Here is a 144,179-nt window from a genome sequence, read left to right on the forward strand (position 1 = left end):
TCCATTAAAGCGGCACCGCTGCGGGGTTTTCGAACAAAGTCCATCGGCCAAACCCCACATGCCTCCGTATCTAAATTTCCCCCACCCGGGTATTTCCTTACCCTCGGCCTCCCCCGAAGCTGCTGTAGGCCCGATCGTCGTATGTATCGTATTCCGCCATTGCTGCTCTCTCTCCTCTCTGCAGCCGAAGCGACCAGCCAGCGAGGACCCCGCAATATAGCACTAGCAGGGCTGCCCGCGGAAGTGCCTGACTCTAACACAACACACACGCAGCGTGTGCAGGAAGCAATTGTATTGAAACGAGGGATGTGAGTGGGATGCATACCTGCGTTTATGTAACTAGTTTAAAGCTACGGTACGCGTTGCACCTCAAACATTTATTGTGACCCTTGGCGTGAGTGAGATTAACCCTCAAAGCGCTAAAAAATGATATTCCGCGCCTTATGACATGGCCTGTGCTGAGATACAGCAGGAAAAACAGGTGACGTTATTTTGAATTAGAAAACGTGCATAAAAAGTAAAAAGGGACTTCAATGGCGTGTAGACCACAGTCCCAAACTAAAATGTGTTCTCATGCAACGAAACAGGGTCATGGCATTTTATTTATGCAACTATTTAAGACACATTAGAGCTGCATGCTCCTTCTTCAATGGAAACACTAAGCACATGCCTTGGTTTTCATGGCCGCCCTAGTCAATATGAAGCGCCTGTGCCAATGGCCCTCACAGGGTGCTGGAGGTTGGTAATGAAGCCAGCAGCAACAGCGATATTCCCTCAGGGCTGCGAGCAGGACGCAGGTGCACAGATACCCAGCACCATTCATTATCTGGGTTCATTTATTAAGCCAGTGGCATTTCTCAAGGAAAGAGTTTCAGTCTGCGTGTGAAAGCTCAACACGACTGTTCTGTCAGGATTATGTTATAGACTAAAAGAGACAAGAAACCTTTAAACTCCCCAAGTTAACTACGTGCAATGCGCTTCTCCTGCCAGAAACGTCAAGTCGGCCAAGAATTGTTAAATGGCCGGTTTACTTTCCCTGCCCCCCTTCCTAAAGAACGCATATTAAAGGATTTACCTGAGGTAGAAGCTGCAGCCCTATAGCTGCCTTCCTCCACCTCCTCCATGGTCTGACGATTCTTGCCCTTATTTGCTGTTTGATGCAGCCAAGGTCAGATTAAGGAGCTTTGGGCCCTCAAGCAATTATACAGGAAGGGCCCCTACTCTGACTTTCCTGCATTTAGTGAGCTTTCTCACATTTTTTTTATCTCTTTCTTTCTCTTGACACCTTTTTTTTTCTTCTGTTCTATTCTTTCCTCCCTCGTTAGTAATTGATTTTGCACCTCATTTTCTGACATCTTTTTCTCAACCTTTTCTATCTTCTTTTAACTTGTTTCTTGACCTTGTACATCTTTCATCCTCTCTCTAACTTCTATTTTGCCCCTACTCACACACACACACACACACACACACACTATACTCTCACACACACTATACTTACACACACGCTATACTCACCACATCCTCTCCTGTATGTTCTGGTGGCCTGCAGCTCCCTCACTGGACCCGATCTGATTGTCGCTTCATGGGAGAAGTGAGTGCCTCTCACCTGGACAAGTAAAACAACGGGGCTCTGGAGCAATTGCTCCATGTGCTTTGCTGTTAACCCGGCCATAGATGCAACCATTCAATGGTGGGAAAGCGTTCCTGCTGAAAGCAGTGGGAGTACTTTTCATGCATGTGCACAGGGGTCTGCATAGACCCCCACCTGCTGGGTTGGCCCACACAGTGCTGAAGTTGACTAGCAGTAAATGTAATGTGGGCAAGGAGATGTGTTCAGCTGAACAAAACCTCTGCATGGAAAATAAAGGGATCACACAGCTATCCTATGCATTAAAGCACACGTGAAGCACACAAGTTGTATAAAATTAGGAGCAAGCTAAAGGAATCTTGTTCAAAACAGAAAACTCTCCCAGTGTTTCTGCGCAGAACTTGGTGGTTCCAGACATCCTCTGGCAGCTGCTGTTGCGGTAATTTGTTGGATTTGGAACGTAGGGCTATCCTTTTTTATGTTTAATTACATCTGCATTTGTGTAGTTGACCTTGGATCTTAAAGTGGTGGCCTTTGGGCAATAATATTACCATGGAGGACCTCCTCTTCTTATTGAGATACTTTGGAAGGGGGTTACAAGATTAATATTCTTTAGTATTTTTTGTCTTTGTACTAAGAAATCATGAGAACATCTCCTTAGCATAGCCAGAGCAACCTTCATCCTGGCTAGGAGAACATGGGGCTGTGTACATAACTGCTGTACAAGCTTTTATTGTATGAGCATAGCAACTAATGGAATGGTCCAGGCAGCAGGAATATGCAATTAGTTGCTATGGTGATGAGACCACTTTTCAAACTTTGCACCACAGTAACACTTTTATACAAAATCCCTGCAGAGTCTGTTCCTTAGGAAGCTAGTTAAGGGTTGGTTTGTGCCGATATCAGAAATGTAAAATCGCTGCGTTTACCAACCCTTACATGTTTCCCACTTCCTGGGAGAAGAGATAAGGGACAGTCAGGCAGTGTGACATGCATGCTGAGCTGGCACAAGCCTAGCCTGGATGATTCATAAAGCACATGGGGGCGAATGCACTGCATACTAGCGAGTCTCTTATTGCCATCCCCGGGGATTAGGAGACCACTGCATAGTAGCGAGTCTCTTATTGCCATCCCCGGGGACTAGGAGACCACTGCATAGTAGCGAGTCTCTTATTGCCATCCCCGGGGACTAGGAGGCCACAGGAATAACAGAGCAGAGGAAGAGTTCTGCAGGATCCAGAACACTTGGGGATATAAGAAACAATGTATACGTCATCACTCGTTTTTCTAGACACATTGCCAAATACCAGATATTAATTGTCAATAAAATATATTTTTCCTGGGCAAAGCTCCCAATTATTGGACTGTCTGGTTCGTCAGTGGCCAGACGCAATGCAATCATTCTCAGCCGACCTAAGGCTCAGCGAATACTCGGCACAGTCGCTTTGAAGCACGCATGCGCGGTGACCCCCGGAAGCAGCTCCCCACACACGTGTGTCCATGAGCAGCATGGCCGAGGACGGCAGCTCGTGTATGGATACCGAAGAGCAGACCGTGGAAGCGGCACCGAAGCCAACGCCGTCCGCAGGTGTTCGCGGGGTCCTGCAGCAAAACCGAGAGTTCCTTGACTTCTTCTGGGATATAGCTAAGCCGGATCAGGGAGTGAGACTTGCAGCTACTGAAAACCTCATCAAGTACCTGAAGTCCAGTGAGAAGGTGGGCGATCAAAAAGTGGATGAGCAAGAACAGTTTATTGCGCTGCCTTTTAATGATGAGCAGTAATGAATCTGTGTTGGTCGTTCCATCAGCACCCGGAATGTATATGCTTCTTAGGGTTTGCTGCCCATTCTGTATGTTTCGTGTAGTTATTAATGATTGCTGCGCCGCATGTAGCTGAAGGCCACACTTACAAGCTGCATATTTAAATGCCCAGGCTGCTGGATCTAGGCTTGCATAGGATCCGTTTTCCATTGTAATGCTGGACCATATAGCGGTACCACCTGTGGCTTCCATGTGTTTTGTCTGTAATGCCAGAGGGCTGAGCGAATGTTGCAATTCCATGTAACTCTAAAAGGCTAGAGTAACAATTCTTAGATCTGTTGCAGGTCAATCTTATCTTTGTAGCCCTGTGCGACACATATTACACCTGTACTTAGCCCCTGGTAAATAACGTGTGTGTGTGCGTGCCAATAATGTGTAAAAGCCTTCAGGTTATGTCTATGCCATCAGAGCTTTAGTAAACTTAACGTAATAAGGAACGGATCCGGTTACTGTTAACGTTATTTTTCTGTCTCCGTAGGAAGATGAGCTGCACTACGCTCTTAAACGCCTTGTTGAAGGACTGGCTGCGACGCGTGAAGCAGCGCGTCCAGGATTCAGCTTGGCCCTAGCACAGGTTTGTTTACTTTATCCAATTTTATTCTTGTAACAAACAGACCATGGGCTATAGACAATATCGTGGAATATTTCTCTTATTCAATGCCTTTAAGAATAATAAAAAAACATTTTTTCAGAGTGAACATATCCCTTACGTGCTTGAATCGGGTCACTGTATTAATCTCTACCCCTCTGCTCAGTAGCTGTTTCAGGTAGCCACAACTGTTAAAAATACACCACAGGGTTACCAGTCAACACTCTAGAGGCCAGAAACCAATTAGTTAAGCCATCGGATCAGAACTTTTCTCCTTACATTTATAGTAATGACATCAGCATTCTAAATTAAACCGCAAGAGATTTGGATACTTTGCTATATTAGGAAAGGGGCTTATCTTGATATTTCATGTTGCCATTTGGTATGCTGTTTTATTTCAGGTTCTGCAGAACTTTGAAGACATCACACTATTCTCAGTATTAGAACAAATCCGCCTGAAGCACAACCCTGCAAACATTAAAAAGGTAAGTGATCATCTCTATAGCATCCTTAGTTTGTGTTACAAAACGACTTGTAAGTGATGGGGATCCTGATAAACATACTAGAAGGCCTATAGATCGTTCCGTGATGAATCAAATCTGACAGCAGAGTTTGCTGCGTGTAACCCAGCAGGAGAGTTGTAGTTTCAACTGGCTGATTATGCTTCGCTTTATGAAGGGACAACATCATTGAGGTTTTGCACCAACGATTTCTTGGGTTGCCCATTATTATTAATAATAATATATTTTATTTATATAGCACCAACAATTTATGCAGCGCTTAATACAAGACATACATTCAAGTAGGTATAACAAGACGAGAATTGACAGACTAAGACAAACCGATACATTGGGTAGAGAGAGCCCTGCTCGCAAGCTTACAATATTATAAAGCATGTTCAGACCGGTGAGATCATGACCGTTCACTTCACTAATCGAACTATGTGTTACTTCTATGTGTTACTTTGTAATGCATAGAGAATTATGAGAGTTTAAACTGCAATTCTCTGGCAACTCATGCTTTAGTGGATAAACCCCAGGGAATTTGTGAACTGCTCTTTACCAAATTACTTTTTTTTTTCTGGATGTTATTGGGGCTACTTGCTGCTGTCATGCAAAAAAATCCCTTTATCTAGTCTGAATTCATATATTTAAGCGTCAAATCTTTTTTTTTTTTTTCTTCCTCTTTCAGAAATTGGTGAGAAATGCCTGCTTTGGCAGCTTCTTTGGTGTCCTTGCACTATTCCAGTCCGGTCGTCTTGTCAAGGTAAGAATAAGGCTATACAATGCACCCACCACTTATTTTCTGTTTTGTACCCAATTATTCTAACTTGGCTGCTGTTGTGTTTTCAACATATATCCCACACATACAAGCTCCCATGTTAGTATTAGAGCATACAAAATATTCATCGAAAATTCAGATGTATTTAAGTTGTTTTTTGTGTGTGTACAAAACCTGTTTTAGTAAATGTTATTCTGTGTGTCTTCCCCCCCCCCTCCTCGTTTTATATACCCGCACAAATTCTATATTTTGGGAGGGGGGGGGCAAGTAAGGCGTTCTTTTGAAACCATATTCATATATGGAAAATATATATAAATTTAATGAAAAAAAATACTAAACTGGGGGACACAGTGAAGCACTGTTTTCTTATAGTTCTGTCTATATTCCAATTCACAAATGCTGACGAGGTGAGGCAGGGTGCAAAGGGTTACAAGTGTGACCTGTCTGCCGTGACCCGTACATTTGATACTCTGTAGAAGCGATCGCATGCATGTATATACGGGGATGTGCTGTAGATCGACCTGGAACGGTCATGTAGGACCATTTTGGTTATGGTGATGTACCAGATATGTCTTTGGTTGCAAGGGGGTTAAAGCTTATATCTGGAACTTGATTTTATGTTTACATTTTCTGTGTGATGCACTTATAGGCTATAGATACATGTCCATATTGTGGTCTGTAAGAACATAGACAATTGTGTTAGCTTTACTATTTAACTGTAACATTTAATTGCAGGATCCAACAGTGCTTCTACATTGTGTGCAGCTCTTGCAGAGCCTGGCTCAGTATAAAGAACATCTCAAAGAGCTACCAACAAAGACCTTGGTGGATATCCTAACAGAGGTTCGTTTCCACCTAATGTTTGCCTATGGACCGTCGCTGCAATTGGTTGGCAGTGATATATATATATGTATGTGTATGTAGATATGTGTATATATATTTCTTTCGTAGTTTAGTACACTTGATGTTTCTATGAATTTCCACATACTATTTAATCATAGCTACCAGCTATTACCAGTATAATTCGCTAATATTAGCATTGGTGTTGCAGGACAAGCTCACAGGTACATCATATATGTTTGTACTAATAAACATTGAACATTTGTACTAATAAAATTGAATATTATAAGTAGGGTCTTAATGTATAAATTGTTTTTCGTTCATTACTTTGTCTGAATGTGAACCTAAAAGTGTTTAACCAACTCTGTGCCAGGTCCCAGAGTCGACGTTCGAGGAAGTGTTGTTCAAGGTGCTCCGTACAGACCTGGCGTGCGCTTTCAACACACCAGAACAACTCCATCTACTGCTTGTGGGGATGCAAATGTTTCCTGGGGTTCTTAAACCAGCCAAACTGAAGAAACTTCTGGGCTCATCCAGAATAACTACAGAGGAAAATATTCCCAAGTGAGATATGACCTTAACAAATGTTCCCCTTTCAAATGTTTTTCACTGCATGTTTCAAAACAAGGACAAAAACACAATCGTTATATCAGAGCATCTACATTGATGGCAACGTTCAAAAAAAAAAAAAAAAAGTGCCCCCTTTACACAGTCATTTTGTATATTAGGGTATCCGTATTCATATCTTGGGTATGCGCTTAAGTTATGCAACTTGGTTTCTACTGGAAATGCTTATACTTTGTCTTGAATACAAAGTGTGTTGATAATTCCCTTTTGATACAATACATTATAATGTGTTCTAGATATATTCGAATTTTGAGGTTTGTAAATAAAAGAAGCTTAAAAATAACTTGCCCCTTATTACCTTGTCTTCAGGTTGGTGGATCTTTTAAAAACAGCTGCAAGGTCTGTTAAGAAAGAACAGTGCCTGCCAGGGGTGGCAATGGATCTGATGCGGATGGCGTTTAAGGAGGAGGCTTTTGAATTGTTCTGGAAAGAAGCGGTGGAGAATGGCTTGCTCAAGGACCAGTCCGGGCCATGCAAGTATGTTTCTTAATGGGTCCGAGCGACATCTGTCTCGTGGACATTATGCAACCAAGTAAAATGTGATTCTGTAAATGGAATTGGTAGTTTAATGAATTCAAAAAATACTCAATGCATTGACTGTCATCTTGTGCTTGCTCTCTGGAATATTGCTGTTGCTGTGCGTAAGCGTAAACAAGCACAGATGATGCCTATGCAGTTTTGTAGCATCTGTTCCATAATGTTCTGTATCTCTCGCAATATATTTTGAGCTATATTATTTAGAATTTGTTCTATTATGTCTTCTTATGTTGATCCCCAGTACGCGAAACATTAACATCTCTGACCTGTCGCATTAAAACCTAGATAGCACTGCTAATGTTTAACGGTAGATGTCATGTTTCATTTTTGTTTCATAGCAAAACTTTAAAAGCCCTTTGCCTTCCCCAAGGGGATCATAGGGTTGTTTCTGTTGAAAGCCTTGTGCTTTGCATGTGTCCACATCCTTGTCTGTCTAGCAAACAGTAGTGCATAATTACACTTTGTTAGTGATGTATTGACCTGCGCCTGGGCAGGTGCATGAGGTTCTCAGCGCATGCGCCCTCTGTATAGCAGGGGTCTCGTCAAGCGGGGAACCTAGCACGAGAGGTGAAGTCTATGCTGGCTGAGTCTCCCGACCTTCTTTGTTGACTGCTTCTGTGTTCCTGCAGCTTTGTTTCTCTTGTCTCTTCTTGTTCTGTCTTCTTGCTTTGTCATGAGAGCCACTGCAGAAATTACTTGGACACCCCAGCAATCTGCATTAGCAGAAGCACATACAACCGGTTGATGTTCCATAGTAAGACTTACAATTGTCAATCTTATGGAAGCTAATTTTCAAGCTTACGTATTACATGCGTTGATGTGATTTGAAGAGTAGAACAGTATTTGTTGGTGTGGTATTTTGAGCGTAGGGTTCTGTAGCCTGAATTATGTCTAACCTGCCTTCTTGTTTTCCTAGTTACATGTGCTACAGGTTGCTTGGTGCTTCTCTTCCTCATCTGGATGCAGAGCAGCTGCAGATGGTCCTCAGAAGTGAAGTCATGCTACTCTACGGATCTCATGTTGTTTCCACTCAGGTATTATCTTAGATTAAGTGTCTGTGAGCGCAAATTGCTCAATGTCCTGTTTAGTATGGGAAACCATGCTTTCACCACAATGTGATCAAGGGGGCAAATAGCTTTAACCAGTTTCAATTGACCTTAGAAAATAGTGTGCAACTTTCAAAGTAAATTCTGTCAGACTAACTGATCGGAAACAGCCAGTCCGCAAATGTGGAATTTTTGAACTTTAAGGTTCCGTTAAAAAGATTAAAACACATTTTTAAGTTCAGTTTTTATTAGTGAGCGAACATGATATAATGTCAGGTTTCTCAGAGATGTTGATCGGATCTATCTATCTATCTATATATAATTATAACTTTTATTCTTTAGCCTTCTGACAGGTTCAAGTTTGCACCCGAGATGGAAACCTATGTAGATGCGTTCCTGAAAGAGTGCCAGGATCCCGAGAAACAGTCAGCAGTGTTAATTGGTTTCACATTACTCACCAACCAAGGATACCCGGTGATTCCCAGCACGTGGAATGTGATCAAACATCTGAAGCCCCCTGCTCTTCAAACATATATTGATTGGCTGAAGAACATGTTCACTCAGCCCGATCTGAAGGCCTGTTTGGATTTTAGCACCAAACGGCAGAAGGAGAACCAGGAGCAGCAGAAATCGTAAGTCTCCGCAGATCGCCCTAAATACTTAGTTTTGTTTACTACAATACAATGAATCTTCTTTGAATTTTAATATTGAGAGAGCTGATGGTTTCAACCGTTATTCCGGCATTGTTTTTCAGAACTGACCACTACGTGTTTCGTTTGAGAAAATGGATTATCCCACGGCTTACTAGCATTGTAGACAATGCCTTGGTGAAACGGACTGAGGAGCAGGTGATGGATATTGCAAGGTATGTAAGAAATGTTTTAAGCCTTTGCTATGATCTGTTACTGGGTTCTGTATTTTCACTAGAAGTAGTATATGATTGTGTTCTTTTGTGTTTTTATTATCAGGTTTGTTTTGTTTCATGCATTCTTTAATGCTAAGAAGCCTGTGTCGGATATTTCGGAAACAAAGCCAACTTTGACCGTGCCTTTAGACGATAAAATACAAGCATTGGTGTCAGACGCCTTTTTCAGGTAAAACATTTGTTGTTGGAAGCTAAAATGATGACTGAGCCCGTACAACAATTCACCTGCAGAATGATGCTCTACAAGCATTACTATGCTGACCGAGACATCGATTGAAATGTTCATTTGGTGTTTTCCATATCTTTTTAAGTTGCATATTAAAAATAATTATATATGTTAAATATTCCTCAGTGGACTTTTGCAAAGAGATCTATTTTTTTCCCTTTTCCACAGTTTATTGTTTAACTTGAACTGCATGGCTGTAATCGGAGACAGTGATGCAGCCAACGCTGCGAGGCAGAAACACTTGGTGGGAATCACTGCAGACGGCGTTCTATGGATTGAATGCATGGTGCGCTATGCGAACACCCTGTTGTCACGTGGAAAGGTGGTGACTGCGGTGACACCATTCACTAAAGATCAGAAGGAAGCTTGGGATCGGTAAGACATTGATTTTTTTTTTTTGTTTATCCGTGTTTATAATTGCTTTGTTGTAAACAAATGTTTTTTTAACCTACAGTATATGTGCTGCTATCTCAGTTAGTTATGTAGTTAGGAGTAGTGGAGGTCAAAGTGATGTCAACATAACGATCAATGCACCATTTCCTTAGTTGCCATGGTGACAGGCCACTTTCCCCCAGAAATACTATTTTTTTCATTTTATGTCACAGTAAAAGTGTGCCTTTTGCAATTCCTCCCAAAATTTGTTTCACAAAAAAAATTAAAAAAAAGTAATGTTTTTCCATACAATTGTGGCAAACTCCATCAAATGAATTAAAAATATACTCATTTCACTTCTAGAATGCTGCAGTATGTGGACGATCTGAAGAAGAAAATAAAAGATGATACGAGTATGCAGACGTCGGCTTACCAGCAGTTAATGCTGCTGGTAGGAATACACCTGTTTAAGGTAAATTGATATACACCACCTTGCTCACGAGGTGATATTTATTAGGGGAGATTTTGACCAGGAGGAGAAAAGATTGCATGCTTAACCACATTGTGACCACGGTGTCAAACACTGGTCCTTTGAGACCATGAGCACATAAAATATCCTCTGTCCCATCACTCCCTACTCCTGCGCGACGAGTCTGGCTGCTGGTTCCATTTATTATTATTATTATACTTTATTTATAAAGCGCCGACAGTTTCCGCAGCGCTGAATTAAGGAGGTCTGCCTCACAACCAAATCAGAACTGCCAGAAGACTTCCATTTCAGGCAATTCCTGCTATATTCAATTTATTCACATAACAAACCCATTGCTTATAAGCATTGGAATTGCCCGTGGATCTCATTCTCTCCCTGCCACAAACAGCTGGTGAAGCATGGAGAGGCAGATTAAGTGTTTCAACATAAAAAGGAATACAAGTAGCGTCTTTTATATTGGGAAAGTGTCTGTTTCTATATCTTCGTACTTGGTTCAACCAATTTTTGTTGACCTTTTTATGTTCAGAAGCCAGTGTTGCATTTAATTGATGTTCTGCTACATGTGAAATGCTAAACTTTAACACTGTCCTTCTTTTAGACACCAGACGAAAGTATAGATCTCTTGAATGATATTCAGTGTTGCTTAAATAAGGCCCAGAACAAGAAACCCAAGAAATTAAAGAATAAAGAAGGTATGTTTCTGTGTGAAAATTCAGCCCACTTGTATATAATCATGCTTAATGTTTTTAACACCGCTTTTACAGCTTATTTGTGTAAAATACATATTTAGCCAACGGATAACACAAAAATAAATGTACACTACCATTCAAATGTTTGGGGTCATTTAGCTTTTTTTCTCATGATCAATTAGCCTTTTAACCTTAACCTTAAACTTGGGTTAGCGAACACAAAGTGCCATTGGAACACAGGAGTGATGATTGCTGATAAGAGGGCCTCTGTACACCTATAAAGATTAAAATCAGATTAAAATCATTAAAATCATCTGCTTCCAGCAGTTATTGATGTTATTTTAATGGGAAAAAAGCTTGCTTTTCTTTCAAAACAATGACATTTTTAACCTTTAAATGGCAGTGTATATCTACATAAAGGTGCTGCTGCATGTTGTACGATTCACTTGGTAATCAGTGCTGATTTACTACAAATGTAGTGTGGTCAGTTATAATGCATACAATTTACCACTTTTTTAAGAGTCCTGAAATGGGGGGGTGTACTATACCCAAGAACACATTTATTGAACTGTCCAGCGTATTAACCCTGCCATTGCCAGTGACCTCCCCCTGCTGCACCATTGCTCCATGTGGCATTGAAGGAATTAACACTTGTGTCTCTGGTCCCCACCTTGTCAACCATGTGCTCCTATTGAGCACCAGCATTTAAGGATATTGTAATGGTGGTGATAATAATAAAAAATATCTTCAAAAGCGCTGACCTAGAAGTCAAAGGTGCTTTGCTATCTGATTAATAACTCTTTAGGTCATTGATCAGTCTCACCGATCATCGACCGGTGACCTAATCTACTGGGTGCTTTATTATACACAAGTACTTAATTTTGTCCTACCCACTAGATTTTGTTACGCTATACCTGCATAGTATACGCACATGTGTATTATACCTCAAATTTTGTAGTAAATAAAGATTTTACTGATGCATATCCCCTAATTATTATTACAGTGCAATCAGACACAAATATTTGTGTATAGGAAAGACTTTGTGTATAGGAAAGACAGCTAAGTTGATTAAGGCAAGTTCCGACAGTAGAGTTTCAGTGTAACATCAATACAACTCTCACAAAGAGGTGCAAAATATATTTGTGTGATTAAAAAATATTAAGGTACAGCTGCATAATAGTGAATGGTCTTGAATCGTGAATGAATATTTGTTGTTCATTCAGGGGGGAAAAAGGATAGTTATTGCTAACTCCCCATTTACTGAAAACACCCATATAGTTGGTATTCTATGTCACAGAAAGTTGAAGTACTTGGTTGTATGAATGATTCTTTATATACTCAAGGTGTCTTTCACCTTTTACAGATGAACAAGAACCTGAATGGGTAGAGGTGATGGTGGAAATTCTCCTGTCTCTCTTCTCACAACCAAGCAGACTTTTCCGACTGGTCGCAAAAAACGTTTTTAAGAAGATTTGCCCGTATGTGACAAAGAATGCCTTACAGCTGATATTAGATGTAAGTGGGATATGTTGTTTGGTCTCCTCTCCCTACTTTCACAGTTAGTAAGAAATCAACTTGGCAGGTCCCAACAGCCAACTGATTTATTTATGATCCTGCATTTTTATTTAGGCCATCAAAGAAGCCACAGTGTTTGTATCTGTCCCATGTGTTCTGCATTATATTTCCTTTTTGGTTTGGATTCTTGCATTTATGTGTAGGAAACACTAAGACACTACTTTGCAGTGCGTTTTGACTTACCAACCCTTGTGAGCATCTATTGCTTAATTGCTTCATTCGCCTCATTGATTAAAATCTGTTCTGCACTAGAGAGAAACAGCCTTTTTTGTTGATGGGTTTGGTGAACAAAGCCATGCCCAACTTTTATTCCAATTCTAAGGCTAAGTAAATCATTTTTCATATCATGCCTTATTATTAAGAGAATTGCTGTGAATAATGTTCCTGGGGGGAAAGCTGATATTTTTACTTGGCAACCAGTTGCCTGAAAACAAGATTACAAAAGTTCTTTAAGATGACCATATGGATAACCAGGTCAAATTCCCGCTAGGACTCATTGTACGGCCCTGAATAATCTGGTGAAGCATGTGAATTAAAGGTACTTTGGCCCTTTACAGAAGCTGACTGTTGGACAATGTAGTGCGTATGCTTATGGTATTGTTTTTTTGACTAACTAAAGTAGCCTGAACAACAATCTTCTGTGTGCCATTGCATCCATGTATAAAAAGTAGAATACCAGCACAGGTATTGTTCTGGCAGAAATAAATTACGGAACCTGTATAGAGTATGCCTTTGCGCAGTCCCTTGGCTAATCGATGGTTGCTTTTAAACTTCTAGCCAGGTGATTTGTCTGTGGAGTCGAAAAGGAAAAATTGCATACCCCATGTTCTCAGCTTTAATATTCTACTGTTCAGGTTCTTGATTCAGAAGAAGATAACGAGGAAGGTGCGGTCGTGGTTACTGATGAAAAGGAGAATAAGAAATCGCTGGATGACCAGGTGAATTTATTTTTCCTCCCTTTTACCGCTGCCGCCTGTGCCCGGAAGTGTCTTGACCTCCGGGTGCCACGTGGTTGGTGTCGGGGAGGGAGCAGAGCAGTTATTCTGTCTGGGGAAAGTGGGAAGCATCAACTCATTGGTAATCAAAAAAAATATTTACTGCTTGACAAATAGAGGTTGGTAAGATTGCACTCCAGCTGCTGCAATATGTTTTCCTGATTCATATACTACACACTTTTCCCATCACTGATCTCTGTTGTCTTATCTGTGAATTACATTTTACTACTTATGAGACTTAACATCTATGTATATGTAGATCTCTTTTGTGGTTTGGATTTCAGCTCCACATTTAGGTCACTTGTGTGGCTGCACATCGTTCATGAGCTAAACAAGAGACAACCATCACTAGCGCCTGTGACTCTTTACTATTGGACTGCCTGTCTGTAGGTGTTGCCAGTTGAATTCTTGTGTGTCTGCCTTTTGAGTGTTGTGCTTACTTGTTTGTGTGTGCCTGTGAGTTGACATGTTTTCATGCACACAGTAAGATACATACACACACATAATCTAACAATTTTACACACACTAACATATTTATTTACACTTATACATGCACAGCCTACCTTTGTGGGGTCAGGAGGGTGTAGGCCAGTGCCAGCTCTTCTGCTCCCTCAAGACCTGGTGCTCACTTCCCAATGACCAAGCAAGGTGGCCCAGCCCAATGACTGCTAGCTTGGCATCACTGAAAGTCCTTATTAGGTTCTTGATCGGTATAAATGTATACAACAAAATACCTGGAACCACTTTATGTCAATTCTATTCTTTCGGAATCCTGATTTTCTTGCTACCCAGGAGGATGATGACAAGAGCAGCTCAGATGAGGACAGTGAAGATGAGGCGTCTGGGGAGGAAGGAAAAGATACTGATAATGAAGAGGACAATGTCACTGAAGATGTTAATGAAGCTTTCCGTAAACAGCTGATGAATGTGTTGCAGACTGGCAAAGCCCTGGTCAGTGTGTGCTAATGTATCAATATGCAAACATACTTACTTTACAAACATACTTTTTTTTTTGGTGTAACTTTCTAAAAATGCCCTGGAATTTATATTATAATCAATATTATAGGAGACGGAGGAAAGTGACGAGGACTTGGATGACGAGGCAATGATGGCTTTGGATGAAAATCTGTCAGCTCTGTTTGCTGAGCAGAAGCAGCGGATCCAAGCCAAGAAGGATGAGAAGGCTAAAATTCGCAAGGAGAAGATACTACGCAAAGATTTCAAAACAAAGGTCTCTATGAATCACATATACCTTTTAATATCACCCCGTATTGATATTTTCAACTCAATACATCTTAGCGTGTTACTATAAAAATATAAAACCTTTTCCTTACAGCAGATGTGCTGAGGGTTAAGACAATGAGGGATTTCAAACTTGTGGGATAGGAACAACTCTATGCTGAAGAGAATACCAAACTGATGTTTCAAGAAGCCAAAGTTTTGGGTTTTTTCCCCCCTAGGAAGTTTAATAAATGGCAGCGGTTTACTTTTTGGGGTAACGGTCGCAGATGCAGGGGTAGTACCTGACGGTGGCAGAGTTGTGGGCATGAAAGGGTTAAAGGAAAAACCAGCCCTCTGGCTAACTTGTTGCTCTTCCTGCAGGACCCAGACCCTAACAAAGACCTTTTCATCCTGCGACCCCAAAAGTCCTCTTTAATGTTTTACAAATACTACCTAAGGAGTCTTTGGTAATCCCGTTAACTACTTAAATTATAGAAAAACCCAATTTGGTTAAAAACGTATAATGTCCAAATAAGAAAAATTGTAACCCCCGACTATCCTCGAAAGCTGTAAAATGTAAATTTAATATGCGGAAAAAAATGCTCATATATATTATGTATTGCTGCAGTACGAGACTTAATCTGAGAGACTTGCTGTTAACTGCTTGGGATGGCTACAAGTTGATCCTGGACATCCTACATGGATCCCAGACTCTTGGCCTCGCTTACAGTCTCCATGCGGTTAAGAGTTGCTTGATGGGTGCATTTGTCTTTCATCAACCCCTACTACATTATCTCCTGCAGCTTGCTGGTGTGTTACCACAGCTACAGTAGAAATATATTCCAGCCCCAATCATTCCCCATACACAAAGGTTAACAAGGTGAGAGTCCTTCTACCCTGTGTCTCCAGGGTTTACAGTTGAGGGTTCCTTATACCCAAACATTTCTAGGGTTAAATCCACCTTTGCTGCACGACATCATTTGGCTAAATCATCTTTCTCCATAAACGTTAGGAACTGGCTGTAGGGGATGTGTCCTGCTTAAGCCAGGTGCTAATTTCTTATTGAAAACCAGTCTTTGATTTCTAGATGTTTGTGGCATAGGAGATTGTTTCATGGTGACCATGGAGCATTTAAAGGTCTTTTTTTGGTGAAAAGTGTAAATATTGTGCAATACCCGTGGGATATTTTACTATCCCTTTTCTATTGCTAATCAGTGATCTGCACAAGATGTTTGGAACATAATCATATAATTAACATAACCACATGACCTGAACCCCTTTTATGATGGTGTATATTGTACACAGGTGCTGGACCTCATCGAAGTGTTTATTAAGAAGCAGCCTCAGAGTCCACTGGTGTTCAGTATCATTGAGCCACTGATTTCCGTGATACAGCAAAGCATGAACTCTACAACATCCACCCAGCAGGAGCAGGATTATCTCCGGAAAACAGCAGACATCTTCATGTATGTATCTAGAGACTTTTTTTCACTTTTTATCAGTTAGAGATTGTTTATATGTAGAGACAACCTTTCAGAAAGGAGAGTATTGACAAAATCCAATGAGCTTTCAGCCAAAGCTAGTTCAAAGCAAAACATGAAAAATATATATGATTTGATGTAGAATTCAATTATTGATAGTTCAAAAAAAAAATTTTTGAATAAGAATTTATTTTAACCTAATGTGGAAAGGTTGAGAAACTAACAGTATTTCTTACTTCAACTTTGGTTATTCAAATAAGCGGAGTTCATTCTGTCTGATTTTACAAATGTTAGATCTTTGAGTCTTTTTATTGTGTATGTTGGTACTTGAATTCTGTGTGTTTAATACTTTCTCTACCGTCTATGATAGGAATGACATAATGAAAGCCAAAAGATATTGCAAAAATGTGTCTGAGTTAAAAGAAGACTTGCATGCGATGATGGAGAGGTTGGTGACTGGTGCTTGTAAGCAGAATGATTCCTCGGTAGCTTTGTACTACTTCAGGTGAGATTTTTAACAGTTTCCATTTTGCTTTATGACCCATGAAACCTAGACATGGCCATACTACATTAATCTCGTGTGTATATATATATATATATATATATAAATCTTTCATATGTATGCGATATGTATCATAGTGGACCAGCATGTATGTAGATAAAATGTAGAGTCGCATAAACCACAGAGCTCCCGTCAGCTTTATTCGGATAAACATTTCCATTCCCGGCTGTCTGAGGTTTGCCTTTCATTGTTCATAACTAATGCATTCAAATGACATGTTTAATTTCACATGGAAGTAACTATTTAATTGAAAAGAAAATGTCTCTGTGGCCAATTACTTGGTCTGTCGTTTCTCAGTGATCCTGTTTGTAGTAGGCAGCAAGATGCAAAATATTATACAGCTGTGTTTCTTAATGTTGTATGAAATAATTGTTTCAATGTGCCACTTAAACTGTTTCTTTATGTCCCCCCTCCCATTTAGTGCATCGTTATACCTGATGAAAGTGTTAAAAAACAGTCCAACTGATCAATCCGAACAAGAAAAAACGACTAAGGTATGTGACAAGCTTTAAGTATGTAGAACGCGTATCACTGGCATTAAGCCAAGTTACATGAATGCTGGGTAGCTATTCGAACCTTAGAGCCCAGACCCTTAGCAAAGGAGGTGGATAGTGAACTAGTGACCTGCTGTATTAGAAGTACTTACCTGAAGCCCTTGCTATGTTCTCCATGTTCTTCGTGAATTCAACAACTTCTGTCCCAGGCACTACCGTTTTGCCTTGCCTCAGCCACACGTGTCTTAACACTGCTGTAACTTCTGAGGCTTTGTAAAGTAGTGTCTGAGAATCTTCTACAAGCTCATATTCAGGTAGCAACAGGACTTCAAGACTTGGGATGTATTCTAAACTCGGAGAAATCCTGTCTTCAAGCTTTCAGCACAGCTTTGTTTCTGTATTTAAGAATATACACCTGCCTATAGAAGACATTTCTTCCAGATGGAAGGACTCATTCAGTGGCTATCGTGAGGATCAAGTCACCCCAGATAGGAGTGACCGATCTGATCATCAGCAGTTTGTCCTACTGCAGAATGTAACTGAGAGCAGCTGACCTGGAAGCAACTTAGAATTCCAGTTCAGTGTGACTTGGTCCTCACAAACCTGTTGGGACTGAAGACTCAAGCATTAACCTCTTCAATGCCACACTCACATGATCAAAGAGGTTAATGCTGCACAACCTCTGTCATGGAGTGATCAAGTAGCTAGCGTATCAAGTTTGTACTCGGGTACAAAAAAAAGGGGGGGGTAGAATTTTTTGTTATAGCCATGATTTTACAGTATGCATCGGAGAAAGTGCAGTCTCAGATTGAGAATTAATGACATCAGTGAGATATGTTCTGTTCCACAAAAGACGTCTCCAAGCTTTCATACAGAATTTCATGTGGTTTGACTTTGAAGTCTTCCTGTTTCTTTTTTTGGTGGGGGGTTTCTCAGTCTCAAGGTCTTGTACAGAAGCAGCGACTGTTTTTGTGGATTACATTTGTATGACGCAGTCTGGAAGAGTCTGCACGCGTTCAATCGACCCTTTTGATTTTACGTTCTTTGGCCTAAGGACTCTAAGATCATCAGAGTTCTACAGTCTCTAGTTTCATGATTCCTATCACTTTGCTATATCTTCTTCATGCTTGCGGTAATGATATGGAAAAATTCTCAGGAAAGAATTGTATATAATCCTAAATGAGATGTTCTGTCTGCAGCATATAAATAATTCTCAAAACACCTCCTTATCTGTTTTCAGCTACTGCATAGTTTGTGTTATTATTGGTGTCTTGGTCAGCAAATTAGGAAACTATTGTTAATGGGTTTTAGATTTATTTTTCTTTTCCCCGTGGGAATGTCCAAGGGTTCTCCTGACTTGGACCTCCTTGTTCGCTGTGCCCAGGGGGATACCAACAGTCACTGATAAGGACCATGAAGGCCAAAACGTATGGGGTTGTTGGCACCTTTATGGAGCGGAAATTTCATGTGCTGAGATTCTAGACTACTCTTGTGTTTGGCTTTAGTCTGATATGCAGATGGAGCTTTTGCCTCTAATGGCCCAAGTGAGTCAAAATGTGAGACTTTCCTGAGCAGGGATTAATGTAAGCACTGCTGTGTGTGGAGTTAAAAAGCATATACCTAGAAGGCTCAAATTTTGATCGTATTTCTTTCTAGGATGGATGTCTAGATGTCCCAAGAGTGACGCTGCTCTATAAGGAGGCATTGAAGAGCTTTATGACTAAACGAAAGAGTCCCCTTACTGGATCAATGTTTGCTGAATTCTTTGAACGGTTTCCGGTAAGTATATGTTGGGTACATATAGCACAGCACATTCCCACAAATCTGACTTCAATTTTAGTGTCAGACATGTTTAATGCATTACTGATTCCCAAATGTCGAAAGGGTTAAAGGTGCTGTCCCATTTAGATAAAACAATTAGGTACTCTGCTATATTAAGAGAAACCTGTCCTATCACTTGTTCCTCCATACGATTTAAGATCACTCTCAACCTCCTAATAGATGTTAAGAGTAGGGCCCTGTTGTGTCTCTGTGCCAATAAGTTTGTGTGTATGTTGTCAACCCCCTGGTTGTAACAAAAGTTGACACTCAATGTTCCTTATTTTGTCTACATAGGATTATTACATTTAATGTGCATATGGCAGCATCATCTCTGTGCTGTTTTAAAGTCCCGTAACTGTAGCCTGCTTAGAATTAAACATTACCAAGACAATATGAGCACCATTCCACATTATTATTTCCAGGCATGGCTTTTACATTTGGTAATAGATGTGGTTCTTCTTGCCCTATCTGGTTAACCATGGTGAGGGGTGAGGGTTGGGGGTATTTATAGTCACTGTACAGTAGCTTGAAATAAACACATTTTATGGTGAACCCAAAAAGCCGTGGAGTCTTCTGTGAAAGTCGCTGCGGTCCCCATTCCATTTAGAGTTGGATGGTTACATGTTCTGTACAACCAATTATTTTTTTTGGGGGGCAAAAATGGCTTATTGTAAAACTGTCTCAAGGACGGAGGGCAAAATTCCAGTAACGTTGACTTTAGGCCGTGACACTGGTTATCAATCAATTTATATTCTGCAGTGCGTTTTACTTTGAAGGTCAGTGAACGTTTTGCTGTTAGTTTAGCCTTAAATTATTCATGCCACTTGGTATAACAGGGTAATTAGTAACAGTCTTATGGTGTTTATTCACTATCCTTCCAATGTAGGTATAATGTAAGGTGTGTCTACCTTAGTGTGTTTATTGATATGTGAAGATAGACCTGTCTTTCTTATTCACTAGTTTATTATTGTATATTTTATCTTTGCAGTTTATGTGCGACTCGTTGCTGGATATCATCTTGAAATCTGTTACAGAGGCAGCCAGGCAACACCAACAAGTGAGTGTGGAGAGAACATTCACATTATCTGCTAACCCATCTCCAGTGCTTCGCAGAAGATCAGTCACAGTGTCCCTGTCGCTAAGTCTTTGTAGATACTGCTACATACACATTTAGCGTTAACAATTAGAGATGGATAGAGCTATATGGGTCTAGCCATAAACCACGGTCAATGGAAATATTTCAGCCCTGGTCACATTCCTCTTCTGCGGGAAGTGGTTAGTTGGCTCTCTATCAGGGCGTAGTTAGTTCTGTGCCATTTCTTGCCCTTTGTGAGTTTTTTTTATAGCATGTCATACTCTACAGCAATGGGCAAACGGGACATAGCAAGGAGTGCATAACAACAGTTTATACTTACAGAAACAAAAGGTCCTGCTCAAATGATTTCACAATCTGGAGTTCTAGTAATTTGCTTGTCTTTACTAGTCCCTTTATTGTACTGAAATAACGTGCACCTGTCATACTATGTAGACATATAAACTTTCACTGTCGTCAAAGCTTTTATATCTTGGGCTGCTTTTATATTATAAATTCCTTAAAGATTTTACTTATCATTTTAAAGTTCGCAGGCAGACCATATCTTTACAATTCCACAAATTAAAACATAAAAGTAATACAAAAATGACATTGCAGAATTTATCCATGTCTGCAGTACCAGGCTGCTAATAACTCGGGTCTATTATGGCTAACATTAGCCTTTACATTGCCAATTACAACATACATCTATCATACACATTCATACGTCGTGTGTGTGTGTATATATGTATATTATTCAAGAACCTGAGTTATCATTTTCCCATATACCATCCTCTAATAGTTTCCATGGATCCCATATTTTATTAAATTTATCAAGATTCTTATATTTATATAAAAAATAACCTTTTTCCATTGATACTGAATTTGTTTAGTAACTGTCTTCCAGCTGATTGAGCCTGCATTTCTCCAATGCCTTGCTATGCAGATCTTTGCAGCAAGGAAGATATGAACAATTTACAATCCTCTGGGTTAGCCAGAATTTCTCTAGTCCCAAATGAAATAGACTGTTTCAGTGTATTAATTAGAATTAATAATTTCAAATTTATTAAAGATAAAATATCCTACTACTTTACTAGATTTCAACATACCTGTATGCCATTCCTCTTAATGTTTATACCGAGCTAAATTGGCTAATTTACAAAAATGAAATATTTAATATAAAATTGGATACTTACTAGCAAACTTTGCAAACAATGATATGTTTGGGGGCTTTTTTCCCACATGGATTAAACATTTAATATCTTGTCTGTCTTAGGGGGAGGCATGTGCTCTTCTCCAGAAGGTCCTGCACAACGGTTCAGTAAGGCACGCCATGTCTCCGTCTCAGTGGCAAGGTTATGTTCAGGAAAGCATCAATCAAGTTATGAAGGTAAGCATCATTATGGATTTAAACACAGGCCATTTGAACTCAAAGCCAGTAGGAACAGTGAACAAAACCGACTTTATGGTGCTGTTTTAAATAGCTCTATAATATTGGACTTGTTGTGAATAAGTAAAGGATCGCACAAACATCCCATCGCACACCAGAGTGTTTGACAAGCCTGACGTTCATGATGTCTTGAGTATTGATGATGCAGTGTTAACAATATAATTGCATGACACTGAAAGAAGTGCTAAATCTGATACAGGATTAGGGCTTTCAAGGTCTGATGCCCACAATAGTGTGTTCCTATGTGTATCCTATTCATACAAAGTTGCTGGCCAGAAAAATTCTTTGAAATAACTCGTTCGTGTTCTGACTAAAGCTATGGTCTGTGGACTATTAGTTGTTTTTATCCTTATGCTTTCATAGATGTTGTTATGTTAGCGTCAGTAATAGTTCTGCATGCATATATCACGTTATCTTAAAATAATGGTTTAATATCTTTAGGAACACACACTGCACATTTTGTGCATATAAAAGTTGGGTACTCCTTGGTAAAACTTTTGATGCTTAAAGAAGAAAAGAGGGAGCGAATTGGCAAATGACTAACTTGATATTCTGGCAGTTTTCCTACTAAGTCTTTTTACTGTTTCCAGACTCTGCAAGGTATGAATGAAATTAAAGTGAAAGCTGACCAGGAAAAGCAGATTAAGTGCTTTGATTTGCTGAACCTCCTGATAAAAACTATAAAGAACCAGGTATGTGAACACAAAATTATAAAACAGATCTGTAACTAGTTTTTTTTTTTTATTTGTTTTTTTTTCTTCTTCATGCTGTCATCCTGTTAAGTTATTCATATTCTATGGTGGAAGCATTTGTGTCAACATTAAAAGAAGGAGCAAAGAGAAGAGAGATTAATTCCTGAAGTGAAGTACTCTGCTTTATTTGCTCCCATTATTCTGGTGATAGTGGGGGGTTTGAGAGTAGATGTATTTTATTTAAGGGAGATGGAATGTATACATACCGTATTCGCTCAATTATAAGACCCCCCCCCCGCACGCGCAATACACACACTTAATGCATCTTAATGAAAGGAAAAAAAAAGAAAAGTTCTCAATATAAGAAGACGCTATTGTGAGAAAAAAAACCTGCTGTTTTTGTTTTTTTTTGCTTTCAAATTCACACTCTGTCAATGTCTCCCTACCTTCTTCACCAATCGCATCCATGTTCCTGTCTCTTGGCTTTTCTTCTTCATCTGCTTTACCGGGTATGGGCTCAGTTATCCAGGTACTTCTGCAAAAGGCTGGAGCCTCTGCACGCTTCCTCTTCCCCAATCGGTGGAACAGAGGTAGAATCGCTGTACCCCTGGTGCACGCCGTACATCAGTCCTTTTGCAGAAGGACTCCAAAACACCAGAATATTTTGCAGACTGGTTCATGGAGAAAGATAAGCTTGAGTGACAAGATTAGTTGTGTGGCGGTGCCACAGCTCTGAGGTCTGAAAAAACGTGTACCTGAATTATAAGACAAGGTCTTTTTTTTTTGTTTTGGTTTTTTTTTTGTCTTTCTTTCTACATCTTTTCTGGGGGAAATTTGTCTTAAACACTGATTCATATACCGTATTTCCTTGTTTGAGTACATGTTGGATGTTTTACAGAATCTGGATATCAGCCTCACTGAGTTGTCTACATTCTTTGAATCAATGACCCAGCATGAAGGGTTTGGATTATCGACCTGCCAGAGACTGAAAGACATGTACTGGAATGTCATGAAGCTCCTAGGAGTTCCGTACGTACATTTATCATGCCGCTTCTATACTGGTATACAGTTGTGATCAAAAGTTTGCATACCCTTGGATAATTGGTAATATATGTACCATTTTTTTAAGAAAATGTGAGTGAGCAGGCAAAACACATCTTTTATTTCTTATGGGATTCGTATTCAACTGTAGGTTATAACAGAATGGCACAATCATAAAACAAAACATGGCAACAAAGAAAAAAAATGAAATGACCCAGACCCAGAGCTTTAAACTTTTCCTGCTGTAACCTCTGGAGGGTCAACTTGGCCTTGTGCTTAGGGTCATCATCGTGCTGGAAAGTCCAAGAGCGTCTCATGTGCAGCTTTCGTGTGAAAGTATGTATTTTCTGATCACATGCTGCATTCATCTTGCCATCGATTTTCACAATATTCCCTGTGCCTTTAGAGCTCACACCCCACTTAAGTGATAGAACAGTACTGACTGGCATTTCCAAGGCTTTGGATATCTTTTCATATCCTTTTCCATCTTTATAAAGTTTCATTACCTTGTTACGCAGGTCTTTTGACTCATTGACTATTTATAGACAGACACTAATTGCAATTTAAAAAGCCACAGGTGTGGGAAATTAACCTTTTAATTGCCATTTTAACCTGTGTGTGTCTCACCCTGTGTGTTTGCAATAAGGCCAACATCCAAAGGTATGTAAACTTTTGATCAGGGCCATTTGGGTGATATCTTTTATCATTAGGATTTAAAAAGGAGCCAAGTAACTATGTAATAATAAATGGTTTCAAATGATCACAAGCCTTAAATAAAATCCAGTTTTTTGCCTGATCAGTCATATTTTCAAAGTCAATGCCAACATTTCACATTTTCTGCCAGGGTATGCAAACTTTTGGGCACAACTGTACCATAAAAATCTCTTCTAAAGACTTAATTGTGGTCTTTGTGACCCATTTAACCTATTGTTAGACCTTTTAGTCTCCACATTTACAGGTCAAAGGAATACATGAATATTCACAAATTGTATTTTTATGCTTTTTACAGATATAGTAAACCACAGAAGAGGAAAAATATGGAAGAAATGCCCCAAAATAATAATCCTCCAAAGAAAAAGAAAGGGTTCTTACCAGAGACAAAAAAACGCAAGAACCGTAAGAAGACCCCCACGCAAGAGGAAAAGCCTAGTGCTCCAGCAGCCCCTGCAGAGAATGGAGATCGCCCTAAAAGGAAGAGAAAGAGAAATAAACGGAAGCCTGGACAGCAGCAGACCTCAGATGGTGCTACCCCAAGCATGAAACACAAATCTACCGAGAAAGCAAAAGGAGGCAAAGCAATAAAGAAAAAATAAGGACATGACAACCTTGCTTATATTCAATAGTGATATTTTTAGCCAGAAATTGTACAGTGTTCCATACATTGTGTGTTTTGGATTGTCTTTTAATGATTTCGGTTTTGTCCTCCATTGAGCGCCACAGAAATTGTTATAGTGAGAAGATGTTTCCTTCAAAACATCAGCAGGGATTTTTTTATCATACAGGACCCTGGTTCATTATATAGTCACTAAATTGTCCTGCATACAGAATACTGTTCTGAATACAGAATAATTCTGAGATGTTATTAGACATGCCATAAGTCTTTATTACAATCTGTAATATAAAATTAAATAAGTATTTGAAGTTTCTTTTCAAACCCTATTGCCACCTTTGTTAGTTTTTCTTTTCACTTAATCTCTGGTTTTAATTCCCAGAAACGTGTACATCCTATCTACTTGTGTAGTAGTTCAAAAGAGACACGCCATCACGTTAAAAGTTCCATTAGATCGGTTCTGCTTTGAGTCAAACCCGGAGAGTTCCCAGGTATGATTATAACAACCTGCCTAATATTGTGTAGGTCCCCCTTTTCCCTCCAAAATAGCCCTAACCCTGGCACCAAGACGTTAGCAGTCGATCCTTTAAGGCAGGGGTCCTCAAACTTTTTAAACAGGGGGCCAGTTCACGGTCCCTCAGACCGTTGGAGGGCCGGACTATAGTTAAAAAAAAAAAAAAAAAAAACTATGAACAAATACCTATGCACACATATACACCAATCCACACACACATACCAATCCACACACACATACCAATCCACACACACACACCAATCCACACACACATACACCAATCCACACACATACCAATGCACACATATACTAATCCACACACATATACTAATCCACACACATACCAATCCACACACATATACTAATCCACACACATACCAATCCACACACATATACTAATCCACACACATACCAATCCACACACATATACTAATCCACACACATATACCAATCCACACACATATACCAATCCACACACATATACCAATCCGCACACACACACCAATCCGCACACATACACCAATCCGCACACATACACCAATCCGCACACATACACCAATCCGCACACATACACCAATCCGCACACATACACCAATCCGCACACACATACCAATCCACACACGTACACCAATCCACTCTCACTGTATGCTTTCCTACCTTTCCTCTTTTCTCCTTACAGCTCCTTTTCCTGCTCTTCGCTCCTCTTCTTCAGTTCTTCTGTCTTCTTCCGAGGGCACGGAGTTCAGAGGGCACGGACAGCGGTGGGCGCGGCTTCAGTGTTGTGCGCCGGGATCTGACAACAAACCCCGGCGCACAACAGCTGTTGCCGCGCGGATCGCAAGGGAGCGGTATCGGAGGTCTTTAACAGACCTCTGGCTCCCTTGAGTGATTTTAAGCCGGGTTCAAGGGAAATCCTTGAACCTGCTTAAAATCACTCAAGGGAGCCGGTGGTCTGTTAAAGACCTCCGATACCGCTCCCTTGCGAGCCTGCTCCTCCAGCGGCGGACATTACTGTCCGTCTCTGGAGGGGTGCCGGCAAGTTGGCACCCCCCTGATGAGCGCCACCCGGTGCGGACCGCCCCCCGCTAGGTACGCTACTGCATCCTTGTGTTCCGAAAGCATCTTTCGGAACACATGGATGTCCTGAGGCAAAAACACCCGGCGGGCCGGGTAAATGCGGGCCGCATGTGGCCCGCGGGCCGTAGTTTGAGGACCCCTGCTTTAAGGCCTGTAAGTTGTGAGGTGGGGCTTCCATAGATCGGACTGGTTTATCCAGCACATCCCACAGATGCTCGATTTGAATTGAGATCCGGGGAATTTGGAGGCCAAGTCAACACCTTGAGTTTGTTGTTGTGTTCCTCAAACCATTCCTGAACCGTTTTTGCTTTGTGTGCTGAAAGAGGCCAATGCCATCAGGGAATACTGTGTCCATGTAAGGGTGTACATGATCTGCAACAATGCTTAGATAGGTGGTACTTGTCAAAGTAACATACATATGAATGGCAGGACCCAAGGTTTCCAAGCAGAACATTGCTCAAAGCATCACACTGCCTCTGCCAGCTTGGCTCCTTCCCATTCTGGTGCCATGTGTTCTCCAGATAAGTGACACATATGCACCCGGTCATCCACATGATGTAAAAGAAAATGTGATTCATCTGACCACACCGCCATCTTCCATAGCTCCGTGTCAAGTTCTTTCGCTTATGTGCGCGCTTTCGGCAATACTTACGTAGGCGCTTTCGGCAATCAACAGGGGTCAGCATGGTCACCCTGATAACAAATTGTGATGCACTGTGTCTTCTGACACCTTTCTCTCAAAATCAGCATTAACTTTTTCAGCAATTTGAGCTATAGTAGGTAGTCTGTTGGATTTGGCCACATGGGGCCAGCCTTGGCCGCCCCGCTTACCTTTTCCTGCTCATCACACATCAACTTTGAGGATGAAATGTTCACTTGCTGCATAATATATCCCACCCACAGAAAGGTGCCATGATAACAAGATTATCAGTGTTATTCACGTTACATGCCAGTGGTCATAATGTTATGGCTGATGTTATATTTCTGGAAAGTAGGCAAGCTTAGTCTTGCTAGTTCAACAATTCACATTTATTGCCATTTATTAGTGGGTGCGATAAAACATGGGTACATACACCTCACCTGTGTATAAAAGCAGCACAAGCTTCCCTAGTGTCCCATGACCTGGAAGAAAAATATATAAAAATGGAAAAATGAAAGTGTGCTAAAAATATGCTCAATAAAGAATTTGAATATCAGAAATGCTATCTGCAAAATATTAAAAAAAGATATATATTTATAAACTGGGAGTTTTTATGTTCTTGTTATGCAAGTGCTCAAAAATTGCCGAAATACATTATGCACTTTATTCTGTTTGTTTTTTTCTCCTTGTGAGGTTCTGATCCGCTGTGTTTTATTGCACCTGCTAATAAATGGCAATAAATGTGAATTGTTAAACTAGCAAGACTAACTCACTATTACTATTGCAAATTAAGTAAAAGCTGACCAGGAGAATCTCATTTAAGTGCTTTGGTGAAGTTCGTGGTAAGTACTTTAGAGGATCAGGTATGGTGAAATTATTGGGATCTATTTGGTTCTGATGTTGCCATCTTGGCCTTCTTTTCTGATACATATGCCCATTCAAGTGTAGACACATGGCTTCATTTACCAAACAGTCAGGGCCACGTGAAAAGTACACAGTTTGGTCTGGTTTTCAATTAACTTAGAAGGAAGAACAACCCCTAGAATACATGTTGGATGCTTTACAGAAATCTGCCTGATGTAGCCGTCTGCCTTGCTCCGGTCCCTGAAAGCACATGATGGATGTAGAGAAACAACCTGCTAGATACTGAGGCATGTACTAGAATATAATGAGCCTCATCTATTGTCTTATCAGAATTGTCAGTGACATAGTGGCTGACTATTTTGGTCGACTGGCTGTAAGTGATATCAGCAATTACTAAAGTAGCAGTAGCCAACAGGTAACACCCCATCTGTTGCTGGACCACAACTTCCATGTTACTTAGCAGTTAGAAAAGTTAGATTTTTTTGTAGCAACAATATTAAAAGTGATGTCAGTCATAACTAGTTTTGAATAATATCAGTTAACTTTAAGTCAAATAGTTTACAGAACATCATTTTCTGTTTACACAACACTTTTAACATTCTTTTCTGTTCTCCAAACGAAGGATTCCCGAGGCAGAGAAAAGAAAACGCGTAGACAAAGCTTTTCAGGGCCATGATCCACCAAATAAAAGGTTCTTACCAGACACATAAAAAATAAGAACAGCATGAAAACCACTGCAGAAGACGAAGACAGAATAAAAAGAGGAAGACGGCAAATACAGAAAGATACATATTATTAGGGACAATACCACTCCTGATTTAATTAAATGATGGTATTTGTACGGATAGATGTTTAGCATTCCAAACATTGCGTGCTTGGTGTTGTCAGTGTTTTTCCATCATTACTGACCATGGAAACTCCATACGGCAGAATGTTTACGCAACAATTGTATTATATCGACTGTGGGCTATGGAACCATTTATGTGTGTTCTAAAAATGGCACAATATCGGGGTGATGTGGTATGGCAGGGTTGGTCCAGTAACCTTTCATTAAAATGTGTAATGCTCAACTATTAAATAAATGCACACAAATATATGAATTGTATTAATCCTAAGAAACCCTTTTTTGGGTAAAAGAATTGAGCTAAAAATAGTTAACGTAACGCAGTCCCGCTCTCAGCCAGTAGGTGGCATGGTTTCAACACGGATGATGGATTGCAGCTCTTCCTTGAATATTGCAGGTGAATATCTCCCTCTCTGATAATTTATATGCACTGTGCAACATAACTGACCTACAGATTCATCCGGCTTCCCAAAATGGAGTGTATTTTTTTTTTTTTAAACAAGTTTCTTTGAAGTTTATTTCATTTCATTGTCCTGACCACACACTAACTCACAGATGTTTGCCATCTCAAACCCACAGGACAAGTATAGAATAAGTGGTGGAAAGAAAGTGTTTCTCCCTATAGCACAGTATGCCAGAGTGTATATTTATTGTACTGAAAATAAAAGAACACACAATGTCAAAGGCTTCAAGAACAGCAAATTAATTATTATTCTGGGGGGAAAAAAGAACCGCACAGGACGTTGCTTTAAATAGTTTATTTTGTATGCAATTTACATAAATGTATATATTTCGCTTTTTCTTTTATACTCTTGAGGTTTACACGTTCTCTAAAAAATAAAATAATGATTATTCTCCCCTGAAACAAATCAGGAACCTATTTGACTTCACTTCTTGTACGACAAGAAATCATCCACTCGTTATACATCACATAGTAAAAGTGATTATAGTAAGTGCTGGTGTAATTCTCTATATAAGGGCCACCATCACCTGGCAGGATCCAGTAGTAGCAAAAAAATATGTAATAAACACTTTAAACAAACAAAACATTCATTTTAGGCTGAGCCTATACATCTGAGAATAATAATTAATCAAAAACAGAAATCTTTTCTAACATATCAGTAATTCATTAGAGACATGAGCAGATTTTGATATTTTAGAAGTATTTAATGGCAGGAACCAGTAGCAGAGATTGGTAAATTAGAATGAATACTCATGTAAACTTCAGTAATCCAAATATGCCAGGGGGAAATAATAATAATAATAATGCAGTCTGTTAATTATTACTAGTCTATAACGCCCATAAACCTATATCATATATCTCAGACAACATATAATCACAACCTCTGCAATGGTTGATGTACAAATATGAAGAACACATCACTGCTAACAGGTAGACTGTATATATTATTCAGAGGACCTGAATATCATCTACAACTTGGTGGAAAAGTCAGACCACTTGTTCGGGTTTAACATCTCCAGACCAAGGAAATAAAGTTAACATTGCAGGTTAAAAAAGTAATGTTTTGCAAAGCAATGTAATATGTGTAGTTTAATGATAAAGGGGGCATGAACTGTATATATGTTTCGTTGATGCTGTTTGGATTTCTTAAAGAACCATAAATGCAAACAAATCTTGTAAGCAAATACAATACCAAAGAAATGGCTTATGTATTGTATCCTACACAATGTATGAGGTGTAGTGCAAGTAATAACTCATATAACCTAGTCAGTGACCATTCAGTGATTGATGACCATTATAATGTGAGTGTCAACTAGAGCATTAATTGCTTACTTGAATATGTACCCTCTATAACACAGCTTTGGCACCCATTGTAAGCACCTTAGATATTTTATTTTTCACACCCCATAGCTTCCTTGATATCCCTTAAACAGGCGATACGGTGAAGGATCCCCCTGAGCTGGGAAATCCAAACACTTTTCATAAAAATAGCTGCTATAAAAAAAAATCTCTTGTGTATATGTATATATATATACACAAACACACACACATATACTATATATACACACATACATATACACAAGAGATTTTGTGTCATATTACATTGCTTTGCAATTCATGGAGACTCTCGATGATGCCGATATTGAAAATGCCACTAAATATGGCTTCTTTTAAAGTAGTCAAAATGTATTTTTATATTGCTTTGGGAATTTGGGGAGAACAGCACATAGTTCATAAGTCACAAGCTGCTTCCTCCTGGACACATCAATTCTTTGCTCAGGTAAGCAAGCTACATTTTGACCTAAATCAACATAGGGAATCTTAACCCCTAGAACCTCTCTACAGGCCTGCGATCAAAATGAGCTTTTGCTACACAGGAGACACACCTTGTTTTCTGATAACTCCAGGGTGCAAATCATAAATAACTTTGGCGTCTATGAAAAAAAAAGCCAAAGTATTTTAAAACATAAACGGCTCTTTAATACTGTAAACTGAATTCAAATGCTCAGTGTTTTGTCAAACTGCACCTTAAGAAATATAACCACCATTTAAATCGCTTTGTAAACCAAGTATTCATGAAAGGAACATAGCTTATCCCCTTTGGAGCTATATTCGATAACTATCTTAAAGCTCTGGTGCCAATAACAGAATAAATATCTAAGGTCAATATAAATGTGGGTCACACACATCCAAGACTTAAAATAAAAGAGTTGGTGTGAGTAAAAAATATACATATATAGCTCTCTATATTTTATATACAGGTTTTTTTAAAAAAAAGTATTTACAGCTACTTTACATAATATATAATAAGAATTAACTTCATCTGAAACAAAGTATCCTTCAACCAGTTTGCACACTTAACCTCATCAGTGATTTCAGCTGCTAGAAAGGGGCCACATTTGTAAGCGTGTTCTGCGTGTCGCCCCCATGGTCACAGTGCGTCCAGTGTATTCAGTCACACTCTGGAATGATGAAGTTTCAGTGCATCCATTTTACCGGCAACCACTTCAACAATCCGGAGTCCCTTTGGACAGTCTTAAAGCCATCCCAAATTTCAAAAAGTGTTCACTTTCCCAATTGCCATTGACAATTCTTACGATAGTTCAAACAGAATAGTTGCGTCAACATAGACTGTTGACTTTGTATTGCATTACATGCATTTTTGAGAAATACCCAAAATGTTCCTTTTTCCAGATTTTTACATCCAAGACTCTTTTCTTCTTTTCACCTACAAATAGAAGACATTGATTTGTAACACATATAAGTAAAGGTGCAAAAAAAAAAAAAACCCCAACAAACTTTGTAGTAGACTAGAGTTAACCCGAACTAGAGTTAACAAGTAGCAGGCTTGTAGACGCTTCTTACATAGATTGAGTATTATTATTATCTTTTATTTATTTAGCGCCAACAATTTACGCAGCGCTTAATGCAATACATTTATTCAAGGGGATATGACAAGAGGAGAATTGACAGACTAAGACAAACCGATACATTAGGTGGAGAGAGTCCTGCCCGCAAGCTTATCCTTCCTACCTACTAAATAATATATGCTTATAGAACCTAATGTGCTGGGATAATGAAAACTCGCTGTGAGATCCATATTTATATAAAAAATGTAAACCTTGAAGCTTCCTTACGGCTTTTTCTATTAAAAGGAACAAGATCTCTTTGATCCCCCATTTGCATATGAAACCACCTGCAGAGTTTTGCAGAGGTGTGAGGGAACATTAGCTCCAGACTATAGTAAAGTCTTCTAAACATAGTTTGGATGTCATCAGGCAGCCACGGCAGGGGGCACCACAGAGAGCCTTTAGCAAATCTGCTAGGGGAGGAGAAAAGTATGCCCTGGAGCATTGAATGTAGGATTGCAGTTTATGTCAGCCACAAATTGAGATTACCTAATTATCTGCCAGTAGAATCAAAGACCCACTCCTACCTAAAATGTGTATAATTGATTTAGTGGTATATGCATAAAAAAAGGTGCGTGCTTAAAATAATATTAAAACACACACACACAGTTTGTGGGGATTGTGAGTTAGTAATTAGAATTACAAAGGTGCAGACAATCTATGCAGCTGGCTGAAAAACATTCCGGTATCTGAAAGGTTAACTATTACTTCGGATCAACCTTGTAAATTTGAGGACCCATGCGCCAATGATGTCTTTACCTTATCAGACGTTCGCAGAAACCGGTGACATCGCCAGCTGACTCACCTGAAATAAAAGGACACAAGTAGAAAATGTCATTTTTAAGAATAGCAAGCACACCAAAGTAGAAAATGTCTGAGCCATTTAAATACGCCAACGTTCAGCTCCGTGCAAGGTTTTCCTGCCCAATCCCACTATAAGTGAAAGGGAGTTACTAAGTAACCTCATGGAAAAGTAAATAATAAATAAAAGGGATTTAAACCATAAACCATGCAGGCATTTCTACTGCAGTCCTTGACCTGAGAAGATAGGAGACCATCCTGATTAGGCTCATACCACAAGGTTAAACCCTCCTCAACATCATAGATTTTGTTTGAATGTTGAAGCCCAGAAAACATCCAAGTAAAATGTGGTTCTGCCAGCTGAACAAACCACAATAATATCCCTAAAGGGTTTAAAACCAAATTATCCCGACAGCTGTATACTCTGATTAGTGAGTAAATTGGATGATGTTTAATTGGAATCCTGGAGTAGATACCAAATGAGGTGCACATTTGCATTGGCAGTAAATATTCGACTTGGTACTGGTATTGCGTGTGACCTTGGCCTCATGGTCCAGTGTCCACCCTCATTTTTCCATGCAGAATCTTTTTTTTTTATTATTATTGTTGGGCTTACCGCTTCTTCGGGACAATAGAATTGCGTTTAAGGAGTATTTCAGTATGAAGAAGAGGAAGTCTCAAATATGTTTCACTGCTCAGCATTTCCCCAGAGCAAACTTTCTCATTTCTTGTCCCAGACCTAGCTTTACCCACAGTAAACGGTATATAACGACAATAGAAATGTTTCAGATCCCTATGGATATTGTAGAAGAATGAAAAAAGGAAGGAAGACAGCACTGCCCTACTTATCCTGACAAAGGAAGAAACGGTTTCCAACAGCATGGATTGCAAATGTGTTTAAAGAAATTACACAGGGATTAAAATCTATTTTGGGAATTTTCAAATCCTATTTAAAACGCTGTTACGGTAAAAATAAATGAGAAATTCATATTTTTTAGGTCTTCTCATATGCCTATTTATCCATTGGCGTACAAAGCCTATTTCAGGTAGGTAAGGGGGACAGGAAGGGATGGGTGTACTCTCTCCATTGCCTACAAAATGGACTGTTTGCTCAAACACTGTAAAAAGGCATCCTTCCCACAGCTGGAATTTAACTCCTTGGCTCTATCCTACAAGCTGAATGGTTGAAAATGACTGAAACTGTAGCTCAAGTAAAGTTTGAAGCCCGACTGCAATACAATGTTGTCATCCTAGAGAGTGGATTTAAATTTTTTTTTTTACTGCTTCTCGAAGTAATACAATAATCAGGTCTATTTTACTTTTATAATTTCTAGCCAGTGGAGGTTCTATACATCATGTCCATAATATTGCAGGCACTTCTTTGTCTGGTCAGCTTACGTGACCAATCTTGAAAAGGTCCTCATAGCTTTCTTATTTTCCAACAATGCTCAGATGAACAATCATCTAATAAACGGTTAGCAAAACAGATCAAGCAGAAGATGTAGGCCAATGTTTCTCAACTATTTTCTTTGTCACCCAAGTACTACTAATTTTAATATGAATAATTACGTTGGTGCATTCAGGAACGAGGTAGAACCTTTAGTGCCTGTTTGGTCCCCTCCAATTAAAAATTAATGGTAATCTTTCATATATGGTGCTGAGAACAGAACATGGAAGCATTTAAGACCATTAAATCAAGATCTTTCATTGTGTATGAGATGTTTTTTATGTTCCTCACATCTCCCAGAACATTGCTTTTATTTCTGACCAATCGTTTTCCTTTAAAACTCACGGCACACGATATACTGATATCCCTACTTTACTAATCGACAGTTCATTATGCTCATGTAGTGCACATCTGATCCCCTTTTTTTTATATAGAGTACTCTGGGAAATATTAGCACTTAGACGGGGTAGTTCGGGCTGCTGTTCGTGTACATTATTCATGCACCGTTAAATGTCTGTTACAACCATAAACAAATTACCTACAAAGCACCCTTCAATTTGCCTACCACGACAGGATGTTCTTTTCTTTCTAATTCTGTTCACTTTACATTTCTGTTAAAATGCTCACAGAAAGCAATCAACAACAACATTTGGGGGAGAATGTTTGCGAGTAGAAATCGGTACTCTATAAAGACAGAGCTCACATTTAAAGGCATAACTACAACTAAAATATAATAATAGCTACTACAAGACAAAAATCAGAATGTAACAATCCAGGAAAACCAGAACACAGTTCCAGGACTTTAAGGGACTCCTTTGGAGTCAATTTGTAGCTCCTATAAAAAGTTCATCTTACTTGTGGTAGGGATGGACCATTGCATTTAAAAATGTTATCTCCCTACATACATTCTTTTTTAAACATGTACTTTCCTCCACGCATTTTGACATGTCTACCCAAATCTTCGGATATATTATTAAAAGTGAGCATTATAACATTTCTGACATCTGCTGTCTTGCTTTTGTAGCAGGCAACAACTAAATCTGACGTCTCTTGCAGGATTGTTGAATTTTTGAAGGTCAGGCTCTGGGAGCTTATGCGTGAAGTGCTTGGGTGGTTGTATTTGATAACGTTGTATCAGTGAGAGTTTTGCAGGGGGGGGTTACAAGGATTTACCCTTTATAATACATAAATAAGATATGTTGAAGTCTGTAAACTTTACTGATGTTTAAATATATGAGAAATTAAGCTACTTCAGAATTTAATTTAGGGCAATATGTTTAAAAGAGCAGTGTCCTCCCCAAAACTGGATTTCTTTTATCTAAATGTCTGCTGAAATTCCTGCAAAATCCATGCAAGAAGTATGTATCACAGATGCACTAGCAAAACATCACGATTCAGATAGCCAGACGTGATTGGCTGCTGCTACTCCCATTGACCAGAACGGGAGTTCTACTGAGCATGTGCAAGAAGCACACCGTAATATACTCCTTGCTTTCAGTACCGGCAGCTGGAGGAGGACTCTCATTTACCAACGCCAACAACTAAAGAATGCCTGCAGCGATTTCCATGCAGAATTAACTCTAGTATACATTTAAAATAAAAATGTGGTCAGTATTGGCATCTAGTGATTAGCAAGGTTAGCAAAACATTATCCCATTAGGAAACCTATTAAATAATACGAGTCGTTAATAAAGCCCATCAAGTCCAAGCATCTGTATTTGTGGATTCGGGAGAAATATGATCAACGTGCTCATTGTCTTTTCTCACGCAAACAATAATAATATAAATTAAATAAAACAATAACGCAGTGATATTCTAGAAATAAAGATACAAAAACAAGAGCAAACAAAACCAATGATAAAGGAAGAAAAGAACAAAAACAAACGAAAAGGGGACCAACCTAAAAAAAGCTATAAGATGGAAGCTTCTTCTGAGTCGCTACAGCTGCCAGCAGTGAAGGGATCTGAGCACGACTCACTAGTGGAAAGAAAACGCAGCCCTTTTAATGGAGGACACAAGCTCTCGTTTAGGCAAACATACCATTTTAAGCAGAGTCAGTAGGCAAACCTTGGCAAGATAAAGGAGCTCTGAATTCTTTTGTCACAGCCTTTGTCTGGCTACAGTAATGTCACCTGCCTGTCCGTTCTACACACACTGAAGCACCTGGCTATACGCTGAATGCTAGCTGTATTGGAAATATATGTACACAGAACTTGGGAGGCTGTTATCTATAGGAACATAGAGGCTATGGGTGTTAAGGTGAGATACAAATGTGTATTCACCAATATAGATTCTAGCAATGTTTCCCACTAAACTCAGGGGTAGTTTTAACGTTATCCATTCTGTAAGTCTGCTAACTAAATGTAATATTTAGCTTGGCTAGTTAGTCTTTGTTACTAAGTACGCTATGCCACAATAGGCAACGGCCATTTAAAATCACATACTGTTTAGCCTAATCCCTTTCTTCTCTGCACGCAAAACAAGTAATACAAGATGTAATGGGGTACATGCAGAATATGCTTAACAGTATATAAATAAAGTAACAAGAATAAAAAGGGCAAAAGCTGGATGGTAATAGTCAGAGCAAGTGGGCTGAGGTAAGTGTATTAGTATACAGCCAAAGCCAAGTCATCCATTCTGGAAAGTAGTCAGAATACATACTGAAATTTTATTTTCCTCTCCTAAATCAGTCCTTTCTGGTTCTGGGACAGAATGACCAAGCAATGCCTCAAATAATGCAATACCTTGAAGGTTGCGTTTTCAGTCTTGGTTCTGCCTTCATCCTCTACAATTGGACATGCATTTTGGATGTAAAAGGTTGACAGTAGCAGGGCTGCCCTAACTTAGCTATGGCTCAACTGTGGAACACAGGTGGCTTTTGGCAAATCCATGCCTAGGCCAAAGGAAGCAGGTATGGAGACAGCATGCTGTGTGCCTTATTACCAGGAAAATATAGCCCCAATGAGATCTCCCTTGTAAGTAGCCGTTTAACACTACAAAAGGTCTGTGTCTTGTGGGCACAGCCTCTGTAGCAGCTCTTACCCCTCACACACATCCTTCAGTGGTGGAGAATCAGGATGCAACACTATTTTTCCGTGCCAAGCTAACTGGTAAGAGGAGATAATGGTAGGTAGTTGTGGAGGGGTTGCTGTGGACGCTGACTTGGGACAAGGCTGGAGCATCTCTCCACCCAAAAACACCATTGCAGACTGCACTGCGATAATTTGGCCACTAAGATCATTAGTTTGAAGGCACTGCATATCCCTCGACATACCCTTAAAAGACACATTTTATGCAATCATATCCAGTCATTTCTTCTGAATAAAGGGTACTAATTAGGCGCCTTTACACTTAACTCGTAGCAAAATAAAGAATTGCCTAGTCTTGGCTCTAAATTGCTTTCTGATTTCCTTGGATCCTACTAAGCAGTAGCCGACTGCAACAGCAGATCCTTTACTGTGAACTACCAAGCAGCAGCTACATCTGTTAGTAGAACTAATCAGGACACAGTGTATGCAATATAAATAAAAAACATACAAGGGGGTATAGGTAGTATGGATTTAGAAAAGAATATTACATGTGGAGGTTAGGTGGTAATGAATGTGGGGCATTAACCCATAAACAACAAACAATAAATGTAAACAGGACATGTTGGCATTTTGGGCTGCTCTCTTTTCTCACAAGCAACAAAATAATTGGCTACTTACTGCTGCTCTGCGTCATCACAGTCCTTCAAAAAGTAAAGTGCAGTTGCCAGGAAAAACATTCCCCCGAGAACGACCACAAAGGGGCAAAGCATGAGTGCATAACCAAGGCTCAGGAACTCCCACAGAGGAGATTGTGTGGTGCTCTGCTGGATGAGGTCCGAGATCTGGAATTAATGAGACACATAAGCGGTGGCGCCACCAACACCTAACAGAGCATCATAGGAGTTGTAGTTCAACAAAATCTGGAGATCCACTGGTTATCTAGCCCCGCTATAAATGTTCAATTGTACCAAAGCTACATATTGTTCTAGTTCCCCTCTAGTTGACGTTGCTGGCAGTAACAATAACATTTAAGTCATAAAGAGTCAGCAATGTGTACAGCAATAAACATAAGGCATCTGTCTGGAACTATGAAAAGGCTCTGAGGGCCTCTCATGTATGTGCAGGCTGAAATGGAGAGATGCACCGGGAGTTTCATCTATAGCACTCAGAAGGCTTTCTAAACCCACATCTGCTTCATAACTTTTAAGCAAAACACTTCTGTTCACTATCCATTTTACAGCAAAATAATTGCTAAATATTCTTTAATCTAGTCTTGCTTAAAAACTCTAAAGTAAAGAATTACCATATTAGCATTCCTCATAAAACTGCAAATATAACGCATCATAACAGATACTTAAACAAGTTTCATCATCATCCTCCCCACCAATATAGCATATGCAGAAATTTGTTCCCAAGGTAACGTACAATAAAAGTTAAGATAAAATACCGGTATGAGAACCATTGTGACAGAAATAGAAAGGGAACCTCTAATGAACGTATGATTCGTGATCTCTGTTTCCTGCTTGAAACAAAACATCCGAGAATCTTTATTGTTCCAAAATGGAAAGGTACTCACCAGAGCTTTACTTCTATATAAATGCAAGATTTAGCAGGATTGCTCTCTGCATAGTACCTTTTTTATGTGCCCAACAGAATATGTTGGTGCCCAGAATTACTAAATACTTACAAATCCTATCAGGTACGGACTGCCAGCATCTCCAAGAAGGTGGGATGTAAAGCTCTGCAAGGCCACAGCAGTTGCCCGTCGTGTTGGTTTCACCACATACTACAGGGAGGGAAAAATGTGGAAAACAGTGAAGACTGGGATCAACCATGTAATAAGTCGCAGTCACATGGAAATCACATTACGGAGCCCACAGATATCATATTCCCAATATTCATACTTAGCTACATTTCTGACAGGTGGAATAAATGCATTGCATATTACAGAGTATCAACTACAAAACTATTCCTATGGCATTTTATTCTCCTATACTTATATTCAAGGTTTCGACGATATGAGGGCATATAAGGCTCTGAACTACATAGAATGTGGATGTAGAAATCATAGCAACAAATCTGAGACTACAATTCCTATTATTCAGGTATGAAATGGAACAAATTGTTCTGGCCCAGTGTGAAGCCAATGTGCAATGTTTCAAAACGATAATACAGGATGCGGTCACTAAAGGCCTTAAAGCCCTAAAGATACAGGTTTTAAACGACTACAGTGCCTTTTGAACAAGGTAGCCTATTGTACAAGTGCACCAAGACCAACACCAAAACAGCAACCTTGTAGAATAATTTTCTTCTGAATGAAAATACATTAATGTGGCTTCTTATATTTCAAGCTAAATTCATAGGTATTGGATTACAGCCAAAGATACATTAAAAGTAATCACATTTAATAATATAGTGAATTACAGCTAAGCCTTTGCCGCAGTTCTGAGTCACGGTGCAGACTATGGAAGACTGCCGCATACGGTTATAAACAGAACAAGATCCAATCACTGGTTACAAATTTGTAGTGTACATTCTGTAAACATCTTTGTGGGGACAATGAATGTTTTCTGTAATCTAAATAAACTCATAAATTAAAAGGAGTAGTTCTAAGGGAAAAATTGCATTTTCTCCTGGGGCATAAAATACAGTAATAAAGGCTTGCATTGACAAACCTGGTTTTATCTCATTCTGTTTCAATAAACTTCCTTTATGTGTAGACTAGACTTTTTGGGTGAGAGCTGAGTCTTTATGGCAATGTGAATGAAGACCGCTCCTTCATTAGTCAGAGTGTCCAGTTGGTTGAATAAAATATATATATATTTTAAATGTAATCTGATAGGCCATTCTCTTTTAAGATAAATGTAATATGAAGGTTGCTAATTACATTACAAAACAAGTATTTAATTGCAGTTAACACAGTTGAAGGAAACGTCAACTGTAAGACCTTGGATGATTGGAACTGCCTTGAGATATCAACCAAGAACACTACATCCAGGATACATCCTGTTTAAGAAAAACCAACTAGCGCCACAATCTTATGTTTACTTTGCAATGTTCAGTAGGAAATTCCTATGGTTCCAGTAGACTCTCGTCATGATCACTGAATTCCTTGCAAAGCAAAAACACTTACAAGGACATTCCTGTTACGAAGGTGGAAGTCCTACAAACAATAGGCCATAAATGATTTTGGTGAAGGGAGAAGTTCATTGAAAAATGACTCAAGCCCTTACAAAGGCTAAATAAAGTGTGCGTTTAACAATAAATAAAGCCAACTTCCACATGATTTTACATGCTTGAGAACACATATTACTATACATTGTTTTCTATGCCAGGAAATATGTGATTTAATTATGCGGGAATGAGACCCAAACACTGTTTGTTAATGTGCATTTATCTTATAATCTGAGGTCATGCATTCCCTGATCTTAAAATTGTTGAGTCCAGTCGCACTAGATTTGCCTTCTTGACTTGAGCACGTTGGCCGTAAGTAAAGACAGAGATCCATATACAGTATGGTGGTACAAGATGTTATCAGTAAAATAAAGGGTATTAATCTTATCCTAGGAAGCAGGGCTATCCTAGTGTTTTTATTAGGGTCATCAATGGTTTTTCTATGGTTCTAAGCTGTCCTTGAAAATTGGCACAAGGGACAAGAAAATGATCTCCTTGAATTTGTACTATAAATACATAATTCACTTCTGTAGCTTGTTGTGATGGATAACATACTGCAGGCCCTTCTAAAACATTATCACGAAGTTAAAGTGAAAATATTTGTGCAGATTTAAAGAAATACCCTCTTCTAAATGTAGAATCCATCTGCATTATTCTACATTTACATTTACATTTAGCTTACAAAATATTTCAAAACCATAAACTAGAAATACATAGCATCAAATACTTTAACTTGTGTTAGAATACTTTACCACCCTCAGCTATTAAATACATTATGTGTCTACTTCACACCCATCATTCATAGGTCATTTGTAATAAAAGGTTATGTTTAGAAATAAGCATAATGTTATTTAAGTGATCTGAATTAAGACCATTTGCAATATTATATTTATATGGCATAACAAAAACTAATAATAAAACTTATACTGGCGCGTAAAAAAATCTAGGATTTATCACAATGATGCTTTCCAAAGCATTCAGAACCAAATGATTCATGTGACCCTAAAGTGTCAACATTTCAGTTCGAGAAAGCTATATGACTCACCATTAAAATGTCAGCAGTTATGGCCCAGTTAGAAAATAAAAGAGTCTCTCCAGCGAATATGCAAATCTGTCACAAATCAAAGAAACATATGTTTTAAAACAATAATAGAGTGTAACATGTATTATAACATTATTCGCAAATATGTTTTCACAAACGCCCCCCTTGTTTGGTTGTTTCGTCATTGAAGGTACGCAGTAAGGTGTATTCACTTAACTAGAAGTATGCATGTTGTTTAACTCAACTTTGCTTTGCAATTTAAAGGTCCAACCCTAGTAAGGTTTTCCTCCAAGAAGAGATCAACTGGCATAACGCATGGCCAGTGATCCTTGTGGGATAAGGGTAGGAGGTCCCGCTGACACCCATTGCGGGACACATGCTATTTTTAATGGGGAAGTGGGTAGGCAGCAAGGTGTACTGCAATGCCGCTCCCACGACCTGGAGTTTCCCCTTAGTGACCCAGAGACACGGCACTTCACCCAGGGACTCCGGCCAGAACCTGGAGAGTTCCCAGGTAGGATTATGAAGGGTCAACTACTTGCAGGAGAAGCTAGTTTCTATGGTTACAGGGTATGGACCAATATGTAAAAATGTTGAAAATATTTGATATACCCATTATAAATGAACAAAAGTGAGATCCCTTGATTGTTTCTAGAGTAGGTTTCCTAAGAGATTGTTTTAGCTATTGTTTGCCTTCCTCCTACATGCTATTATTCATCCTCTTGCTTTGCTGCTATGGCACCACTCGATTTAAAATCCATCTTTCTTTTATTTATCACATGGTTACATATTCGTCTTTAACAGTCTAATCTTAATGTGATTCTAAGCACTAAGAAACAGCTTCTTATTATACAATGTCTAACCTGTGCATACCCCAATGATCATAACTTTTCATTATGGCTCTACGTAAGGTAATGCATCGGGATTTACGAAAACATAAGGTTATTGTAGGACACGCTGACTTCATGTTTATTCAAGTCTTCCCTGTTGTAAAAATAGAAACACCTACATTAAATTTGGCTTAAAACTGTTTAAAGCCCGCATACTAATCATCATAGAGTGAAACGGAGTAGAATCTGCTAAATGTAATAAATCCCATACAGGTTAACAAAATCCATGATGTTTTGGGGGGATTACAGTTATAAAAGGGTCACTCCAGCCATCATATGCATCTTTACATTTTTGTGTTGTCGGTATTTAATTTATTTTTTTAAATATTAGCATAACAGGGAAAATGTGGTTTTCTGCGTGGGCAAGTGTGTACATGGTCATCAGTAAGACTTATATGTGAAAGCATTCAACCAAAGCTAATAAGGACTACCCATTGTACAGGGCTACAGAATATTTAAAACTATAAATAATAATAACTACAAAAAGTAACACTACTTTTATAAAAGAAAGACAGCTATCGGGCATCACAAACAATCAGCATAGTGTTTTTTTTGCAGATATACTGCATTTAGAGCAGCACAATAGGAAAGATTCCCCAAATGATAACTTACATATGCAGCTACGCTGCTGCTCTTAGCAGCCACGAAGACCAGGCAGATGAATATAGCTGACCCCAGCATGCCAACAGCACAGACCAGGGGGTCAGCACGCTTAGTCTTCTGGCGACACCATTTAGTAGCTCCTGCCCCGGTGATAACCCCCAGAAAACCAGTGATGCAGGTGATTGCCCCGAATATCAGGCTGTCAAAAAAATTAGAAGAGTTTTAAAAAAAAAGTGTTAAAAAGCCCATAAATCAGGATTCCACGGTAATATCTATTTAAAAAACAAAACAAAGGTTAAGACTTATTAATATTCAGAAATAAACATAGTTGAGAAAAAAAGCCCCAAATCCTTCTTTTAACAATAAGATTTAACTTTTGGCTACTAAGTAAGGGAATATGGCTCTGTTCCTGTGGAACTGCCACTCATGAAGCTGTATTTCAACATTCGTTTCCAGATGCCCCGCCATACAAAAAATATTTGCCTAAACAAGTGCTCACGAAGTGCGCTTGAGAGGAAATGTATTGGTAAAATTATTGTAATCAGAAATATCTTGTGGTCCAGGTACGGAAACATTGATATAGTTATTGGCTGAAGTGGAATCAATATGTCTGCCTTTCGCATGTAATTAACGTTTGTAGTTTTATTCTGCATGTACCTGTCCTTGGTGCTGCACAGTCCAATGTTGCACGGTTCCATGGTTTTCTGTACCACCTGGGCCCTGTACAGATAGAGTGGAATCCACATGCCCAAAGCCCCTGTCGCAAAAGACACTGTAGAAGTTGCCAGTGAAGAGAAGACATAACTCCGGCTGATGAAAGGAGGCAAAAGACTTCAATTAGCATGTAATGCAGTTTCATATTTCATATTAAATCAGATGGGATCTTAAGAAAATGCTAATGCTAGGCATCAGGATATCACCAGTCCTAGAGGTTTAGGGTTTCTCTAATAACCAACATTCTAATCACTTTGAAGTGTACCAAGCGGAGTATCACCAGGATCCATTTAACCCCTTAATGACAAAGCCCGTACATGTACGGGCTCAAAATGCATTGTTTTCAATGGGTTTAGGGACCGCCCATTGTCCTTAAGGGGTTAAGAGCCTTGCCTGTGTACGTAGGCTGATTTCCCGGCATACATAACATTTCGCAATATAAATCAAATGGACTTATTTAGTAATGATAAGGGTTAAGTACATTAACACACTTCTGAACGCCAATGCATTTAAGATGAACAAGACCAACCATAACCAGCTGAGAAATCATTTGATAATGTTTCTAAACTCAGAAGAAAATGATGTTCTTAATGAAACGATTACATTCGCTAATTAATAGTAATTTCTTAGCTCATCGCTTCCTGCTGTAGTTGAGCTCTAGTGTCTCATACATCCTCTTGCCGGGGCGCCAGTGAGATCATGGGAGTGGAGACGGCGGATGATGCCAGTTAAAACACCAGATCCTTACAGACTGTAGTCTCTAGCATACGACAGCCGCTTTCAGAAATGACTACAGAAATTATTTGATGCTGTCTGAGATTTGCGGGAGCTGTAAAGCCAGATTTATAACAGATAGTATTTACTTCACTGAGAGGATGGTAGAGACACAGGATGGCCTCCCAGTAGAAGTGGTAGCAATTGATACAGAAAGAAACTCTAAACATGCATAAACACAAGACAAGGACTGGTTTTTACAGTAGGAGCAGATGATCACATTAAATCGGCTGAATGGTTCTATGGTGGTTTCAGGTAGGTTGCCAAATGAGGAGCCCATCCTTGCACCTTCACACAATTCACAGCGTAGCAAGTCCACAGTTAGTATGCATGCCATATAAGTTTTGCTATAGCCCATGACATGGCCCAACTTTGTCCGGAGTCCTAGGCTGTTTCGTAGTTAATCTTTCTACAGATAGTTCCTGTGAAACAGCAGCTTCCCGGTATTTGCCCAACCTTAAGCTATTTGCATCCTATGAAATATAGCTGTTTCTAGTAAATGTCAAGCTTGGCGATTTAATACTGTGTGCATGTGAACCGCAAATTCACAAATCATTTATAAATGTGTAGAATGAATGCTCAGAAACATCATTTAAGAGTATGCAGACTTAATACTCGGCTGGAATTAAGAAAATGGATTGGACCAGATAGATTGGACTTTCATACCAAGAGGAAACAAAGTACGGTAATTGTACATTGATGTTTAGTACACCACAAAAGGCACATTGCAATAACAGTGCATTGTTGTATAGTAACCTTTTCACATAGAATATTTTAAACTCACTTTTTAATAAGTGCTTTCATGTCATTGACCCAAGATGTCCTATGTTTATTTGGATCTGCGTGGCCTCTCTTGGCTGCTGGCACAAATATTAATAACAGCGTTCCTGTTATCATACCCAGCACTGGAGACACCTGCAAGGAGTGAAATGCTGCGTTAACGGATGTATCAATCCATACCTTAGACATGTCATACCTTAAAAAGAGATGAGTAAGTGTCCCCGTTTATAGCACACAAAAACGATGAAGTGGCGCACAAACAAGGGTACCACCAGTCCCTCAAATATATGGAATAAAGAAATACACTTTTCCCCGGCTACCTAGCATTCCCTGAAAAGCACCTTACCCCTAAATTAAGTCGGTCCTTTGTTATGTAAGTATTTAAAGGGTCAGACACATAGCACAATGAATCATTCTGCCTGGTGATATAACTGACAAAGTTATTACTTTTCTTTGTAGAGGAGATAGGCGTTATCTCTGGCTCTTGCTGCTCAACCATAACATCCTCCCCAAATTATGGAGCAGTAAAAAAAAAAAAAAGAGCTGTGGTCAGCCTTTTCCAAAGAAAAAAAATGATCTAACATGTCTGGGAAATAAGCAGGAAGGTCATATATAGATTTACCTGTCACATCTAGATTGACACCCATCTTTCCTAATTTATCACTAGAAACCGGAAACAATGGATATCCCTCCACTACAGCACTTCTAAACCTTTGGAGCCTCTGTTATATCAAGCCACTATAATATAGAAGTAGGAGGAGATGGGTAATATAACCCATTTCTTTTCTTTTTGTTTACCCCATTCATTAGGAGACGAGTTTATGCCTTGAAAACAGCATGATCGCATCAATTATTTATTTTAACATACCGGTATTTGACAATTTGACATCTCAATGTACCAAGCTGACTGTGAAGTTGTAATACTGGCATTTTATGACTATAAAGTGTTTATTAAAAATCATTATTGTATTTTTTTCATGTATCCACTTTTCTTTGGGAATTGCCGCAAATGCAACTAGGAAAGTTGTGGTAAAATACATTAAAACATTTTTTTAAAGTCCTCATAATACTGCCCCCCCCACACCACCAATTTGTTGTATTAAATTCTACCCTTAACTAAAATACTAGTAGTGTCGAGTGGGGGGAAATATATACTTCAGCCACAAAAAAGTAGTTTACTACAAAAACATTTATTTCTTTTGTCAAAACCAGTTTGTAATTCCTGCTTGACTGCATATAAAAAGGTTCACACACTTCATTTTGAAAATCTGATTATTAAAATAATTTCAGTCTATTTCTACAAATATTTTCTGTTGTTTTTTTTTCCTAAGCTTGTCCTTTAATAGGCACTTGGGGAGTTGAATTGCTTTTATTTAAAGATAGCTTCAATGATTTTCCAATTGTTTTATTTGAAAGGGAAAAAAATGCAACAAATGAATGTGGAAGTACATCTTTTTGGTGGGCATAATAGTTTCACATCAATAAACCCAAACTTAAAAGTCTGTTCCTTGGGATAAAACTGACCCTCACTTGAAACAGGTCAAAGGTGTAGGAGCAGTTTTGTGATCCTGCTTCCTGCCTGTCAAGTCCTAAAATGTTACTTTTACCCAGACGAACAATGCCCCTGATGTGTAGAGGAATAGGAAGTTCGGAGTCTAAGGCCAAATCCAAAACACAAGTGGAAATTACAGTTAAGGGTTTTGTTCCCTTGAAGCAGGAAGCTGTCACTATACAGTATCGAGACAGCAAATGTTTTTGTCTGGAACCAAGGACTATTCAGTGGCCACACTGATTACGATCAAATAAGTGGAAATTTGCTACTAAAAACAAATCAGGGAAACTTACTATGTGATTGTCATAGTAAACACACAAATATTTCTCACAAAAGGATGAACCAATGCAAATATACCCAAACGATATTAAATTAAAAACAGAAATAAAAAAAATAGTTTTTTTATTTGCACTGGTGTTTTTCAAATCCAAATTATATTCCCTCTGCTTTCATATTAAGATGTTCTTGTATAAGGTGATCATAGCAGAACTCTGTATTCTTTGGTACATGAGTATCATTTCTTTAAATGTCTTTCTACTTTATAGATGATAGATCAGCCGTGTCTGTGCACGTGTTAGGCCACCTGAAAATATATTTTTTAAGCTCTGATTAATTTATCACAATGGCTACTGTTTGTTTTTTGTCTTTTGTTACTTTTTCTTCCACAAAATGTACTATGTAAATTACTTACCCGCAATGCCCAGCGCCAGTCCCCTGCTACTTGCTTAACGCTCGAACCAATGATGTATCCTAAACCACTGTAAACAGGGGAAAAGAATTACTAGATATGATTCATAGACAGCATGTTGCATTCTTTTTTCTTAATAAAATTTTAAGTGATTGACCATATTATTTGATAGTTAATATTTATAATGAATTGACCACATTGAGTAAAGTGGTAAAGTACCAACGAGTAACACTATGACCAGCAAAAGGGGAAAGCTTCACATATTGTAAAGGAAAAGGTTAACAGCCATAATTCCATTTGCGCTATATTGACGTTTGCTCCTGCCAAGTAGAAGATTCAATTCAGGCTATTTGGCGGTGGAGTGATTTGCACATGTTTATAAATCAGGAAATAAGCTCACAGTGCCAATTCTCACCAGGAAGTAGTCTGCAAAAGCCCATTTTTTGTGCGCCATACAGTCTGTAACCTCCAAGCATGGAGGTCAACTATTCTAAAGGAATAGTATACTGTGTCTAAGGCATGGTACTCTAAATTTTAACATATATCTAGTATTTAGCCCTATGTGTTTTGGGAAATTACTGTTTAGATTTAGCAATCCCTTTTTAAATGTTTAGCACCTCTAATGTGAGAATTATCACTGCATGTCCACAGTTTGACACATCTGAAATGTTTTAGCAGTATTTCATACAATATGTTATATGACTGCTCTAGCTTCTTCCTTGGAAGATGGTAACTGGTTCATCCAACCTGCACTTTTCAGGCTACAGGCTATGAACATTTATTATTTATAATAACTGTAATATTTCAATGGTCATTCCAATTAAGGGGAACGATGAGCTGTAGGGACAAGAGAACTGGCCACTTTCACTATTAGTGAGGACATCTTATCAGCCCCACAGAAAGTACTGTAAGCTTATGTTACCTTCCGAGTGGTATGGCGAAGTAGAAGACAGACAGCATGAGTGTGCGGGTGTTCTTCGTAAACAAGTCCCCGATAATGGTGGGAGCGATGGTGGAGTAACTTGCTTCTCCAATGCCCACTAACCCTCGAGAGAGTACCAGGAGCCAAAAGTACTACGAAGGGAAAGAAAAAAAGGTTTCAGATTCAAGACAGAGCTATTCTAAGGCAGAACATGTCTCAAAAAGTGTTAAAACACACAATTTTCTTTGGTTGCCACAGTAACTGGCCAACAGACTTGCAACATTAGTAATTTGCTAAGCTGGAATGCTGTGTATTGTAAAAAAAAATATCAGCAACATTGGTGCCTAAAAGTATAAAAGATCAATTCCAAAAGTATTATTAATAGAGAGTACATGATAGCAGTACACTCTATATCTCGTTTCTCAAGATTAGCAATATTTCATTTTTTACATAAGATATGTCGCACATTTAAAAAAAGCTGCTAGCTGCAAAAAAGTACATAATCATATAAAATGTATTCATGCATGCAATGTGTTCCGCAAAAAACATAATCCTTGCACATCGGCTTTCTATTACTTCCATAGGGTTATTTAATTCTTCCTGCAAAAACATGTATTAAAATTACCAAAATATTCTTCTATAATATAACTATAGTTCTGGATCTTATTGAAAGAGATGCAAACAAGAAAGCCTTTAGGTTTACCAGAGACCTGGACATAAAATTTGGCACATGGAGCAAACAAAAACAAACATAGAGAATGGTGGATACCCAAGATCCATTTTTGCTAAGAAGATCTATAAATCCTCCTGTTGTTTAGGAGCATCATTTAAAAAAAAAGTGAAAGAATCTCAGCCCCTACATTAATCTAGCCCTGGTTGTGATAATAACAATGCATATTTTGATATATTTCCATCCAGAGCAGGATTGTGAAGCAGGAATGTACTATAAATAATACATAGTATATATATGATTAACAAGTGCTTTCTAACTAGGTACCTTATGGAATGCTCCTTTGTTTACCACGCGTTTCAACATAACTACCTGTGGCATTCTACTGGGGGATTTAAAATAATAAAAAATGAAGCTGATCTTTTAATTTGTTTTGCTGAAGTTAGTTACTCAACTACTCAGAGTCTCCAGTGATGTCTTAAGTTTCTTTGCTGCCGAGTAGCAGGTTTCTCATCACGCCGCAGTCCCCAGCATCTTGAACAGTGTTTATATAAATCACCCCTTACATAACCTACTAACTTGGAGAGGACCATACAAAATGTTGAAACGGACACGCAGAAGCTCCTAAACATGCCTTACACATTAGATAAACAGGGCGGTGGAATTCTTTAGGGGCTTGATTCACTAAATAGGGAGTTGTGCGAGATAGGGTGCTTTGTTTTAACAAACTAACAATGCAGTAGAAAGGGACAACCTTGGTTTATTTCTGCTCAAAGTTGGCCATAAGTAATGCATACTTAAGGCAGTGTTGTCAACTATGCATTGCTACAACCGTGGCATTACTAATAACAGAATCTTATGTTACCCTCTTCATTTTAAATAGATCCGAGTAGCAAAGCAAATAACATTTTTCTGCACATGTGGAATACTAGTATCTTATTAAATGCACTGTCCATGAAAAACATACAACCTTAAGTTGCACCTTATGTAAGGGTGTATCATATTAAGGGTTAACTCCCCACTTTGTGAAGGGACATTTCTAATACTCCGTTTACAAGAAATACATAGTATATGATTTTTATAATAGATGGTATACCCTAATTTAGTGGGAATCTTGTTTTCAATGTGATGTAATTATTCTCCAGATATATTCTGTGTTATATAAAAAGCTTTATGATGTAATCAGTTTTGGGTTTTTTTCCATGTTTCTAAGATTACTACTTAAGTGACGCTCACATGAATGAATACAGTGTTAAAACCTGCTGATTTGTGCTAATGCTATTCAGCTGAAAAGGTTCAACTAAATGTGGATATTAAACTGGGAAGTTTAGAGGAATGTAGTCAGAGAATGTTCACAATGAATGAAAAATAAGATATCATGTGTGTATTCCATGCCATTTCTGGGGTGTGAGGATCTTAAAGAAGGAGTGTAAATTACTGTATTGAAAATATAAAAAAAATAGATTCATTAGAACAGCCTCTGGCTTTGTAGACACTGTTAAAAATGCTTCACCTTTTTAGGAGAACATTAACACATGCAGTATCCTGGGATACCTTTATTTTCTAGGTACTGTTGTCATCATAAAGAGCTGAACCAAGGTAGATTAGGTGGTTACCACGAAATACACGGAATCAAAGTCAGCAGGACCCTTCAACCCAATGCTGAGACAAGGAATCCTTCTCTTGCCCTATGCTACAGGAGGCCTAGGGCCAATTCTTTTTTTTTTTTACCATACTAAATGTATATGACCATACCTGGGAACCTCTGGGCTCTAGGCACCTGGAGCCTTCCCTTGCGGGACGTGGCCAGGGCTGTCCACTGACGTCGGGGGCCCCCATTTAAGGAGAAATGGTCAGGGAGTGGGGCGTGTCAAGACCCCGCTCCCGCGACCCGGAGGATTCAGGTCTTGACCCGGAGAATTGGAGAAGCAGTGCTCACCCGGCAATCTCCGGGTCAAACCCAGAAAGTTCCCAGGTATGTATATGACCATAGGAGTGTAGAATAATAAGATGTTAAGAAGCATTTGCAAGCATCTTACTAGGTCATGTGTGCATTGGATGGGACAAGCCAGCATGCTCTGTGTATGAAAAGGGCACCTGTTTGTATAATTTTCGAACATAATAATACTTTTTTTGGTGTAGCAGCTCACTACAATAAATATTCTTGGTAATAAGGTTTCAGTTGCTTTTGTAATAAGGTTTCAATACTTTTATAACTAAATGCGCCATTAGAAACATGAATTCAAGTGCTTCCTAAACTCTTAATAGCAACAATTACTAAAAAAGGTTACCATAATTTGTTTCACATAATGTTTAAATGACATATCAAGTTCCATGTTGTTTGTATGCAATCAAATCTTCAAATGAAAGAATAAAATAACATATCTGCCAAGGTTTATTTGCTTAACATCCTGGAGAGGGCAATACAGGTTTTGTGCCTTACACCTAGAAAGGCTACTCAGAGCACTCCTTCTGTGAGAATGGCTTCATAAAGGGTCAGGGCTACCCACATATAAAGGAAAGGGCTAGTTCAAGTGCTGCTTCCATGTCTAGAGAATGAAGATACTGACAAAGACACCAGGAGAAGCAGGGCTTCACCCAGAGCCAAAGCAGATCCCATGTATGGTCTAGGTGGAACAGCACCTTTAAAGTTACCAATCAGCTTCAGCACAATGTCCTTTGATAAGTCCGGATCTCTGATTTTACGTCCTATGCCTTTAGAGCAGAGCACACATTTTGTGTTTAAATTACTAGAGTTATCAAAAGTACTTTATTTTTTTCTAAATTTCTGTGAATCAAAATGGTGCAATAACAATCAATTGTGGGTGAACGACAAGGAAAGATTGTTCAACATGAAATACACACACAAACCATACCATATTGCTTTATGGCAGGTACAGTTTATAAGAACTCATCACACTGTTCCATGTTTATTTGATAAGGTAATTATTCATTCTAGCATCGAACACAATGATTGAGGGCTTCATTATATTGCTTCTCAAATGTGTGTCTAAAACCTCTAAGCTAAAGATAAAATAACAAACATTAAGTGTGCCATAGTAATTAGTAAGCAAAGTCTTGTCTAGGTGGAACAATACCTTCTAAAGGGAATTTTAGGTAACTTACAAATTAGAGACCTGAATTGGGTGTAGCAGTAATGACGCCTCAGGAACGTAACTCAGTACATTAAAACACAGCCAGAGAGAAACTGTCGGTGACATTGAAATTTTTTTAGTAATCGCAACAGGAATGTGACACCTCTCACATTTCTGCTTTGTATAGCTCGAAATTCTCTGAAGCTCTGATGTCATAATTAACTTTAGAGAGAAACTGACAGGTTGAAACTAGACGTCTGAGCTTTTGCTATAATAAAGCTTTTATAATGCACGGTAATTAGGAGATTCGGATGCTGCTAGGCTAAGTTCGGCTAAACTGCACCTATGCAATATGCATGCTTTAGAAGTTAAAAGTACATTTGTTCAGCTAGAAGGTTATTAGTTTCAAAGAATGTGCCCTAACCAGGTAATAATACATTTTTGCATGTATGCTTCCATGTGTCATTGATCATTCTGAAAAGAGTTTAAGTGTTGGTTTTATCGGGGGTTAGCACCCTGCTGAGCTGTCATACGGTTTTTAAAATACAGTTTGTCGGATTTAATTTTCTTTTCAGGTTGAGTAAAAAAAACCAAAAAACACCAGCTTTAAAAAATATTTCTAAAACAACTGGGAAAGGGATCTTTGTGATCACCATTGGTGAATAGGGGGATAATGTTCATTATGTTTGATAATGGCGTTTAACCTAAATTCTATGATATGTCACTAGGTGAGCCCAACCTCCTCCTGCACTTTTTTCCACCCGGGACCTCTCTGAATTAGACCCAGAGCCCGTTAGTGAAGCATTAGACACTTCTGTCTTTCCTTGGGGTTGTGAGTGGCATTTACAGATGCCCATTCCCCACCCAATCAAATTTAATGCATGTGTGCAATATGGCCGCTGGAATTTCAATCCTTTATCTGAACAATCCCATGATTGCATAATATTAGGTTAAATGTAAAAAATCCAACAACATTTGAGAAAGATGTATCGATTTTACGCAAAACGCTAAAAGCCGATTCTGCAAATACGGTGAATCCAGTGATTTGTAACACAAATCACTTTTTTGTGCTTTGGATGCGCAAAAAATATAAAGCAACACTAACGAAATGATTGATTTGATTTAAAAATGCAGTTATGTTTGCTATCTAGATAAGGTAAGTTAATAGACAAGAAACACGGATATATTCATATAGAAATTAAGTATCTTAACGCTCAATGGGATCTTACCTGTTTTGGGATGAAGGAACTTGAGAAAGTGATAATTGACCAGAAGAATATTCCACAACTCAGAATCACTTTTCTGTTAAATCGATCTCCTAAATAACCAAAGATCGGTGCAGCTATCATAAAGCTGCAGATGAAAACTACAAAACAAAAGTAAAGGGAAATTAGTGAGTGGTGTTTTTTTTGACCAGCCTAGAACATTCATCATTTGCCATTACGTGAGACCATATACTTATCATTTAAATATCACATGTATGATACAGAGCAAGAATAACTAGTGTGAACCAGGAAAGAAAAATAGGTGCAATAACTATTTCTGTAATCTTCTACTTATTGGCATTTTTGAAATAATGAATTTTTGAATAGCACACATTCTCCAATATGTGTAACTATTTTTAATCCAGATCTGTTCCTGATGTCTAATTCTATATGGTCTAGTGAACTATAGCTACCATACCCCGCCACTGCTTCTGGCAGTTGAGAGATTCAAAATGTAAAAAAATGACAGAATTTTGGGCTACATTGAAGGAAACATTTTAAAATCTTGGTTATTGAGCAGTAAAAATAATTTTGTGGAAAAAAGAACTGTATCACAGTACGTACAGTTACATTATATTATATATACCATTCATACTTCAATAACACTTGTTTGTATGTACAAATTACTTTTCAGACAAAATAAAAGGAACTAGTATGGTGTTCAAAGGTGTAAGTACCATGTATTATAAAGTGCAGAACAGTAATGTCTAGACCATAGTGCTCTCCTCTCATGGTAACGTTAATTTACAAAAACACAAAACAGATGGCAAAGCATTAATTGAAAGTAAGCCAAATCCTTGAAGTTTGGGGAGATGTGGCATGAAACCATGTTTAATTACAAGGTTAGCTTTCAAGTGCTTGTTAAAAACCTGTTATCTTAGGTCTCTAATACCTGCCCATTAAATGTGATTACAAAAAATATATATTTCCATCAGTGTTTCAAAACTAGGATTTATCAATAAAAAAAAAAATAAAAAGTTTCATTGCCGTTTTTTTTCTCTAAGGATGAGGCCCAGGTGTCATAGAGTGGCTGGCTTTACGCTGTTATAGGCCTCAGAGATCTCATTTATGGTCAACATCTATGGTTTCTCACAAAACCCAACCATCTTGTATAACTGCCCTGACAATAATAGAGATAAACAGTGGTTCACAGTTTAGACAGCGATAACACTGACATTTAACCCACAGACTCTTCTTGAAACAAAGGATGTATTATATTTGTGCAGTACTGGTATCATACAAATTGACACTGCTATAGTACATTGTTAATGAACTACACATCACAAAGCAAGCGATAACGGTGTTTGAATAAATTAATTTAATTTAGTTGGACCAAATGGTTCTTATCTGCCTTCAAAGCCTAAGTTTCTATAAATACCTGCCCATTAAATGTGATTACAAAAAATATATATTTCCATCAGTGTTTCAAAACTAGGATTTATCAATAAAAAAAAAAATAAAAAGTTTCATTGCCGTTTTTTTTCTCTAAGGATGAGGCCCAGGTGTCATAGAGTGGCTGGCTTTACGCTGTTATAGGCCTCAGAGATCTCATTTTGGAAATGTTTATTACCAGTTTCCAGGATTACCAGGGTTTTTGGAGACCTGAGAGAAATGAAGCTCCAGCTCCAACAAAAGTGTTTAAGAGGATGATCATATGTAAATTTGGCAAACAAAAATTCACCCTACTTGTACACATGTAAAGGGGGAACCCAATACCATTTAGGGGCCAGAATGGAAAACGTATGATGTGTTAATGAGTGATTTTCCACACATAAATACATGACCTAGACCTGGCTTAGTTTTAGCACACAGGCGGACTCTGTAGCCAATTATTACCACAAACGCACAAATGGGCCCCTCTCATATTCAAGAGTTTTTAGTCATAAGGTAACACCTATCATTGGGCCAGCAAAGAAAATGATGTAGGGGTTACATAAGCTTTAAGAACCTCAGAAGATAAAATATAGTATTTGTGTAAAAATGTTTGAAGGTTGTGCGTTTCAATCTATGCCGATAATCAAAATGAAAGTAACAGGAACATATGAAGTAAATAAAGGGTATGTTATACCAGTAACCAACTGTATAATTAGCAAATAGTTTTCTTTCAGACTAGAGTAATTTGTATTTTACCAACAAAAAAAAATGTTGCCTTGGTAACAAATTCTAAATATTTGAGGAACAAAATGTGAAAAAGGGAGAACAGACAGTTAAGTGTACAGGTGCTACACTTACAGTTAATTAAACACTCATGAATCATTGCTCTAGATTTAGTATTAATACTTTGCCTCAATCCTCCTTGTGACCTCAAGACTTTTAAATGAAATATACCAAGCAGTGAATAAGTGTTACTGGCGCACAACGTGAACTGAAAGCCTTATACAAGGCAGTGCTGTCTCTGCATCACTCCTACAGCACCATATAACCATATACTGCTGAATCAAGTCCAAGCTAAACTGTATTTAAAGATATTGCCTGATCCAACTTTTAAACTAAAAATAGTTAATTTTCATAATTTAAGTTAACAATGCTTCAAGTTTATTTGTGCAAAGCTGCAGTTTTTTTTTTTAACCCTGAAAGGGACAGTTTAATGTTCCCAACACCTCCACTGTAGAAGAATACATATTTAAGCACTATGGGGGTCCTTTAATATGTATTATAAAAATTTAAAAAAAAGTAACACCTAATTGCAGTCTTGTAGCAGCTGCCCTCCTCCGTCCTGGTCCTACTATTCTCGCCACTGATTGGCACTTTTAAGCAGCCAATCAGTGACAGGAAAGTGCTCCCATTAAAACCAATGGGAGCACTTCACACACACAAACACACACACAGACACACAGACACACAGACACGGATGTGTATTTAGCTGATTCAAAACATATGCATTATGATGGCTGGAGTGTTGTTCCTTTTATGATAGCCTGAAGTTATCTACTGGTGTATCATGACTTATTTTGGACCAATTGGATACAAAATGAGTAAATTTGTAGCTTTACGTCTCCTTAGACTGTTGGATCATTGGCATCCGTAGACATTTGAGGTTCTGAAATAAAATATCTCCCCTTAAAACCAAACAGTTCATATTGTGGAGATCTTTGCAGAGATCTGTAGTATATTTTTCAGTGAAATAGATATGCAGAAGAGTAGGACCCTCTAGATCAGAGTGACTCCAGTGGTACTGCCTAAGGTCAGGCCTAGGGCAGCGACCTCCATAAAACACTTAACACCAGACTCCATTTTTATGTAAATAATTGCATATTACAATGGAATCTTACAAAATAACTTTACAATATTTTGTTTGAAAAAACTAAAAAGTGCACCTAGAATGCCATTTTTCTTTCCAGTATTGTTTCTAAGAACTTGAACCTATGAATGAGTCTCCTGTCACATATCATATGTGAAAGTACATGTAGCTGCAGTCACTTCTGTACTCTATTAGACCCAAGCGGTCTAGCCAGTGAACCCCTATGACAATTATCTTTTATTTTATTTTTTGTTTTGTTATACGTATCCTGCTGATCAACATCTATGGTTTCTCACAAAACCCAACCATCTTGTATAACTGCCCTGACAATAATAGAGATAAACAGTGGTTCACAGTTTAGACAGCGATAACACTGACATTTAACCCACAGACTCTTCTTGAAACAAAGGATGTATTATATTTGTGCAGTACTGGTATCATACAAATTGACACTGCTATAGTACATTGTTAATGAACTACACATCACAAAGCAAGCGATAACGGTGTTTGAATAAATTAATTCAATTTAGTTGGACCAAAAGGTTCTTATCTGCCTTCAAAGCCTAAGTTTCTATAAATCGACATGTTAGTAGATAAATAATTTGGGATTTTTTTGTATGGAGTACACACAATTTTTTAGCTAAAAGACAAAAAAATAAACAGTTCTCACATAAAATAAAATAAGGTAACAGACAAAGAGGCGGGTGGTTTAAACTTGGTGAATTTATGCCCTCTAAGCTCTGTCTTTTTAATATGTATTCTCAATACACAGCCTGAGGATATCCTGATCTAATGCACGTCCTTACAATTTACCCTCATATAAATTATATACTATGTTATATATTATTTATATATACATACACACACATATATGTTTATTAATTATAAATAATATGTAATTAAGTTAGTAAGAAATTAGCACATGCCCCCAAATATGGAATGGGTATTGAGACCAAGGACTAAGTGTATAAATTGGCAAAACTTATACAATCATGGCCATTTATATAACATGCTGGTGCTAGGGAGCTACAGACATAAACATTTACTCTTGTTCTGTTTGTGTCATTGTCAGTGACCTGTGTTCCTATCTTGGTTCAAAGGATTACTTGCCAAAAATAAACGCGTGGCCCCAATACTCTTAAAGGCATGCAGTTTTTCCAGCTGTTTAAGGGTGTAACTAGAAATCGATAGGCTGCAGTGTAAGAGATTTAATCTTTCTTGGAACATACATGAGGGGCTTTGAGACGTTTCCTTCTCATCTAAAAGCACAAAAAAAACTATAAACTAGAATATATATTTTACACACGGGGATGTTTGCAGAGCCTGCTTTGATTGGTGACGATGAGAATAATGGACCCCGTATTGAGATGGGCAGTCAGACAATTCCAGTTGTGACATGAACAATGGGTAAAAAAAGACACTAGTCCAAATGCTTTTTATCAGTTCATCCCAGGAAGGCAGGTCCTCCCTTCGCCACATACCCCATTTTGACCCAGGACGTCTACCTTCCATTACCAACACACATTATTCCATCCATGTAGACATAGAGAGTAACAAATGACTGAGGTATCTTGAGGTCATTAGCATATTTCCCCATCTATCCGCAAGGCATAGAGAATACATGAATGGACAGAATGGCCAGTTAAATGAATCCTGCAGTCTAAGGCAAATTTCACTAATGGCCTCTGAAGTGAATTGAACAGTGTGATGGTAGTGATGAAACAAGCAGGAAATGAGCTGCGAGTCCCACACCCTGTGATGTCCGGTAATCTATTAAGTGCACGACGAAGCGAGTGATATCTGTACATGAGCAGAAACTCACCACACCCTGGTGACAGGATCCTGTGCCAATAAAACATTTACACAAATATATAAAACGACATACCTAAATCACATGCGATATCCCTTTTCATAAAAAAGCTGCATTGGCTTACATCATCAGATTTTAATGGAAATGTCCCATTCTACTTCTGCAAAATAATTTGTATGCGGTCAACCGGTAGATAAATGCTGCACTCCCTACAATTCAGTAACAATTGGGGAGAAAGGATCAGAGTGGAGCCCAAGTCAGAAATGTTAAAATTTACAATGTGACCTTCATCCCTATATTCCTACTCCATGCACCACTGCGCTTTCCTAGATTTTCCGAAGCTAACGAGAAACAATATACTTTTATATTTCAAAGGTTTTTTAAGAAATAAATACAATTACAAAATTTTAGGAAATCCTAAAATGATTGGGTGGGGAACTGTATCCATCTGCACTGCACATGTCAGATTCCTTTTCATATAATGAGAAGGCAGGCTCAGCATGGCTATTTCACAACTAGCTTCTCTTTAGTCGTCTAGAAGGTAATACATTGTTATCCGAGCGCTGGATGTCTTCAGAATTCAATCACTGTCTGTTTGGTACAGCAGGAATTCTGGCTTCTGCTCGCTGAATAAACATAACTTACAGATGTAAGTCAGGACTGGTATCCGCTGGTTTTTGTGACTTTTATTTTATTATCTTTTACTTTCATAGCCCTCACAATTTACACAGTGCTTCTTTGAATGTATGTATTTAAAGGGTATGACAAGACTAGAATTGACAGACCGATAGACTGATACATTAGGTGGAGAGGGGCCTGCTTACAATCTACTACATAAAATAATGTAATTGATACATCATATGCTTCCAGTCTAGTTAATATGTTGGCCTGGCCACCATTTACAGCACTGACTTTCAACATCTCCTGATGTGGAATGTTCATCAGTGCCAGTAGACGTGCACAGGTGAATCTAATCGACACACACACACACATTTCAAGTTCCTGAATCACCTATTGTATGTATTATGATAATAATGGTAATTGATGTCCTTGATTTCGCATTATATTGCTTCCTAAATAGATGATCACTCCCAACACGATGACACATGGGGATGGTCTTCTATTTAAGATAATGACCTTCACTTCCATTCACTGGCGTTCCTGTGTTGCTGTGTAAGGAACAATACTAGTCATTTGTGGCTTAGAAGAATCAAACCCACCTGTAAAGCTGGTTATGTCTCATTTATTTCAACAAAGCCTTACAATGAATAAGTAGCATTATACCATGATCAATCCTGACCTGATCATTTTAACTACACAATTAAATGTATAGTTATGTAATTTAGGTATCATTTTCCTTTATTGTGAAAACATTTGAAAACCCGCCTAGGAAATGCCAAGATGCCAGTGATGTTACCATCCAGACAGAGAAGCTGATTAACATTACTAACATTACATACCTCTATTTAAAACATTTCTGATTGATGATCCCTGCCTTTCTTAGCAATCAATAATATATTTCCCCATAGAAGGAAGCCATTAAGAAATCCCGCTCTTTACTGATGAATCACACTCAGTAACAGGTGTATTAGTTAACATACTATGTTTAGATTCAAAATATCCCCTCATACAGGAGGCAGCTGCTTTTGTGTGTAGAAATAAAAACACAAAATAGGACCGATCAACGCAATAAACACCAAAGCACGATTTTAGAAGAAGACAAAATATTGTACTATGTTGCCTCCTAGACAGTATTCGCTCTCGACCAATAACAAATGTACGGGGCTATGCGCATGTGTGTCTCAAGTGCCTGTACAAGCACATCTTATCGCCATAGCAACCAATTCCTGCTGAATGAGCTGCTGAACCATTCCATGGGTCACCTTAATGATAGGGCCGCTTGTCAAAACCTTTACAAGAACCATTTTTTATACACCGCTACATCTTATTAAACAAACATGTATGTGCCAATAGTATATTTGACACACTGAAATGGAGCACTATTTACAATCATGCACATCACATTTTCTGACCAAAATACATCTACTGTAGCTTCTAGAGAGCAGGACTAGGTCAGCGATAGTCACGCCAGCCATCCATATAATGCCATGAAAGAATATGTCATTTTATGTAAAGTTTTATGTATAGAAAACATAATAAAGTTTAATGGATGAAGTGTATACTTGAAGCCTGTGGGCTGTCCAAGTCTTTTATACAGAAGTCTCTTCTCGTTTAGAGTCGATAAAAGTTATAAATTTAACAAAACCAAATATTTTCCAGGCACCAAGAAAATTATCCAGCCCGTGTGGTAAAGAATGAACATTGCTGTTTTACGGGACTAATCGGGAACACCACCGGATATATCAGAGCTTCCTGGTTCTTTAAAAGGAAGCAATGTAACTTACTGGAAACATACACAAACGCGAACCGACTGCCAGAACCATCGTCTTTTTTTATGTGCGTTATGGTTTGGACCGTTTACAAGAAGCAGCACTAACATCTTTCAAAACATGCTTTTTGTTCCTACGATTATTTCAGGCAATTCCAGTGGTTACTTTAACCATTTGGGTGCACAGGAGTGACAGAATGTGTCGCAAACTGCCCCGACACACAAATAATGGTTAACCCATTCACTACAGGTGACCCAGCTTCTGTTGTAGTGATTTACACACATCTGCTGTCCCTGGTGCTGATCGGAACAGCGAGTCAGAATGATTTATCTCAAATAAGTAGCAATACAACTACCGGTACAAGCTGGTTTCTAAATACAGGTGGTGTTGGGGCACTTTTGGCTGGATGATCGTCATGAGAGTCATAGTACATAGGAACACTTGAGTAAACCGATAAGTAAATATGCCCTCCAGGAATGCTGTCCTGCTTTTTCTTCCTCCGAGCACAAATTTCAAGCTTTTAAGAGGTTAAATATTTAATAAAGATTCTTCGTACAGTTTTATTATACTTTTCACCTTCCAGCTCTGTTGGTCAGACATTATGACTAATACTCTACATACTTGGAGGCATAGAGACGTCTTTCCTTTATCAACTTGTTTCATATCAGAACAAGGCCATTTCACTTTGCAGTTCGTCCGACTTATGTTTCTTTTTGCCTGTCATCATCTTAAAGCAATCAGACAAAACAAAAAAATCCCAATCCCATAGCTTTAATGTCCTCAATGGCAGTCATATTCAATATATTGGCACAATATATGCAGAATGTATAATGTGAAAAGACAGATCTAGTGTGTACATGCAGAGGAATTGTTATATTTAATCACTTAGTTTTTTTACTTACAAAAGAGACCTTTGGCTTTCTCTTCCAGGAATCATATTGCGAGGAGTATAATTATATTTACATGTATGGCTATACAGGTTGGGTCAAATGTCAGAGAAATGCAAGACTTGGATGAGCTATCTAATGATACACTTGTGAAGGACAACACAATAGAATGCATCAATATGGTATACAAAAAAACAAACACATCAAGTAGCCAAACCCTAGCAGATTCCTTAGCCCGGTGGGAAATGGAGACAGCAGAAACAATAATGTGTGGGTGTGAAAATGTGTAGGTAAGTAACGGGTATCTCGGGAGGATACACTATCAGCTTTCCTCCTCCTTGTTACAGTTTCTACAACATTATCTACACATAGGCTTTTAGCAGCACAATGAAAATATAGTAGCAAATCTTCTGCAATATAACGAAAAAACCTGCCAATCTGATCAAGACTGGTTATTAAAAGTTTACTGAAGCTATGATTGATAACATATCACCAAGAGAATTATGGATCAAGATAATTAGGTTTCCATGGGGCTTTTAAGCTTTTTTTGTAAACAAATCAGGTGATGCAATAAGTCCCATTTCCATGATTTAAGAATACATGGTCTACTTTCTGCACCTCTTTATCTGGCTTGTTGTCTAGGTGGCAAGTCTTATATTAACATAGGTAATATCAGTCCAGAGAAAGATACAGGGTGCACCTCTGAATTCCTCTGGTGCATCTAGCAGGGGTCTGATCTGCAGACATCTAAGCAAATGTATAGGCCAAATGTTGTAGGGGAGGTATACTGTGTGTGTGTATGTGTGTATATATATATATATATATATATATATATATATATACACACACATACATACATACATACATATATACACACACTCACACATTTACATACACAGACACTTACATTAACCACTGGCATAGAAATTGTGGCATACACACAGCTTCTGTTTATTTCTAGCAATGTTTGTCAGTTTTGCAACATTCACAAAAATCTTATACTAATATTATACAGATTATAGTGGGTCAGTCTAATTGTACCTAACAGCAAAGAGAGCCATTTTTTAGATTGTTGAGTACATTTTGCTATTTAAGTAATTGCTTGTTGACGGAGTGCCGGCAAATATGTCAGCAGATGTCTTTTCTTGGCAGGAACTGAAGCTGAATGAATCAAACCAACCAAACTGTAGCTCCCAAGTGTTTCCTGAAATATAATTAAAATATGAGCGCTGCCACAGCTTCTTGGGGATTATTATAGCAAATCTCAGGTTTGCGTATGTGACGTGCCCACAATGTGGATGCTGTACAGTGCAGCTCATACAATTAGATGGATTTAACCCAGACCCTGTCTGATTAAAACTGACAGCAATGAGACAAGGTTTTATTCCTAATGCAAACAGAAAACCTCTCATTAATAATTAGCAATGAATATTAAAACATATATTCCTTCGGACAGGAGGCTCTGCTTGGTATTTCTGCATCACTGGTTTGCAAGCAACTTGCTTATGGTCATGGGAGTATATTTACACACAGCTATAGTATGGAGGACAGTAAAGAAGAACATTTGAGGCTTACTAACATCCTCTCTTTATTCTTAACTACATCAGGATTGGACACAGCCATCCAACAGCTGGTCTACAAATCCTTGAATTCGTAGACTGAAACAAAAACATTCCTTTTATCCATAATAAATACGTTTTTTTCATTGACAGAAACAACAGAATAGACAAAAGATAAAAATATTTTCTAATATTTGGTTGAAATATATATAACCTAAAAGGTCATTTAAATGTAAAACGCCTTCTTCCGGATCTTGTTAGAGAAATTCAAGATGGCGCAAAGATCACCAGCTGGGTATCAACTGCAAAATAATCTGAGAAATAATAATGATGTATGATGCTATCTGCCCTAGTTGCAAGACAAATTGACCAGGGTTGGTCCTTCAGAATGTACAGTGAATGCAGGAAGCGGAAATGTTGTGCTTTCCTACAAACTCACAGAGTAGTCAATACCCACCATGGGTTATAATTTCAGTCTCATGGTAAATGGGTAGATTCTCAGCACTATGAAGAGGACTCCAACTCCATAACAATGAAGATTCGGTTGAAACCTCTGTTCGAATGCAAGATTTCCTCTTTGAATGTTAAAATTCCCAGGAGCATCAGTACCAGAATCATAATGACGTATAAGGATTTCTATAATAGGTCAAAGATATTTAAAGCAAATTCACAGATTCCTAGTTATGTGTAAAATGTTTGGTAAGTAAATCAGTAATTGGAAAAAAATCCCTAAGGTCTCACAATAGATACAAGTATTTAATAAATGAGCCATGTATACAAGCTCTAACCTCTACTCTACACTATAATGTTGTCTAAACAATACACAATCTCAGGTGAGACAGTTCTTATTTATGGTCACCCTGCTGTCTCAGTTTGGCTGAACCATTTGCTTACAAACTGTGCAATAATTACCGTAAATTGCAATCCTAAATAAATCACTGACCAGAAGCTTCAGGGGATCCCTTCCAGGAACTATAGTATACAGATGCAGAAGGAGAGCAAGACTGAGGGCAAACATGGAGTAGGCTTTGATTATAACAAGCATTACAGCACTTCCTTTGTGAGCGTTTTTAATATATATTAAATATATATTTACATTTATTCAGACTATATTTTTCATGTTTGTTCTTGTTTTTATTGTACATAAGGCCCACTTCCTATATATGCTGATTTTGCGGTGCCTTTCTAATTGATATAACAAACCTCTGAGGATCTGAATCCGCAACATTACACCACAGTTCAATATACATTACATAGTTCAACAGCTGCTCTACATAATTATAGTTAAGAGCTACTCTGGTTAGACGCTATTAAAAGAATAATTGTATGGGTGACTTATATAAACATAATAGCATGTATGTCCCACTGTACATTGAAAGTCTACAACACATTACTGTTACATATAGCCAATGATGGTAAGACTTCCAGGGACACTGAGCCACCAATGGTCTGTAAAAGGATCCACAAAAGCAGTATTCTCAATTGCTTATTGTATTTGATACTACGTTACTGCAACACAACAATATACAGTAATACTTAAACTAACACCGCCACTTAATATTGTTATTAAAGTCCTTTTTTTTAGATTTAATTAGTATTTTTTCTTGAGGCCTTTGAGTTCTGACATTTTATTTTACTTTGTATCTTTTTCTATTATGATCCAATAAAAAAAGGTATCAACTTCAAATAACGACTATTTTCTTTTGAGCTAATATGGCAACACCCAATCCATTTATTTCATTCTGTTATTTCATTATTAATCTAAGCCAAGTAATGATTTTATGACAGACAATTTGGGAAGAAAATCACTCTTGGGAAGAAACAGCACTTTTGTCTTCTCGTTATATATAAAATTATAGATTAAACAAAAACAGCAGGTTTCCTTTTAAAATTGCCGACATTTTGTGATAAATAGCATTTATGAGCCTATGATAAGGAGCTTGCTACTAATAATAATTGAAATGCATTTTTTCTCTGTCAACTACCAATTCCTCCCTTTTTTATATTTAAATAATTCAAAAAACTATTATTAATCATCATTTTTCAAGTGGTAACTTCCTTTAGAACGTATAGCATTAATATGAAATGAGCATTACACTGGCGGATTTTATACAGAGAACCCATTTATATATTTTTTCTCTTCTCCCCCTCAACAAAGCTGGTAACTCTACATAAAAACAGATTTAACGAAAGTCTTTGTATATTTCGACTTTAACCGAAAATGTGTTATCCGGGGCGAATAAGGAGAGCATTTTAAAAGCTAGAAAGTTTTTATCTTTGAATCATTTTGAATCATTGTGGATCAACAACGAAACGTTATTTGACGTATTAAGCTTGGATTTTTTCAGCAGCCTCATTAACTATCGAACTATATTTTGTCTTCGTGTAATTCAGGCAGAATCTCCCAAGGGAGGATCTCTAAAATGTAGAGCAGCAGTTCCACATATTTCAACACAGTGCAAACTACATTTTCAAAGTTCTATTTCTTGCACAGTCACTTAAAATCAATGTAATAATTAAAACATATTTAATCGATACTCAATGTTAGTGGTTTTTCTCCAGTGAACATTTCACAGATGTTTAGTTTCCTAAAAAGCAGCAAATCAGCAAAAGTCAGCTCCCAAGTGTCTGAAATAACCTGTTTAGTCTTTTTTCATTCTGTTTGGGTTAAAATTGCTCAAGCGGAAGGGAAAAAAAAAAGACACACTGAGAAGCATGCAGCGCTCAGTCGTCTGGCACACTGTCTACTACACATACACAAAATATTATACTTATTAATAAAATTAAATAGCTCTGTATCTCAGATGTTTCATTTATATTCGGATCAAGTTTGTGGACATAGCAGGAATATTACAGTCAAGAACATCAAATATAGATTAAAAACGTATTTACCCCTGTACAGATATATATTTATTAGTGGAGCAGATAAGTTTACATTTTTTGTGTGGTTATTTCCCTTTGTGAAATGTGATATGTATGGCCCAAAGAAAAATAGCACCTGCTTAAAGTAGATCATGTTACATTATACACCAATTTATGAATATATTAACAATCCCCAGGGTTGTCTCAAAGAATTCCCCTGTTCTGTACAGAATTTCCACTGTAAATGGAAAAAAAAAAATCAGGGTATTCCATACAAAGTTTCCTATTTTGCTAGTTTATTCCCCAGTTGTACATTCCTCAAGGAAAGCCTTATTTTCTACGTAGCAATTCTCTGGATATTTGTTCTAACATTTCAAAGAGGAGAGAAATAATCTATTAGCAGATATTATGTGTAACCCAGTCCATTTACTAATTTACTCTGTTCATGACCTCTGGTCTAGATTTTCAGCTAATATGCCCTCAGCTAAAAACCTTTACCCGACCTTAAAAAAACAAAACAAAAAAAAACCCCACATACAATTCTTTGTACAAGCGCTCAAAAAAATTAAAAATTCCATCTTATTGGAAAAAAATTGTTTCCAGAAGATACAGCTAAACCATTTTTTATACATGATCCATCATACTCCATAGAAACAGCATTATTTATTTATATGGCAACTTTTAACCAGATTATGCTTTATTTTGCCATTTTCCACACAGCAGATTTTTCAGAGATTAATTTAGTGCGCCGCATATACAAGGTCCTTCACTGTTAAAGCACAGAAAAACATCTGCATTTGTAAAAGTCAATATCATTTCAAGAAGCCTAAGGGTTTGTTTTAGAAAATCTGAATATAAAATAACTGAAGTGAAATATAAAGTAATAATACAAGCAATCAAATTCAATTTTGTAAAAAAAAAAAAAAAGCGTAATAAGTGTCTCCAGATTCTGTAGCGGAGATATATGCCCTGTGCTGCGACAAATTATAGCTCTTCATTTTAATGGGAAATGCCAAAATTAGGCCACACACGAGTGCGTTACCAACCATTAAGGAGACAGAGCTGAAGAAGAATGGCATCATTCACCCGTACCGGTAGCAATATTATGGACAAAAGGGTAACTTTTTATCCATTTTCTAACAATATAAATGTTGCCCCACTTTGAGATTTAATTAGAGATGCACTACATATCTGAGGTAGGTCATTAATGTAGAGATAAATAAAAGTCCACATAGGAACTCCAAATAAAGCTAGTAGGTGAAACAGATACAGTAATTCAAAACGCCTTCAAGGCTCAGTAAACTGGGATCATGACCTACCACCACCAGACAGCTCCATATAATGGAGAAATAGACATCAGGCCTTACCTGTCTGTAGCAGACCTGCTCCACTGTCTTTTACTCCAAAGTGTTGTTGGATATCCAGTAAAACACCTAGAACAGAGAAAAAGAATGGACTTTTAGAACACCTTAACGCCAACTACTCTAGAGCTAAACAAGTTAGGAGCACACTTCTATCTTAAGTCACTGTGTCAAATAAAAACAAATGTAACCACCAGCATATCAGATGTTAATTACAATAAAACCTTGGGTATATTACACATTTATTTTCTAATGGGCTTTTCATTTGTCCCCTTTTATGCTCTTCACATCCCACCTCTCCTGTTTGGGTCAGAATGTCATTTTTAATGAGCCTCATTATTAACCCCTTAAGGACAATGGGCGGTCCCTAAAGCCATTGAAAACAATGCATTTTGAGCCCGTACATGTACGGGCTTTGTCATTAAGGGGTTAATATATCTTTTATTTATATAGCGGCAACAATTTGCGCAGCCCTTCTTACAATACAGTGACCACACTTTTCATTTCCTTGTGTATAACACACACATACCCACGCACTTCACTTGAAAAACAAGGAAAATGACACATATTATAACCAAGATTTTACAGTATACACTGACCTAAGAGCAATTAGCAGACTGAAAGACTTGTTAAACTAGAAAGGGAAACGCTAAAAATACAAGTTGCTTTTCTAGCAACAATTACAGAAGTTACAACTCTTTCCTCTTTTTTTGTTTTGTTTCCCCAGCACATGATCCCCCTTCTTTTTTTATTTCATATGTTTTACTGAATACTACCTTAATAGAGTATATCGAAAATACTAAACGTGGGAAGATTTACAAAGGTAATATAGATCTATATAAGAAAATGGTCATCTTACTTTAGATGCAGTCTAAGACGCCATAACGAGCGTAACTATTAGGTACGTCCGAGTCCATGGCATAGATCAAATTGAGGGGGTTGATTTACTGCTCCATTTATCAGTTGCAGTGTCAAAGTTTATTAAGTGATCGACATCCAGGCCGCCTAATCTCCTTAATCTGGTATACTTCTAGGAGAAGGAGGCGCACATAACAGCCATGAGATCCGTGGGGGGATTTATAAAACAGAATCTAGAGTTTTAGATCAGCATAACAATTGCCTTCATGCTGTGCTCTTAGAACAACGCTGCAGATCTTTGGGCCAAAACATTTTTTTTTTTAAACAAACTGAACAGATATCCAAAAATAAAACCCAGAAACAAGTGACATTTCAGAAAGACAGAGGCAGTATACCCAATGTGGGTCATGTGCCATTGCTTTAGGAAATAGCTTTATGAACTAAAAATTGTTTTCGACTCAGCTGACCCCAGCAAAGTGGCTTTTAAATGAATTTAAGTATATTCCATAAGTGTTTTTTTTTCATATCTTTTTCTTTTTGCCTCAAATGCCTTTTTCTTTCCCTTTGTACTGCCCGGTATGCATTAACTGTGGCCTTGTTTACAAGAAAATAGTGAGTGATTGCAAAGACGTTCGTGATTTTAACAAAGCCTAGAAACGCATTAGCCCACAATCTTAACCATTACTTCTCCTGAGGGTACCGTTACCCCACTTACTACATAATACCCCAAATCAAAACTATATTATACCTTAATTTGAACTATATATTTAATCACTGTTAAACTGAGAGTTTTTTTTATTTTAAAAGTAAAATCGTTTAATAAAGGCTCTCCTTTCTATTATACGTAAATGTCAGGTCTGCAACTGGGGTCCCTAATTGGAGAGCTAAAACAATTTTGAGCATCAGAAGAAGCCACTTGTGTGGAATATTGAAAAGTACTGTTGAGTCTGTGATGTCTGCGCCATCTGCAATCCAAATGAACTGTCAGGTATTAATGAATAATAGTGTAATTATATCGCTTTAGAACAGAAGACAATCAAAGTGCGCTGCTTTTGCATATTCCACAGCGATTTTTGTATTAATTGGTTTCACTCATGTGTGGAAGCATGTCATGTTGGTACCAGGTCCAGTAACCGTATGTACAGGTGTGCCCAAAATCTGGGCGTGTAAAGTACAGAGACTGCATTAATATTGCGTTTGCATAAATTGTCTTGCGCAACAATATGTCCTTCACCCATTGAGCATCAACATGATCACACCACAAGCACTCCACGGATTCAATATACATCAGCAATAACACTGTGTGGGAAAGTTGTATCTGAAACAGTTCACAAAAGATGTAAGATAATTTACTTGGGACACTGAAGTCACATTATACAATAGTTTCAGGCACACCAGGTGTTTCATGAATGCGCATACTTCATAGTTATGCGAGTCATGAATATTTAGTCCCACGGGGAGTACCCTTCTTCACCAGGTGTGCCTTAATATTGATGTTCTATAGATGTGGATACCAAAGAAAGATCATAAAGAGAAACACATTACGTTGACTGTGAGGAACCCCCTCCTCTCATTTTTTGCCCTTTTGTCTATAGGTCATCTTCCTGTGGGAAACCACTGAGGACTATTCTATTATGTACCCTTTTCATATGAGCAAAATTTTATCTACTTCTCACCTTTTTACAACAAATTGTTCTTTTCTGTGGTATCCATTACATGTTTTAAGTTGAATTAAGCATGTATTGGTATAAATGTCTTCAATAATCTGGTCTCAAGAGGGGGATCAGTTGCTAACAGCTTCATCTGACTTGAGGTGCGTCACATTATCCAATACAAAATTTACAATAACCAGGAAACAGCCACAATTAGCGAGCTTAGCTGGCCACCTTCAACTCTCCAACCAAACTCCAGGATACTTGTCAATATATCATATGACGCAAAAACAAACAAAAAAAACACCAGAAAGAAAAACAAACAGCCTCACACTTAAAATATAACAGATATAGGCTGCCAACACTTTTTATTTTAGCTTATTACTTTGGTCAGTCTTCTTCTTTTAATAGCTAATGATGCTTTGGAAACATTGTCAATAAACCATGGGTGGAAGGCGTGCAGATACACTTAACACACCCTCCATGTAGGTGTTTTTTTTTTAAACCCATCATGATAAATGCTTATATTCATCGGCCCACACCTCAGGTGTGTGTAATGCTGGCTTTCCAATCATTCATAGGTTTTCCTATAAATGCTTTTGTGGAGCATTTACACTCAGTTTTTATAACACCTATAAATTAAGACGCAATATTAAAATAAAACATGATCTAAAGCAAAAGCATAATTATAGTACTAAAATTACTGGAATTATGGTTAACAAAGTAACTTATTTATTTCCTCTTTTCAAAGTGTGCAGGGCAGCCTTGATTTTCTGTCCCACCAAGCTGCCTCACTGACCTGCTTTGGTAGACAGTGGTGATCAGGGGCCAGTTGAGGAGAATTGATGATCTCTCCAGACTGGCCCACTGAGCTGTAGAATTGTTGAGCGTAAGTTCCCTCAAGTTAAATTAAGGGTAACTCTGAATGCATCAAGACGCACGTAGATATTAATGTCTCGATCCCAAATACTTTTTCATTAACATATTTATACACCAGGCATCACATGTCAATACAGAGATCTCTTTATAAATCATATCTTAAAGACGTATTATCCCTTAAGAATGGAACAAAACAAGCTTTAGTCTTAAACATAGAGGTGGTTTCTGTACTGTTAGGGAGGTTAAATTGTGGAAAAGAGCGCCATCTAAACTCGTTTTGGCCAATTCAATCAATATATTAGAAAAAAGTTTGGATGTTTTTCTAAATTTAAAATGCATACAGGGTTATCACAAGTAAAAGTAGATAGTGTTGATCCAGGGTGTGTCTGGCTGCCTTAGTCAAGAAGAAATGGTTTGCCTTTGACATGGCATTACTGTTGGGTTTTTTTTTTTGCCTTTTTCTGCATAAACTAATATGGGTTTGTAGAATGGTTGAACTTGCTGGACTATTTGTCTTTTTCCCCCCAAACTAATTAACTATGTAACATACATAAGATATGAATGTCTAATTCAAATTATCTTCCCCCTCTTGTAAATGCATGAAGGGAATCAGCAGATTGTCTCCATGCAGTTGCCTCTTTCCTCACCCCCTCCTATCCTGGCCCTTGACTTGCTGAATTTGGTCCAATTAAGTTTATTCTTGAGCTGCCATTACCCATGTACCTAAAAAAGGAAACCCATAAAGATGTTTTCGTTTGTAAAAATCAATGTAGACAGCAGACTGCAAGATGAATAAAATGCCAAAGAACTCAAGAGTCCATGAACTCATGTAACACCTGTATAGAGTTTTATCTTCCATTAGCCATACAATATTTGGACAGGCTATATAAAACCTTAGTCATGAAATGTGTGTCAGGTTTATTATTCACTGGGGAATGTTAACAATGAAATCAAGAGACAGGGTTGTATTTGAACTCCACTCCCTCAATTTCCTGCCTGGAAAAAGTTAGTGACACATTTTTAAAGAAAAATTGTCTGAACGTACTATGCGAACTAATATTTTTTTAAGCATTACAAATGCTTATAAAAGTGAAACATTTTTTAAAAATTCATAACAATAAAAAATTTGAAGGAATTTTTTTTTGGAGACGAAAGGAAGGTATTTATGCTAAGGCACTTCCTACTGGGTCTTACAAGAAATTCATGCTTAAGGGAAAGGACGCAAAGGAAAAATTCCTCCTTTGGTCAGTTATAAAAGGGTCTGTGAATGTGGCAGAATTTTCACATAAAGAAAAATGTTCCCTTAAGGAAAGGTCTGGTTTAGGTGTCAGCAAACATATAATTTCTACGAAATTAGAAATAGTATGCACCTGCAGTACAGTTATTCCACAATAAAGATAATTTTAGTAACCAAAGACAAATCAGATGAAATGACATCACAGAACCTTCCAAGTGTATAGACCACACAAATCAACAACCTTCCCACTCCCATCATCTATTGTGGTTGCGACTCGGAAGTTGGCAGCGCCAACATGAACTCTGCGAATCTGAAACCACAGAGAAAAAAAAATATTCCTTCACAATTACATGAACACCGCGAAGACAAAGTCTTCTATAATAACACAATGAAAGTTAAACATGGCGTTATGGAGAAGACTGCAGCGGTGATGGAAGCTCCAAAAAAAAATAAATTACCTCATTATCTATACAATTTAGCTGCCACAATGCAAAATTCATTTCTAAATCTCCTCAACGAACATTAAAGTTAGTATTTTGACAGGTGCGCTTTACTACTGTGTCAACACTCTGTAACCTTAGACTAGAAGGATTATCTCATAAATTCCTAGACACAAAAAAAATGGCACATTCCGAAGAGAAGGTACCGTAAAAGTCCTTAAAAGACACTGTCAGGTCCATGAAAAACATCAATCATACTATTAAAAATATCGCTATAAATATTTGTTATATATGTCTAGCGTTATATTTGAGATACTGAAGCCACAAAAAAGGAAATCTAGTGGTACTGATTAGGAATGAACGGTCAAATATATTTTATTTATTCATCACATCCGCTTCTCATATTTGCAGTAGGACTAAAATGAGTTATGGACAACAACTGTTCCAATCAATTCACTTTTCCTACAAAGAAAAAGCATAAACAAATGGAAAGCTTCATGTTATATATTACTGGAAGGTCAACAGGATGAGCTGGTTGATATTGTCAATCTAGGGCACTTGTAGGCTATCAGGAACTTGTGTTATCTCAATATGTGTTTGTCTTTGTAGACTCCACATTCTCTTCTTCCATGTAAAATTGTTTCAACTATCCAACATGTAGGTTTGCATTCCATTTACACAGAAACAATGGAGGGTCAGGCATGATAAAATTAATAATCAATATAACCTTTGGGTCTTTCAGGCACGTAGGGGCCACACAACAATCTGTAGACATCGTATATTTTCTGCTTGTTTGCAATATTGATGCGTGAAAAATGCATATTCTTTACATTCAAAGAAATATGCCTTGTCAATGGGGAGAAGTTCTGCTCATACAATAGTGATGATATATTCTATAATATCCTGTTTCTCGGTGAGACAGGAGGAAGTCTGTCTGTAGACAGGAATGCTCTGTGATCCTGCTGGACTTGGTACACCAGTAACACCACTATTAACTTTCTTCATCTTTCAATGATAACTGCTAATATTACTTTAGAACCAAAGCTTAAACTTAAGCCTTTAAATCCACAGAATTTACCAATTTTCAGATTAAAGGCCTGAATAGAGAGACACACACTTATACAGCAAATGAAATGCAGTGACAAGTAAAATATGGCATAATTCTATCCCCCTTCTGTTAACACAATCATTCTAAAAACCCATCAGTTTGTGATAATCGTAACTGTACAAGCTGAGGGTTTACCCAGCGATGAACGCCTCCTACCAGCACGCGTGCACCTAAAGTCTATCAATGCAAGATGAAAAAAACTTGTGGCACGCTGCCTGAATGAATTATTCATGCTGTGAATAAATCAGGGGATGCCACTTAAGGAAAGCTCCTTTCACTTGCACGCATAGTCTCAGGAGATCAGCTCTGCAGCTGAGTCCTTAGAATGCAAGCTGAGAGCACAGCGCTTAGCTCTGCAGAAGTGTAACTCGCACCAGCGCATATCTCTGCACACTCGTACTTAGTCTGCTACTGGAAGAGGAGACAGCACAGAACATTTGCCACTACATTATATAATGACAGTTATGAGTCACTTCTTAGACTGTATTATAAATGTTAACATATTACAAGATGCTGTGAACACCAATGATGTAACAGATAGTTGGACCATCTAGCCTGCCATTTTTCGATCTGTTCCAAAATCCTAATTTGTTCCTTGACCTTTTCTTATGTTGCAATAACATTCCATAGCACTATTACAAAGAAAGAATGAAAATTAACTGACAATATACAAAATTGATAAAACGTTCAACACTTACACACGTTAAGGCATATTGGTAAGAGACGAGAGCTTCAAAGAGCAAGTTTTAACTCTATTAGTTATGTCCTGTGTACCCATTGTAGAGCACTGCGGAATATGATGGCGCTATATAAAACGATAAATAATAATTACTATCATGAATTCACAACCTGAATTCTTAAGTTAAAAGAAAAATACAGTTTTAAAATAACTTGTAATCAATTTAGGTATAAAAAATTATTTCTTAGCATTAAGGTCAAGGCTGTACAACCAAGTGATAAAGAGCCAACAGGCAAACTACTGGTGATTTTATTCCGTGTGGTGCTTTCAGTAACAGAAAATACAAAGAGTTAAACACTCTCTGCTTCATATTCTGGTTTCTGTACTGAACAGCTTTCCAAGTGACGCAGTTTTTCCCTCTATTGTTCACGTTCTTCCATGGGAAAAGATAAGATTTGTAGGTTTGTGCTATTACAAAAAAAAGGTCTTGCCTTGATGAAAGGAATTACATGAATTGATTTCTGTGATGTGACTGATTATCTTTCTTCCTGTAGTACAACCGACACAGGCTCACTGCACCTGGGACAGGGATCCATACTTTAGCCTCTCCACTGGCTCGGCACCCATGGGATTTAAAGAAGCCTCGAGCAAACTGTTCTTCAGGGTATCCCCGAGTGATCTATAGGACTGAACCTAGTACGTACTGACATACTGATTATTCCCTTGACCCAGCAAAACATTGATTGCATCAGTAGCTGGAGATGGCTTTTAGCGGAATCAAGCTTGCCTCTTAAATTACATGCATTCTAAGCTCGCCAAACACTAAACACCATATACCTTTGAATGAAAAGTAAGCACTAGGTTTCATTTCCATAAGAAAAATGTAACTTGTTTTGTTTAGAGTGGGACTGGAAAACTGTGGCATCTTCTAGCTTATAATGCATCTCCACTCATATTTACATGGATAACAGTACTGAAAATCCAACAGCTGGAGTTCATATAATCCCTTCCAAAGTTTAGAACCTATAAAAAACACAACACTTTTTGTAAATGAACAGGGTTGGCACTACCACATAGTTAATGGTGGTGGTCTAGAGGACTGAGCTAGGTGGGTTGCCGCCATGAGCTTCTTTAATTTGTTACTACAAGAAAGGCCCTGTAAGGGAGGACTCTCATTAAACAGCGCAAAATATTGAAAATACTAACAAAAAAAGGTAATTTGTTACAAAATCTAGTGGACCATTGAATGCCCAAACTAGTCACAGTAATAATGTAAAGGTTTTGCCTCACTCACTTTTTGCAGGGGACACTTGCCATATGACACACGAGCACTCAATGATATATTGCCTCCATAGCACCTGAACCTGCTTATTAAATGTGCCTGTAATGTTTTTTTTGATTAAACATTTTAAGAAAATAAGGTTTATTTCCTTAACGCACTAAAATTGCAATTAACATTTTGTGGGTTTTTCCCCTAAGTGGAACAGACCCTTTAAATCTAGGTAACATTATAAGAAGGCCCTAGTGAGGAAAGCACCAAGCCGAAAAAGTAGATTCGTCCCCTCAGGCTCAAATCAAACAGGTCAAACATACCAATAGTGGATACAACACAGATTCTGACCCATTTCTAAAACTTGGCAGTGCTATGTACCAGTTCCTCCATCTGCTGAAATACATTATGACCTAATTAAAAAGCATAATTAGCTATGACAATGAGTTTCAAGTTTCATTTTGGCCTCCTGCATGAAGACAGCCAAAGTATTATTCATAGCATCTTGACATGCATCTTAAAGGAACAGTCTCCTTCACCTTGTTCTTTGCCGCTATTATTGAGCTGACTGGAGGAAATTATATTATGAGGCAAGAGAGGCGTCCGGCCAAACACAAATTAGCCGGGAGAAGGTCAAATGGGAAAATAGATATGGGGTAGATTCTGCATAATCACGCAGTGCATTTGCAAAAGGGACGCCATGGAAATTAAAAGGGACCATGCATCATATGCATTACAGTAGAATATTATGGCTGAGGTGTCCCTTTAAGACTATTTATCAGTCATGGAGGCATCAGTGAAGAAAAAAAACTGTTTGCCAAAAGGCCAATAAACAAAATAAGAAAATGAGGGGGCATGGCTGTTCTTTAATTCTGTTAGAGCAATACAACACAATAAAGGTTTTATATTAAAGAGGGAATGTGCAAGAGAGCGAATAACCTTTCATGTAAATACAGATCACACAGCAGAGTATGATCATATGATAGGCATCAACTGCGTCATGAAAAAGAATATGTTTGTCCCAAATGATTCTCTTTAAATTTCAAGCAGTGGGCATTTTTAATATGCTAAAAAAAAAAAAAAAACATGAATAAGTCTAAGGTAATCAGGTGACATTTTCCATGTTCTATATAGCTATATCACATTTTTATAAAAAAAAAATATATATATATATATATATATATATAGGTTATATAATATAGACAAGCGCACATATATGTGTATACTACTACTTAAGATTATACCGGTATATAAAGGGAGACCAAACTATTAACATAGGAAGCCTTAATATAACCGACATATGGCGAATGCTCAAAAATCTTGTAAGACATTCTAGCAATGTCTTTTGGATTGGTTCATAATGTAGCAAAAATCTATATAAATCTTGCAAAAATAATTTGCGGCAAAACATTCTCTCTAAGGGATAAATGATAAATAGGGTTGTAGAATCCTTATCAGCATACCAAGAGTTCATTCACAATTCAATTTTTGTGTAAACTAATTAAGATGCCATTTTATCTACTAGAGATAACAATAATGAATTCCAGATGAAAATATATTTCCCCAAGAATGCCAAATTTCATTTTACAAAGCACACCAAAAATTCTATTCAAATGAATACTTATATATATATATATATATATAGAGCTCTAATAGTTGCAATAAAAAGAAAAATTACATTGGGGTAAGCGTAAATAGATAGCCTTAAAGATGTATGGTTTGTGGGCTTTGTTTGTACTTTTCTCTTCAAGAAGTGGTTAAGTAAAAAAGTTAAGTCTATCATCATCTACCAAAAGAAGCTACATAGAACAAAACTGACAGTCACACAAAAACAGACTTTACACTGGATTTTGTAGATTATTTCTACAATTTAACGCCACAAAATATAGCCATGTAATCATTGGGTTATTAAGCCTCGTTAACTGCGCAAACTCATATAGACCCATTCCAGGGGGATTGTCTTCTTAAAAGATTCCTTAACGTTTTATTTGGCAACAAAACAGTGGCCCGTGTAGAAAATGGGTAAATGTCAGTCCTACAGCTTTTATCTAAGTAAGATCAGTGGGATTTTGGTGTGGCAATAGTTGTGGGAAGTCTTCAAACACTCACAGATGTGTTGCCTTGTGGACAAGGGTGAGATTTTCCGACTTAATGGCCTACAGGTTATCCAATCTTGAATTACTTAGCAAAAGAACCTAATAGACATATATAACAACTTTGGCCTCAACTAACTCCCTAGCCTGTCTGCACTCTCTCACAGACAACCCAGGAATTACATTTCTAACATGATGTAAGAATGTAAAGGGTCTTTAGAATACGAGCCAGGAAGAGATTTACTTTACCATACCCCAGGGCTTGGGAGGAGAACAATACAAAAGAAAAACATATACATATTCTGTTTCTCAAAGGAGACACATTCGTGTATGTGACCTCCTCCGTTCCCTACATAACTTATATGAGAGAGGAAGCATTAATTACGGCATGTTCCAAAGGAAAAGGGAGGTTGAAAAAGGCTGCATTCCATTTAGCAGTATTCTATAGCGTGCAAAACAAGACAATTGATCTCGTGAAAGAATGCCTTGTAAAACAAAAACCCGACCCAGTTTTATCAATATTTCAGTGGCAAATGCACACAGGTTTGCTTCAATAAATGAATATCAGTTACAGAAGTTAATTGATTATAAACTTCAAAGATCAGGGCATTCAAGTATGTTTTGGGTTTATGTTAAGGTATTGTTATGGAATCTGTTGGGGCTTTATAAATATTATAATCATTTTTTTGATTGATGGAAAAAAAGTCATGCCCAAAACCTGCTAGGGTGCATTTATATACACGTACATACACACACATATATACACATACATACATAGCTTTACATTTTTTTTCCTTGTAAGAAATATATGTGCTAAGGATTAGATACAGCTATCAAATAACCAGTGGCATGGAACGTCTGCTAATCTATAAAATTCCAGTCTCAAACCAATCTGTATCCGTCTGCTCCCAGCACATATAGCTGGAAATGATAAATACGCAGTGCAGCAATGTGGGAAAGCATGAACAAACTTTCAACGTGGCAAGGAAAATATTCTCTCTTTATAGACAGATAACGTAATATTCCAGTAACAATAACGCAGAAACTACAGCCTTAGTCGCAGGACATTAAATGCGAAAGGGAAGATGGGATGAAGAAAAGGCAAGTGGTAGATTTTCACATGAAGACAGAGGTAAACAATAAAGGTAGCAAATAGTGTTAAATCTGTTCTGCTAGGCATAACTGGGCCCACACTTACTTTTGACTGTTTGTATAGATTATTAGATTTTTTTTTTTAATGTACACTACATGTTATTCTCCAAATTAACCTCATTCTATGTGTGATGACCTGACTTCGGAGCTCTGCACGCAGCTGAAGTATGCCATACTCTGGACGCCGAACTGCTAAAGTATTAGTCTTTGTTGTGATCCCATACAAAGTGAGCAATGCTGAATAGTCCTAATCCTCACACAGGAAGCTATGTATTTTTATTCCATTTTTTTTTTGTTTAAACAAACCAATATGTGAACTCTTGAATATCTAATTAATTGAAAGGCCTTCTGGTGCATTAAGGGTTCAATATCTGCCATCACTAGAAGACACTCATGTTGCTGGTCATATCAGTCATTAGAAGTAGCCCATCACTTTTTTGTGAGCTTAAAGGAATATAGCTCATATATACTGGCAGATCATTTAATACCCACCAGTATCTGGAACAGGACTTTTAATTAAAAGTTTTAGAGCCGCTGCTACAAATAAATTGCCTTGTATAAATCAATTTTGAACATTACAATAAATCATACTCGTAAGAAAACAAATCACATATTAGGGGAAATGTTTGTGGTTGGTATGTCCTGTGTAAAATATACACACACAAACAGCACTAATCTTCTAAATGCAGCCTAATGATCTACTAATATTTCATTGTCAAGGGGTTAATTTTTTGTACACGACATTATTAGCACAATGGTTGCTGGCGTCTTTTTTCATACTAATACATTGTGTCTTGAAACCAGTGATATAGTTTTGGATATATTAAGTTACAAACAAGACAAAATTATTATCATTACCACTACTATAAAAATCCTTGTGCCTTGTTGCCAATTCTTCATGTTGATTCAGTCACCGGTCCGGTGCTCAGCTCTTTTCTACTCACTCCTCCTAGGCATAGCAATGTGGGGTCTAGTATGTATAAGACGGACGTCCCAGTAAAGTAAAAGCTGTGGGGTTAAATATATTAAGCAATTCTGGTGCTGAGTTTCACATAAGAAGCAATCTAGAACTGACCTGTATACATAAACCAAAATATCAAAGTGGTGATGAGGACGCCTATTGCCATTACTGCTGGCTGTTACTTTCAAAAGAACTGGTCACGCTGGGAAAGAAAACATTTACTCTGTATGGACTATATTTGGGCCCTTAACAGAACCCATGTTCTTCATTTCAGGACTCTACTATTGTACTTTGGTTTGAAGACCTTGCCATGGCGGCATACGGTCATTACGTTTAAAGGGTGAAGAAAATCCCAAACATTGCAAGCGACTTCTAGGTTTTAGAATCTTAATAAAACAGGATTTTTTCCCCAATGATGGTGAGGAGACTTTCAAGGAATACTTTTTTTACTATACAGGGCCAAGCAAGACCTTCCTTCAGCAGAAGCTCATTGGCCATTCATAATGTATAGGGACATGAAGGAGTTGAAACACAACTCTCCTCGAAACTCCCCTTGTAAATAGACTCATCTGATAACTTTTCCGGGTCCTTTTTTGTAGAAGAGTGGTAAAAGTAGATTTAATTAGCACGCTTTACTTCCAGTTACGATTGTTATTCATTTTCTGGCTAGGAAAGTACAATCATTCAAACATATGGTGGGTCTAGTGTGGTTGCAGCCCTTATGCCTTCTTATTTGTCCTGCAAATGCACACAACACAAATCGCCAATGAAAACATCTCCAATAGCTGACTGAAAAAAGCTCAACCATGATGTATGCTTCTTTGGTAACGTCTTTAATTTAGCTGTCATACAGCATAAGCAATAAGGTACAGAAGAACTTATGAAGTAAACCGTCCCTCCCCAGGGGAACATCAGCTTGTTAGCTCCATGAAGCAACTATCACTGTAAATTTGTCTTTAAAAATAACATGTTTGAAAGTTAAGAAAGCCGTAGACACGGCCTACAGCTAAAGGTTTCCAAGGGCAAATTACTATGTACTACAGATCTACAAACAAACCAGCAATCACAGAGGAATCTAAATTACCAGGAGAGGGAAAGGAAAAACCGCAAAAATAGGCAAATAAGACATTCTCCAATTATACCATCTTTTTTAAGACATTACTTAGTTCACTTGGGTTATTCCGTACTAAAAAGGACACCCTTGACATCCAGCTATATGCATGTAGAGATGAGCAAACAAAAGTTTGGGATTCGTAAAAAAAATGTTGTCTTTGAGACAGACTCAGGACAATGTAGATTCGGCCTCACCTTGAATGATTAATGTCCAGGTCAAATGAAGAAGAGATCTTAGTGTATATATTCTGGGAAATTGAATAACATGTAAATGCTCCACCCATGCATTAGATAATCATTAAATATAAAAGAATGACGGGATCGTCTCATATTGTTACTTGGAATCATGCCATAATACCTGTTCTGTACTTTCTCGTAGTGCTTTAAAAAGGTAAAAGAAGCTGGGCAAGTTCAACCGCATAACAATTACAGAACATACCACATCCTAACGCCCTCTGTATTGACCTAAAAATACTCTTTGTGCTCCTCCCTTCAATTAGGAAGGTGAATCAAGCACTTAAATATGTCCACTATTTCTTATGGATGGGCGTATTACCTCTTCCACATCCTATCCACCTGACAGTTGGCAGACATCAACAGAAAATAACAATAAATATGCTAATGTATGTCTAATTTTAGCAAATATAAAAGGTCGGTTGCAATACAAGTCTACAGAGAAAGATACTACATTGTTGCTTTCTTAAGAGTCTATTATTTCAATTTTTTTGATGCGTTCTTAATCAAATCGATTTCACTGATCGCATGTATTGGGGCGCAAACAATTTATAGGCTGGATTGCTCCACTTATGCCCCCAGCCCAAGTTGTAACCCCCAGCTGAAATCAAAAGGAAATACAGCCAGTTACAGATGGTCAGAGTACATTACATCACATTTATAGCTGAACTTTGTTACCAATGAATACACAAAGCATTCACAAAACAGGCATTAGGGTCACACAGCAGGCTTGGATTTTACAGCTTCACAATAAACACAGTGGTTACCTAGATCTCTTTTTGACTATTAATGAAAAACCTAAATTTAACAGTAGGAACATTTTAAACTCACACCCGAATATTCAACCTATGACACTCGACTATGATGTAATATCATTCACTGAACCTATGATGACAGCTGCTAAATAACAAAGCAGTGTTTCTGATAGAGACACTGCTCGGAACTAAGACAGAGAGCTTGACTGTGAACAGAGTACATACACTATCCCTTTAAGAGCTGGTATGAAAATCCCTAATACAGAGGCACAGTGTGAATACATGTATTCTTCTCTACTTTAATTTCCGTCATCTATCTGTTTATTACAATGGCACTTTGCTCTACTTTGCTCTACTTAGCAGCTGAATGAAATCCTATTACTGTAATCCCTAACGAATGGTGGTGTTTTAATGGGATAGACTGTCAGACTGTGAAACTACTTTATGCATAGACACAGCAGCCAGCTGATAAGGACATCAGGGCTCTGTTTATACAGCGCTGGAAGTGAAGTGTCAGGCATGCTAAAATAATAGACATCCAGTATCATGTATTGGGACTTTTTCGCCTAAATACAATTTACAGGGGGAACCCTGTCTGAAACGTCATTGCTGGAATACTCAGATTATCCTAGACTTCCATTAGTATCCATAACTTTTACCAGGCTATCACACAAAACCAAGGCATTAGATATGTACACAAATTAATACCGCGTTTAAAAACTTCAGTTTATTTAGAAAATTGGCAGTTAATTATCATTAGAGCAGTAAGCATTTTGGTACAGCCTCTCAATATTATTTTTTCAATTAAAACTGACCCTATTGTCATAAATCAGCCAGTTTATTGCAGTCTACACAGCTGGCAGGCCCACTGATTTATTAATGTCTCGCAATGTAGATTCTTGCCTCAATATAAACCTATTTCACACCGTTTTAGTGGGCAAATTTCTTATGGGCCCCCATATAGAAGAATGTAGAATTTGTTTGGTCGGCAGGTTAATTGCTCCCTACCATTTTTTGGGTCACTATCTACTTTTTCAAATCTTCGAGAATTCTTGATGATGGAACCAGTAAAAGAATGGCCGTTTTGTGGGCAATAGAGAAAACGGTGCTCATTACATTACAATTATTTATATAGCACCAGCAGATTCTGTAGAAACAGGTACAAAAGGAAAAAAGAGGACCTCGCTCTTGTGAGATTACAATCTAGTTGGTAGATGAGGGGGAAGTGAAAGAGTAGGAGGATTCCATGGATAGGGATGCACTGATCGAGTCAGGATGTTCTGTAGAGGTTGTTGGTCATTCAGGTGGCTCCATTGGGATGCTGGCTGAGTGTTAGGAAGAAAAGTTGTTCAGCGTAGTTGATCTAAGAACCATTTTCTTGGTGATTTGATACTTAGCATGTAGGCTAAACAACACTTTTAAATCATTCTCAGTGTTACGGATATAGTACACATAATCTTATATCAGTGGACTGGTATTGGTTTGAGTGGGCAGCATCTTTAGATATAAAATAGCCAGAAAATAATATATGGATACAGTATAATACCAGAATAGTTTTCTGAATTTGGATTCAAAGGCTCGAGTTCTGAGAAGCCTTAATCATTCTTACTGCGAGCTTCTGCAGAACCGAGGGCATAATTAAACATGTATGGCTTCATTTGATAGGATTCCATTACATTGCAATCATTTATTCATATGGAGCTTCTTTATTCAGACACAGAATTAACAAAATTGTGACTAGTTATGCGCTTGACAAGCCTATGGTAAAAGTATTAGTGTTAGAAAAGTGTTAAAGATGGGTTACCACAATTAGTATCCACCATTAATCCACTGTACAAAAGAAATACAAATACCACTATTCATATTTTATTTGGGGGAAGTTACCCTAGAATATCCACCTTGCTTTTAGTTTCAAGCAGAAATGTGGTTAGCACATTTTGGGACAGTCTGCTCTTCATACAATATGCAGCGATGACAGGCAGAGGACACAGGGGAAAAAAAGTTAATTTTCCCAGTGTATTAAAATATGCACCTTAATATAAATTATGTCGCAATTATAAGATATTGCCTATAAATAGAACACAAAGCATACTAATTAAGGTTTCCAATGTACGTTCAGAAACAGACACACTAATGTCATGAATCATATGACCTATTCCATAATGTTTGTTGGGTATCTCCAGCGTTTCACATAGCTAAACTGGCAATGCGGGAAAAAGAACCGCGATTGTGTCAGATCCACTGAAATAAAAAAAAAAAAAACAGGGAGTTGCTTAACCTTGCCAAATATAGGTACACTAGATGCATATACATAACTATGACCTTGTGAAAACAATGCTCTGGCAATATTTAACTGGAGAATTTCTAGAACAAACAAGCTGTCCATTAAAACAGCATGAATATGTCTCCAAAATAGTCCACTATTTGCTTTGCACAACAATTACTACAGTGATGGCCCTAATAGTTACTTTGCTAATAGAAAAAGATAGTGACTTGGGAGTAGTTGTTAAGGCAGGGTCCCTGCACAGATAAAATATAAGAGTTTGCCCTATTCATTCAATAAAGGATAATTTAACCAAGTATTGGGTCCTAGAGGCCCGTCACCTTGGTGCAACTCGCAGACTCAATTAACGCTTTGTAAACTGAACCCAAAAACATTATTATTATATACACCTCATGTGTAGCCTCGAAAACAGGATACTTTTCCAAACATGACATGTCATTAGCATGTATTACCCCAAGAAGATGCCAAATATGTGGTGTCTCATCCCCCAAGGCGACAATGCCATGTATAAAAAAAATAAAAAATAATAGAAAGACTATAAACGTTGGTGCTATAGTACAAAACACATAATAAAGGGCGGAGGGACGAGAATAATCTCCGCAGATGGAATTCAAACTATAGAAGTTGTTTCTTGTATTCTGAGACAGCTGAGCTATTCCATTTAGTGATCTGAAGCAGTGAAATACAATGAATGAAAACAGCTCTTTTAAACTTTTAAGTTTTTTTGCCATCACTAAACTTCTGATAGAGGGGTCTGTGTGTTCTTGAGATTGTGTTGCCATGGAAATCATGGGATTTCTGTTTAATCCTTTCTTCTAACAACGGTCATCTTATTAACAGTGGGAATATCACTGGATAACATACAGTACGCTGCAACTGAGCATTAAAGCAAAATGGGAAGATTATGGCTTTTGATCTCATCAAATATCTTTATTGGCGTCCATAAGGGCCTATTCATTCTGCACAAACAGTCACAATTGGGAACATCAATGGTTGCTGACAGTACCAGTGCCAAATGAATAACCCCCATACTCCAAAGCGTAACATTCATTTTTAGGCTCTATTTATTAAACTGTTGGTGACAAAATAAAAATACTTCGCTAACGTGACTTCACATCCTTAACAGCAAAATTCTTATGTTGTGAGGAAATTGTACTAAATTATTTAACCATATATTTGTTGTCACTATAGAATGAAGGCTATCTTAATAAAAGAAACAAATCTATTATTTATCGATACAAAAAAAATAACAAAAGGTAAATTATTCTTATTTATCATCAATTTTGAAAATATCAAATAGCAGGAAAAAAGCCTTGTTAAACAGAATGAGTCTTTGGATATGAAATGCACATTTATGGGTTATGCTTGGAAGCAGCATAATGCTGTTTTAATGATGCAGTAGCTTCCATTTATCCCCGGGGAGCAGTGTCCACGTTACAAGCAGCGTGTGTTCGTTTCTCACTATACCAATCTTCATTCCATTTATGACATACCCCTAACTGATTTAAAATAAAACAAAACATATCATGTTGGTTATTTCAGCTAAAATATCTTTAATCTTGTTCTGTGGAAAACTCATGATTAATATTCTGTGTGATGCTTGGCTCTCTCTTGACAATGTGGCTATAGCATTGATCATTAATGGCACAGGATGTAAAATATTACTGATATCAAATGCCATAGTTTTACTATTCTCTATCCAAACCCGATCCCCCCCCCCCCAATAACTTGTCCGTGCGATGAGCCAGAAATATATATTGAAACAGATTGCTGCATTTTTAACAAAGCCAGATGTATAACCTTGGCTTGATTTACAGCAGAGAGAATTAACCAAGGATGAATAACAAGATTTCGGCCACATTGTGAACATTGTCTCGGATAGTTCAGTTGTGTGGCTGTTAATAATGTTTACACATTACACATTTTTACACAATACAAGGTATTCTATTCTGTTACCGTGACTTGTCAGCATGTGCGACGGTGTTCACAACATAATGTTAGTAGTTCATATTAAACAGAGGCCTTGAAGATAAAGAAGAGGTAGAAACGCTTATATGGCCCATGTGGTCCTCATTTATTTTAACAGCTGTTAACATACACAGTGTTATCCTCTGGTTCAGGGGTGTGGAGGAGTCAGGGTAATACATCCCCTTGAGAGTATAAAAGTAATAATCTACAAAAGAGACTGTACATAATGTGGGACCCTCCAAAGACACAGCGCACAGCTGTGGGCTCTGTTTGCCACCAACCGGTTCTCGTTTTTGGGCCCAACCGGTTCTCGTTTTTGGGCCCAAACAGACATTTTAGTGACTGATGTGCACACTACGAGAAGGTACTATTTGCTCTACGCACTGAAGATGCCTGAAGCAGAATTCCAGCAGAAGCTTTGTTCTGTGTATAATTTGCCACCAATTAACTGTAGTTAATTAATAGCAAACTATAGCCACAAAAAAAAGTTAGCCTTAATGCAGAGTCACACAGAGGTTAGTTGGATCATTCCCTTCTGGCATCTAAAGGTTCATTATCAGAAATCTATACAGATCTATTCTCTGAGATGTTCATCACAAGCCGACATCAGGTATACATCAACGTGTACAAAAGGTCCAGTCTGCCACCGGAAAACAGACAAGTCCATCAACTCCTGAGTTCCTGCAGAGTTCAAAGATAGATCCTCTGAAAGCTGTTGTGGGAAAAAAAAATACCCCCTACCATCCAACAACCACCCCATAATGATTTTTAATCATACAGCGTTACCCTGTAGGATAAACTTACAGTTTTTGACACGCAAAGCAAAAACCTTGCTTTTCTGGAATAAAAAATAACAAAACCTATTTTGAGGAAGCTCGATCTTAAGAGTCTATTAGTCAACACCATTTTTTTTTATTTCTCTTTGGAAATAGTAGGGTACATCGACATTGGTGTTACGTTGAATAAAAGTTTGGGTTATATTATATTTATTATAGACCTTATGCTTCATATGGCCATTTTTTGCACAAACATTTGTTGCATGGCAGATGATGGTACAGCAAATAGAACTAGTACTAAACTATACCACCCTGCATAAAAAGGCTACCTCATTGGAAAGAGATTTAAATTGCAAGCACTGTTATTTTAGGGGGAGGGCAGAGTACTTTCCATTTACTTGCAAAGCAGGTGGTTACGCTCTATATGAGACACAGCAGGGAGTTAAGAGAGCAGAGACAATGGCTTCCTTAGCTTTTTGAACTGCACACACAGTTTTAGATACTTTAATCCTACACAGCGCACATTTATAAGCAAACGTTTCATATATTTTCTTCATTTGAACACTATTTTCTTTTCGTTTTGATATTTAATGGTACTTCTTCAAGCTCCCGGTGAGTTTCTTAAGTAAACCGCCTAGCCCTCAACCATCGCTGGTGATACTCGGTGCCGGGGACATAAGCAGCGTGACACTGGGATGGAGTCCCCTCCATCCTCCTAATTCCCTGCAGCGTGGAGAGGCCACTAAGCCTCCCTCGTTTGCTGATGTTAATCTTGTCTTACAATTAATAATTCATATTAATTGGTAAAAAAAAATAATATATATATATATATATATATATATATATATATAACAACATATATTGGGATATCCACCTCATAACAGTGACTCGTGTCTCTACAGCATATTTTTGTTTTTACTTCAAAGGATTTCAAAAGTGTCAAACAATTGTATCAATCACACCTGTTTAATGCAGTTTGCATATGTTTAGACAATCACTCTCTCCTGTTGTGCTGCGCGCTCCAGGCAATTGCATCAGAATAGTGACAGGCTGACGACAATAAATGTGGTGGGGAGGCACACAACATTACATTTCAAACATTCTCCATCCACCCCACAACCCAGTATTTAGCCGACAGCAGCTCCGTTCTGGTTGAACTGTACGCTAGAATCATACATTTTGCAGCGGCAAGCATTTTCACTGTAAATAACAGAGTTTACAAAACTAATAAAAAATGCAGCTAAACTGTACTCAGTGATTACGTTTGCTGGAAACGTAGCTTCCTCCACTTGGCAAGAGTAGGACAGTTAAGACAACTTAACATCAGATAAGATGTTTTTATAGACATTTTAATTTTGCCAACACATTCATGCCACGAAAACAATTTGTACAGCGTATGGTGTTTTTTTATTTACCTGTCTGTAAAGTAATTAAGGAGCTACTAGAACACCAAAGACAACATTAGATGACGCCTGCTAATTACCTAAAATGTTTTCACTAGTTAGACTATTTTTGTTATTTGGTTACAAAAAGAGTAGAGAGTAAAGTCACAGACAGGGAGAAATTACTGAAGAGCTCGAGAGAGCATCCATGATGGACGTCCTTTATACAGGGAAAGCAATTCGTTATTACGCACAGTATATAAATAATAAATGGAAGGCTGCTAGTTTAGAGGAGACCTGTCACTCCTCAGTATAACAGGCTTGCTTTATGTCCCCATCTATGTACAGACACTGAATTTGACATGTGACATGACATACTCTCATAATATATGCAGTTAATATATGGTTAAAAGAAAGCCAAGGAGTGTCACTGTAACAAGTGGATCCACTTGGAAACCTTAAACTAGTGTTCACCTATGTACTAAAAATGTAACTAGGTTTCACAGGGATTATATATATATATATATATATATATACATACACATACATACATACACACACACACACACCATACCCAAACATCTGGGCTCTTAAAAGGCACTTGAGGAAAAAAAAAACACAAGTGCAAAGTAAATGCAGATGAGTCATAGGTGAATAAAAAACATTTCTACCACATTCCACACATTTAAAAAAATAAAATGCCATTCCAAGCCTATGATGTATGTTACACACAGCCTACCATTATTATAGTCTAGTGTACACACTCGACTGGCTGGTTTTTGAGAAACACACACTTTCAAACTTTCTGCGTTCTCGACCTTCCGATAGTAATCAAACAGAGTGCACCGACACATTATATATATATATATATATATATATATATATATATATATATATAATGTGTGCTACAGAGCACTGATTAGAGCATAAAAATCGACCACAAGCACCATTTCTGGTGTAGTAAAACCATGTCCTGCTATTGTTACCTGACAATTCTTACTCCATTAGAAAAGGAATTCCCGAAGCGGGCAATTATGATATTGCGAATGAGGCCCAAAGGGAAAGGGATAAATGAATGTTTGGAAAAAGAGCCGTCATCATCAGCTTGTTTCTGTGGAAACAGCCCAAGGTTTCAGACTGCGTATTGCTGAAGCAGTTGCTTTGCCTCGGTGCTTCCCTTTCTATAATTAAGAATTATATATTTAATTTTTTAAATCCAGGAAGTCTATGCCCATAATGTGTTAGACTGCAGTGAGCCGATAAAAAGCTATATGGGGTTACCCACTAGGAATGTAGGCTAGAGTCTACATATCCTAGGCCTTAAATAATGGCATTAAATTAGAACAGGGCAACATTTATTTTACATTACTAAATATATACTTATTTATATTGTAAATGCACTGGCGAAGCAAAAGAAACACCAGTGTTTTGGTTATTATGACCTTAAAGGAAGTTTTTTTTTCTCTATTACATTATTTTAACCTAAAAAAAGTGAAATTTACTATCCTGGGAAAGATTTGCTTGACCCTACACTGTCCTATTCACAGACTACTTAAACTGTTTAGCAGACAGGACGCTGGGCCACTGGGTTCATTCTTGCACATGGACAATAAATGGGAATGCTTTGGGATACTCGCAAATTCCAGATGGTGCCGTCAGACAGATGTCAGAAGCAGGCACCATTGAAGTGAACTAAAGAAAGGTAGATTTGGACAGTAAAAATTGCATTTACTTTGCATCATCTCTTATGTTTCACATTGGAATTCTCAGTGGGAATCCTTGACTTATTTAAAGGAAGAATGATAAATGGAAGCTCACATCATCTAACAGTAGCCTTATTATGGTTATTTTATAACATCTTTATTGCATTAAAAATATGATTTAGTCTCTTAATCACAGAATGGTTCAAGCTGATATTACAAATGTTTACACCCCAACAATAAGGGTGGAGCAGTATGGAGCATGACTTACGTAGATTGCACCGTACACAACCTAGATCTACTACCTAAAACATATCAGAATTGCCAAAAATACTTTTTATAACAGATCCATAATAATCATTTGATTATGTATTAATTAGTTACATTATCGAACAATAAAATTGTATGTAACTTGTATGCAGTTTGAAATTTTATCAGATTTTTGGAATGCGCATCCATGAATGTTACTATAATAACCAATTTAATTGTATATGTCAAGGTTTATATGAACAAAACCTAAAAGCAATAGGACCATCTTCTACCAGATGATGTAGCCAAGAAGGGGTACTTGGTTTAGCTACTCTTTGTGCATCAGCCCTACATTACTTAGCTGTGCATTGGAAGTGGCAGTGGCTACTACCTCCAGCAAAGAAACAATTAAATATCATTTTATATATATATAAAATGTAATACGGTGATGGAAGACTTGTACTGAATGGTTTATTCCCTACAAGGGGATCAATAATCCAAACACACATTGTACTACATGCATCTAGAACACTTAAAGCATAGATTGTGCCCCATATATCAGTGTGATGGGACATTACATAGAATGTATGAAGTGGGGGCACTTATAAAATACTCTATACAGTGTTTGTGTTTTATGTCATAAATGTAGATGTTCTCCAAGATCTCCCATTAATAAAATGTCTATGGAGTTAATCAGCAGCAGAATTAATTAGGTAACAATGCAATAAATTGGTTAAAAGATATTGTTGTATTTCAGTCTAATGTCAAACTGTAAATCCAAGAAGCATTGTGTTAGCCTTCTGAACAAGCACAGCAGGATCGTGGTGTAGGAGGAGTATTGATCACACAGCTTTTCTGGTTGTTTATCCAGACTTCAATTAAATCCAAAAAGAAGACCTGAATCATTTCTAGAGAATACACCCTTTACAAATCTCTCTACATGTTAGACTCACATGCGGTTCTGAAGATTGATATTACGTACCCTGGTTAAGGAGTTACTGGGGTTTGTTCTGCATATATAGTATGCTATGGCATTCTGTATGCTATCCTATAGTGCATCATGTAAACAAGGAGCATCCTGTATTGCAAAAAGATAGGATGTATGTATGGCATGACTGTAATTCCAAAACACATGACATAAAAACAGGACCTATGATGAGCTCTAACATGCTGTCTCTCTTTTGTTCACAGTATGTCCTTGGGCAATGATCTTTTAGATGTTGCTTCTTATCACACTGGTCATCCACTAACATTATATCAAGTAAGCCAAGAAAGAACCATATTTATATATGATGCATTAAGCATATCAGATGGAAGCTTTGGGAAAACTTGGTTGGTAACATAGGGTTCCAGCAGAATCGGTATGGCTGTGACTGCTGTGTTTTCACGGCTTCCACCAAACGGTATACCTGGGAGATATTGTGCCTGTGCTTAAAAGTAACCCTGATTGTACAGAACTGAGTTGCATGAAACACACCAACAGGGAAAGTGCGGTGACAGAATGGAACAAGTGCCGACTGTGGACAGAGCCTCATATAGTGGTGTTTGCACTGGCTCAACTCCACACCCAGGCGCGTGAGTCACAAAAGATTAACTTAAGCCAGTGCTATGGATGGTTACCATATTTATTATCATAATGAAAAGCCACACCTAATTCTAAAACTCGCCAACAATTTAGTAATATTAATATTTGAAAGTATTCAGACTAGACTATATTGTAGTATACAAGCAGTGACATATATACATTAAAAAAAAATATTTCTCAAGCCATGAGAGAAATCTTGGAGGCACCATACAGGCTACGTCTATTTAGCCTTGGTAATAGTACAGTAATAGCCATGACTAAATGTATAATTTCTGTAATCTACAGTTTCACCATTCCCAAATTACATTAGAAAGGTAATAATCTACAGTGTGTCATAAATGAGAGTCGATGTCATTCTGTTTTGTGGTCTCTCAAGACCAAAGGACTTGGTCTTTACATTACCATGGACTGAATGCTTCTCATCTGCCATCAAATTCTATGTTTCTTTATTTAATTCATAAAATTTATACTCTCAAGTGGCAAAGCCGGGACTCCTCTTCATTTGGATTTAAGGAGAAACCTTGTTCTTTTATGTGAACTCCTCAGTTTTTACATATGGCAATAATTCAGAAGGGTTGGATAGCCCTCAAACACACTACGCAGGAATGTTCCAAGCACTCTCAGTTCCCTCACCTGTTTTGGGTAGCACTAGAAAAATACCACAACTGTAATTCATAAATGGAAAACACATTCTACCTTCACACCACATGTACGGCATTGTATCAGTCATTTTCCAAAGGAAATATTTAGATAAAGGGGGAAAAAATATAGTTATTTCTAATTGCGTAAAATAATGAGTGCTACAAAGCCCAATGTTTGCCATTTACATAAGTTACCTACATAAATACGACCGAAAATAGCCTGTATTTTATATTACGTTGGTAAGGATACATATTATAAATCGTATCTATATACATATATACGTCAACCTGAACTTATCATCCACATGCTACACTATTACAAGCATGCGTCAACTGAGCGTGGAGACCAAATGCATAATATGATCAAGCACCAGGACCGGCTGCCATGAACACTTGGTTATTTGATTTTGTGGTTGATGTGGTTTTAATTTCTCCCTAGCCACTCAGCGTAAGTACTTGTTTACCGAAGTGCTAAAGCAGAACATGGTAAGATACCTTGACATGTCTCGAAAAGCAGAACAGTCATTTTAACCATAAAGCTGGTGACTTTTAAAAAGCTCTCCTGCTTGAGTATTTCTGAATACCTCTGATTTTCTGTATATACATTTCACATATACCCGGTTATTCGCATTACAGGATGATGTTCACTCCAATTTAAGGAGATCAGCTCGCTTTCTCCTGGGCAGCTATGCATCACAAAAGGGGTCCAAAATAAATCCCACGTACCAGCAAGTTGATGGCTGCAAAATGGTGCTGAAAATGTGTGAAATATCACATGATCCTATTAGTATTCTGGTAAAAGAGAGAGATCCCTCAATTCCCTCTTCCGAGATCTACTAACCATTTGACAATGAAACAACTGGTCAGCCCATCCACCTTTCAGTGGTCACATTGGAGAGTTCACACAGGAATGGTAACGGGCTTAATGTCCTCCCTGCAGTGCTGCAGTATTGCATTAATGTTGGAGCATGTCCTCATGCCAGAATACCCTATTAATTAGATAACCGATACCAGCGATCCTTAAATCGGTCTCTTTTCCAGCTACTTTTCCTCTGGTCAAATTGGAGCATCCAGATTATGCCTAATATTAGTATTAATATCTAGCACTAGTCTCCTGGGAGGGTTTTCAGTAAAAGCACATAACTGCAGGACACTATGGTCAATTGAGATTACATGGGAATTAAAAAGCAGCGTATGACCTTGAAAGATCTGGTGATAATACATAAACAATGGTATCAGTGCCCAATTGCAACATATATATATAAATCGTCACAATCTGGCCAGATATTTTAGGTAACCTGATACAGGCATATGAATGAAATCAGTGGATACTTAGATGAGGCTCTAGATGACCTGCCATTGCCCACATATTTCAAGTGTCTTTACACCAGTGTATCAGCATGCTGTTAAGAAAACTAGAACATTTGTAAGAAAGAGTGGCTTCTTCCCCAAAATGATTGTTAATAATTTCATTTAACAGTGATTTATACTGAGCAGGTGAGGAAGAACATAGGATAAAATACCACACACTCACACATAGAAAAAACCCAAACACACACATAGACATTATCATATATTGATCAGCCCTTAATACAGCTCCTTAGTTTTTTTTAACCCCATATGGCCAATTTCTTAACCCCCATATGGCCAGATCAGGTACCATCTGCAGGGGTTTGAACTGTTCTACTGACAGCTTGCTATTAATTTTCCCCAATAATGCATAATTTCTTTTAATGTCGATTTTTATATAGAGGATGGTGACAAAGGGTCCACCAACGCAACGCTTTACCAAACGCCACCGTGCCCCTTCCCGGCGAATGTCTCCAGGCACAGGGTAGGCATTCCCGCGCACGCTTACCTGCCACGGTGTATCGGTCCAGGTAATTCAGCACGTTGCCCACGCTTAAGATGCCAGCGGCTACCACCCTGGCACGTCTCCGGTTCAGCTTTTTGGGGGCCGTGGCTTTACTGATGGGGCTGTCCGTATCTCTGGATTTAATATCCAGAGGGGTAGTAACAGGGATGCTACCGGGGAGAGTCTCCAAACCCCCGACCCCCTCCTCAGCTCCAGGGATACAGTCTTGGCTGCTGCCTCCGGTGCCCGATCCATCACTCTCAAGGCACATCATGAGCTGCTGCCCGGAGCTCCTCCAGTGATCCCGGGCAGCTGGGTGCAAAAGACTCACGTTGCCCTTCTTGTAGGGATCCTTGTCAATGAATGAAACAAAGCGGCGGCGGCAGCAGCAATGTACTAGGACAGATAGGATGCATGCAGCTGCACACACATCTCACTGCTCACACAGCTTGGGTGACACTTGACAGCTCACAACGCACAGATTCCTGCAAACCCTCTGCTGCATACAGAGGTGTGTCACTTGTGTGACTGGACTTGGAGGGGAGGAATAAGGGCACTCCAGGCTGGGGAAGCTCCTCCCTGTAAGAAAGGCTGACACCTGACTCGTCTTATAGTGTTGGACTCGGCTAATTGTATTCTCAGCATTGATCAGGCACAGCGCCACCTACTGTCAGAAACAAGTCATTCCATTACGCTTCCCTTCCATCGGGGCCATTGCCTACAACGAGCGCTTTTAATTGCCTTTATTAACTGATAATAACTATCTGATCCGCTTTACGTCTACCCGACGTCCGCTTTCAGTGTAATCTCTCACACTAATGAGATCATTTTTTTCTGAGTACCTGGCAATATACTTATTTCCCTTTCTTATAATGTTTGAGACAGCTTACAAGTTTAACCCTTTCTGTTGCCACTTTCCAATAGCTTTAATAACTTGATTCCGAATTACATGTATAGTTTTGGTGCTTCTAATATATTGGAGAAAAAAAAAAAAGATATATACATAGATTCGTTGAATTCTGGAATCCTAATAATGCTAGTTACTTTGTTCTTTTAATTCTTTTCCTACTCTGCATATCCTGCTGATGCCAAAAATACTGTTATTCTTTAAAACGTTAGAAATAAAATTTGTGTATGCACATGTATGCAGATCAAGGAAATTTAAATACCATTAAATTAGTTTTAATTGCATTAGACAATATCACTGCGAAGTGAAGGAAACATCCAGCTTTGTGAAGGTAGAGGTTAATATTACATGTGCAAACAGTTGTTATTGACCGTGCAAGCAAATGTAATTATCTCTGTAAGCAATTTGTTATAACACCTCTGACAAGTGCTTTTATATGCAAGTACTAGGGCACTGTGAGATACACACAAGTGTCTGCCTAGCAGCTAATGCAATGAACACCCAAAGGACTCAACAAGTGTGTTTTACATGACCCCGCAGATCAGACATATAGAATAAACAATTACCATACCTACCAAGTGTCCCCCTTTAAGAGCTAAATCCCTCTCTCCTCCCCTGATGTCCCTCTCTCTTCTATCCTCTCAAATTGTTTTGTCATTATGAGTGTTCTACAGCCCTAAAAATTACAACAATGTGCAAACAAACGGAAGAAAATGTCACATAAAAAAAGACTTGGTAAAGTTTTGCCTGTTTGAGATGGTGGGAGGTGTGCGTCAAATATTTTATTTATGCATGAGCAATAATTCAGCAGGTTTATATAAAAACACCCTTGCAGTTATATATCTCTTGTGCTCACTTCATAGTTAGAGCCACTTCCCAAATTATTGGTAATTTTTTAGAAGTCAGAAAATGCAATTGTTTAATGCACACCCAAGTTCCATAGCAGGAGGGTTAACAATATTTTTAAAACATTGTTCTCTTATTTAATATTTTCTCTATTATTAAATATTTTATTTTATTGTTTAGACTGTCTTATCAAATCTGCTGGGATATCATAAAATGATATTATGTGCATCCAAAAATCATAGGGATTGAGGAGCGATTTTAGGACCAGCTGATAATTTTAGTTAAGTAGTAAAATCATATAATGGATCGCTGACTGCAATGAACATCCTCCCCTCTCCCCCCAAATTCAATTTCATGTTGCAGGAGGGGGTGCAATCCTGTAGTACTATAGGAGAAAGGAGCTCGGGAAGCTGGTCCTCGTTTAACACAACTTTAACCTTAATGCCAGTCAAACCCATAGGGCTAAGTACACAAAGCACAGGCTTTATACACAAAAATGTAGTGAAATAAATAAAAATATAAGACGGGACTCGGGAGTTATCTGCAGGACCCCACAAGAAAAATCTCAAAAAACACTGAAAAAGTGTCCAGCACCCCCAAATAAAGAAATCTATTGCAAAATCAAAGCATGTATGCAATTTAATTAATAACTAAATTATTGTGTTGCCCTGCAGAAGGCCCGCTATGTTTAGGGCCAAAATATGGTATTCAAATGATTTATTTCATTTCCGAATACTATTTTGCATTGAAATCAAACTGTGCTGGATGTTTTTTTCTGTTTTATCTACTACAGGGATGTCCACGGCCTAGGGCAGGGGTGTATTTAGGCTGGGGGCCTCCCTAGGCCTTACTCAGGGCAACACTGAGCTACTACCAGCACACAAATATAGCACACAATGGATGCTGTGTCCACTACAAGGGAGATCTCCGATCTGCCAACTGGCCCATTAATACAGTGGTGCACCAGGAACCCTAATCGCCCACTTTTCCATGGGCTTGGATTTCTCAAATTAACATTTATATTGTTTATCCATTGCTTATACATTTTTTACACCTATATATCTATGCACACATTATATATATATATATATATATATATATATATATATATGCGTTCAGATTATGATTATCATAATAGGAAAAATCATTCTAAATAATTTCATGAAAAAAAATATACTTTAGTTGCGAATTCTAGCTGTCAGCACTAATGCTGTATTGGTCCCAATACATATATTTCCCATATATTAGGGACATGATTCTTTACTTCTATTATTATTATTATTATGAAAAGAGGTGCTGTCCATCTCCCACCCCATATAAAGCCCTGTCATCATGTGTGATGTATGCAGTACACATCCTATGCCACATGTAACCCTGTTTCTCAACTGACTTTTATACACACCCCTTGAAAAAGTAAATCCCAGGATGTTTTCTTTTGTACCGCAGATAATGCCCTCAAACAATAGTCTTCTCATTATCTGGTGCAGCAGCTCATGAAAGGGAACATCCTGAGTTTCCTCCTACATTTCCCCTAGACAAAGAAGATATATTTTATCAAAGAACGTAGGGTGAGAACATGGCTCCAGAATCATTATTAAAATGTCATGTTGGTAATAAATAAGTGACATGATCTGTTATGTCATCTGTTTTTCTCAGAAACTTTGACATAGTTGATAGTTCTGAATGATACAGTTACATTCAAAATACATTTGTGCCATTTCATCAGGAAATATGAGAAAAGGTAGCTAATATCATTGAGATGGCTTATTGTCGTTAAAATGTACGTCCTCTATCACTTGTATTTTACTGTAGCAACAGCAGCTTTATAACACTAAAAACATGTGTGTAAATATATGTGCAACTGTATGGTGTTGGGAGTAGCTGTGTGTGTATGTATGTGTGTATGTAAGGTGTTAGAGTGTGTGTATATACATATAAATCATATCCCCCAACCACCATATTCATACCTCCCACCTTCATTTCCAACCCCTATCATTATCACCCATATTGCACCAAAATCACCCCCTCTATATCTATACCCATTGTTATTTCCCCTTTATACCCTCTCCCAGCATGCCCTGATATTTTTTTTTGTGTAATCCTCTTACCTTACTCTGTCAGTCTGCCTGCAGTCTTTTTCTGTCATTTCGGGGCAGCGCTCACTGACATATTGGTGCCTAAATATAATCGGATGGCTGGTCTCAAGACTGGTCTCAGGTCTATTGTAGTGCAAAAGAGCCCTACAGATCACCAAATCTTCTAGGGTTCTAGGGTCCTTCATGGTGTCTTGTGTGATTTTACACTTTGCTCTTTTGTTTTTGTAGGATGTCCCAAACCTTCTCAATTTGGTCCGCGTGGCTCATGAGCCTTAGAAAAGGTTGTGCAAACCTTTCCAAACTGATGTACATTAACAACTGCTTTCCAGAAGTGTTCAGGAATGTCTTTTCAATGTGACATAATATGGCTTTGGAGACAACTTTAATGTGATGGCAGGCGCCAAGTCAGATTTAGATTTATACTGGGGAGGGCTGGCTGCTATAAGGACTGATTTTTACCATCGCTCTGGGTAGATTTTACTAGCATGGGACAATCATATCTTCACATCTGAAGATTCGTTACCATGCACCTCAAGCAAATGAAACAAGCACTAGATTTTGGTGCAAATTGTTTTCTCAAATAATATGACCAAAGTAAATGCTTTGGCCAAAAGTAAGTGGATTTGGCTATTTAGGCCACATGCATTGCTGGAAAGTTTGTTATATCAAACACATCATAGTCAAATATTGGCTGCAGAGCTCAGTGATTTACAGAAAATGGACTCCTGAGTGCTAAGCAGTTAGGGCCAAAAAATGCCAAAATGGTGGTCAACTTAGTAGCCACGCCTTCCTTTTTTATCATGACTATGCCCCTGTGATCAAAGCCAGATCTATACAAAATTGACTTATTGGGATTGGTGTGAAAGAACTTAACAATGCTTCAAGTTTTGTTTTTTCTATTACCGTATTTTGTTTATCAGGAGCAGTATGGCTGCAATCATAGATGATTCATTGAAATATTTGTTAATGAAACTGAAAAGAAATATATTATGCACATTTGGCCTGATTGCGAAACAGCAATTTCAATGAATCAGCAGCAAATTAGTTTGTTTCTATATATATATATATGCCGAAAGTAGTTGCTTCATTTATAATTAAGCTCTAATTATAGTGCATTCCATGATTGCTCCAAGATGTTGTGATGACCAGCAAAGTTGTCACATATGTATGGTCCTTGGTTACATAATTTGGGAGTTCCTTGTACTAAATAATGTGTGTAAGTTGTCATTATCTGGATCTCTGAGGGATCCTATGTCAAAAAGGGCATGCTGTACACTTGTGGTCCATATTCAAATATGACCTGTGTGATGATATTTTATTTTCTGTTAGTCTGACATGGGTCCAGAATTAATCAATCACTGAAGGTCCTATCTCTGTAAACAAAAAGAAACCGAAAAATACACCAAACAGTAATAAACTATATAAGACAATATGTACCACTCCAAATACTGGAGAAGACTATGTTCGCTGACTTTGAAGCTAGGACAGTACTCTGTGAGCATTATGCCTGCACTCACGAAATTCTAGGCTTACAAACAGTAACTGTGGCTCAAATTGAGAGAAAAAGCCAACATGGGTACAAAAGGGAAGCAAGTATACACAAGTTGAGGGAGACAAAGGCCTCAAACAACAATAGATAAGAGAGGTTTGAACTAAAAAGAAAAAAGGAAAGGTTTTGGCCAAAAACAGCAAGAACAAGACAACAAAACCACAGGGGCTAAAGGGTTAAAAAAAAGAGTGCAAAGAGTAGAAAAACAAAAAACAAGGGGAGCTACAGAACACAAAGGAGAGAGAAGAGTAAACAGACAAAGTAGAAAGAAGGGAGTTACAGAAGCATTAAGGTAAATTGGAATGATCCTATAGGAGATAGAAGGGTAAGCCCATACAATTTACTGTTTCATATCGTAGCCATGTCGAAATTGTATTTACTCAATTTTAGACTGATGTTGGGCTCAATTTAAGGAGCAGACTAAACCTTAATTGGCCTCAATGGTGTTACAAAAAAAACACAGCAATTCAATGGCCTGACTAAATCTCCAATGCATCATCTAATAACATCATATCCATACCTCGTTCGGGTCTCACGTTCCTTCTCCCTTTCCTCCTGGGTATTCTTATCCACATTAGTAGATACTCTCCCCCACCCCTACCGCCCTCTGGCCTTCTCGCCAGTCCAATCCTCACCCAGTACACAGCTGCACTCCTCTCCCTGCCATATCCTCCCTCTCTCCTTCATGCACTCCACTCATTTATGCCTAACCACTCGCATAATCTCTCAGTCCAAATCAAACCCTCTAAGCCCCGTGTACGTCTGTTCAAATAAAAATGCATTTTTATGATCTGGGGCAAGAGAGAGAGCATCAGTCTGTGAAAATGTAATAAAAATCATATTTTTTCTACTCCCAAATATCCAATTTAGCCCACTGAGCATCTTCATTCCACACAGAAAAGAATTTGTTCCCCCTGCAAATTTCAAAAAAATCTAAACATAAAAAAACCTATGCATGTAGGGTATTTCCATATCTCAATTGCTTCATCTGCTTTGGTACTTCCCATCTGCATAAGGGAGACACTCCATGCACACATAACCAAACCTGCGATTAACCTGTGCTCTAATATTGAGTTGTTTTCATTTCTACAAGAAACAAAAACTGTCTGCGCTTCTTACCCTAATAAAGTTGGCAACAAATATATAAACATAATTTAAATGAGAGGTACCAAAACCTCTCATTTAAATTATGTTTATATATTTGTTGCCAACTTTATTAGGGTAAGAAGCGCAGACAGTTTTTGTTTCTTGTATACATTGTACAGCCAATACACTGTTTCTTGCAGCATGCTTACACCTGTTTGGTAGGCCTCGTATTACACATTTGTATTATTTGAGCCTGTGACTAGCTTAGCGCACCAACATTTTTTCTTTTCCCTGTTTTCATTTCTACTCTGCAGCTCCTCATTTTATTCTCAGACATTTTTGTTCTCATGTTTATTAGAATGTCATAATGAAAATTAAAAAACAAAAGTACACAACTGTAGAAAAAAAATCCAAAGAATGTCCCTCAATAACAAAAATTGTGGTATTTTTGGTCAATATTCCGCTTTATGCATGGGACATCTGATGTTATCGGATGGGAATGGCGGAGGTGATGCTGGAGCTGTGTGATGGCAGATAAGAACCAACTCACCCATCTAATATGCCTATTTCGTTGATGTTGTAACCTTATTGTGTCCCCTGTGTTGTCTTATGTTGAAGAGAAGCAACAATCTTTCAACACGGAACGGGTGTCGAAAACCAACAGCACCTCCACAAAGCTCGAAAACCCAATCAAATAAATATTCAGGCTTCGCACTCCAGGAATAAATATAAAGTGACGACATACAAGCATATGGGAAAGAACAGCACAAAGCTCAGCGCTTAGACAGCTCATGTTCATAAGTAAGGCATTCAATGTTGAGTAGATCCTAAAAAAGTTAAATGTATTTACTGTATTATCATTAAGATGCCTGTTGGAAGGCCATGAGCCACCCTCTCAATAAACAGATTAAATGTGAGCTTCTGACCACTTAATCCATGTGTAGCAGGGTCCTCTTGGGGCAGTACTTGTCTCTGATACTGAAACTGTTACAATATTGAATCATTTAAACGTATTTAAACTTTCTTGCTTTGGATAGAACCCAGGGGTAGTAGTAATGTGAAGGGTCTGGTGAGTGTTTGTTTTGCAAAACCAACAAGAGTTCTTTACTTTTCTAAATAATTAAAAGCACGCTTAAATGGATTTAGAGATTAGTAGCCATTCACATGTATTCCGATTTACAAGCATTAATTGAATGAGCAGCCTTAATTTGCACCCTACAGCTCACAAGCGTTGCTGGCTTCCTGTAACCGATTGAAGACATTCAACCTTAATATAACTATTACCCAGTGCAATTTAGAATAGGATTCTCTACTAGTCCAAGACACAATGAATGAAAAATATTCCCAATGAAAATGCTGTACAAGATTTAGAAAGGAAGAAAATATATTTGATAACATTTAAACCTTTTTTTTTTATATTATGAGGTGCAGCTACTAGATAAAATATATTTTTCCGTTCATTACTATAGCCAAATTGTTACCTATTAACTATATACCGGTATTAAATGATGATTCTCCTTATTCATGTATGTGTAAGCACAATGCATGCTTCTTGCATTCTGAGATGCATTTTGGAGTGTCTGGATGGGAAGGATGATAAAAGGACCATTTTCTGCGGCTTTGATTTGAAGAAATTGGAATAATGTGCGATTAGGACTTTTTTTTGCACTCTGTAAAATAACAGGCACATTAGCACATGGGTGTCACTGGACGATATGCACTGACCTATGCAGCAGTGGGGAGAACATCATTTAAGGATATTTTGTCACTAGTACATATGTGAGTCATTTTGTGTAAATGCAGAAATGTAGAGACAGATTTCACATTCTTTCAACCACGCTTTAGTAGTAGTACCTTTACCTGTATTATGAGATGTAAAATATATCGGTCAAGATAGAGTAAAAAATAATACATTTAATGACTGAGATTGTAGCATAAAGGACATGTGTCCTTAAAGATTTGCATTTACTATCCATTCAGTCATTTAACATCATTTTATTCCACCTTTTTGATGTGTTACAAACCTAATTGGTATGGGCATCTGGATGGGGGAGGCACCTGGTAGTCATCAAAAAAGCTTAATTTTGGTTTAATTCTGTACACTCCTCTGCTGTCAGAGTAGTTTGATCTGATCTCTTCCTCTCTCTCTAGCTGGTTTCCTCCCCTTCACCCTGCTAGCTGTTTCTTCATAGATAGAAAGTTCCCCCTGGGCAGAGACACAGTTTGCAGGCTACAGACACAAGGTAGCTTTATTTCAGACATGTATTGCAGCTAAGGATAGTTAATACTCCAGCTCACAATACAACATTAACTTTGTCTTTAATGCTCATGATGTTGAGCCTGCAATAGTAGGAATAGTACCTGGCAACTGTGGGCTTTGGGGGGGGGGTTGTGATGTTTTCAGTAACTTTTGTTGACTGCATCTACACATTGCTGGGTAAATCTCATGGGGATTGTAGTTATAGACTGAGGCTGTGGTGGCCTACACTACACACTAACTGCAGTGTAGCGCTGTCACAACAAAGTCAGTAAAATAATTTCAAATTACACAATAACAAACTGGTAAGAAAGGAGAAGAGGGCCGTGCTCTTGTGAGCTTACAATCTAGACAGGGGTAGTTGTGGCTAATCTTTACCACCTCAGCTATTGTACACTGAAGTTCTCATGTTGCGCAGGTACATGCCGATCTGTTAGCTACTACTACCGCGGTCATATCATTGGTCCTATTAATGGGTAACTAACATGTGCCTCCCACTAGGAAACTCCACTCCTGAGCCAAAAAAGGTAGGCAATGGGAATCTTTTCATTCCCCTGTCCACTATTACAACAACACCTTAGATTAACCAATGACACACTGGTGTAACCTTTCAAAATCTGATTTCCATTTACATACGTTTGCGCTTTATACATTATTTTTTTTATCAAATTTGATCTGGCAGTAAGAAGGTATTTGCACATCTGTGACACGACAATGATTTCTACTCAAACAGACAATGATGTCATGTGTAAAGGATTTATTTCAAAAGGTACAGCCTGATTATTTCACTTTGTGATAGAAATATACCAAAGATAGCACTATGGGGACTATAGGAAATCAATGCCAAAAAAAACTCTTTATAGTCTACAACTACACATGCATTTTTTACAGTTTGACTCATAATACATAATGCAAAACATGCCTTTGGACCAAAGCTGTTGAACATAATATTGCAAGATTAGTATATCATATCATAACTTGCTATATGAGTTTACATGAAATTTTCTTTTAGTTTTTTGAAGGGGTGTACAGTGGTCCGTAAAAACATTGCTATCTCGTTTTCCACACTAGAAGACATGGAAAGGATGTTATTTTGGAAGTTCTGCATCCAATAAGCATGGATCATATAAAGGACTCAATGGTAGCCTAGCGCGGCATTTTAAAAGAATTAGTTCCACTCATTCTCCATTCCATTTCAACATAACCCATGCTTAAATAATAAATGCCTTTGGTGTGGGGAATGGGTGTTTGTAGCATTTGTTAATAGGAGCATTTGTATTTGTATTGTCTATTGCTGGTTGGGCCAAATGAATGCTCACAAGGACTTGTCCAAGCCTAACATTAGGCTTACACTAAGCTTGCTCATGATGTGCACATGATGTTGGATTAGTTAATATTCTAGTTCTAGGGTGGATATACGGCATTAAAGTAATACTTGTAGAGTTTTTTCATGTTTTTTAAACTACTTAATATTAGAATAAATATAATTGTTCTCAACCTTGGAACTTATATTTAATTGTATGTCCAGGGGCATCTGCAAAGTAGGGGGAAGGTGATTGTCAACCTGGTCACCACTCCTTAAAAATAAAATCTTTAATGATCAGATGTCTGCACATTTTACTTAAAAGGAGTGTATGATAACACTCGAGGGAGGGCACCCACCTTACCTGAAAGAGCCACCTTGCAGTTCCTAGCTGCAGGTCATGTAGGAGCCATGAGCGACAAAGACCTCAATTGTTTTACAGCTATGTGGGCCAACCATGAGAAATCAGTAGGTCTTCCAGCTAGTCCATTATTTCAATTCCTCACAAAAGCAGGACAATGATGTTTGCCTCCCCCCCAAAAATTAATAATTGGGAAATATGAAGTGTGTGAGCTATTCTCACTCGTTTTTTAACCTATTGAACTATAACAATTATCTGCTTAGATATTATTTTGTATAAGATTGTAGTGGACTCTATTCTATTATCAAAACATTACAGTCTTTCTGATGACAGATCAATGTTGACTTCAAACAAATTTCTGTTGTTGAGTTGTCGTACAGTTGTGGAAATCAGTGTTTTGATTGCTAAGGAAATGGCTCTGATGAATATCTTGACATATAAATCCAAAACTACATTTCCCCCGAACAATGCGTTTTCTATATATTTTTTTCCTTCCCCAGAGTGACATTTTTGAAATACCTTAGGAAATATGTCTTTGTGTGAAACAGCCAGCCCTTCCCGTTTTAACTCTCCAACAGTCAAATTTTTTGTTAAAAGGTAGAAAAACAGCATAGTCTCTTTGTGTTTTAATTATGTGCCTTAGTGTTATAATCTCCCATCTGTTTCCGGGTTTGGAAGAGAGGGAACCTTTCTTTTAATTTTAAAATGCATTCAAATATCTATTTACTTTCCATTGTTCTTATTGGTATTTGCTATATCCTTATAGAGAACAAGTCACAGAAAATTCATTTTTGGTGCCAAATGTCTTGTTTTGATCAAAGACTGCTAACATCATTTAACATCTTTGATAACCTTGAGCACTGCTGAATTCTTAAGCATTTGCATCTCAAATTTCTTTCGTAAGAATAAAAGGAGAACTACATAATGTACAAAATGTTGTACATTATATTCCAGGCTTCCTTAGGCAAAATAGCGCTACCATTTATGTGCTTGTTTTTTTAAAGTACCTCTAGCCACATTGTAAGCAAAGCAAAGGAGGAATGAAGGGTCGCGTTCACAAAAATGGATGGGATGGGATTTAATTCCTATAGCTGTGCATTCTGGCCTAGGCTGACAGGTCCAGTGTTAGGAGCCCCTGTGCCTCATTACAAGGGCAGGTTTGCTTCTTGGTCTCCCAGAGTTCAGTAGGGTTATAATCAGCTCATCTGGCTGCGTAATCCATTTTAGGCTGATAGGTCTGTGGGTATCATTGTCCCGTCTCTTTACAATGATCTTTACCCTTTGATCCGTGTACTGGAAAACATGATTTACCGGATTTGCTCGATTATAAGACGACCCCGATTATAAGACGACCCCCCAAAATCTGAATATTAACTTAGGAAAAAAACAAAAAGCCCGAATATAAGACGACCCTAAAGGAAAAAAGTTTTACCAGAAAATGTTCATTCATGTAAACTATTTTTTTTAATAAAAGCTATGATTGAGAAAAATATTTTTTTTGTTTTTATTTCCTTGTATTTTCCAACCTGTCCCACAGTTAAGCACATCTGCCCCCAGGCTTGCCACACCAATATGGCACTGTGGCCCATGATATGCCTTTTAACCCTCTATATGTCACTGTGCCCCATGGTATGCCTTTTGACCCCCTATGTGCCACTCTGCCTCCAGAAATGCCTTATACCCCTATATCCCATTCTGGCATTTAGGGGGTTAAAATGCATATTATGGGGCAGAGTGCCATATAGGGAGGTATAAGGCATTCCAGGAGGCAGAGTGGCATTAAGGGAGTTAAAAGGCATTGTATAGAGCACTCTGCCTCCATAAATGCCTTATATTCCTATATGCCACTCTGGCATTTAGGGGGTTAAAAGGCATATTATGGGGCAGAGTGGCATATAGGGAGGTGAAATGCCTTATACCTCCCTATATGCCACTCTGCCCCATAACATGCTTTTTAACCCCCTTAGTGCCAGAGTGGCATATAGGGGTATAAGGCATTCCAGAAATGCCCTATGCCCCCATTTAACACACTAACACACACACACACTAACACACACACACTAACACACACACACTAACACACACACACTAATACACACACACACACTTACCGGTGCTTCCGATTTCCTGCTGTTTTGCCGGGGCAGCGGGTTAACGTCTCCTTTCGCTGCAGCCGGAAGGAGGTGGAGTTGGCAGCGGGGGTTTGCCTGCGTCCGTCTCGTATACCTTCCCCGGCTGTCAGAGATCAGAGTTCCCCGCACCGGTGCGGGGAACTCTGATCTCTGACAGCCGGGGAAGGTATACGCGACGGACGCAGACAACCCCCGCTGCTAGCCACACCTCCTTCCGGCTGCAGCGGACGTTGTCTACGCGGATCGCTGCCCCGGCAATACTGCAGGAAGTACCGGTAAGCGTGTGTATGGGGGGGGGGAGACAGGAGGATCCAGGTCCCCTGCAGCGGTGCGGGGGATCTGGATCTTAGTCTCATAATCAGACCTCTATTTGAGGTCTGATTAGAAGACGACCCCGATTAGAAGACGAGGGGTATTTTTCAGAGCATTTGCTCTGAAAAAAACCTCGTCTTATAATCGAGCAAATACGGTAGTTCATAGCTCATACATTTCATAGTTGGCAGTGATGTCCATTAGACTTGTGCATTCTGATTTGTACGAATTGCAAATTTACCGTATTTTGGTAAATTTGGAAATTTGTACATAGCTCTGAAAACAAGGCCAGACTCCCCACGAATCAGACAAAGCAAAAACAAAGCTCTCTGAATGTTTTCCTACCTTCTCTGTCGACCATTTCCACTTTTGCCATTTACTTTTGCTTCTTTTTCCACATCTTCTCCATCCACTGTCTTCTCTCTTCTCTATTCTAACTTCAATCCCTAATCTGCCATCATCTTTCTTCGCCCACGTCTCCGCGGATGTAACCTGGCTTGAACTTTTGCCAAAATGGCGGAACTGCGGAGACATCTTCCACTATCCGCCAATCGGGGAGAGGACTTCACTGCAAGCACAGCCATATTTTCCACAGTTCACTTGAAGGTAAAATGATGTAGCTTGCGGTGACATCCTCTCACCCGATTGGAGGATCGGGGAGATGATGTCACCGCAAGCGCTGCCATATTGCCCACAGTTGCCCTCAGTTAGCCATTTTGGTGGAAGTTATGTCTGCAGTGATGCAGACAAGAAGGAAGATGCCAGATTAAAGATTGAAGAGAGAAGAGAAGATAGAAGATGAAGATGTGTAAGAGGAAGCAGAAGTAATCGGCAGAAGTGGAAGTGGACAGCAGAGAAGGTAGGGAAACATTTAGAGAGCGTGAGAGTGAACATGAATGAGAGCGCCAGGCAATGAATTTTGTTCTCTAATTAAAAATGCCCCTGAATTTTTGGGTGAACCGAATGGATGCGGAATGAAATTCATTGCCCAAAACCAAATGGGTCAAAAAACCTAACAAAAAATTTGTCCCATTTGCACATGTCTATTGTCCATGCAGCAGGCAGGGATCCCCCTCAGTGTCCTTGTATGGCCCCTTGATGGCTACCTTCTGCTGCAGGTAAGAGGTAGTTGGGAAGCTTCCTTCTCATGACTTGGCATTGTACTTTTAAAAGTCTGACAACTGTAATTAGGTCTTCAGTTTTCTTCTAGTACTTGCCACTGCAACTTGGCCCTGTTGTGTGCTTTGCCTCTTCCTTTCTTGTTCTTTGGAGTCCTGGTCCAGTCTCTGTTCTTTGGTGCCTCTCCGGATTTACTGTTTTGACCTCTGGATTTTGCCTTGTTATTTCTGTCTGGATTACTAATCTGTTGCTGACCTCTGGCTTGCCCTCTGCCTATGCCTCATGGATCCTGTTTTGTGGACTGATAACTTGCTGCTGATCCCCAGCTTTCACCCCCCCATTGTATTTTTTGTACCCATTTCTGTGACTGTTTACCTGTTGCTGACCTCTGGCCAGCACCATCTATCAATTTGCGTTGCTTTTAGAACGATTGGTGGCAGGTAACATGATGTAAATTGGGTTATTTTCTGTCTTCTGTTCAGTCTGCATGTTCATAACCTTTAAATTCACTGTTCAACCTATCAAAGGTGGAAGCCCCTTAAACAGTAGAGAGGTGTGCCACCAGAGCATCACTACTACCTACAGAACTACCTATTGAACAAGTGTTTGACTTGTTTTGTCCTTCCATTGCTCCTTAAATTATGTCTAGACTCGTATATATCATGTTTTCCAGTATAATAAACTGACATTAAAATAATGCAATAAAATGTAACAATGTGTTCAATATCATAAACCACACAATGGCATTTATCTCTGATGTTTAATAGCAATTGGCATTGCGCTACTGTTTGTACAGTGCAGTAGACTACAGCAGGCAGAAAGATCTTACCAATCGGGGACCATGATGTGTAAATAATTTGTTGATTAATATTTTAGAACCACGAGTCGCTACTTACTGAGCCTTAGGTCCCCATTGCAGTGATGCACTAGAGAACAGATTGGCACACCATGAATAAATCATTATAATTTGTGTAATCTCAGGCTTTCCCTCTGTTGCCAGGACAAGTTTTTGTCTGGTATTTTTACATTCCTTTGGTGTGTCATGTAGCTGATGTTCCTATAGTTATCACTGTTATTTTTCTCTGTTAAACAATTTTGTTTCTGGATTGTATTTTATTTTATCGCCATCCGTGTTATGATATGAGTAATGGGTTAAATTACTACCACAGAAAATGCACCTCCATCATCCAGCATAATGTCTTATATTGCCATGGTAACATTCTTGCTACTCTAGCAAGAAAGAAGACCTAAGATTTGGTATAAGAGTCACATAAAACTCAGCCTTCTCTTTTTGGTTCCTGTGGGATTTCATGTTTTGTTTTGTCTAATAAAATTTTTTGGAGTGCCGTCAACAGCACATTTTTTTTATATTAACAAAGGAAGCAAATGTTTAAGATGTTCAGCAAACAGAATAATGACTACTAAATGTGTCACCACACTTACCAACTTGAATAAAACAATTATGATTAATACTTATTATTTGAATTAGGAATATCATCAAGTAGTCGTATTCATCACCTTTCCCTCTTCTCCCAATAACAGTGTTGAGGAACTGGTGACAAGAAATAATGAGAGATGATAGATACCGGTCTCAATTATTTTTTTACCATTGATAGTTCTTTGGCATCATATTATTTCTTAGGTTTTGCTGACTTACTTTGGTTTTCAGAAAGTATTGCTAACGTTACTAATGTTTAAAGCCACAAATTATGCCATGCCCAAATAGAAATATAATCTGAACATATTTGTTCAGTGACGTGACTAATGAGACGACTGTGGTGATGTTTAGATTCCTGCATGTATATACATGACATTGTAAATGACATTGTGACTATGGACTAAAATGTATACATTAAAAAAATGTCATGATACAATCCAGCTGTAAACTGAAAAGAACGAAAAGGAGCTTGTATTTACTAAACATTTACAAATCCATTTATTTCAATGTTTTTCAGACTTTTAAGATTTTACTTTATATAAACATGTCCACGGAATTATAGTAGGAGACATATACCCTGCTCTTTACATAAACATTAATGTTATTTGCTTTCAGGTGGTACCATAGCAACAGTGGTCAACAGTGGCAGGTGGCTTCAAAATGTTAAAGAAATACATTTTCCCAAAACTATGTCACATACAGTTACAAGCTTACTGTGTAGCATTCTTTGGAAACTAACATGGGCAAATCCTGGAGATTTTAAAATTATAAAGATGGGAACTAATAAACTTTGGCTTTCTTGGACCAAAACAAGGGATATGGTCTTGCATTTACTCACTGTAGCTAGCAACCGAATGCTATGAATCAAGTGTATCAGTTGAGATCTTCAGCAAAACATCATAGGATATTCAGAATTTGAATTATAGGTTTGCTTCTCTTGAGCTATTATGCCTGATCCACCTCATGGATGGCTATAGAAGGCTATTATGTGGATCAGATACCTGATTAGAGAAGATACATGTTAGTAAAGTTTAGGCCAGGGGTGTCCAACCTGCGGCCCTCCAGCTGCTGCTCCCATAATGCTCTTTCAGCTAAGGGGCTGAGGAGTATGGGAGATGTAGTCCTATAGCAGCTGGAGGGCCGCAGGTTGGACACCCCTGGTTTAGGCCTATTTTCAGCCATCAGAAAAACTGACTTCTCATGCAGGATGTGATATCAGTCTGTTATCACAGTAATGATTTCACTAAATAAAATCCTCGGTGAGATCCTGGAGCCTTTTTTTTCTTGTAAACAATGCTATATGAAAATGTAACACTGAAGTGACATTTATGCTGACTGCATTGGGATGTCATTGTGAAATAGTTGTATGAAATCACTGTTCATTCGACATACAAGCACAGTGTGACCAGTGAGGAGATGATACTGTCTCAGCGCTGTGTAATCTCACACGGCAATGTGAAATACAGCACCAACATGACATATGTGAAGAGTCAAGTTCATGGATCTTTTAAGGATGTCAGTGGCCTTTCAGTCAGAGATTGTAAACAAGACAAAGTATATCAGCTGGTGAGAACTCATGACCAAATCCCTTTCAGCAACTCGTATTTATATAAGATATTTTAAGTGACACTTTATTAGTTGAGTGATTTGAAAGCCCCTTTTGGCAAGTGAATTCCATGGTTTTTAGTTTGTCAGTACACTGTATGCTGCTTTTTCCCTTGCAAAGAAATATAGTTGATGGTGTGATAGGTTGTGTCCGGAAATGCCATACTAATACTGTTTCCTTTCATTTGAAAAGTGACTTGTCAACATTTTATAGAAAAGCTTTTAGTGGACTATTGCCCCTAGTCCAAAGGTTTATATATTTTTCCCCCCAAAACAACAATTTCCACCAAGTATCATTAAAGATCGTAAGCTTGCGAGCAGGGCTCTCTCCACCTAATGTATCAGTTTGTCTTAGTCTGTCAATTCTCATCTTGTCATACCCCTTGAATATATGTATTGTATTAAGCGCTGCGTAATTGTTGGCACTATATAAATAAAAGATAATAATAATTAAAGCAGTATCATTAAATCTGTCATTTAAAAAAAAATGTTTCCCTATTCCCAAGATAACTGTTAATGTTAAGACTGGATCTTAATGAAAATAAACATGAAATAAAATGAAAAGGACACTTTTACCTCATGTCAAAGACTAGAGGGGGTAATGTGTGGCAACGAGTCTGTTTGACAAAGGCATAATTCTTTCTAAGACTATCCAAGTGTTGGTCAGCTATAACAGTGTAAGTCCCGTTAGAGGGCTTCTGGAACCATTAGAGTAAGATCTAGCTATTTTAGCCATCTGGTTTGCTAAACTATGGGGATAAATGGGTATTTGTTATAACAGCTATTCCGGTACATAGTACTCCTTGCGATTAAATTCTATTCTCTCTCAAGGCATCACGGTATATTAATTTGCCAATTTGATTTCTTCATCAATGCAATGGCTCGTGCTGCTAATTACTTTCTAAATATAACTACCATGCATGTGCTGTTCCTATACTTTTATGGCAATAAACCATTATCTTACACTCATACCCAAACATTTTGAGTACCTAGAAAAATGTAGTAATTTGTTCTATAATATAAACCCACTTAAGTCAATCCCAATGTCACAGATGTGCAGTGGTGCTTTGAGACACAGTTGTTTACAGCCAATAAAAAAAAAAATATATAAAATTTGAAAAGCCACCTTTAAACATCCTGTAACCTGGCTTTTAAGATGCACTAATTTATATTAAACAGGTATATGCTACAAATCCGCACGTTACTAATACGAACGGTATTTCTATAAAGCACCAATATGTTCCCCAATGCTGCACAGAGGATGCCAAATGTTAGCATGTGTTATCTATATGGTAAGAATATTTGTTGGCTTAAATAGTTCTTGGGTTAGGCGTGGTGCAATTTTGGTATTTTCACAAGACCTATAATGTTTCTGTCAGGATATTGCAGGTATTTAAAGTTTCTTGTTTTTGCAGAACTTTTAGATAAAAAATAAACAGTTGCCCCAATCACAGTGGTTATCCAGCAAGGATGTTCTTTTACTAAAGACAATACTGTGTACAACTTTGAACTGCTACAGCACCAGCAAAGAATCCTGCAGTCCCTGCAAAGAATCCATGATATTCTCATCACAGTCAAACATAAAGTGTTCTTTTGGAGGTACAATGTTTTACATATTTACAATTTCTGAAAAGGTGGAAAGTGTCTAGTTTTTAAGATGAATTTTCGCCTATGGCATATCATCTTGCCATGCTGATTTCTAAGACATGTAAAATTCCAGTGAAGGAAAATGTTTTAAGTTTTTAACAATTTAGTAAATCTTCCTGTAGAAACTTTTGGTTTTCATTGTATTGGCAATAGAGGCAGTTTTGAAGGCAAAGGGAGGTCACACCAAATAAATATTGAGCTGATTTAGATTTTTCTTCTGTTCACTTACTTTGCATTTTGTTAAATGATACAAATAAACATGTCTATTTTTTAAAGCATTCTTACCATTTTTTTCACATCTGCCTAAAACTTGCACAGTACTGTATATGCAGCCTCTTAAAGGAATTCCCAGACTCTGTTTTCATGTTTATGTATAATGGAGTCCAAATTCCATTTGTTATGCACAGCTCTATTAGGTCCTGCCACAGCATTTCAATCAGGATGAGATCTGGACTTTGACTGGGCCTTGTAACACCTTCATTCTTTGATTCCAGACATTCTTTTGTAGATTTGCTGGTGTAGGATCATTATCCTGTTGTATGACCCAGTTCTGGCCAAGCTTTTGGCTGTCAGACTGATGACCTTACAGTTGACTATAGAATACTTTGGTATACAGAGAAGTTCACAGTTGACTCAGTGACGGCAAGGTTACCAGGTCCTGTGGCTGCAAAACAAGCCCAAATCATTACCCCTCCACCACCGTGCTTGATAGTTGGTATGAGATTTTTGTGTTGATATGCTGTGCTTGGTTTTCGCCAAACGTGGCTCTGTGCATTATGACCATACATCTCCACTTTGGTCTTGTCTGTCCAAAGGACATTGTTCCAGAAGTCTTGTGGTTCAGATGCAACTTTGCAAAGCTAAGCCACGCTGCCATGTTCTTTTTAGAGAGAAAAGGCTTTCTCCTGGCAACCCTTCCAAGATTTATGGGCAGAAACAACTGCTTCTCTAAGATCGTTGCTGATATTTTTCCTCCTTGGCATTGTGTTAACATACACCTTGAATGCTCCAGACTGCTAAAAATTCCACTTTTTTAGAGTTGGACACACTTGCCGATGACCAGTTAATCAAGGGCATTCGATTAGCAGCACCTGTCTGTTACTTAGCATCTTCATTCCTGTGGAAGCATTAAGGGCGTACTTAGTTTTTCACACATGGCTTCTCCATTTTGGCTTTTTTTTGTTGAAGAAATCATAAACAGGGTGTCATATATAATGTGTTATCATGAGGTTGTATTTACCTAATTTTTAGACCTGCTAAGGAACAACTGATTGTTATTATGTCCTGATATGTAAAACCATAGAATTAAAATAGGGTGTACTTTTTTCACATATCTGACATAGTGGGTTTTGTTTTTACATACCTAAGAGTAAATTGACAGGCTGTATAAAGTATCTAGCTCAATATACTTAAGCTATGTAACACTCCCCATCCTTTTCTCATGGATTGAAAAGTTTAATGTTCCCAATTGCATGCAGAGCTGACGGTTTATTTTTTATTGACATCCTCCTTTTTCCCACAACAGATGTGCAGTCGTTTTCTTTGAATGCCAAAGGAAAGCTGTGATTGAACGATTCATGAAGCAAAATGTCTTTTCCGTGCTCAGGCCTCCCCCATTACTCTGTGCAAAATATCTTACATTTTATATTTTCTTTCTTTTTTGAATCATCCAAAGCCTCCTCACATTTATATATAATAATAACAGATGGTGGTTTGGTATTGAGCCATCAATTCAAACTCCTTCATACAGTGAATGGTATGAGGAAACATAACTTTAAAATCTGTAATATACCCCTTGATCATGATGCTCTGCATTGCAAAAGCTTTAAGTGCAAATAGTTTTCAGATGTGTAGTACATCTGTAGCATGTTACTATACCATTTCCATCCCAATTCCAATTTCCATTCTACATTCGTTGAGTGGGGTAACCACCATTGCAATTATTTCAGAAATGCCCTTCAATCAGCTTTCCCATTGTGGATGCAAGCCCGGGATCACATAGGATCACAAAGAACCTCCACAATCACAAATGTAACAGGAGAGAGGTTCAGAATGTGAACTGCATTGGATAAAATATAACATTTTTAAAGAAATAGTTTGATGTACAATTAAAAATGTAGACCACAAATTTCAGTGGGCCAGGAAGAGCCTTTGGTTCAAAGGCACATATTACCTCACATTAGCCAGCAATTTCTCATTAAGGTTTTGAGGATGTTGCATTTAATTTGTAACAATATCCAGAGTTGTTATAATGAATTTGCTGATCAATATTTCCCCTGTGTTCAGTAGCTTACCTAAGGGGGTGGGCAGTCCACCCCGGGCCACCTGTCAGGGGGTTGCACATTGGGTGAGGAAACAGGGCAGCTGAGCCGGCCCCAGGACCACTGAAATCTGCAAGTGAAGTAAGTGGGTGCGGGAGAGTGAATAGGTGATTGAATGAGTGAATGAAAGAATGAATGTTTAGGGGTAGAAATTGGACAGGCAGGCTACTTAGTGGGGCAGAGGTGGCAGAGGTAAGCTGTTAAGGGGCAGAGGTAGCACAGGCAGAGTGTTTGAGGGGCAGAGGTGGCACAGGCAGGCTGCTAAAGGGCCAGAGGTGGCAAATCACGCCAATGTCTGGCATAGTATATAGTAATAGGAGTTAATGCTGTACTATAACTGTTCAGTAATGAAAAGAGTTGAAATACCCGTATTAGAAATATCCTGGAGTGTCCAGTTTTCAAAAATATATGTAAATTGAATTGGCTGGTTTCAAAGATGTCACAAATAGGACATAGGCACAAACTGACCAGATGTCAACATTTTTTAACAAAATTTTGCACCTCCCGAATGTGACCATTTAGCCCCCAAACAACCAGACAAGCCTATGCATGGGTGGTATCACTGTGCTCAGGAGATAATGCTGAGCATATATACCAGGAGCTGTAAATTCATACCTGAAGTAAAATGTGTGTGAAAAAACCACACAAAATATTACTACCACAAAGTCTGACAAAGACTTGTAGTAGAATTAGTGCATGGAAAGAGTTAAAATACGAGCATCTGTCTAGTTTAAAAAAATATATGGTTTGATGGGGGTAAATTGAGCTGACCGGCTTCAAAGGTGTACCATACATGGAGAATAACCAGTTTTTAAAAAAATGGTTTTGAAAAAGCAGTATGCTACTTGTACTTATTGCCCTAAAACTTAAAAAAAAGCAAAAAAAAACCATAAAACCATTGAGTTTGTCTAAACTCAGGACAAATAGAATATAAATAGAAGGGTTTTCATTAGCCTTTGTAGATGAGAAAACTTTCTCAAATAAAAGTGAGAAAAAGCTTTTTTTAAGAGTAAATGAGATATGAGCAAAATAATGATATCTAAAGAAATCCCTTCTTGTTCTGAAAACAAACTTGTGTGAGTACAATAAATGAGAAAGAAGAAAATTATAGCTAAACACCTTAATAATGTTAAAACAGCCATTGTCACAAATGGGTTAAAAAAATCTGCCTTTTGGTGTGGCACGGAAAGAGCCCAGAGCTTAACTCATTAGAGATGCTGTTGAATGACCCAAAGGGAGCGATTCACATCAGACATACCAGGAATATGGCTGAACTCAAGTAGTTCTGTATAAAACATTATAAAGGTCAGATCTGCAGCTACCGGGAGCACACGTTTGCAGTTATTGCTGTCAAAGGAGGTTTGACCAGTTATTATATCCAAGTGTTCACTTACGTGTACTTGTTACTTAGATGTAGAACAGATCATATTTGATGAACAATTAATGCAGGAAACCAGGTAATTCCAAAGGGTTTATTTATTTTTTCTTGCCACGGATAATACACTACTATTCAAAAGGTTCAGGTCTCTTAGCTGTTTTCATGGAAAACAACGGAATTTCTAGCTGCAGTAACATAATTGTATCATGGATTGTAGTGATCAATTAGTCTTTTAAACTTAAACTTGGATTAACACAAACACAACTTACCATTGGAACACAGAGGTAATGGTTGCTAATAAAGGGCCTCTGTAAACCTTTGAAGAGATTCCATTAAAATTAGCCATTCACAGCTACAATAGTCATTAACAATATCTAGACTGCATTTCTGATCGATGTGATTTTAGTGAACAAAATTAGCTTTTCTTTAAAACAAATCGACCCCAAACTAGTATGTAACACACATGCACACTCTGTTAGCAATCACACTCCTATCATGTCAAGTCAGCCAGTACATGCTGGAATCTGGGTATGCCTGGGCATGATAGGAGTGTGATTGCTGTTATATATATTGACCTGCAAAAGAGGAATCTGTATTTATTGGAAAAAGACCTAGAGTGCTGGTAACTATCCATAGACTGTGTATATATATGCTGTACCACCGTCATTGTCTGCCTCAGTATATAGTGATAGGTGTTATGCTGTACCCCCATTAATGTCTGCCTCAGTATATAGTGATAGGTATAATGCTGTACCCCGTCAATGTCTGCCTCAGTATATAGTGATAGGTGTTATGCTGTACCACTCTCAATGTCTGCCTCAGTATATAGTAATAGGTGTTATGCTGTACCCTGTCAATGTCTGCTTTAGTATATAATGATAACAGTTATGCTGTACCCCGTCAATGTCTGCCTCAGTATATAGTGATAGGTGTTATGCTGTACCACTCTCAATGGCTGCCTCAGTATATATAGTAATGGGTGTTATGCTATACCCCGTCAATGTCTGCCTCAGTATATAACAACAGTAATGCTGTACCACCTTCAATGTCTGCGCCAGTATATAACGATAGAAGCTATGCAGTTTTAAAGTGTGTGAGTGGGGGGGGTGTGCCACATACAGGATCCGCCCCAGGTGCCAAATACTCTAGGTACGCCCCTGTTTCCATGGTAAAGAAAAACCCCTTCCCAACATCCAGCCAAGTGAAGAACACTTAAGAATAGAAAGGCCACATTAGACTTTGCCAAAATAACATCTAAAACATATAACCCGGTTCAGGAACAGAATATTTTGAACAGATGAAACTAAGAGCAAACTGTAGCAGAATGATGGGAAGGAAAAGGTAAGGAGAAGGCTTGGAACGCCTCATGATCCAAAGCATACCACATCTTCTGTAAAACACTGTGGCGGGTTGCTTCCAATGCTACTGGGTCACTAGTGTTTTTTGATGATTTTATAGAGAACAGAAGCACCCACATGAATTCTGAAGTGGAGTCAATTTATTATGTGTTGATTTGTCCAATTACATTTGAGCCCCTGAAAAAAGGGGACTGTGTATGAAAATGGTTACAATCCCCAAGCGTTTTATATATATATATATATATACATATATATATATATATATATATATACATACATATGTACACATGTAGGAATTTATTTAATATTCAGTTTTTGTAGTAGTGATGCTGTTACCTGGCTGGCTGCAAGTGAAAATTCATGACTCACATACTTGCTAACAGTGTTAATGAACAGGATGAGAATCAGAATCCAGAATGCAGTTGATGCGCTTAATCATTAAAAATAACTCTACAATAAAATGTCATCGCGACTGTGATAAAATTTTAAAACAAATGCCAAAGAAATTACTTGCAATTGCAAAACATTTTTTTCAATCCAATCCACTGGAATAGCTTCTCACTTATAGGCTCATTTAAATGTTACTATCAAATAATTCATAAAGAAGCCACATACATTGAAAAACAAAAAGTGGGGAAAGGAATATCTCGTCATTTATAAGATGAAACAAAAAAACCTGGTCCATAAACCAAGAAAAAATATGATACAGTAGTGTTGCATTTCATTGTGGCAAATGGAGCCCATTTGAGGTTGTTGGTAATGGATTCAAAAATGTTATGCTCAATGTAAACCTGTGGGGAATACACTCCTCCACATCCAACAACTCTCGCACGTCAGATATGAGAAATACTTTGCATGAGAAATGTGTATGGAATTTAAAATCAGAAATATCTCATTTTTGACCTTCAATCACATTTGATCGCTGGAAGGGTGGGTGGAAACAATTATTTGTTCCCTACAATCCACTTAATAACATAATCAAGTTGACATATAAACCCAAAGAATCTGAATGTGGCCACACAGCTGTAATAACTAAATAAATGTCAGCGATCAAACTGAAATGTATGGAATTGAGGTGTCCAGCATCATCTTTGCCAGTGAATTTGCAAACAGGTCAATGTTTTGTACAGTTCTAAATAGTCTAAATACTCAATGGAAAGGCTGTGTTGAGTGTTGGTGTGAAGAGGAGAACAATAGATCATCACCAGTTCTGTTCAACAATAGGTCATACACCAATAGGTGGTTTGCAACACACACTGTTTTAAATCTAATGTGAAGTTCTGAGAGATCATGATGCTCTCCCTGCTCTTGCTCATCAAATATTTTCTCCTAGAGCAGGAAAATGAAGTAAAAAATAACCACATTGTAAGTTTGCAGTCTTCTTATCAATCTGGGCACAAATGAATTGTGTACTTTTGTTTATATTTTGTTCCATTATTAAAGGTGCACCCAAGCCATCAAAAGAACTTTAACGCATATGAAAGCTGAGTGACCCCTTTAAATTTCTTTGTGGTCTTGTTGCCGGTACGTTTGCCCCTTTGTGTGTGCAGTCAGCTCCAGAACTGGCTCAGAGAGCATACGGGAGGGGGGTTATCAGTGGTTGCAAAATGTCGGGCCACAGATTTAGTGTACTGCTGTAGGTTCTCCATAAGTAGGTAACTTCATATGAAAGTAGTTTAAAGGAAGACGCATGTCTGGTACACTGGAGTGTCCCTTTAGTTTAAAAATGCCTAATGTGTGCAACTGCCAACATAAGCACACATACAAAAAAAGTTGTGGGGAAAGCTGCATTTCTTGTGCATCATGAAATTATGGTGTAGTATATACCTTTTTATGGTTAATAACGTCTCCTACATAAGCCCTATTATGCGCCTTGTTTGTGGCATTTTCAAATGCTTTAAATAAGACTTCATTTTTAATATTTTATTTCTGTAATGCATTTCTGCCTTTTTCTAATTTGCTAATTAGGTTTAATTTTCAATTTTGTGTATTTGATTAGAGGGATGACATTTGAGATTTGCAGGGCCCTACCTCACACATTTCTGCCTCCTCCTCAGCCTATTTCCAGATCACTGATGACTATGTATGGGTAGCCCAACCCCTTGGCCCTATTTTGGCCCTTTGTCCTCCCATATAAAGCAGGAGTTCAGCAGCACTGGAAGTTTTTGGGTTCTGCCTCGTTCACTTGTATAATAACCAAGGCCTGCCATTATAGTCCCTGGGATCAGCCAATCAGCTTTCCAATTCCACGACAAGCACATCATCCGTTTTAAATACCAGATACTGGAGAAGGAAACATTTTACAATATAATAAATGGAAAATGAATATATTGTAAAAAGCACTGTGCTATATAAAATATAATAATAATAATAATAATAATAATAATAATAATAATAATAATAATAATAAAATGAACTAGAATTACATTTTGCATTTTATTGTACACTAGAGAGAACATTTATATTCAAGTGAATCACACTCTTTCTGAATCTAGATCAATGACAAAATTAAACATAATTGACTTATCTGGACTGTCAGAAAGTGTGAAGTTGAGTCAGTTCACAAATACTGAGCACCTTGTGTAATTTGGCATTATAAAAGCACCTACCTCTAATGCTTTCCTCACAGGGACTCTGCTGATAAACAGGAAATTAATCATATATAGGCAATTACGTTAATAGTATTTAGAGTGTTTTGCTACTTTTATTTCTCAATGGGTTCATATTAAAATCAAATTGAAAAATGCTCCTAGGTAAGGCATATGACTAAACAACATCACCTTTGCCATGATTGCCAGCCTAGAAGAAGCCAATAAAGCTTGAATGATCCAAAATGTAATTTACAATTTGAGTTGACAATGAATTACTACTTGACATAACTGTTTTGTGCATCATACCCCCCGAGTGTGTTCATTCTTCAGATATGCCTGTCTAAATATATGAAAATATGCTGATTAGCTTTGGCTACAACCTGCCAATGTCCTGCCCACTCTCTATCATTTTTCATGGTTACAGATAAATGCTTGGTGGGTCTCTGGCCAAAAGCCCCCAATACTAACCCGATCTACAGCTCCAGTGGCAGATCAGGTGCCGCAATGTGTGGCTGCTGGCTGGATATGCCCTGTCACGCGCTATGGGTGCATACAAAGTAATGTGTGGCCTGTCCACCCTTCGGATGCACTTACTTCATTATGTGGCTAGACTTAAAGTGCCAGGGCTACCTCTTTATTTCCAGTCCGGCCCTACTTTGCTATATGAGGCTAGTGAAGGCCAATGTCACATGCAGGATACAACTGACAAGGTGAACGTTTTGAAATATTTTCAAGTATCCCAGTGGCAGACTTTCATACCTTCATATCTGATTCGTACTATTATTTTGTTCCAATAAACATTTTTTATCTGCAGACCTTGAAGCTGCCATTGTAAGCATTTTACCTGCACGAACCCCGCACTCAGTTGATTATGGCAATGCAAAATAAATCCCGCTTAATTATTTTTGCCATAGGCTTACATTAGCTAGTGTCCTGCTGGATGATTAACAGTGAGCCATTCTCTTGTAGGCAGTATAATGATGAGTCAGGATGTTTGGCTAGAAGATTGGGTTAAGATAACCCAGCTAGAACACATACACATTACAAATATACAAATTACAAAGCTGTCTGAAAATATTGTATTCATTAAAAACTAGAACAATTTTAAAACACGAAACAATACAATATTTTAGAGAATACATTTTTAATGTGTTAAAATTTTGGTTGTTGTATGGACATACAAGGTACAAGTTAACTGTGTACAGACTATGTATTCATAAAAAAATTGTAAATGAAATATTATTGATATTCCAAATTCTTTAATAAGTTACAACAAAAAGCTATTGATAGGCCGCAGAGTTCTACAAAAACTATTGGTAAAGCCTTGTCCCTTGCCACGGCACTAACCGCACCACCCAAAAAAAGCGGCCATTGAACATTTTGGAAGGTATGCCCCGTTATCCCACAATGAAAAGAATTCACACAAAATGAAGCAACTAATTTACTGAATAAATTCTGCAACTATGTAAAAACAGTCCACTTATTGGAAGCAAACGTATAAAGAAATAATTAGTGTGTTCAAAGTAAAACCGATATTTTGTTCTTGAGAAAGGTTACAGGGTTATCTAAATGGCAAGCGTAATCCCTTCAAAGATTACTTTTTGCAATTTGCCTTGAAAGGCATTACGATTTGTTTTCATTTTCACTTTAGTGAAACATTCCGTTAATAAGCTTGGGAGAACTGAACAAAGTCATTTGCGTGTGGAGAGATAAAAGAGGTGATCTAATTGGGTATTAGGTGCGCTAATCACTGCAAACAATTTGGCCACAGGCCATCACTGGACCAAATGGTTGATTAACAGATCACCGTGTGCATTTCCATTATTCTGTTTGTGCAATTTAAGCTTCCTAACCTGCAAAACAATACAGCAAATTGGAAGTAAAAACCAGTGGGAGCCACAAATAAATGGGTGTGAAAATCTTCTGGCAGAGGATTTAATTAAAGAATGCACTGTCTAGGAGGATCTTGATTGTTTAATACTGGAACTGTATATATATATTTTTTTTTTTCCTAAAATAAATTTTCTTCAAAAATCATAGTTAAAAATCAAATTAGGGTGTTCCTATTTTTAAAAAAAAATAAAAGTGTTTTAACATTCATAATTTTTTTACACTTGAATGACACTTGAATGATATCAAATGGGGGGGGCAGAATCTTCTTGCTGTACTATGTGACATGGCCAGGGCCGGACTGGCCCACCGGGATACCGGGAAATTTCCCGGTGGGCCGGAAGGTCCGTGGGCTGGGCGGCCATGAAGACAGCCGCTGAGCTGCCCCCCAGGCTGCCCGAAATATAATCAAAGCGGCCGCTGGGTGCTGATGCGGCCGGCCGGCATCAGCACCCAGCAGCCGTGTGCGATGGCCGTCTAGTGATGGGAGCAGCGTGAGGGGTGAAAGCTCCGCCCCCTCGCACTCACCTTTCGCCCCTCACGCTGCTCCCATCACTATGCGGCCATCAGATTGCTGGGAATGTAATCTGAACGGCCGGTGCGTGCTGATGCCGCCGGCCGCCTCTGCTTTAATACTTTTTTTTTACTTTATATGGCAAGCCGATCCAGCTTACCATATAAATAATAAAAAAAAAAGTGTTAAAGTAGCTCCGGCCGGCGGCATCAGCACGCACCGGCCGTTTAAATTACATTCCCAGCAGTCTGATGGCTGCATAGTGATGGGAGCAGCGTGAGGCGGAAGCTCCGCCCCCTCGCGCTCAGACTGCTGCAGCACCGGATGTCAGGTCAGTGGCATCCTGGCTGTCAGCATAGAGGAGAACAGTGTGCAGCTACCAGGAAGTCAAGAGAAGTAGAAGGTGAGTAAAATAATGTATTTTTTGTATTGTATGTTTTTTGTATTTGTTAAAAACAAAAAAAATCGGCATGTGTGTGTATGTAAGTGTGTCCCCCTATATGCCACTCTGCCTCCAGAAATGCCTTATACCCCCCTATATGCCACTCTGTCCCATGATATGCCTTTTAACCCCCTATATGCCAGAGTTGCATATAGGGGTATAAGGCATTTCTGGATGCAGAGTGACATATAGGGGGTCAAAAGGCATATCTGGAGGCAGAGTGGCATAAAGGGGGTTAAAAGGTATATCATGGGGCAGAGGAGCATATAGGAGGGTATAAAGCATATCGGGGAGGCAGAGTGGCATATAGGGGGCATAAGGCTTTTCTGGAGGCAGAGTGCCCCATGATATGCCTTTTAACCCCCTTCATGCCACTCTGCCTCCAGAAATGCCTTATACCCCCTATATGCCACTCTGTCCCATGATATGCCTTTTAACCCCCTATATGGCAGAGTGGCATATAGGGGGTTAGAAGGCATATCATGGGACAGAGTGGCATATATTATTTTTTATTTAATATGGCAAGCTGGATCGGCTTGCCATATAAAGTAAACAAAAATGTCCCATGATATGCCTTTTAACTTCCTATATGGCAGAGTGGCATACAGGGGGTTAAAAGGCATATCATGGGACAGAGTGGCATATAGGGGTATAAGGCATTTCTGGAGGCAGAGTGGCATATAGGGGGTTAGAAGGCATATCAGGGGGGCAGAGTGGCAAGCCTGGGGGCAGAGGTGCATAACTCGGGGGTTGGTTGTCAAATGAAAGGAAATAAAAACCAAACATGTCTCAATCATAGCTTTTATTAAATATGGAAAAAAATAGTCTACATGAATTAATAAAGAAATAAAAGTTTCTTACCAGAATATCGTGAAGAATAATGTGATCAGTGTTTTGTTCCACTGAATAAAATGGAACTCTTTCATCTAAAAATGTTCGCAGTAGTAAATGTTTTGATCCCATTCTGTGTAATGTATTTCATTTATTAGGGCCTTTTAACACTTTTGCTTTCTGGCATTTTAATACAAATAATGAGATAAAAAGAATGGCACATAGTGTGACTCGGGTGTGTATAAGGGGTGCGTGTGGGTATAAGAGCTTCACCGTGACATAAACTATATGGGACTGGTCTCCAAATTTTTCCAGGGCTGCTTTTCAGTCCCAGTCCGGCCCTGGACATGGCAGCTGCTGCTGAGGGGTTTCCAAATGAAAAACATAAAAAAATGGCCTTATCATAACATATTAATAACGACGTCCAGCTTTGCACCTACATTGCAGCCATTGCGCCACGCACCCAACCATCAATTTACTCTAGCCATAAGACTTTTAAGGGTTCTTACCATTCCCTGATTAGATGCATTTACAAAGAAGATCATATGAGCTTGTATTGTTTTGTTTCTAAATTATTTTAAACATACATCTTATTATTATTATCTTTTATTTATATAGCGCCAACAATTTACGCAGCACTTAATACAATACATATATTCAAGGGGTATGACAGAACGAGAATAGACAGACTAAGACAAACCGATACATTCGGTGGAGAGAGCCCTGCTCGCAAGCTTACAATCTTGAGGGAATGGGGTGAGGACAAACGTAAAGAACAGAGAAAGGGTGAGAGGTAGTGTGGGGGTTATGTCAGTGACAGGGACGTTCTAGCAAGGTGGTGAGGCTTCTCTGAAGAAGTGTGTTTTGAGATGTGTCTTGAATGTTGGGAAGGAAGGTGAATGCTGAAGGCCCGAGTGAAATCTTGTCGTCGTGAAAAGGAAGAAGTGATAAGTGAAGAGGAGAGCCTTGGGAAGAACATAAGGATCAAGTTCATGTTTTTGATGGCAGAAATGTATGGAGGAGCAGTGTTATAGAGGGCCTAATATGTTAGTACTACCTCAAGTGTTGAATTGCTCTCCACTTCCTCTATTGAATGTAATAAAGATTCCATAGATACTGTTGTTTCATTTATGGGGAATTGAAGTCTTGTAGCAGTTAACTCCACATACATATACACTGAAATTTACTAAAGAGGTTAAACATACACACACACACACACATATATATATATATATATATATATATATATATATATATTATATATATACGATGTCAAAATATATATATAATATTATTGGACTAACATAATATTAAAAAGACAAGCTTTCGAGAGTTATCCTCCCTTCCGGATAACTCTCGAAAGCTTGTCTTTTTAATATTATGTTAGTCCAATAAAAAAGGTATCACCGCATACTCTGCAATACTCTATTTTTTGACACCGTGTCTACTGGACTAATACGGCTTCACCCTTTTACATTATATAATATATACCCCCGAGCCTGCCATTTCCATGGGCTGAAAATTAAGGTGCGAGGTCTTGGTGGATGTGGATGTACTTGGGGTGGGTAGGTTTATTTTTACAAATATATATTTTTTATTTTCTTTCATTTAACCCTTTCCATCCCACATGACAGGAATGAAGAGGGGATATGGGATGAGATCCGTGCCCCTCAAAAAGGACCATTAACCCTCCCACCCACTGGGAAAAGGATGGAGGTAAGGAGGAGGCCCACCTCGGGGACTGTGCCTACCTTAGATTTTGACACTATTTATCCCCTCATCCATATTAGCAGGGGATATGGGACAGGGGGTGTAAGGGGGCATATATCTCCCAGAGTTTTTTAATTAACTCCAACCCCACTCCGTATAGGGTGAGGGAAGGAGGGGGTAGTTGTCAGCGCCTTTGTTTGATAATAGGGGATCCTGGGGATCCTTGTTTTATTTGATTTGTATTCATTTATATTATTATTTTTGTTTTAAATGTTAATGTAGTGGGGTTAATTTAGCTAGTTACAGGCAAGGGCATGACAGTTCACACTGAACACTGAAGTAGCAGGCAACTGCATGCCATTGCAAACAACTCACAGATTAGTAAAACTGCAAGTTAATTTGCGTGTCCCTAGTCAACAGACCCAAGAGAGATCACGAGGTACTGAATGCCGAACCCATCAAAGATAAATATATTCATGCTGCTCTTCCTTATTCTGTTACTAAATTTAAAGTTGTATTTTGAGTTTTAAATGACATCATCTTTCTGTTTAACTGTGTAATAATTCATAATAATGTTCAAATCCAAAAAGCGCAACCTAATAAAGAAAGTTGGTGATACATACAAGATTTTGCCCGAGGTGTTTGTTCCAGACTTATTATGTATCGACAAAGCAAGATTGTTAAACCTCCATACCCTTTTCTGTATACTGCAAAAGAAAAACATGTAATTTAAAACTTGAACAACAGTCGTGTTGAAATATTATTTATAAAAAAAGACTTGTTTTGCTAGTGGGAACAGATGACAGTGGATGGAGTCTACTGGGGCTAAAATGTGCTTTAGTGGCTAAAGCATACTTTAGCCCCAGAGTCTCCATTCCAGGGCATTGGTTGGTCATAGATCCCCTCTTACCGGCACCAACTAAAGTGATTTGCCTCCTCTTTATCTCTCCATTTTGTCTATATTTCTGGGCAAATAAACAGACATTTATTTGTCATTAAGGGCCCTGGTGGAGCCTGGCTTGTGCACCTGTTGATTTTTTGGTGCTGCTGACCTCTACTATTGTTATTTCTGGGCAAGTCCTGTGGATGCAATCTGTGTGCTGGGGCAAGTCCTTATGTACATGTTATATAGTTAAAATGCGATGTCTAAAGCAGATAGACTTGGTTGCATATTTCACAGTTTGCAAATATTTGTATATATATGTATATAAGCTGGACTTATAAGAACATGCTCCTCAAATAAAAGAGAATCATGAGTAGGTGACTCATTGCTTAAAACAGAAACAAGTGGTAAAGTTATTACTTATGTGACTTTTTTCCAAGAAGTGTATGCAATGTATTTCTAACAAGTTTAGGAAAACAACAAGAGTATATAAAGGAAGTATTGTCAGCCTTAGCTTTTACATACATGTAAATCCATCAGGCACACGTGTTTGGTATATACATGTGTGCTCATGGCAGTACTGTGTTAATTATTCAGCTTCTTTCTTCACTTTCATGGTTTAGTTAATATGAAATCTGTACACTATAAAATTTCTTGCCAAAAATAATTGCCATTTGGAAAAGTACATGGTTTAGCGCAGACATGTATTATACTTTTTGTTGAATGATACTTAATGCATCCAAAAATCATTCCAGTTTTAATATCTCAATGCTGCCAGCGAACTAGATTAAACACGAGGGCTTTGATCTGAGCCAAGCACTATGGTGAAGTTGGATAAAGTAGTTTTCTGTCTACAAATAACAATACGGAAGGCTATCAAACATGTCAACATTAAAATCTTAGATGTGAAGGGGACATTGCCAATAAAAATTAATAATCATGCTTTAAGGAACCACAGCTCTGCAATTATTTATATATATATTTAATATATTTTTTTCGGTATGGGATTTCATTTTAAATGCAGTGCAGTAGGTGCAGTTTCCCTATCAGCTGGAGTTGCCCCACGGTTTCTGGATCTGAGGTAAGTCCTGACAGTAACCCCTCTTTGAGAACTGCCAGGTCAAGAGGTAACACGTCTATGGAATCCCTTAACCAAATGAGTTTTTGGTGCCGAATTTTACCGTTTTGTCCATTCATTTAAGGAACATGTGGTTCCTTAAATGTAACAGATGTAACATTGGACGAAGGAAAAAAACAAATGTGCGCAATACGAAAATCTTCGTTCATTTGTTGCGTTGCCATGGCTGCCATTTTAGCTACATGGAAGGATATTGAGTTTGTCCAATCAGCCCACTCCTGTCACATCATGCTGAGTGCTTGTCCAATGGCTGTGCTGCTTGTTTCAAAGAAAAAAAAGCAGACTAGTAATGAAGAGAGCCTATGAAGAGAGCAGGCAGGGGGTCTGTTCATTCACTGTAACTGTTTTATGTGACACTGCTGTGCTGTGACTGAGCATCTTACGGAGTGAGATTCTTGTGAGACTTGGTGAGCCTCAGCCTGCCATTTCTCACTGTCTAATACTCTCTAAAGTTTTGATTTAATTAAGACTTAATGCACGCTACTACTAACCTTAACCCTATAACTCAAAGCTAATGTTGACCCATCCATTGGTCTCAAACTCTCTATTCAACTTCTTCTACACGTTTATTTCTTGTTTCCATAGCAACCGGACAAATGAACAAATGCTGGAGGAATTTCGTCAAATACAAAGACAGAAACCGGAAAATTTAGTTGAATATGAAGAAACTTTTCCCCACAAAAACGAACTTACCGCCGGCGCCCAAGTCTAGTGTGAACATCATGGAATGGAAGCAATGAAACCTGGAGTTTGTAGTAGATTAAACCTCCTATTCATTCTGCATCTTTGCCCCCACGGTTCCTGGAATAGGAACAGACTTACTAAATCAGTTGCAAAATAAAGGTGTGAGATGTGACACATGAAAGGAGTTCCTAGGGAAGACGGCAGAGATAATTTATAAGTCACAGGGTAAATTTGTCTTGACACACAGTCGGAACTAATGTAGGGAGGAGACAATTTCATAGAGGACACATGTAGGTGCGTGTATAGTATGGATATCCAGATTCTGCTTCCAGAAGAATAAGAAGCAGCCATGTACCTGAGGTCAGCATGAGTCTTTTGTATTTGAAATGCAGGGTGTAAGGTGGTCTATGTAGATTTCGAAATAGTCCAACAATTCTGAAGATGACAGTCCAACCTAGGATGTCTAGGTAAGGTAGGGTATGCATCATTGCCACAGTAGAATAGTGAAACACAAGTTGACTTTTTAAGGGTATTGTTTTGGCAAATTCTCATCAATAAATATTCTCATGTATATGCATCATTCAAGGAAAGGATTTCTTCATATGCTGCTACAAGTACAAATAAAGAGAACACTGCTGGATGCAGAACTCTGGGCTAACCTGTTACAAGAAAAAAAAGAAGTAGTGACAGAGGTCAAAAGGTCTCTCTGAACTATAGGTTCATCCTTGGCATTCCAATTTTCTGCTATGGTGTACATACAATATATGCTGCTTTCATATTCTTGGTAACTGACCAGTACCAGAACAGTGGTTTGCTAGAAATGGCTTTGTAACCCTTTCCAGACTGATTAATGTCAATGACTTTGTTTCTCATCTTGAATTTCTTTAGATTGCGCCATTGTGTGCTGCTTTTTGAGGACTTTTAACCTACTTTACTTTGCAAGACAGGTTCTATTCAATTAATGTTTAGATTAAACAGGGCTGGCCGTAATCACGCCTGGGTGTGTCTAGTGAAATCCAATCCAATTATCAATTAAATGGTTAGTTGTCTGATTTAGCAACTAAAGGGGTAATTACTTTTTCACATAAGCTTTTTCCTTCCATGCATCAAATCATCATTTAAAAACTACAATTTTTGTTTACTTTGGTTATCTTTGTCTAATAATAAAAATTGTTTGATGATCTGAAACATTTAAGTGTGAAAAATATGCAAAAATAAAAGAAATTGGGAAGGGGCAAATTTTTTTACAACACTGTAAATCCTTTTAATCTGTTAGTATAGTGTTAGTTATCTAAAGAGTAGAATTGGGTAAGTATTCTTGATTATTTTGGAATTTAGACCCTTGTAATCAATACAGAGAGGTAAACATCCATATTTCTTGGTGACAACCAAGAAAAACCCCACACCAGCCGGTGAGGAAGACTGTCTGATTAAGCCTTTATCTAGTATTAATTTAATGTGCTGATCCATGGCATCAGCGTCAGGAAAAGGAAGAAGCAAAGCCTTTCCACCGGGAAGAACAGTTCCAGTACATCAATGAGATAGTTATGTGGTCCGTGGGGAAACAGGTGCTCAGAATACTGTTTGCTAAAGACGTTTGAGAAATTGCTATAAGAAACGGGAGATATTGTAGAAACCATGGCTGAAGGCACAGGATACAATATTCCAGAAAATGTAATTATTATAGGACCCCTATGATTCTTCAAACTGTATCTCAGAGTGCGACCCCCATTTTAATAACAGTTTTACATGGACAGAGCAGGCTTGGTTCCCCATTCTTCTGCACGCCACACATTTGAGAAGTGTGGAAAGGTTCAAATAGATATGGGGGATTCTGCAGACTCCATAAGTATCTAATGGTTGGGGTGTCCCTTTAATATTAGACATGACCTCCTGTTTCTGCATCTGCATCTATATGGATTTGAGAAATAACTAACTGAGCTTATCAGGAATGTCTATATTATATTAGAGTTTCTCCTTCCTAAAAAGCTGATGAAGAATGCCTCTAACATATAACAGTGCCTCTTCCTTCCTATCGAGCTGCATCCCTATGATCGATAATTACCCAACTGAGGGAACTAGAATTTTGGTCTGTTAAGTGTGCAGCCCAGCAACGCAGACCTTTTGTTCCTTATAACATTAGGTAAGGGTTTTGCCTCATTTCTTAGCCAGTTGTACACTTGACAAGAAGCAGACAGGTCATTGGAGTTTTCAGCAAGAACTTTATTCATAACAGCTGCATTACATTTCCCACAAAACAAGCCAAGCCCTAAAGAATCAAATGGAATCATTTTTATCATTCTTCCTGTCTCTCAAGTGAGATCCCACTCACACACCTGATTCTAGCGTCTAAAACGATATAGAAGATGTGCCAGCTACTCCTTCAGAATTCATTGTAAGCCCGTACCACTCTGCTCATTAGCATCATTGAGACAGGTATGCACCAAGTGTGAACTATGAAAGTCTGTGCCAACAATGTCCAAATAAATTCAAATATAAACCAAATATAAACTATTTCTTACTGAGTCAGTTAAACCAGTGCATGAGTAGCAGTTAGGTTAGGCATCATCCTTCATTGTTACCATGCTAGCAGGTTTATTATGTTTTCTATCACCTAATCAGGGCCGGCCCTACAATGGAGCCGACTGGGGCAATTGCCCCAGGCGGCACTTTAGAAGGGGCGGCACTTTGCCGCCCCAAGCGCTTTTTTTTGGTTTTTTTGAAGCGGAGGAGAGAGGGGCACCGAGTGGTTTTCGCTTACCCGCTCGGCGCCCCTCTCTCTCTCTCCTCTGCGGTGAGTCTCCCTGTTCGGTCTCGGTGCTGGCTTATAATGCAGAGCGCCGGAAGTGACGTCAATTTCCGGCGCTCAGCATTACAAGCCGGCACCGTGGCAGAGCAGGGAGACTCGCCGCAGGACTGTTTAAAGGTAAGTACCAGGGGGGGACGGGTTGATTATGGCGTCAGCGAAGTTTAAAATGCCGCCCCCCCCCGGCGTCGGGGGGGGGCGGCATTTTAAACTTCGCCCCAGGCGGCGTTAAGTCTTCGGCCGGCCCTGCACCTAATACATATTATCCATCCATTGTGTGGGTTACACGTGTAACCCTGATATTATGAAGCTTTCACACAATCTTCTTTTTGGATGCCTACCAAGCGGAGGGTAGCTATCTAGAGGAGAACTCTAAAATAGTTTTAGGAGAAACAGTACCAGAGTAGCATCTAAAAACCAGTCCTGGCACTTTTAGGTGAGTGGAAACATACTATATTTTTACTTCAGTTGCGTCTACTTCTGCAGCTTGCTAGCTTACTTTACTAAAATGTAACTACATACTTTCATGCTGGAACCGAAAAGGGCCTTCCTTCAACTGTTTGATTAAGCTTTTGTCTAGTATTAATTTAATGTGCTGATCCATGGCATCAGCATCAGGAAAAGAAAGAAGCAAAGCCTTTCCAGCGGGAGGAACAGTTCCAGTACATCGATAGAGATGTGGTCTGTGGGGAAACAGGTGCTGAGAATATTGTTTGCCGAAGACGTTTGAGAAATTGCAATAAGAAATGGGAGATATTGCAGAAACCATGGCCGAAGGCACAGGATACACCTCAAAGAGACGATGACTGATCCAGATCCCGATAAATCCCGATAAAGACATAAGTAAAGTTGGCACAGTATTTGTTTATGGAATTACCATCAGACTAAAATTCCAGATATTTAAAAGACTGCAGCGATTGGATGTTGGACAGAGAAATATTCCAGAAAATGTAATTATTATAGGACCCCTATGATTCTTCAAACTGTATCTCACAGTGCGACCCCCATTTTAATAACAGTTAGCAAGCAGCTTCTTCGGTATTCTGTTTGCGTATTCATGTAAAATGTACTATAAACCTAAACAATTAGCATGCACTAGATTTCTTTTTATAACAAAAAAGAATCGTACTGATATTCCTTCACCCATTTTAATTTAGTGATTGCTTCCCTGAAGAACCTTTTGTAGCAGGAATGTTTCATATTTTTTTCATGTTTAAATGTAGAGTTTACTGTTCATTTACCGTAATAGGAATGAGGTTGAGCTCATGTAGAATTTACCAAGTAAGTGAGGATCCTGTGAGACACAGCTTAAAAAATTGTCTCCCATGTTTACCCATACCATGAATTATAGTAAGAAAAAAGATGACTGAAGATCAAATCATCATCTATCGTTTAGATACATACATTATTGTTAACATACTGCGTGGTATTATTTAAAGGGATATCTTTTAGAATGTGACGCAGAGTTCCAAATACATAAATGGAGTGGGTATTGCATTAGTAGGGAAAGACATTTTCTGGGGGAAGACATGCAAGACGTGTGAAAAAAGTATGAAAATACTTTAACAATTTTAAGGTTGTTGAATTTTTGACAGGTGCTACCAATAGATCAGCACAAATTATTGAATTCATAAGAAGTGAAATTGTAAGTTCCTGTCTACTGCTAGCCAGAGCTGGTTATCTTGGAATATACCCATTGCCTGGTGTGTTTGTAAATTTGCCCAAATCACACTGGTTTACAGAGCTCAAGGTTTTGTTATTATCCAATAGCAAAAGTCGACTTTTACAATTAAGTGTGTGTTTTAATAATTCATTTATCCCACAGAAACAATTTAAACACATGTAAGCAGATACATTGAACAACTTGGTTGAGTAGGTCAATATCTTTTCTATTATAGATTCAGTATGCGTAACATTTTCCTGTAGGATCGTGAGACAATTTAACACAGCTAAAAACAGAAAATGCTTCTTGTGCTTTGCTAGTATTTTAGTACTCCCCTTGAATGAACTTATAAGAAAGCCTTTTACATCAGTTAACTGTTGCGTCCACAGTGGGGGAACAGGATAACCTAACTTGCACCCAGTTGGTCAACGGAGGAGCTAGGACATTCAACCTGGGTGCAAATTAAATCAAATAGCATTGAAATGCACATTCACCTAAGGAAACTGCACCACCCATAGAAAGCTTGGTTACTAAAGCTTAATGCATATACTGGCAGGCCCACCAGTGATGGTCAGCAAAAGGTGTGCCCGTACCGAGGGGGGATGGATGGAGGGGGAGTTTGCTAAGCACTGGATTCAAAAATCTGGACCTGCTTGGCACAGCCATCATGTTGTGGCCCACTTATTTTTGTTTGCTGTTATTGACCCTTGGTTACTCTTCTGTTCCCGTACCGTGTACCGTAACTTGTCTGACTTCCTGCGCTGTGTACTGACTTCTGGCTTGTATGACTACCCATTTAGTGTACCGAACCTGCTTACATCTAACCATTCATTTCCCATTACCCCTTGGCATTCTGTATCCTCCATCCAGGGGCGGGCTGGGCCGGGGGGCAATATATCGGCTATTGCACTTTATGGAAGTATCAAGCACTTTACGGAAGAACCTGGCTGAAGCACATTAAATGAGATTGTTTCTTCTGTAAGAGTTCTGGACCTTTTCTTTATTGATATTTTGAAGATACCGTGCCACTGCCATATGTGTTCCTTTTTTGTTTTTAAATACCAAGGAGGTAACAGCTTTTTAAATATGAGCTTGTTTGCACAAGTCTGTTTGTGAGTGCAATTTAATACACACATTACACTACTGTCATATTGTTTGGCTATTGTTTTTTCTTTTTTCCTTTTTGCATAAGCACCCCATTTTTCTTTCTTGTCGAGAAACATAATGGGAAGGTGTGTTACAGTTGAGTGGGTTAAGTTTTCCTATAAGATGCCATGAGGACACACATTTATAGCTTTCATGTGACATACAATGCGCCAATGCTGCGTGTGTATTGGATGAATAGGATTGTGATATTACATTAACTCATGGTAAAAATGTTGCATGCAAGACGATCTGACAATGCTGTGTTACTATTTATGTTTTAATAAATGCATACATATATATTCTTACAATGTCTCTGTGATGATTGTATTGGAATTGTACTGTTAGCCCACACACACTTCCCAGAATCTGCTTGAATTGTTTAGCAGCCTGCGTAGGCATCTCTACAGCTAGATATCCAATGTACTTTTCCTGTGATGCAGCAGCACGATGGCATCTATCCCATACAGCAACTAAAAATACATAAAAACATAAAAAGAGGAAGTTATGTGAAAAAACATATGTTGTGTGTATATGTGTGTGTGTATATATATATATATATATATATATGCCTTAAAACTGTATTTTGCAGAACCACATAATGTACACTTAAGCTAAGTGCTTAGCTAATAAAACTGGTTAAGCAGATTCTCGAGTGGTACTGCAAGTTGTCCTTTAAAACATATTGGGGTTGGAGTAATTAGCAGATTCTGTTTTCATTTTGTGCCCTGCTGTAGACTATATATGGCAAATCCTACAATAGTATACTGCCAAGAGTGATAGTTCCCTCATTAACCCTACACTCTGCTAAGTATTTCACTTTTTTCCTGTAGGAACAAATATACTGCTAAGAAATAAGCTGGATACCTGCACACCACAAATCTATAATCTATAATAAGAATATTTGCAAATGTGTTTGTTAGCATATGTCTGATGACACTAACAGGTGTCTCCAATGTGTTAGGTAAAATCAAAGATTACCTCCTTTCATGGAATTCTACTTTTGCTACTTTTTAATCTCAAATACGTGTGAATGTAATGTTCAAGAATATCTGGAGATCTTTTAAATCACTACAATAAAATAATAGATCCAAAAGTAACAAACTGGCTTTAATTACAGTAACAAACACAATAGAAACAGTTGCCACCTTGCATCTTACCGATAATAGATTACAGGGCTGATGTTTCAGAGTGCTAGTGATAGATACAGTCTCTCACAAAACTGAGTACACCCCTCACATTTTTGTAAATATTTTATTATATCTTTTCATGTGAAAACACTGAAGAAATTACACTCTGCTACAATGTAAAGTAGTGAGTGTACAGCCTGTATAACAGTGTAAATGTGCTGTGCCCTCAAAATAACTCAACACGCAGCCATTAATGTCTAAACCTTGGCAACAAAAGTAAGTACACCCCTAAGTAGAAATGTCCAAATTGGGCCCAAAGTGTTAATATTTTGTGTGGCCACCATTATTTTCCAGCACTGCCTTAACCGTCTTGGGCATGGGGTTCACCAGAGTTTCACAGGTTGCCACTGGAGTCCACTTCCACTCCTCCATGACGACATCACGGAGCTGGTGGATGTTATAGACCTTACAGACCTTGTGCTTCCCCACCTTCCGTTTGAGGATGCCCCACAGATGCTCAATCCTTTACCCTCAGCTTCTTTAGCAAAACAGTGGTCATCTTGGAGGTGTGTTTGGGGTCGTTATCATGTTGGAATACTGCCCTACGGCCCAGTCTCTTAAGGGAGGAGATCATGCTCTGCTTCAGTATGTCACAGTACATGTTGGCATTCATGGTTTTCTCAATGAACTGTAGCTCCCAAGTGCTGGCAGCAGGCCCAGACTATGACACTCTCACCACCATGAGACCAAATTGATGTTGTGTGTGGCGTATGGTCTGAGCACTGACAGGCTGACCCCCACCCTTTCTACCTCTGCAGCAATGCTATCAGCACTCATACGTCTATTTCCCAAAGACAATCTCTGGATATGACGCTGAGCATATGCACTCAACTTCTTTGGTCGACCATGACGAGGCCTGTTCTGAGTGGAACCTGTCCTGTGAAACCACTTTATGGTCTTGCCCACCGTGGTGAAGCTCAGTTTCAGGGCCTTGGCAATCTTCTTATAGCCTATGTCATCGTTATGTAGAGCAACAATTATTTTTTTCAGATCCTCAGAGAGTTCTTTGCCATGAGGAGCCATGTTGAACTTCCAGTGACCAGTATGAGAGAGTGTGAGAGCAATTAATTAATAAATATTTAAACTTTTACTGTATTACTAAAGATGTGGAAACAAAATAGTTCCTGTAAAAAAAATCTGTTGTATATAAACCCTCAGGGGAAAATTGTGTTTCTTATATTAATATTATTATCGATTCTACAGAAGTCTTCCGATATCTAACAGTCATATCCTGGCACCCAGCAATGGGCTAGTCCAAGCCAGATCATCTATGTTTCAAGAATTTTGGACCCTGCATAGTGATATCTTTTCTGTGTTTGCTCCCGGTTAATATTCTTAAGGTACGACACCAGGTGGTTTGATATATTATGCTTTTATATTAACCATCCATCACAAACTACACATTCCTGGCATCCTTATCTGCACACCAGGCAGTGTCAGGCTAATAAGTAGGAGAAAGATAGTTTGCCAACAGATTCTTATCACTTTGATAAAATACGCCCTTCTTTGCCAATATGTCTAACCACTGAAACATTTCATGTTGTAATAGTTTTCTTTGGATAAAATTGTTACATTTAATAAGAGATCTTCCTGGGAGGCAGGTGTTTCATGGAAACATTTGACACATTATTTACAATACACAGTTTGGGGGGGGTGGCCATCTAAATACATTTGCTAACTTTATATATTGATCTAACTATAAAAATGTGCTCCTATCGTTTCTGATTAACAGTACCATGCATCAAAGAAATTTGTTGATTTTTTTTTTTTTTTTTTTTTTTAAGAAAGTGGGCAAACATTTCAGAAGAAAAGAAGACAGAGTTGGGTCAAAAGAAATAGCCTCTCACACAGCAAGATTTTTTATTTTTTATTGTTGTTGCTTTGTTGCTTTTATTTTTAATATTAGGACATTTTCACAACCATTGTGTGTTAATCTGTACCTAATACACTGTTTATGTAACATAATTATGTAACATTATTTCAAAAGTAGAATCATCATATAATTAGTACAATAATATTGGTCTACACCACTTATTCTATCAGTACTGTGATATGTTTTATGTAGATCGACAGACAAACACACAAGTTATTAAGACATGGAAGCTCCATGAAAATCTTTTATCATAAATATCATACATCTGTGACTTAATTTTGATGGTGGGTTCCAATAACAGACTCGGCTGACCTTATTTCAATGGGGATTCCAGTTTTGAAATATACCCATCTGTTTTCCTATTGGTGATGCTGAAAACTTGAATAACACTTATTAGACAGATGGTATCAGTGTTTCTGAAATGTCTTCACGTGCCATATTTTGATGCCAAATTCTGTCAAGCCTTTAATTTGTGTTAATTTTTGTTGAATCTCATAAATGTATTCATTTGATTTTAAAGCCCTCCTAGATGTTGCTATTCTGTCAAAATTTCTATAAAGCTCCTTTTAGATGTTCTGTTTGTCATTATTATAATGGGTTCAGGAATTCATTCATACAATGCTGTTTAAAATCTCTGTATAGATGTATTTCCTTCAAGAGTATGTTTTGTAAAAAAAAAAAAAAAAAAGAGCTATTCTGGCCTCTCTGTGCATTTTCGCAAAAGGACAAAGCCACGGGGGACAGACTCACCCTGTTCCACCAATCAAGCATGAGAGGGAGTGAATGAGAGTGTGAGAGACAGTGGGTGAGAGTATGAGCTTGAAGGAGCATGAGAAAGTGAATGAGGGTGAGTGGCAATGAATTTCATTTCCAAATGTAAAAAGGCCATTCAATTTTCGTCCAAACCGAAAGAGCAGAAAATTAAAATCTGACCGATTGGTCTAAAAAGGAAACAGAAAATGTGTCTGAATCATTTTTGGTCCATTTGCAGAAGTCTACAAAAGGCTGTATGCAATGTTCCGAAAAGAGACAGGTCATGTATGCAGAAAAGGAGTGGATAAAATAGAAATAGAGGTTTTCACCCTCCAGTTACCTTTCCCTGAATGTGGAGCTCCCAGGTGCGAGTAGCCGTGGGGCTTTAAGAGAATCCACAGGAGGAAAAGGCCAATAGAATAAATAGGTCACAGTCCGATGCAGGCAGCAAAACAGGTGAAGTCCAAAAAGCAATCCAAGGTCAATCCAGGCAGCGATCAGAGACAGTAGTCAGGAACAAAGCAGAAGTCAGGAAACCAGGAAATCAGTAAATAACACATAAAGTCAGTAATATAGTTTGTACGACACAAGGGCTCAGAATAGAGTGAGCAGGGGGTTTAAATATGGCGCCAAACAGCTGAGCCTGCTAATTAGCCAATCAGTGTACGATTGAGTTAAGCCCTGCCCCCTAGCGTGATGTCACAGTCTCCGTGTGTTTAGGGCTCATAAGCAGCCATCATGGCGCATGCGCACGCATATCCGGCCTGTAGCACATGGGACAGGACAAGAGCTTTCCCAGGACCCCTGTAGTATATCCCTTGTGGTAAGGAATGCGGCTCCCGATGTGAAGTAGCTCGGTACGACCCTACGGCAGGCACCACCGAGGGTCCCCTAACCTGAGGGAGTTGGGTATGCAGCGGATGTCCCAGGGTGGACCTGCCGGTGAAAGGTGACACTGTAGTAGAGAAGAAGTTGGCTCTGGGTTATGATTCTCCATTTGTCTATCTATGCTCCTCTGATGATCTGTGCTGTTATATTTTCTGTCACATAAAAACTTCAACAATCTTCACAAGCTTCACCTACATAATTTTCCTAACTGCTCCACTTACAGCATTCTCGGCAGGCATCTCACACAGAATTCTATTAATAAAATCCCTTTGAACACTAGTCAAAAAATACACTAGTCTAGCTTTCTCAGTCCTAAATTATGATTCTTCTCCCAGTCTATTAAAAAAAACAAATATATGTTCTTTCTTACCAACCTTATCTAATTTGCAGGACCCCGAATGCATGAACTGTATTCCTGGAAAGCTGTGCGTGTTCTTATCTTTCAGATGGTTAAATCTATGTTCCTAATCACAACAAGAAACCAAAATACTATTTCACAGCTGTCATAAGACATACCTAAGATCCCAACTACAAACATGATGCATTCTTTATTTGTGAATGTATTAAAGTGATAGTTTTAAAAATAATATGATTATTATTATTATTATTATGGTAACCATGCTTTGGACAAAAACATTTTTCTAGTCACTATAATGAATACCTGTGAAAGCCATTGACACAAATGTCTCCATTGTAGTGTATTATTGTGTATAATATAAATATATATAATTTTTTTTTAAATACTAATCCAGGTTGTAAAATCTGCACTGTGGGATTTATTGACAAAAAGAGAGGGTTGGCAAGAGAGTGGGCAGGAGAGTACAGTTTTTTAAAACATAATATTTCATTGCCTTTGTCTTCTTGCATGAGTTTGATATCACACGTTGTATAAAAGAAAGCGGGCAGCTGCACCATACATTCAGTAGCTGGCACCTATGTTTATAGAACAATGCATGGTGACCAGGAGGAACATTATGAGTTCCCAGTCTACTTTGCTTTTTGATGTCGAGAAGGATTCCCCCCTAAGTGTTAAAATTTAAAAACATATAAGTTTATTTTGTATTTTTTTTTTTTTGATTATTTACTGTACCTTTTTATTGGTTATATGGTATTGTCTGTTGCTTTGTGAAGCTTTTGTGAAGTTTTTTTTTCTTCAAACTTAAACTACATTTCTTATTTAAAGTTTTATCATTTTTGCAGTCTCTTTTCTTTTTATAATATTTTTTTTTCTGAAAAAACTAAAACATTTAAAATAATTAATGAATTAATGGGCCATTTTAGGACCAATGTACCAAGTGCAACTTTTTTTTTTTATTTTTTTATTTACAAAATTAGAAAAGACAACAAAAACTAGCACAGAGGAGCATGCTCTGTGTTGGACAAATAAAGAAGAAAATTACATACAATCAGTTAAAAACAGGACTATAAAGTGATATTTTATGTAAACAAAATTATTCGACTTTCTTTCACCATGTTAGCTATGTTATTAGCAAAAAAAACAATAAAATAAAAAACAACAGACAAAAAAAAAAAAGAAAACAGGAAATCAAATATAAATTAGGCGAGATGGAGCTGGGGCAGAAGCAAGAAATACCTAGATGTAATCTAGAGGGGAGTTCTAGTCTATTTATGGGCCTAGTCTCTTGATTTTTTGGAGGCATAAATCCCAATTGTATAATTTTTTGGGGGATATATGTATGGTTCGAGAGATCTCCCTTTCCATGGTGATTTGCTAAATCAGTTGTTTCTCAAAATGAGACCAAACAAAATGTCTACCTTGTTTCCATTCCCTAGCGATACATCTCTTAGCTGCCAAGCATGTGTGTATCGTTAGGTTTAATTGGGTCGGGGACAGCGAGGGCCAACCTTGGTGTAATATAAGAGATGAAGGTGAGTTCGAAATAATTATATCATCAGCACTTTTCAAAAAGACTAAGATATCTGTCCAAAATTTAGCCACTATTGGGCAAATCCACCAAATATGCAGATAGGTTCCCTCCGCATGCCCACATCGCCAACAGATGTTTGAGCAAGATGGAATCATACAAGCAATTTTAGAGGGGACCCTGTACCATTTGTTAACAACTTTAAAGTGAGTCTCCAATAATGAGAGGTCATGCATTCTAGGGAGGAGCTGTCTATACATATTCAGCCATTGTTCTGTTGGAATTTTAATATTTAGATCTTTTTCCCATCTTTCTTTCACCAAAATGGTAGCAGAATCTCCCTCAATTACTCTCATCAGTTCTATACATTTTGATAACAATTTTGTTGATTTGGTAGCGCTGAAAATTGATGCGATTCTCTTATAGACTTCATTCTGTGTGCTTACTACATGTTTATTAATACAGTATTTGACCCTTAAATAGTTGAATATAGACGGAGAAAAGGGTTTAAGTTTTTCTGAGAGAACAGGTAGAGGAATCAGTTGTCCCTGCGACATAATTTCAGATATTGATTGGAGACCGGTATTTGTCCATTGAGCAAGGGAAATATTATCCATCGTTTTTTCTAACGTATCTGTATAAATGTTTAATGAATCTATTAATTTTCCTTTAATGCCTAATCTTTTTTTAATACGTAACCACTCTGGCATAATTCCCTCTAGAACCCTGTTTTTCCCTTGGATTTGGGTTAGTATATCTCTTTCCTTCATAGACCATATTAGTTTGTTGAGGTGGGTATTTCCCGTAGCATTTTGTTCTATTATATACCATCTTTGTTTTTTAGAAGTCTATTGGTATATTTTAGTTATATGTAACATGATGCTTGCATCATAAAGCTGTTTAATCAAAGGGAACCCCATTCCTCCATTTTTGGGTTTCGCACCCAATAGTTTGGAATTTATCCTAGGAATTTTGCCTTTCCAAACGAAATTTATAAATGAGGTATGGATTATTTCCAACCAGCTCTTTGGGATCTTTAGAGGAAGCAACCGAAACAAATAAGTCCATTTCGGAATTAAATAAGCTTTTAGCGCGTTGACCCGTCCCCACCATGAAAGATCTGTTTTCCGCCATTCTCTGATGGATTCGGTAGATTTTTTCAAGAGGCGTAAATAGTTTTTTTCAACTAGATTTTCCATTTTATCTGGGATACAAATCCCTAGGTAGTCAAATTCACTCGCATTTGTATTCAATGAAAATCTAACCGATAGTCTATGGACCAGCTGGCGATTCATATTTTGAACTTGCGCAATAGATTTATTCATATTTAGCTTATAATTCGATACCTTACTATATTTTTCTATTTCCCAAAGAAAAAAAGTAAGTGAAGTCAATGGATCTGATAAAAGGATAATCACATCGTCTGCATAAAGAAGTAGCTTATATATGGTGTTGCTTATATCAATACCCGTAATTTTATGGTTATTTCTTATCTGTATGGCTAACGGTTCTAGAGACAAAATATATAGAATAGGCGATAGTGGACACCCCTGACGGGTGCCATTTTGGAGGTCAAACCAATCTGAACAAAATCCGGAGCCCACTACTCGGGCACTGGGGTTAGAATATAGAGCACTAATGGCTGTGTACATCCAGCTAGAGAGTCCAAAATGTTTTAGAATTGCTTTGAGGTACCCCCAACAGACCCTATCGAATGCTTTTTCTGCATCTAAAGAGAGTCAGAAGGGGGCATCTCTTTTTTTCTACATAATCCAATATATCCACCAAGCATCTAATATTATTTACCAAATCTCTGCCGGGCACAAAGCCCACCTGATCCGTATGGATCAGAGTTTGCAGAATTGGTTTTAATCGTTCCGCAAGTAATGATGAAAATAGCTTTGTATCTACGTTTATTAATGATATCGGGCGATAGTTTTTTATATCTTCAGAAATTTTATCTTTTTTTTAATATTGGTAGAATATTGGCTTGTAGGAATTCTTTTGGACAAAAACCTGTAATCGTAATTTCATCAAACATGTCTAATAATTGATCTATTACCGTATTTGCTCGATTATAAGACGAGGTTTTTTCCAGAGCAAATGCTCTGAAAAATACCCCTCGTCTTATAATCGAGGTCGTCTTCTAATCAGACCTCATTCTGCTTCGGCCGTGCTGCTTACCTGGCTTTGATCGCGAGCGGCGTCTCTGCTATTAGCAGCAGAACAGGAAGCTAGCACATAACTCCTCACATAACTCTGCCTCCCCCCTCCTTCCTCTGGGGGCGGGGCCAGAGAAGTTGCTCGCACAGCCGGGCCCCTGCAGAAGTCTGCGAGTGGGAGATCAGCAGTTCAGGTAAGGGGGTGGATGAGTGGGGGGATTGAGAGTGTGTGTGTGTATGTGTGATTAATGGAATGAATGAGTATTTAAATGTTTGTGAATGAGTGTGTATGTGTGATAGCATGGATGTGTAAGGGGGTGGGGGTGGTAGCATAGCATAGGGAGGCTGTAATCACACTTCTAACTGTGTACTGGCTGCCTTGGCTTGCTAGGAGTGTGATTGCTGTTAGCAGTATATATATATATATAGCTCTCCAGAAATGCATTTTAACCCCCTATATGCCACTCAGCCCCATGATATGCCTTTTAACCCCCTATATGCCACTCTGGCATATAGGAGGGTATAAGACATTTCTGGAAGCAGAGTGGCATATAGAGGGTTAAAAGGCACATCATGGGGCAGAGTGGCAAATAGGGGGGTATAAGGCATTTCTGAGGGCAGAGTGGCAAGCCTGGGGGCAGATGTGCATAACTGGGGGGGGCAAGGTTGGCAAGTAAAAGGAAATAAAAAATATATTTTTCTCAATCATAGCTTTTATTAAATATGAAAATTAGTTTACATGAATTAATATTTACTAGTAAAACTTTTTTCCTATAGGGTAGTCTTATATTCAGGCTTTTTGTATTTTTCCTAAATTAATATTTTGATTTTGGGGGGTCGTCTTATAATCGAGCAAATACGGTATATCTTTTTTAAAGATCTTATAGAATAGGTTTGTGAACCTATCTGGCCCA

At 38.1% G+C, this 144,179-nt stretch overlaps 3 protein-coding genes across 7 annotated transcripts in view; 1 reads left to right on the forward strand and 2 right to left on the reverse strand.

Moving 5' to 3' along the window:
* Positions 1-259, reverse strand: part of EIF4H (eukaryotic translation initiation factor 4H) — an 11,725-nt gene extending 11,466 nt beyond the window's left edge. For 2 of the 3 annotated variants that reach the window (XM_053454936.1, XM_053454935.1), the window contains exon 1: positions 102-258. In XM_053454936.1, the coding sequence (XP_053310911.1) occupies positions 102-160 (59 nt within the window). In that variant the 5' untranslated portion in view covers positions 161-258. Of the gene's footprint in view, positions 1-101 lie in introns of all 3 variants that reach the window. The other variant, XM_053454934.1, reaches the window with a different exon arrangement.
* A 2,818-nt stretch (positions 260-3,077) lies between these two features.
* Positions 3,078-24,797, forward strand: MYBBP1A (MYB binding protein 1a). The gene is made up of 27 exons (XM_053454940.1): positions 3,078-3,304; positions 3,888-3,983; positions 4,400-4,483; positions 5,190-5,264; positions 6,015-6,122; positions 6,493-6,683; positions 7,056-7,223; positions 8,200-8,317; positions 8,672-8,961; positions 9,084-9,194; positions 9,298-9,423; positions 9,649-9,855; positions 10,216-10,324; positions 10,941-11,034; positions 12,395-12,546; positions 13,461-13,544; positions 14,394-14,552; positions 14,668-14,832; positions 16,128-16,288; positions 16,674-16,808; positions 17,287-17,359; positions 19,016-19,138; positions 20,169-20,237; positions 21,529-21,642; positions 22,293-22,394; positions 23,293-23,423; positions 24,445-24,797. The coding sequence occupies exons 1-27, from the start codon at positions 3,089-3,091 to the stop codon at positions 24,746-24,748; spliced, it is 3,765 nt and encodes a 1,254-aa protein (XP_053310915.1). The 5' UTR covers positions 3,078-3,088; the 3' UTR covers positions 24,749-24,797.
* A 5,956-nt stretch (positions 24,798-30,753) lies between these two features.
* On the reverse strand, positions 30,754-95,011 carry SPNS2 (SPNS lysolipid transporter 2, sphingosine-1-phosphate). 3 transcript variants are annotated; one of them, XR_008346230.1, is made up of 14 exons: positions 94,507-95,011; positions 67,639-67,704; positions 53,487-53,623; positions 48,493-48,644; positions 47,574-47,640; positions 45,335-45,465; positions 43,720-43,872; positions 43,072-43,261; positions 41,573-41,638; positions 39,041-39,139; positions 38,032-38,195; positions 36,225-36,301; positions 32,836-32,881; positions 30,754-31,895 (listed from the first exon to the last, which is right to left on the reverse strand). XR_008346230.1 is itself a non-coding variant. In XM_053454944.1 (13 exons), the coding sequence occupies exons 1-12, from the start codon at positions 94,775-94,777 to the stop codon at positions 32,878-32,880; spliced, it is 1,500 nt and encodes a 499-aa protein (XP_053310919.1). In that variant the 5' UTR covers positions 94,778-95,011; the 3' UTR covers positions 30,754-31,895; positions 32,836-32,877. The 3 variants fall into 3 exon arrangements, 2 of the variants coding, with proteins under 2 accessions (XP_053310919.1, XP_053310918.1); XM_053454944.1 differs by lacking the exon at positions 36,225-36,301; XM_053454943.1 differs by lacking the exon at positions 30,754-31,895 and having other exon boundaries at positions 32,831-32,881.
* Between the last annotated feature and the right edge of the window lie 49,168 nt (positions 95,012-144,179).

Source organism: Spea bombifrons, chromosome 2 (assembly GCF_027358695.1).
Source record: "Spea bombifrons isolate aSpeBom1 chromosome 2, aSpeBom1.2.pri, whole genome shotgun sequence".
NCBI lineage: Eukaryota > Metazoa > Chordata > Amphibia > Anura > Pelobatidae > Spea > Spea bombifrons.

What these genes read in the sequence shown, in the direction of transcription:
- MYBBP1A (XM_053454940.1), top strand. Translation starts at nt 3,089, where the DNA reads ATGAGCAGCATGGCCGAGGACGGCAGCTCGTGTATGGATACCGAAGAG. An exon ending in ACCCTGCAAACATTAAAAAG is followed by an intron (nt 4,484 to 5,189) that starts GTAAGTGATCAT and finishes TTCCTCTTTCAG; the next exon opens with AAATTGGTGAGAAATGCCTG. An exon ending in ACAGAGGAAAATATTCCCAA is followed by an intron (nt 6,684 to 7,055) that starts GTGAGATATGAC and finishes CCTTGTCTTCAG; the next exon opens with GTTGGTGGATCTTTTAAAAA.
- SPNS2 (XM_053454943.1), bottom strand. Translation starts at nt 94,777, where the DNA reads ATGATGTGCCTTGAGAGTGATGGATCGGGCACCGGAGGCAGCAGCCAA. An exon ending in ATGAAAGCACTTATTAAAAA is followed by an intron (nt 43,873 to 45,334) that starts GTGAGTTTAAAA and finishes TCCTTTCATCAG; the next exon opens with CCGGAGTTATGTCTTCTCTT. An exon ending in GTCCGTACCTGATAGGATTT is followed by an intron (nt 38,196 to 39,040) that starts GTAAGTATTTAG and finishes CATTAATTCCAG; the next exon opens with ATCTCGGACCTCATCCAGCA.